At 44.9% G+C, this 144,179-nt stretch overlaps 1 protein-coding gene across 1 annotated transcript; it reads left to right on the top strand.

The window, feature by feature from the left end:
• The first annotated feature begins 26,615 nt into the window (after positions 1-26,615).
• On the top strand, positions 26,616-86,607 carry LOC142467652 (immunoglobulin lambda-1 light chain-like). Its single transcript, XM_075573596.1, has 5 exons — positions 26,616-26,659; positions 57,433-57,813; positions 81,617-81,961; positions 85,287-85,358; positions 85,890-86,607. Exons 2-5 carry the CDS (start codon positions 57,540-57,542, stop codon positions 86,090-86,092), a joined length of 894 nt encoding a protein of 297 aa, XP_075429711.1. The 5' UTR covers positions 26,616-26,659; positions 57,433-57,539; the 3' UTR covers positions 86,093-86,607.
• The last annotated feature ends 57,572 nt before the right edge of the window (positions 86,608-144,179 follow it).

The following is a 144,179-nucleotide window of genomic DNA, read 5'->3' as shown; positions in this document are numbered from 1 at the left end:
TTCTACTAAAAAATTATGTTTCTGTGTGCCAAAAGTTCAAAGTGCATCAACATAGTCTGCCAAGTTGAATCTGGTGTAAACCCTAAAATGTATGTTTAGTGTTAGCACATAATTAAATTACTAGTATAAACCAAAATGTATTTCATGCAGCATGGATGTTTCAATACATATGTTAACTAAATGTACAGTATTGTTTTTACGGTATATAAAATATATTTCACTAATATTTACTAACACTAGCTATAAAAGAAAAATTCTGTTTCAATTTAAATTGTATCAATCAAGAATTCAACATGACATACTGTATGACAAAATGCATCATACAGTTGTGGGAAGTCTTCATACATAGAGACAGGGCCGCCAACATAAATCATGGGGCCCAGGACAAATGAAAGGAGCAGACCCCCCCTCCCCCCCCAACCCATAGCGCACTTGCCACGGAATGTTTTTTTAGTGCACAACTTTTACTTAACCCCCCAATACATATAAAAATACACCCCCCCAATACATATAAAAATACACCCCCCCAATACATATAAAAATACACCCCCCCAATACATATAAAAATACACACCCCCAATACATATAAAAGTATACCCCAACCCCCCAATACTTATAAAAATATACCCCAACCCCCCAATACATTTAAAAATATACACCCACCCCCCAATACATATAAAAAATACACCCCCAATACAAATAAAAATCAGACTTACCTTGTGGATGGTCTCAGGTCAGGCCTGGTGGCTGCGGGGGGCGGTGGCTGTGGGATGGGCGGTAAGCCAGTGGCTTAGGGAGGGCCGGTGGCTGCGAAGGGGGGGGGGGGGCATTGCTACGGGGGGGGGGGACGTTGCTGCGGGGTGGGCCGGTGGTGGTGCCTGCTACTGGGGGTTGCGCCGGTGGCTGCTACCAGGGCTGTCTTAATGTATGGGCTTGATGGGCAGTTGCCCGGGGGCCCCAAAGCATAGGGGGGCCCCACAGCATAGAGGGGCCCCACGCGCCCGGCCCATGCATGCGCACCAATGCTCTCCGCCCGGCACCCCGGTTCGCTCTTAGGGTTGCCAGGTGTCCGGTATTTGGTTCCCCTGTCCGGTAAAATATGAGAGATAATACCTGACATGGGATAGAGCAGGGCTGCTGCTGCTAGGGGGCTGGGCAGCTTCTGATTGGCTGAATTACACAGCAGCAACCATTTGGGAGGTGGCAGGAGCCTGGGGGTGGGGCCAAAGAGCGGAGGAAAAGCATGCAGCAGAGAGGTGAGGCTGTGTCTGTGTGTCTCAGTGTCCTGCCTGTGTCTGTAGGTCTCAGTGTGTGTCTGTCTATCTGTGTCCTGTCTGTATATGAGTGTGTGTGTATATCTATGTGTGAGTGTATGTGTGTGTCTCAGCGTGTCTGTCTGTGCCCTGCCTGTATATGTGTGTGCCTCAGTGTGTGTGTGTGTGTGTGTATATATATATATGTCTCAGTGTGTGTATGTGTCTCAGTGTGTGTGTACTGTATATGTGTGTGTGTGTGTGTGTCTCAGTGTGTGTGTGTGTGTGTGTGTGTGTGTGAGTCTCAGTGTGTCTGTCTTTCTGTCTGTGTCCTGTCTGTATATGTGTGTGCCTCAGTGTGTGTGTGTTTGAGTGAGTGAATGTCTCAGTGTGTGTGTATCTCAGTGTGTGTGTGTGTGTGTGTGTATATATATATATGTCTCAGTGTGTGTATGTGTCTCAGTGTGTGTGTACTGTATATGTGTGTGTGTGTGTGTGTCTCAGTGTGTGTGTGTCTGTCTATCTGTGTCCTGTCTGTATATGTACTGTGTGTGTGTGTGTGTGTGTGTGTGTGTGTGTATCTGTGTGTGTGTGTGAGTCTCAGTGTGTCTGTCTTTCTGTCTGTGTTCTGTCTGTATATGTGTGTGCCTCAGTGTGTGTGTGTTTGAGTGAGTGAATGTCTCAGTGTGTGTGTATCTCAGTGTGTGTGTGTGTGTGTTTGAGTGAGTGAATGTCTCAGTGTGTGTGTATCTCAGTGTGTGTGTGTGTGTGTGTGTGTGTGCGTGTGTGTGTATCTGTGTGTGTGTGTTTATCTCTGTGTGTGTATATGTGTGTGTGAGTGTATGTGTGTGTCTCAGAGTGTCTCAGAGTGTGTGTCTGTCTATCTGTGTCCTGTCTGTATATGTGTGTGTCTCTGTGTGTATATCTGTGTGTGTATTCTGTGTGTGTGTGTGTGTGTGTCTCAGTGTGTCTGTATTTCTGTCTGTGTCCTGTGTCCTGCCTGTATATGTGTGTGCCTCAGTGTGGGTGTGTTTAAATGAGTGTGTGAGTGAGTGAATGTCTCAGTGTGTGTGTGGTGATAGACAGTAAATACAGTACTGGCAACTTTGTTTAATTGCTCACTCCCCCTCACTTTTCTTTTACTATACTAAGTCTTCCCATTTTCAAAATCTATTAAAAATAACCACCATTGTAAATTCTCAGAAAGGCTCCATAACTCAGCTCTCATCCCAGCAGCATTGCAATCTCTGCAGCGCTCGTATTTACTGATCTCAGCCCTCATCCCAGCAGCATTGCAATCTCTGCAGCACTCTTACTCACAGATCTCAGCCCTCATCACAGCAGCATTGCAATCTCTGCAGCACCCTTACTTACTGATCTCATCCCAGCAGCATTGCAATCTCTGCAGCACCCTTCTTACTTACTGATCATCCCGAAGAAGGCAGAGCAGGTTACTTATTCAATGGCATGATTTAATATGCAATTTTAAGCTGGATTTTGAAGTCTAAATTTGAAAGCTACTGTACTGATAATGACAGGGATGGGGGGGGGTGAGAGGATAACGGGATGGGGGGTAACAGAGGATGAAGGGAGGGGGTGAGAGAGGTTGAAGGGAGTGTGGGGGGATGAGAGAGGATGAAGTGAGGAGGTGGGAGGACAAGGAGGGAGAGAGAGAGGATGAGGAGGGGTGCAACAATCTTGGAATTTGTGGGAGGAGCAGTAAGATCAGTATTGCTCGCCATGTACAGTATTACTGCAGGTCAGTTATTTATAAATGATCTGACCATTACATCATTTGTTCTAAATTTCACTCCAAGCATGCACCAATTTGCACCAATTTGCACTATTTCATATTCTATTTCCTAAAACAATCCTCGGAAGGGCGCTCCCTCCCAAGACTCCTCCCCAGATTTTTTACGAAGCAGAATATAAATTGGTGCAAATTGGTGAATACTTGGAGGGAAATTTAGAACAAATGACATAACAGTCATATCATTTATAAATAACATTCTTCCCCACCAACGATTCTCGAGTGCGTCGCACCTTTCACCATTGTGTCCAGTATTTTTGGACAAGCCACCTGGCAACCCTACTCGCTCTCCCCCCGCCCGGTACCACGGCTCAGCTCGCTCTCCCCCCGCAGCGCACCCCGGCTCCGCTCACTCTCCCCCCGCCCGGCACCCTGGCTCCGCTCGCTCTCCACCCAGCAATGGGCTCCGCTCGCTCTCCGCCTGGCACCCCGACTCGCGGCACAACCGCTCGCAGCCTAGCAGTCCAGCACTTCCGGTGCCTGCTGCTGCTAGTGAGCGTGTGGGAGGCTGGGAGCGACCGTGTAGGCCGGGCCCCATGCACTGCTTTGCCTGGGGGCCCCTAATGTGGTTAAGATGGCCCTGGCTGCAACTGGGGGCGCGGGCATTGCTGCGGGAGGGCCGGTGGCTGCGAAGGGGTTGCCGTAAGGCTGGTGGCTGCAGGATGACTGGGTGGGGGGGGGGGAGGGGGGTTGGGCAGCGGCTAGAGTTGCCAGGTGGCGTGTCCAAAAATACTGAACAGAATGCTAAAATATGTGAGAACATCCCAATACATATAAAAATATAGCCCCTCCCCAATACATATAGAAAATACCCCCATGTCCTCCCATAACATAAAAATACCCCCCAACTTGCGCCTTTGTCCTCTGTAGTATGGTCAGCACTGCCTTACTAGCAGTTTTAAATTCCTCGCCACTGCGTCACTCTAAACAGCTCCAGTCAACACTTCACACACAGATCGCAGCAACACTGAATGCTCCAGACCCCTGCACTGAGTCTCCTCATTTCCCTTCTCTCAATCAGGGTGTTTGCGTTGGAACAATAGTCCTGGTCTCTGCACACAGCCTTAAAGCTGGTTGTAAGATTACGGTGGTTGAACGTGGGCTAGGATAATGCTGATAAAATCCCCTTCCACAGACACACCATGCAGATACAGCCCCAGGGCTTACAGATTTCTTGCAGAGCAAGTTCACTCAGCAGGTGTTCAACCTCTCCCTGGTTCCTCAACAATTTGTAATTATATTTCTGATTTGTTCATATTTTTCTCATCCTCTCTGTATATTATCCAGTTCTGATCATCTTTATGAGATGTTGTCCACTTTGTGTGTAGGGTTAGACTGTTTCCCCTGCAGGGATGCACTCCTCCCTCCCACAGTCACTTTCACTGATATGTTTTTATCCAGCACAGTGTTTATGGAGATTCCCCTCCACTCCAGCATCCCAGTTGCCATGGCTGCGGGAGGTGCCTGCAATGCAGCACCTTCAGTGGCCATGACTAACGTTGGTCTACATTCATGCCTGCGTGATGACATCAGCGCTCTGGTGTCCCGCGGAGCGACGTCGGCACGGGGCAACGGATGGAGTTTGGTGGGGTGAGTAGGTTGTTTATGGTGTTTGTATATTATTATATACAGTATGTCTTGTTATTCACATTTCTATAGCCCTCATCTTGACAAAGGCTGTAATTTATAGTCGAAATGTTGGATCGTTTGGCACAATACATTTTCATATTACTAAAGTCTGTGTGCCTGTATCACTCTTTTCCTCTATTGCTGTCATTAGGACTATGGGATTCCCTTCATGCTACAGAGCACCGGCTGCTAATTATTTTTTCATTTTGTTTACAGTGTGTCTGCATTTCCCTCCTCTATCTACAATGGGCCCCACTCTTGAATAGAGCTGTACATCACTTTTTCACATAGGACTGCTATAAAAAAAACTGTACATACAAAACTACATCATATTATTGACAGGTAGGGGTAATGGCGGGTTTAAGCTTTATTTCAAGCAGCCAAATCTACCCCTACCTTCACAGTACTAGTATGCCCTATCCACCAATCAAAGGGGTTCATACTTGTGGAGGGTGAAGGATCAATGTGGGTGACCCCATCCCCAGTCAGAGGTGTTATATTATTTATTTTTCTCTACTGTGTTTATTTTTATATATAGTTTTAGATTTATATATGCTGTTTAAAATAAGAATGAAAAAAACTCCCATCTGTTTTCTTTTTATTAATATTTTCATCAAATATATTTATTTCAAACATTGGCATTCAGCCCTTTGACCCACTATTGGCTAATATATCTTTTAATGTAAAACAAATATAATCACCGCGCTTCTCCGTATAAGGAGCATGCAGCTAGTGAAAGAATTGGCCAATCAAATGTGCAAAACAGAAAGAGAATCCCTGCGCTTCTCCCTTTGGGATAGCAATCAATGGGGAATGTATATATATATATATATGTATGGTGTAAATACCTATAAGAAAAAAGGAGACTTTTGGTATACATCCTTTGATTAGGGTGACCAAATGTTGAAAATGAAAAACCGGGACACATTTTTTTTTTTACATAACAGTTTATTTATTGTAGTACACTTATACTTTACTACCATTAGTCCTGGTTACATAGTTACGTGTGTGTGTGTGTGTGTGTGTGTGTGTGTGTGTGTGTGTGTGTGTGTGTGTGTGTGTGTGTGTGTGTGTGTGTGTGTGTGTGTGTGTGTGTGTCGGATGACCTCACTAATCGAACAAATAAAAAGCCAGATGTGAATGATTCTGAACCCATTAACTAGTGTCAGGATGCCCCTCTTCACAATTTCTAAAGCAGCAATCCCGCCTGGGATCTTACCTGATCCGCAGTCCCTCAAGGTACTATACTGGAGGGGAGGTGTTCCCTACCTGTCTTCCGATGTCTCCCGCGTGAAACTTGAGTCAGATCTGGAAGAAAGCAGGGTAGGTTACTTCGGTGTAGGTATACGGCAGTTAAGATAAGACATAGAGGGTGAGGGAGACAGGGAGGGTGAGGGAGACAGGGAGGGTGACGGAGACAGGGAGGGAGACAGGGAGGGAGAGGGAGACAGTCAGGGAGGAAGAGGGAGTCAGGAAGGGAGAGGGAGTCAGGGAGGGAGAGGGAGGGAGTCAGGGAGGGAGTCAGGGAGGGAGAGGGAGGGAGTCAGGGAGGGAGAAGGAGGGAGTCAGTGAGGGAGAGGGATGGAGTCAGGGAGGGAGAGGGAAGGAGTCAGGGAGGGAGAGGGAGGGAGTCAGGGAGGGGAGGGAGGGAGTCAGGGAGGGAGAGGGAGGGAGTCAGGGAGGGGGAGAGGGAGGGAGTCAGGGAGGGGGAGAGGGAGGGAGTCAGGGAGGGGGAGAGGGAGGGAGTCAGGAAGAGGGAGGGAGTCAGGAAGGGAGAGGGAGGGAGTCAGGGAGGGAGAGGGAGGGAGTCAGGGAGGGAGAGGGAGGGAGTCAGGGAGGGTGAGGGAGGGAGTCAGAGAGGGAGGGAGTCAGGGAGGGAGTCAGGGAGGGAGAGGTATGGAGTCAGGGAGGGAGAGGGATGGAGTCAGGGATGGAGAGGGAGGGAGTCCGGGAGGAGACAGGGAGGGAGGGAGAGAGGGAGGGAAAGGGAGGGGGAGGGAGGGAGGGAGAGAGGGAGAGAGAGAGAGAGAGAGAGAGTGGGTGAGGGAGAGAGAGGGAGACAGAGAGGGTGAGGGAAACAGAGAGGGTGAGGGAGAGTGAGGGAGACGGAGGGTGAGGGAGACAGGGAGGGTGAGGGAGACAGGGAGGGTGAGGGAGACAGGGAGGGTGAGGGAGACAGGGAGGTAGAGGGAGACAGGGAGGGAGAGGGAGACAGGGAGGGAGAGGGAGACACACCCACTGATAAACTGATATACAATGATACACACACACACATGGATACACACTGACACACACACCCACCAACACCCACACCCACTGACACCCACACCCACGGACACACACGCACACCCACTGACAACCACGCACACCCACTGACACCCACGCATGCCCACTGACACACACGCACGCCCACTGACACACATGCACGCACACTGATACACATGCACACTGGTACACACGCACACTGATACACACGCACACTGATACACACGCACACTGATATACACGTGCACACTGATGCACACTGAAACACACACGCACACTAATACACACACACGCACACACTGATACACACACACTGATACACACACACACAGATACACACACACACACACACACTGATACACACACACACTGATACACACACACACTGATACACACACAAACAGATACACACACACACACATACACCCCGTCTCCCCCTGCACCGCCCGCCAGCCCCTGCACCGCCCGCCAGCGACAGAAGTCACTGCTCGCCGAGCCCGTGGACCGGACGGGGGGAGAACCCGCCCGCCAGACCTGGCTCGGCTCTCTCCCAACTATCGGGGATAAGGCCGCGCGCCTGGGCAGAAGCAGGGAGTTCCCCAACATCAACCCCGCACTGTCCCCATGCGCATGGGAGGGAGGAAAATTGCGCACGCCTCCAGCCATCCGCGCTCGCGCTCCCGCCAACCTTACATACCTACCTCTCTACCTCGGGCAGCAGCAGCCACAGGGAACGGAGGCAGAGGGGGAGGGAAAGCGCCAAACAGCCAACGGCTGTCCCCGCTCCCACCTCCCTGCCCGCTCGGGCCGTGGGGATCAGGGGAGGAAGCGGAGAAAGCCCCGCCCCCGGCATCCTCCAGCCAATCACCTGCAGCCCGGCATATTAGAAGCCCAACCCCCTGAAATTCAAAAAAATTCTCACCGGGCAGTCGCATCATCGCCGCCACCACGCACCGCCACCGCGCACCGCGCACCGCCACCGCGCACTGCCACCGCATCTACAGTGCAAAACAAACGGGACCAGGGAGAAAAAACGGGACATTGCCGGGACGGACTGGCAGCCAGGACAGCACAGAAAAAAATGGTACTGTCCCGGCAAAACCGGGACGCCTGGTCACCCTACCTTTGATCACATTTATTCATAAAATATTTTACCAGGAAGTAATACATTGAGATTTACCTCTCGTTTTCAAGTATGTCCTGGGCACAGAGTTAGGACAAATAATACATATAAGCATATTCTTTGATATTTTAACCCCTTCTGGGCTTATTTCACATAACACTAGTATGTATTTAGCGTAGGGACCTGCTATTGAGACTTACTTTGACGTGGTTAGCAGGCTTGGCATTATTTGATCAAAGGATGTATACCAAAAGTCTCCTTTTTTCTTATAGGTATTTACACCATACATATACATATATATATATATATATATACAGGTAAACCCCGTTATAACGCGCCTCGCTATACCGCGATTCGGTTATAACGCGGTTTTCCCGTGGCTCCCGTTTTTTTTTTAAATATTTTTTTTTTTAGTTTTTTTTTTTGCACACTGCACACACTGCACACACTCACTGCACACACACTGCTCATTGCTCACACTGCACACACACTGCTCATTGCTCACACTGCTCATTGCTCACACTGCACACACTGCACATTGCTCACATTGCACACACACTGCTCATTGCTCACACTGCACACACTGACACACTGCTCATTGCTCACACTGACACACTGCTCATTGCTCACACTGCACACTGCACACACACTGCTCACACTGACACACACTGCTCATTGCACACACTGACACACTGCACATTGCTCACATTGCACACACATTGCACACACACTGCACACACACTGCACACACACTGCACACTGCACACACACTGCTCATTGCTCACACTGCACACACTGACACACTGCTCATTGCTCACACTGACACACTGCTCATTGCTCACACCGCACACACCACGCACACACCACACACACACACACACACACACACACACACACACACACACACACACACACACACACACAAATCAGCCTTACCTTGGGGATGATTGGTGAGGCATGTGGCTACAGGGGGGGGGCACTGCGTGCCGCTGGGGGTGGTGCTGCGGTGGAGGGGGGTGATGGCTGCGGGGGCCCCCGATGCTGCGGGGGCTGGTGGGATGGCCCGGTGCAGCGCGGGGGGGCAGGTAGGTGGGGGTAGGTTGGCGGTACGGCCCGGGGCAGGGGGTGGGACGTCATTGGGTTGGGGCCCTGCGATGCGGAGGAGTGGCAGGACGACCCTGCGCTACGGCGGGGCGAGGGGGCCCGGTCCTGCGAGGGGGAGGGTGGTGACGGTGCTGGGGGGGTTGGTGCTGCAGGGGTTGAGGCGGCTGATCACCTGTTCACCGGCCTCCCTCTCGCGCCGGAGCTGATGACTTCCGGCAGTTTTTTTTTCTTCTGTTCCCCGGGCCTCCCTCTCGCGGGAAGGGGCTGGGAGGGAGAGGGAGGGTGCTGGGAGGGAGAGGGAGGAGGCATGTGGCCCGCATGTAGGGCTTCCGGACACCTCTTCCTTCCTTCCCTCCTCACTCCCGAACAGGCACGCGGCGGCCATTTTTTTTTTTTAATTAGCGCAATCCCGTTATTAACGCGGTGGTCTCGGGGTGGACCCCGAGGACCGCGTTATAACGAGGTTTACCTGTATATATATATATATATATATATCTATACCCCATTGATTGCTATTCCAAAGGGAGAAGCGCAGGGATTCTCTTTCTGTTTTGCACATTTGTATGTCCAATTCCTTCACTAGCTGCATGCTCCTTATACGGAGAAGCGCAGTGATTATATTTGTTTTACATTATTTGTTCGCCTGATTTTAATCCTTAGCAGCACGCTCCTAGAGGGCAACACTACTATGGTGTAATTTAATATATTTAGCCAATCACCTGCAACTGCTTATTGAGAAGTTTGTGGCAGGCCAGCCCCTCCTCTTCTAGGTATATAATCTCTTAGCAAGGTCCCATTATTTCACTTCACTTGCAGACATGTGAGTATCTGTACTGGTATTTACCAGTTTTTAACTGCACTAGGTTATATAAGCATATGCGTTGATATTATAACACCTTCTGGGCTTATTTCACATAACACTAGTATGTATTTAACGTAGGGACAAAAAACAAAACTGTGCGCTACTACCTAACTACCTATAAAGTTTAAATGTATAAATATATACAGTGCAGTGACTATACCATCAATTTAGTGATAAAAAATTTATAAAAAATTAAACCACAACTCCCACAGTGAGATAATTATACATTAAATAATAAGTGCCACATAACCGTGTTGGGGATAATGGCGTCTGCAGCTGTAAACGCAGGGGTGGCTCAGCACCCCACACACACTAAAAGAATGGAAACAAAAGAAAACAGCGCACAACGCCAAATAGTGAAGCAAATTCAACAATATATTATAGAATTAAAAAGGGGGTAATATATCTGCGTACATGAAAAAAGTTGGTAAAAGGCATGTAGTGTGTATCACACTGTTTACCACTCGGCAGCTGTTAGCTGTAGATTCAGGTGCTTGCTTCCCTCTGCTGCTGCAGCTCAGTTGATTCTGGGGCAGGACGTCAGTCTTTTCACTCCCAAGGGGATTTCCCTTCATGCAGCCAGGTTCAGCAGCTGGTACTGGGGCTCGGTGAAATCGCTCCTGCTTCCTGGCCGATATGAAGCTGCTCCTGTACCTCGGCAGGTGTATCCTCTGCACAGAGGTTAAAACGCAGCTTGCTGGGGTGCCCTCAGCGTGCCACGATGCCACTCCGTCGCGGGACGCTGTGTAATGACGTCACTGTCTACACAGCAGTGGTGGATTCAATAGGGAAGTTTGAACAGTCTTACAAAGTCTCTCACAAGTGTCCAAAACAGCACACAGGATGAAATAAAAACAGGACAGGCCAACACATAGACAAAGGCCAATGTAAGCAGATATAAGGCAATAGAATGTTACATCCAACTAGTTTCGTAGAATTAACTACTTCTTCAGGGAATAATTAGGCCATTACCCAGAGGTCTTAAATACCTCACATAGATACCTTATTGGTCAACCAATTAGGGATAGACCAATCATCTATAATAGGTAATGGTCTGCGTGATAGGGAAGATGTGTAGTTTACTTTTAAAACAACAACTTTATTAACAAAAAAACAAAAACAAAACAATACCTATTTAATATAAACTTACATATAAACAAAACCTAGCATAAATAATTAAAAACATGCTGGAATAAAAGAAACACAATATTAGTCGACTTAAAATAGACACCATCATTACTTGCATAAAAAGATGTAACTAGAAAAAAGCGTAGGATAAAGAAAGGAAAACAGAGATACAGAGATAAATGATACATCCCCTAGGTACAGAGGGGTGGTGAGCTAAAGATTCAATAAAGTGCCCAAATATCCACATCCTCATTTAACCCCTTAGGGGACATAGTATCTAACTTATGTATCCAATATGTCTCTTTAGAAGACAATGTTTTAACTCTGTCCCCTCCTCTTCTATTTACAGGAATCAACTGAATCCCCTTAAAAGTGAGACTTGACGGATCTTTATTATGGTGTATCAGGAAGTGTCTAGATACACTATGTTTTTCAAAACCATTTTTAATATTTCTGACATGTTCCTGAATCTGAACTTTAAGGCTGCGTTTGGTTCTGCCTACATATTGATACCCACACGCACATTCCAATAGGTATACAATATGTGTAGAGGTACATAGAATAAAGTCATCAATATTAAAAACTTCCTTGGTTACTTGTGAATAAAAAGTGTGTTTGTCAGGATGTTGGTATTTACAAATCGTGCAATTACCACAGATATAGTTGCCTTTTGGTTTAGGCCCTAGCCAGTTCTTTTTCGATGTAGTATTGCTCTTACTTATAAAAACATCACTAGGAGCTAACAAGTTTTTGATATTTTTTGCTCTCCTGTAAATAAACCGTGGTTTAACGTCAAGATGTGATCCCAAAATGGGATCATTGCACAATATACCCCAGTGTTTGTTAAAAACCTTTTCAATGGGGGGGCGTGTCTATGACGTCATCCAGGACAGTCGGGTAAAAGCTGAGCTCCAGAGACCCTCCTGAATAACTGCTGATTTAAACCCTTTTACCCCGGGCAAAAACCCCGAAAAAAGCCCCTGACGACCCTCTAAAACCAGAGGGATGGCTAATAAGGGGAAAAATCCCCCGACTCAGGGAGTGGGGAAGTTCTTCTCTCCTGCAAAACAGCCTGGTGAGACAGGGAATAGAAGGCAAGATGGCCCCCAGGCTTCAGGCCCACGAGGCAAACAAGGCCTCTCAGACTCAGCGAGCCCTACCGAGACCCCCTCTTCCCCGGACGGGGGGATCACAAAGACATACCTGGAGGAACTCCTTGCCAAGCTCCAACGGTCATTACAGGCCAATATAAAAGACGCAGTGGCAGAAATTAGGCAGGATATCCAGGGGCTGCAGGAACGCACTACCACACTGGAGACCAGACTGGACGAGGCTTTACACCACCAGTCAGAGGCCGATGATGAGATCATACGCCTGGGCCAAGAAATAAATACACTAAGAGACGGATTGGAGGACCAGGAAAACAGGGATCGCCGCCAGAACCTGCGGATCCGCGGCATCCCTGAGGCAGTGCTACCCACACATCTGCGAGCATACCTGAAGGACTTCTTCCTCTCCCTATGCCCAGACCTTGACTCCCGGGATTTGGAAATGGACAGGGCGCACAGAGCCCTGGGCCCGCGCTCCGAGGACCCCAACCGCCGGTGGGACGTGATCGTGCGACTCCACAGTTACTCCACCAAAGATAAACTAATAGGAGCTAGCAGGGGGAGAGACACGATCGCGTTCCGAAGCGACCCGCTTCAGGTCTATAACGACCTTTCCAAGCTCACAGTGGACCGACGCAAAGCACTACGTCCCCTAACATTACTCCTTCGTGAGAAAGAAATAAACTACAGATGGGGGTTTCCTTTTAAATTGATTATTCCCCACAAGGGCAAATTTCTCACCATCCGGCACCCTGAAGATATGGTGCACTTAGCAAAAGCCCTGGGCCTTCCCGTGGACTCCCTCCAACCTGCCCACCCAGCTGGTAACCGGGACCAGGACAAAGAGGATCAGCCTGTGAGAGCATCGGAGCGGATAGCCGAGCAAAGGCAATCCCGGGACAGATAAGAAAAGACTCACCAGCAAATCAATCTCCCGCCCGGGCCCACGCCATCGTCAGCCCCGAAACTCCTCCAAAATGGCATCGGACGCGATCTCACTAGCCCAGGCAGAAGACCTCCGGGCCGGAGCCGCGGGGGGGCCCCTCTTCATCCCCAGTTCCAGAAATCCTACCATGGGCAATCGGAGGGCAGACGCCGCACAGCCGACTTCGGATCCCCACAGCTGCCCCCGGTGTCCGTCGGGGTAAACACTACCGCCTGCTCCAAGGCTCTCCCAAAATGGCGTCCGAAGCGAGCATGCCGGTCCTCGTGGCTTCCCTGGCTGAGCTGCACATCTCCCTCCACAAAATGGCGCCCGAGAGAGACGTCCCCGTCTGCGGAGCTCCACGAGGTCTGACGGCGCGCTACAGCCGACGTCAGCTGACTGCGCGACTCACATCCGGCGCAGATGGAGACCCCGCCGGAACCCGGCAGCCAGTCCCATCCGCGGAGCGTCGCGAGGCCAACGGACGCGCCGGGGGTGACGTCAGCATCATGCGCAGCCCGCGCCGACGGAGGCCTCGCCTGGACCTGGCGGCGGTGCCTGGCCCGGAACGCCGGGGCCCCCGAGTGACATCCAGCTGACGCCACATGATACTCCCAGCTCGGGGCTGTCTGGCGCTCCCCCCCCCCCCCCCCTCGGCCAATGGGCCCTACCTGGGCATTCTTTTATCCTCGACAGACACCCTCCCTGGAGGAGAGCCGCCGGCACAAGACTACACAGCCCCACACGCGCCCTCCCGTGGTCTTGCCTCCAGGGACAGGGTCTGTAAAACTGTGAAACCCATATATATTCCCCTCTGAGTCTCTCCCCACCACCCCTAAATTCAGCAGGGTTTCCCCTTCACTACCCTACAGTTGTGTTAGCCCCCACTAGACGAATGAGCAGGTTTAGCCACTGACCCCTACCCTCAAGCTCCCAGGACCCCTCCCCCCCTTGCTCTTTATACTTAACATTAGCGTTATAGAAGTTTCCCCACCTTGATTTTGATCCAGTGCCCCATGAAAGGGCTTTGTTGTTGCTGTTGCGACCGCTACTGTTATCGCTCGGTATGGATCACATGTTATCACTCTTGCTTCATTTACAGGCTGAGACAAATTGTTGTTTATGCAGAGATATGTCTTCTCCTCCCCCTTTCCCCCCCCCTCCACCCACCCCCCCCCTCCACCCACCCCCCCCCCCCTCCTCCACCCACCCCCCCCCTTCCACCCCCCCCTTCCACCCACCCCCCCTCGTCCTCCACCCCCCCCATCCTCCACCCCCCTCTCCACCCCCGCCTCACCCCCCTCCCCCACCCTCCCCCTCTCTCCTCCCCACCCACCCCCACCCCTCCCCCCCACACACCCCACCCCTCCTCCCCACCCACCCCCACCCCTCCTCCCCACCCACCCCCACCCCTCCTCCCCACCTCCCCCCCCACTTCCCTTTCCTTCCCCCCACCCCTACCACCAATCCCACACTCTCCCCCCCCCCATACCCGTTATTCCCCCACCCGTACTCCCTTCTCCCACTCCCCCCCCTTTTCCCCCCTCCCTCCCACTCCCCCCCCCCTCTCCATCAACCCCACCCCTTTTGCCCACCCTATCTCACACCCTCCTCTCCCCCCCAAGGACCCTACCTCCCTGGAAATGACGCCTCATACCAATATCACACCAGACATCAGGAGTGTGTAGCCTATCCCAAAGATTGGCACTATCTACCCTGGTGGTAAAGGATTGTATAATGTATTATGTACTTGGAGTGTTTTATGCTAGCTAAGACGAATAACAAAGGGGAACATGTTCTTGAACTGCCCCTTCACCATCTCACCTCTACCCCCCCTCTCTCTTCCCGCCCCTCCCCTCCCCCCCCTCCCCCCCCTTCTCATTCTATCTTTCCTTCCCCCTTGTGGCTCTCCCTCCCCCCCCCCTCTCGTCCCCCTTTATCTTTAGGCACCCATCCTCCTGCACGCAACTCACTCCCCCACTCCCCCCCCCCCAATCTCACCCGCATTTCAATACACAGGCAACCAAGAGATGCTATCCCCTCTCAGCCTTCCCCACATGAAGGAAAAGGGGGCGATGGGAGCATAGCCCAGACCTGCCCTGTCGGCAGCAGGTTCCCTAGAAGCTTCTTCAACTCGGGCACCCTAGAGAAAGTATGCTCGGGTGTAACCGAAGACTGTTATGGGTCTCTGCCCAGCCCGCCTCTGCTGGAAGCCGTTACCGGACCCGCCCCCAAGGGTCTTATACCACTCCAGCCGGTCCTTAGATTAGACCGGTTTTCAATCTTTAAGACCCCATAAGGGTCGACCTTCTTCTCTTCTTCTCTTACCCGCTGTTACTGTCCCAGCGGTTCTTCACCCAACCCTCCCCCTCTTCCCCCCCAACCTTTCCTCCCTCCCCCCCCTCTCCCCCCCATTTCGGCTGCTTGTCTCTAAGCTCTTCTTCAACAACAACACACACGCAGATTCCCCGACAGAGCAGGCAACCCCAGTCACTAAGACTCCCTCTCAAGCCTCCCCCCCCCCCCAAACCAGAGGGGACCCCACCCTTGGCCCAACGAAAACTTAAGACAAAATGTCTCAACAAAAAGCGCTAAAAATTGTTTCCCTAAATGTTAAGGGCTTGCATAACAATAAGAAGAGACGCCTAGCCCTCCAGGAACTAAAGAAGTCGGGGGGCGATGTGGTTTTCCTCCAGGAGACTCACTTCACATCTAAGGAGCCGCCTAAAACATTTCAGCAAGCGTATCCGTCGAGTTACTTCTCATCGTTTAGTAGCAAACGAAGAGGGGTTGCCATTCTGATTCGTCAGGGCACCCCATTTAATCTAACAAAAATCCAGGCCGATCCAGAGGGTAGATTTATTGTGGTATACGGCTCACTTTCAGGCTCGGCAATCGCCCTTATTAACCTATATGCCCCAAACGAGAACCAGACAGAATTCTTAAAAAAAGTTCTGGAAGAAATTGACCCACAGTACCTATCCTCGCTACTTATCGCGGGGGATCTAAACATGGCTCTTAACCCAATAGAAGACAAATCGAGCCTCCCAGGACGACAACACTCCACCCAGTCACAAAGACTGGGGAAAAAATTCAAGGACATAATGGGGGACTTTTCACTTTTAGACATTTGGAGAACACAACACCAGGGGCAAAGGGATTATACCTTTTACTCGGCCCCTCACCAGACATATTCCCGTATAGACTACTTTCTTGCTACCAAGAACATTCTAGAAGCCGCCCTAGATACTGACATCGGCCCCATCACGTGGTCAGATCATGCTCCTATCACCCTGACCCTATCCATTCCATTCGTGAAAACAACCTCATATTCCTGGAGACTGAACGACTCCCTACTGAATCACTCGGAGACAGTACGGGAGCTCAAAAAATCCCTTAAGGAATATTTCCGGATAAATATAGGCACTGTTGCCTCTCCAGCGAGCCTGTGGAAGCCCATAAGGCGACAATCAGAGGACATTTCATCTCGATTGCCTCCCATCGGAAAAAAACTAAACTTAAACAAACCAAAGAGCTAACAGACAAAATAATACGCTTAGAACAACAGCACAAAAATAACCCCTCCCGGAAATTTATAAACAGTTGACTTCTGCCAGAGCGACTTAAGAATAATCCAAATGGACAATGTCGAAAAAGCTCTTAAATGGACGGGTCAGAGGTACTATGATAAAGGGAACAAGGCCGACAGACCTTCTTGCTAGCAAACTAAGAGGCATACACAAAAGATCGCAAATAACGGCGATTCGGAATAGTGCTGGGGAGCTCCTACATAATGAAAAAAAAATTGCAGAAGGAATTTACTAAATTTTATTCTAAACTATATAACCTAAGGGCTCACTCTGCTAGCCCAGACCCGAAGGAGCTATCGTCTACCATTGACTATCTAGCTGATTGCGACCTCCCCTCATTAACAGAGGAGGAAATCCTTCTCTGAACGCCACAATAACGGCGGAAGAACTAGAATGGGCCGTTAAGGCCTCCAAAATTTCTAAAGCACCGGGCCCTGATGGGTTTCACGAATGCCTACTATAAGAAGTTTCTCCCCATTCTGTCCACCCACCTTTTACAATTGTTCAACTCATTTCTAGAAGGATGTCCTATCCCATCTTCAATGTCGTCCGCCAATTTGGCCATAATCCTCAAAGAAGGGAAGGACCCCACACAATGCGGTAGCTATAGACCAATCTCGCTGTTGAACAATGATCTAAAACTATACAGTAAAATACTGGCGAACAGACTTAATCCAATTCTCCCGAGACTAGTACACATGGACCAGGTCGGGTTTGTCTTGGTTTCCGCCAGGCCTCAGACAATACCCGTAAAATCATTAACTTAGTTGACCATGCCCACCTTACAGATTCACAAGCTATGTTACTAAGCTTAGACGCAGAGAAGGCATTTGACAGAATTGACTGGCTGTTCCTAGACCAAACATTAAAAAAATTCGGGATTCAGGGACTCCTTTCTTAAGGGTGTCCAGGCGCTCTACCAAACTCCATCCGCCTCAGTTAGACTATCGGGTGGAGGGAGCGGAACAAATTCACATTAGAAATGGCACCCGACAGGGTTGCCCCCTCTCCCCTCTCCTTTTCGCTCTCACGATTGAACCACTGGCGGCCAAAATAAGACAAAACCCAAACATCCAGGGTATACCCATGGCCACTGAACAATACAAAATTTCCCTATTCGCTGACGATATTATCCTGACCTTGACCAGACCCCTAACTTCCCTCCCCAACCTCCAGATGGAACTGACGGAGTTTGGAAAGGTATCAGGGTATAAAATAAACAGCGACAAATCTGAGGCCCTAAATCTTAGTCTTCCCGACCCCACAGTCAAACTCCTTAAGCTAAATTTCAGCTACCGATGGGTGCCCCTCATGCATTAAGTATCTGGGAATTAATGTATCTAGGCACTATCGGGACCTATATAGGGATAACTACCCGAAACTATGGGAGCAGATCAAAAGGGATCTAGATCGGTGGGAAGGGTTATCAGATCTCATGGATTGGGAGGATGATCTCTACCAAAATGAAATATACTCCCAAGAATGTTGTACCTATTCCAGACGCTCCCAATCCAGGTCCCGGCCGCCGATCTAAAATATATACAGAATAGACTACTCACTTCATTTGGCAGGGTAAGCGGCCCAGGGTCGCCAGATCAGTCCTGATGACCACGAGATCCAGAGGAGGGATGGGGGTGCCTGACCTATACAAATACTATCTAGCCGCTCAGCTCAGGCAGGTAGTAATGTGGAACTCAGACCCGACCCGATGTTGCTGGGTGGGAATGGAAACTCGGTGTGCCAAATTGCCTTCTCTGCAAGCCTCCCTCTGGAGCCTGAACAGAGGAGAGGGCCACTTACACAATCTTAAACTACAGGCCTCACGATTCACGTGGGACACCTGGTCCAGATGCAAACTTAAATTTAATCTCTCATCCACAAACTCACAACTCACTCCCCTCGTTAATAACCCTAAATTCCCTCCAGGATGCGGATCTAAGCTGTTCACCCACTTTCACACACGGGGTATAGAGGCGATTGCCGACGTACTGAGCCTAGGGAAGCTCCTGACCTACCAAGAACTGAGGAACAAATTTAAAATTACAGAATTGGACACCTTTAAATATCTACAAATTAGAAATTTTGTTAGAGCTACGTGCCCTCATCCAGAATACCCCGCTCTCACTACGTTTGAACATCTATGTGAGGACCAGTCTTACCAGAAGGGACTTATCTCGGACATATACAATATCCTAATGCGCTCAACGTCCCCGACACAGCACGACTATATGTTACGATGGTCAGCTGATCTAAACGTTAACATAGAAAGAGAGACATGGAGGAAATCTGGCAGGCAGCCTCAGAAACTTCCCTTTGCACCACAATTAAGGAAAACATTTATAAGATCATGTTTGGCTGGTATCTTACCCCAGCACGATTAAACCAGATCTACCCTCTGGCATCAGACCAATGTTGGAGAGGCTGTGGTAATAGAGGGGACATGGCCCACATCTGGTGGACCTGTCCAGAAATTGTGAAATACTGGGCCAAGGTCCAAATTCTGATAAAAAGAGGTCACCGACCTAGAAGTTCCTATTGAACCACTGACCTTCCTGTTGGCCGCACCTATGTCGAATATTGTTCGACCCACCAGGAAATTAATATCCTTCATTCTCACTGCGGCGAGATGTTGTATTGCGGCCTCCTGGAGGAAAACAACCACTCCAGCGCTAAACACGATTAAGAAAAGAGTTGGGGAAGTGATGACCATGGAGCGACTCACTGCCCACATTAGACAAAAAACTCCGGCCTTTGAGGGTATCTGGAATCCTGGTTCCAATTTACCAGAGCGCACCAACCAACCCAGGTGGGTCTGAGGCCCACCCCCCCTCCATAAGGGAACACTCAAACGACTCTCATCAGCAAAACTTCAACAGCCAAGTGGTCGACAAAACCCCTCCCCCCCATTCCCCACCTCCCCCCCCTCCCTCACACCCCCTCACCACCCACACCACCCCCCCCTCTGCCTCCCCTCTAAGAAGGCACTCCCCTCTTTCTCTGACAACTTCGGTTGCCACTCTTTTACCCCCCCCCCCCCCAAAAAAAAAAAAGATGTTTTGGAAAATTGTTAGGCTTTGATATCTGTTGAGAATGTTGTATTAACTAACTGCCTAATAAAAACATTTAAAAAAAAAAAAAAAAAAAAAAAACCTTTTCAATGTCTCTATGAACCGAATTAAAGTCTGTAATGAAAGCCACATTAAGAGTGTCCTTTTTTGTGTTTTGACCTTCTTTATTTTTAATCGTGGATCTATTTTGAACTAACATATCCTTACGATCCATATTACGTACCCTTATGATCTCTCTTTCTAGAAGGATACGAAACTAGTTGGATGTAACATTCTATTGCCTTATATCTGCTTACATTGGCCTTTGTCTATGTGTTGGCCTGTCCTGTTTTTATTTCATCCTGTGTGCTGTTTTGGACACTTGTGAGAGACTTTGTAAGACTATTCAAACTTCCCTATTGAATCCACCACTGCTGTGTAGACAGTGACGTCATTACACAGCGTCCCGCGACGGAGCGGCATCGTGGCACGCTGAGGGCACCCCAGCAAGCTGCGTTTTAACCTCTGTGCAGAGGATACACCTGCCGAGGTACAGGAGCAGCTTCATATCGGCCAGGAAGCAGGAGCGATTTCACCGAGCCCCAGTACCAGCTGCTGAACCTGGCTGCATGAAGGGAAATCCCCTTGGGAGTGAAAAGACTGACGTCCTGCCCCAGAATCAACTGAGCTGCAGCAGCAGAGGGAAGCAAGCACCTGAATCTACAGCTAACAGCTGCCGAGTGGTAAACAGTGTGATACACACTACATGCCTTTTACCAACTTTTTTCATGTACGCAGATATATTACCCCCTTTTAAATTCTATAATATATTGTTGAATTTGCTTCACTATTTGGCGTTGTGCGCTGTTTTCTTTTGTTTCCATTCATTTAACGTAGGGACCTGCTATTGAGACTTACTTTGACGTGGTTAGCAGGCTTGGCATTATTTGATCAAAGGATGTATACCAAAAGTCTCCTATTTTCTTATAGGTATTTACACCATACACTGGCGACACACTTAATCGCAGTGCGGCCAGATCCGCAAGCTGGGAGATTTCCCGGCTTGCTAGTGGCCGCCCCTCGGCGTGCCGCGCGTCACCGACGCGCGGTCACACGTCTTCGGGAGCCTGCGCCCCCTGCACGCGCGTCCAGGGCTCCCCGAGGGAGCCCTGGTGTCCCGCGATGTGGGGGACGGTGGCAGGGGGTTCCGGGGGACCCGGTGGACCCGGCAGCGGTAGGGAGAGCGCCCCGATCGGAGGGCGCTCTTCCGCTGCTTCGGCGCGCGCCCGTCACCCTCCGGCGCACGCCAGGCTACTGCTGCGGCCAAGAATGGGCAAATGCTCGAATAAACTTGGCCGCAGCAGTATATATATATATACATTCACCATTGATTGCTATCCCAAAGGGAGAAGCGCAGGGATTCTCTTTCTGTTTTGCACATTAATATATCTTTTAGCCATTCCTCTAGAGGGGGCGGTTAAATGTTTGGTGGTGGGTAACGTTGGGGGATACCACAGGGGGGGGGTATTTAGACTCCTCGGGAGAGGAAATGATGAAGGGAGGATAGGTAGTGTAATTTAAGGTTGGTACAATCCTTCATAGCCCTTAGTGGTCTGCATGACATGACCAGCTGGCCACATAGTGCAATTTAGTTTAAACCAGATTAATATTAAGGTGAAAGTTCGTAGTTATCTCACTCACAATTGAGACGATTATAGTAAGCCATGCAGTTGTTTAGAGTAACCAACTCACAAGGGTTTTCTTCAAATATTCTTAGAGGGCGTCCCTCAGGAACAGGATGGAAGGGGTGGGTAAATTCCCATATGTGGAAAACAGAGAGGACATAAAGATAGTATAGGTTGCTTTATATTCATGCAAAAATATAGGTAATACACTTACAAAAGTGCTGTAAGTACAGGCATTTGAACCACGCTGGGTCAGACTGTGGTAGAGGACTGCAACAGTCCTTCCTGATGTTACACCTGGTGGCCGTCCATAGGGTCAGATGTCCAGACCCAAGTAGGGGAAAGCCAAAACAAAATAGTCCAGGATCCTCAGAGTAGTTCTCCAAATAGTTAAAAAAAAAAATATTTACCCCTGAGGAAGCTCAAATTGAGTGAAACGCTTAGGATGTGTGTGCAGACCATTTGGAGTCCCCCAAGGTGTGTGGTGAACTACTCTGAGGATCCTGGGCCAATTTGATTTGGCTTTCCCCTTCCTGGATCTGGGCATCTTCCCCTGTTGACAGCCATCACAGGTGTATCATCAGGAAGTAGTGTTCCAGTCCTTAACCACAGTCTGACCAAAGGTTGTCCAAATGCCTGTACTTACAGCAGATTCCAGTCATCTGCTCTGTACAATAGCACAATCGATTTTTGGTGGTTGAGCATGCACTCCTCTGCTCACTGTACTTGAATTAAACACGTGTTGGTGAACGTAATGTTGTCCAGGGTCTTTTCCTATAGATCCCAATATGGCACCATAAGGAGAGGCAGGAAATAGAAAAGCAAGGGGAGCGCAGATCAGTATAGCACAATAACAATAAAGCTTTCTAACAAAGATTGCTTCTGTTGTGAAATGATATATGTGTGAAATGAAGCAATCTTTGTTAAAAAGCTTTATTGTTATTGTTATTGTGCTATACTGATCTGCGCTCCCCTTACTTTTCTATTTCCTGTCTTATCTTGGGAGAATAAGGATATCTCCCGAAAGGGTTGGAGCTGCAGACAGGGGATCCCGAGGTGTGTATCTCTATGAAGAAGGAGACACAAGGGTAACATTTTTTTACATATTTTCAATACACTTTATTAGAGGTGTTTCACTTTCATAAGAGAGCGCCTGGGTACCTTTTGTGCACACATTAAGGAGAGGCAGCTGGCACTCAAAAAAAGAATGGGAACTAGCAAAGAAAGAATGCAGAAAAAATATATTTATTGGTTTATAGTATCATTCCAATGCATTTCGGTCCTAGCTGGGACCGAAACGCCAGCCCTGGCGATGGTTCGAGCTAGGAACAAAATGCATTTGAATTATATTGTACAACAGCAACCTATATACATTTGTCCCCGGTGGCCCAACTGCACTAAGTTTGTCAAAAATATGTTTTTCTTTTTCATATTTTGTTTGTTTCTATTCTTTATTTGGGTTTCTTGGCATTTTACCTTTTAATTTTCCTCCATTTTTATCTACTTTTATCCTATGGTATTTTTCTTTGGAGATATATTAATGTAGATTTGAACAACTCTTAAAGATTCTCCGTAATTAGTAACAGAAGTGAAAGTAATCTATATCTTTCTCTATGTTGGTTTCATTATTAACAATAGTCAACCATCTGAATGTCAGACTGCACCGCTCTCCTAACAGCCTTCAGCATGTAAAAAAGTATGTGTACAATATAGAGCAGAAAATAAAACTTAAAATAAAATGTGAAATGTTGATATTTCTTTGCAGTCATGTGGAAACTGGCTTTCAACAGTTTGTTATATATCGACACTGGAAGTATCAGTGAGGTGGAGGCTTCACTGAGATTCATTACAAATGTCTCTGGGCTCACTACAATTCAATAACCATTCTCGATGCTGTTGTGCAACAAGATAAATTAAGGGGAAGAAATTTAGCCCCTTTTATATCAAGGCCATAGAGGAGCAATTCAGCTGCAAAAAAAATGCACCATGGCATCTCTTTTTACGAAAGTATCCCGGCTGCAAAAGTAGGGCAAAACTAGGGCAACAAACAGAGACATCTTCATAAAGAACATGATAAATCTGGTGTCAATTTTGCATAGACGGTACCCTGCAGCCAGGAGACTTTAGTGATCTGCTAGTTTTAATAGGTCAGATTGCGTCCTGTGCTGACGAAATCTTAACTGATGGGGAATGAAAGGGGGGTGACACCTCCCCGTCCTTCATCAGTGTTCAAGTGCCAGAGGTGCCGTGGCACTCACAGGGTTAATGGGGTTACACTTAAGTGATTGCAATACGTTCATGCATTTCTTTATGACTTTTTAACGTTCCTCCTCTCCTTTTTTGTGTGATGTTGCTGTTTATTAAACTGCACCCACCTCCTTCCCTCCTCATATTCTGTTGGCCAGGGATATGCATAAACAAGTTTAATGTTATATGCAGAGACCAGCAAATAGTAATTTATGTTACTTTTCAAGAAAACTATAAAAGTAAACTGTTCACATTCATGGTGATTATATTTGTGTAAAATCAATGACGCTGGGAGATTGCTAATTGTTTGTGAGCTAAATGAAGTTGCTGCTAGCCCAAAGAAGTTAAGGATATATACAGTAAGAAGCTAGCAGGTCTTCGGCTCAGTGTTAGACTGACACATAAATCATTATGCCAATTTAGAGACGATGCTACATATCCTCTAAAAAACTCAAATAACGGGTAATCCCAACGACTCCAGTCCTCGTATAGAATACTGTATGTGGGACTCATTTACTGTAAGTTACGGTGAAAGCAAAGCAGTAAGGTACAGATGCGCAGAGCTCTGTTACATTAAATCAGGGATTCAGGTGTTAGATAGGTCACACCCAGAGTTGACACCACTCTTGGTTTCACCTGGAGGCTAAGGGTTTCAGCCACGTATCTCCAGGCTACGGGTTTCAGCCACATATCTCCAGGCTACGGGTTTCAGCCATGTATCTCCAGGCTACGGGTTTCAGCCACGTATCTCCAGGCTACGGGTTTCAGACACGTATCTCCAGGCTACGGATTTCAGCCACGTAGCTCCAGGCTACGTGTTTCAGCCACGTATCTCCAGGCTATGGGTTTCAGCAACGTAGCTCCAGGCTACGGGTTTCAGCCACGTACAGTGGTGTGAAAAAGAAAGCACATCCTATTTGAATTCTATGGTTTTACATATCAGGACATAACAATCATCTGTTCCTTAGCAGGTCTTAAAATGATGTTAATACAACCTCAGATGAACAACAACACATGACATATTACACCATGTCATGATTTATTAACAAAAATGAAGCAAAAATGGAGAAGCCATGTGTGAAAAACTAAGCATACCTTATGATTCAACAGCTTTAGGACCACCTTTAGCAGCAATAACTTGAAGTAATCGTTTTCTGTATGACTTTATTAGTCTCTCACATCGTTGTGGAGGAATTTTGGCCCACTCTTCTTTACAACGTTGCTTCAGTTCATTGAGGTTTGTGGGCATTTGTTTATGCACAGCTCTCTTAAGGTCCAGCTACAGCATTTCAATCGGGTTGAGGTCTGGACTTTGACTGGGCCATTGCAACACCTTGATTCTTTTCTTTTTCAGCCATTCTGTTGTAGATTTGCTGGTGTGCTTGGGATCATTGTTCTGTTGCATGACCCAATTTCGGCCAAGCTTTAGCTGTCGGACAGATGGCCTCACATTTGACTCTAGAATACTTTGGTATACAGAGGAGTTCATGGTCGACTCAATGACTGCAAGGTTCCCAGGTTCTGTGGCTGCAAAACAAGTCCAAATCATCACCCCCCCCCACCACCACCGTGCATGACAGTTGGTATGAAGTGTTTGTGTTGATATGCTGTGTTTGGTTTTCGCCAAATGTGGCGCTGTGCATTATGGCCAAACACTCTCCACTTTGGTCTCGTCTGTCCAAATGACATTGTTCTAGAAGTCTTGTGATTTGTTCAGATGCAACTTTGCAAACCTAAGCCGTGCTGCCATGTTCTTTTTAGAGAGAAGAGGCTTTCTGCTGGCAACCCTTCGAAACAAACCATACTTGTTCAGTCTTTTTCTAATTGTACTGTCATGAACTTTAACATTTAACATGCTAACTGAGGCCTGTAGAGTCTGAGATGTAACTCTTGTTTTTTTTGCAATTTCTCTGAGCATTGCACAGTTTGACCTTGGGGTGAATTTGCTGGGATGTCCACTCCTGGGAAGATTGGCAACTGTCTTGAATGTTTTCCACTTTTCAATAATCTTTCTCACTGTAGAATGATGGACTTTAAATTGTTTGGAAATGGCCTTATAACCCTTCCCAGATTGATGGGCAGCAACAATTGCTTCTCTAAGATCATTGCTGATGTCTTTCCTCCTTGGCATTGTGTTAACACACACCGGAATGCTCCAGACCAGCAAACTGCTAGAACTTGGCTTTTATAGAGGTGGTCACACTTGCTGATGATCAATTAATCAAGGGCATTTGATTAGCAGCACCTGTCTGCTACTTAGCATTTTAATTCCTATGGAAGCAGTAAGGGTGTACCTAGCTTTTCTCACATAGCTTCTCCATTTTGACTTTATTTTTGTTAAATAAATCATGACACAGTGTAATATTTCATGTGTTGTTGTTCGTCTGAGGTTGTATTTACCTAATTTTAAGACCTGCTATGGAACAGATGATTGTTATTATGGGGAGGAGAGAGAGGGAGAAGAGAGAGTGCTCATTTTTGTGCACAGGTGTTTTCCAAAGTGTTGTACTGTATATACAGTAGGTGTACCTGGGGAGGTATATATGTAACTTGGGACTGTAGCAAAGACCTTTCTGTGTCTCACTCCAAAACATGTTGATAAAAAGAGACTAGCCTTTCAAAAGGGTCCCCAGGTGTTCAGGCTGTTTCTTTTCAATAGGTGTTTGTGTTTTGAAGTCTCACTCACACGCTGTTTCTTTAGCATTCAGGTCCCAGCCGATTCGCTCCTTTTATGGGCAACTTTTGACATTGAGGGCAGGAAATAAAGATAAAGCGAGGAATGGAAGGCCCTTTAAAAAGCCCCCACCTTGAGTCTGCTCAGTCAAAGGAAGCCACGATGGATTGTATCAAGCTCCTCTCTCTGCTTCTATTCTCTATATCAGGTCAGTTATTAGTAACGACCTTTTGTAATCTAAACCAGATTGTAGCAGGTAAATCGCCCCAATCATGCAGACGGCAGACTTTGATAAATGACCCCAAAGTCTCCTCGCTGCAAATCTAGGGCAAAAGTGGAACAAAACAACGTCCTCATATTTATCAATGCAAAGGTGCTGATATATTAAAGGGGTGCAAAAAACTGCACCACATTTTTACATTCCCTAGACTTTGATATAACAGCCCCAAAAAATCTAATTGCTGGGGAAAAAACAGAGCAGAAAACAACTGAAAGCAATTGGAGTTTCTCCTTTGATAAATTATTTTGCACTGGGTTTGCCTTGGTTTTGCAGCTGTAAGGCTTCAGTAAAAAAAAAACTCAATGGGTCTATCTAGTAAAGTCCGCAGAAGTAGGGCAAACCCAGTGGATAAAACAGCCTTATTCAGAAAGGAATCCCTCTGAAAGCAATGAGAATTTCTCCTTTGATGCAATTCTTTTGCACAGACGTTGTCCCATTTTTGTAACTGGAAAACTTTAGTAAATAACCCCTATGTATTTTTTTGTAAGGCAAAAGTGGTGATATTCTGGTGCAAAATAAAAGGCACAGGTATATCAAAGAAACACATCCTATTTAAAGTAAAACATGTATTTTTCTAGTCCAATTAGAATTTACAATTAAATTACAATTGTAGTAATATAAATAACCCAAATATATCCTGTTTCTTTATTTTTAAACGCTTGAATTTTCTGAACGGTTGGGCTCATATGTGACAGTTTTGGTAACTGCTATGCATTGTATACACTATAATGCAAATCCATTCTGTGATCAGCACAAATATATCCGCTGGTTAAATATATACATCTATCTCTGTAATGGTGTGATACTATAGATTTGAATTATTGTACTTTTTTTTTTTCCCTTTGAATTGTATTTTTGTATTGTGTTTTCAGGAGTCAGGGGGTACAAAAAGCAAAATGGGGTTAGGGTGGGATTAAAAGTAACATGGAACAATAATTAGGTTACAATTTAGATAGTACTGTATATGGTAAAATACAGTTTGTACAGGGACATTATACGTTTGTTTAATACGAGGTCTGATCCTTTACTGCACCAGGTTTTGATCCTGGTTTGATCTATGTACAGTAATATAGCTTTCTGCTAAACACATATTATGGTACATTTAAATACAGCGTGTAGCAGCTATTCCTATTTTCTCAGATTAGGAGAATTAGAAGGATTGTATTTTACCTGCAACGGTATCTCTTCCAACAGACCCATCTCAATCCAAAATGTGTTATATACTGTACTGAGTTTTACACAGAGAAAATCTTAGCAGTATATTTCCAGAATTAAGTTGCTAATAAAAACTGCATATACGCTTTCGCCAATTTATACGGACAACAAAAACTCACAGGTAGTCATCATTAATAAAAGTCTCCCAGCGAAAAACGGAACAAAATGTATCAAGAAAACCATTCCTTGAAACTAATTAGATATTTTCCTTTGATACATTTGGTCCTTTGGAATCTGTGTACGACTGTAAGCGTCGCAAACAGGTGTATTTGGCTCAGCATTGTGTTTGCCTTCATCTGGATCAATATACGGTAAGTACGGATATAGGAGAAAGTATCTGTTATCTAAATTTAGCGTAGGTTGAATTGGATGGATGGATGTCTTTTTTCAACCTCATCTACTATGTACAGTAACTATGTAACTATTTAAAATTGACACTTGTAAATCTAATTTAAAACTGCGTCCTCAAAGGCAAAACTTTTTTGTTTTATGCCAAGAAATGGGCTGTGCTAGGTATACAAATGTACAGTAAAGGGCACTAAAAAACAATTTCTGTGCACCCCCCCAAAAAGGGAGACAATTCGTCAAAATCATCCGACAAGATCAAGTGATCCATGAAAAGTCTGTCAATGGTGCTAGCGCATACATAAGCTGCTATGTATCAACCAATTATTTATTTCACTCAGCACAGATGCATATAATACAAAATGTATTATTTTGGGCAGTATTACTATTATAACTCATACGACACTAATCATTTATATTTGCCAATACTAGTTTATAATAAAAGTGCACATAATTCGGTTTTCATTTAAATTGTATCAATCAGGAATTCAGCATGTCGCAATGCGTCAAAATCCATTTTAAGTTATGAATTATGCCTCTTCTGTAGGAAATTCCACAATGACCTCCATATACAGGGCCCACAGTTTATGAAGGTTTCTACTGTTTTTAGCACAAACATTTTGACATAAATTTAAAAGAATATAATCTTAGTACAAAAACTCTAATATTTTTGCACCAGTTTTTCCACATTACTCTGACAAATGAATATGATGGGGTTAAATGATCAAAGTCCCCTGGCTACAAATCTAATAAATAAATGACCTTCTAAGTAATATTTGCTTACGGCCATTTTTTTAAAGATGGCAATCACCGTAAATGAGATAATACGGGGCAAAACACTACAATACAGGGAGGAAAGCACCAGACATACTGTACCTATTAACAATAGGAGAATGGATTTGTTTCCCCTTACATAGAGTTGACAGTGTATGCGATGCTATACAGAAAATGTTACAGGTATATGAAATCCCTGTCCTGAAGAGCATGCAATATCTCTTTGGTAGCTGAGGCACAGGGAGATAAAATGACTTGCCCAAGGTCACAATGAGCTGACACAAGGATTTAAACCAGGTTTACCTGATTCAAAGGCAGCATTCTTCCCACTTAGATCAGTGTTTTTCATTCCCGGTTCCTAGTTGCCCTTGGGTTCCCCAGGCATCCCTAAAGGGTTCCTTGCAGTGCTCAGATTGTTGGCAAATCTTACTAAATACAGAAGAATTTACAATGCATCTGATCTCAGACGCGCTATTAGAGAGGGTTGGGGATCCTCAGAATTACACTATATAATTATAGGGATCCTTAAACATAAAAAGGTTAAAAAAAACCCACTTACTTGGATACAGTACTACTGTCCCTGCACAACTCACTATTACAATCATAGTGTTGATGGGAAACATACTGTACTGAGACAATTTGAAAAAATGTTAGTGCATTAGTGTCCTCAGAGCACATCGGAGCCAGTAAGTAAATGTTTGGTGAAAGTATTGTGCTGTTGCTATTTTTTTTTAGACTATTGAAATGCTTTCTTGAATATAGTCAATGAGTTTTCCACCCAGACAGGTAATTAGTGCAGCAGGAGGACTGATAATATATATTGTACATTCATAGTTTGAATGCAGGCATATTGTATGTCTTGTATTGTATTGTATGTCTTTATTTATATAGCGCCATTAATGTACATAGCGCTTCACAGTAGTAATACATGTGCTAATCAAATAAATAACAGATAATATAAATAACAGATCATGGGAATAAGTGCTTCAGACATAAAAGTAACATTAAGGAAGAGGAGTCCCTGCCCCGAGGAGCTTACAGTCTATTTGAGCATATGTTGAGTGTTATGTACCAGGGTCACCTGGCTGCAAATCCATGGCAAAGTCTCCGCCCTATGTACCAAATAACAAATTCCCATTGAAATAAAATATTTTTTTCTCTAATACTGGTTCTCCAGATTGTCACCACTTTACCTTGATGCATTGCCAGATTTATGAAAGAAAAAATTCCCATATAATTCAGTATCTTTGGCTTTGATAAGTTTGGTGTGTTTTCCTGCTTCGAGTTTCACCTTGGTTTGATTTAACAGCTCGGAAACTGGGAGTGGGAGTTTTGGCTGGGGGACCCCTCTCCTCACCACGTTATTTGGACTTGCATTTGTATCTACTGACCACCATTGGTGATGTATTATGGACTTTGTTCTATGATGGACTATGTCCTATATCTGGATTGATCTTTTTGTGCTATTTAATATTCACTTTCACAGGAATCTGGATTATCAGCTATTACATTTTTTGTACCATTAGCTCTTACCATCAGCTTCTAGTATTTTCAGTACTTTCCCATTGTGTTTCCTGTCTGTGTGCAGCTGTATGCAACTGGGTTTTGTATGTTGCCCCTGTGTTTGCCCTATATATGGTCATTACATTTAAAATTGGTTTTTGTTACACTCTCTATTGCACGTTTAACTTGCTGCTTATTTCTGCATAACTTTGATCACATTTAACCTATATATATATATATATATATATATATATATATATATATATATATATATTGTATTGTATGCCATTATTTATATAGCGCCAAAAGTGTACTCAGCGCTTCACAAAGAATATAGTACAGGGAATTATAATTATACAATAAGTGCAGCAAAATCAGACAATAGGAAAGGAAATCCCTGTCCCAAAGAGCTTACAATCTAAGAGGTTTAATGGGAAACTTACAGAGACAGTAGGTGAGGGAGTAAGTGCTGTAGATGGCAGTGCTTGGTCACAATGTGTGGTAGGAGTGACTGAGTGTGGGACAATAGCCATGAGTGCAGACTATTGGGATACTTGATTTGTGGGGTGAGATTTAAGGCTGGTCAGTATTAAATGAAAAAAAAAATATATATACTATATATATATATATATATAGTGACATAGTCTCGAATATTAGGTAGCTTTCTGCCTGATTTTAGATCAGAAAGTACAGCCAGAGTGTAAATGTGATCTATCCCAAAGTTTCACAGTTACTGAGGCTGGTGTCTGGGCACCAGTACTCTGGTTTAGTGGTGTATCTGATTTTTCCATTTTTATATCTACCTTATTCTTCTAATCATTCATGGCATATCCACTTACCCTACACAGTTGATAAATTCACTCTGTCTACCATGGGCATGTGTGTGTCTGTTCACAACACATGTATCCTATATAATTTTTAGTTTATTTGATAGTTAGCATAGCTCTATATTTTATGCTTTATTGTATTGGCTTACAGTCATTTTATTTTATGTATTTTTAACCTTGTATTATAGATGTACTATCATTAGTGCACCTTTTTTAATTTAAATATTGTCTCCCATTCTATTTGGTAGCCATGTTTACACTTGGGTATTTATGGTGCCTACTTTGTTTAGTTTGTTATTGCCAGATGAAGTCATACTACTGACAATGAAACGCGTAGGGACGTCATAATCACATCATTCGCGCCAGTGGGAACATCGCGTGAATGCTGTGGGAACAGATCCGGCAACAATTCAGGTAAGAAAGGAAGCTGAAGCACTGCAAGCTGGTGGTTGGAAAAAGGCTCAGGAACCCGACTTGATGAAAAAATATATATTGTAGCTTTATTCGATTATAGACAGTTTAAAACACGGACAAGACATTGTCCAAAAAAGAAGAAAAAGACCTCCCATGGGAGGTATTTTTCTTATTTTTTGGACAATGTTTTGTCATGTTTTAAACTGTTTATGATCGAATAAAGCTACATTATATATACATTATATATTTTGTCATCAAGTCGGGTTCCCAAACCTTTTCCCAGCAGCCAGCTTGCAGTGCTCCAGCATCCTTTCTTACCTGGTCCTTGCTATTCGGCTTGGAAGCACGCCCACAGAGACAGACAAACTTTCACGGAAATAGTCTAACTGCACCAATGAGTGTGCTTACACCACTACCAGCAGCATAGCCGGAGACTGTCAGCACCGGAGATCCCCAAAAGGACGAACACAGGGGGTGAGCATATCTTCTTACCCTTTTTCATTTGAGGAGGTTTTGTAGTTATTAGCCTCCACAAAGCTTATTTCAGCTTATATCATACATTGAACTACAGTATATGCAGCTCACTCTCTCTAAAGCAAAAGACAGCTTGCACTATTTTGCAGCTACAATTCAGCCTGGACAGAGCCTCTGGTGGTGCCACAGCATGAAGCAAACCATGAGCAGAAGAGGACGTTCGCAGACGTATCTATCACCAGGCGGGTGACTGTGAGATTTTACTCAGCGTGCATTCACTCTTTGTTTGTGTGAGCATTTTTTGACATTTTCTTTACCTAGATTAAATTTATCATACAGATTTATACTATGGTGCATGCACTTTGTTTTTTTTTTGTTATCTTAGACCACATACACGCAAACACACACACACACACACACACACACACACACACACACACACACACACACACACACACACACACACACACACACACACACACACACACACACACACACACACACACACACACAATAAAGAATATCACTTGTGAGAACATTCAAATGTCTCAGACAGGTCTGCAACCCTGCCTTTCAACCATTATCACCTAGCATACAGTGCTTCTACTGCAGCAAGGGATTCTGGGAAATGACATGCAAATGAGCCCACATTGTGTCACCTTTTGCCTGAAATCCATTGTTACATAAGCAAATGCTCTGCTGTTCACACAACTTTTAAGCACAGCATGGGATTGGATGCAAAGACGTGACCGTCACAGGTGCACAAGGGAAAAATAAAGGAGAAGCCTGGGGACTAGGTAAGGGCAGGGATAAGTGCAGCTGAGGATATATGTGTCAAAAGCAATTTGTAACTATGATCCGTTGAATAAAGGCTGTTATATTCAGAACATTGTCTGCCTTATTTAATTGTTGTATCAACATATTAGATCAGACAACGATACTCTGTCAAGGACATAACCTCAGGGTTTCTAACCATCTGAAGAGGTACATATAAAACAATACAGCTCATGTAAGTAGGACAGAGGTGATTCTTGAGTCCCCTTACAGCCGTACACAGTCTCCATAAGCTGTTGCCCAGGGCAATTAGTGTCAGCACTCAATGGAAAGCATTCAACTAAATTTTAGAGAACACATTAGTACCTGCACTAGAGGGAGATGTAAAGGTGCAGTAAAGTCATGTGCCAGAGGCTAGCCCGTCAGGTCAAGTCTATGACACTGATCATATACTTAAATAATATAAAACCAAGTGTGTCTGGGTGTCCAGATCAAACAGAAATGTGATCTGTATTTAAAACAAAGCTTCTGTGTGACTCTAGCATATATTATTCCTAAGTGTGCTAGTGTCATAGGCACCCTCACTCTATAAAGGTAGAAGTGTGTGCTAGCCTATCAATAGTTAGTGTATTAACTATAGGTGTAAGCAGGTCCAATCTGAAACTGACAGCAGTTACCAAGCCATCAGTTAGTATCTGTTAGACACAGCCCACTGCAGAGCTCAAGCAGGGTTCAATGTTTACTGGTAATCCTCTTAATGTATGATAAGTGAGGAATGAGGTGTATGTGGTATCACGGCTCATTGGGAAAAGTATACTGTACTAGCAGCTAACATTGGGCTAAACTTGTCAGTACAGTGTCAGCTTATGCTAGTACATGTAGGTAGGGTACAAACCACTGAACATACAAAAATATCTGGTCACAGAATAGCCCTAGACAGTCTTAATGAGCTCTTTCCCATTGCAATAAAGATCAATCAGTAGAGGGGGAAGTGCTCAATCAGCAGTTAGAAAGTGAGTTTCACAGAAGTAGCAGAACTGTTATGAGCTGTGTAAGGTACAGCAAAACAAGCCGCAGCTAGTAGTAAATCTTATATAGATGCTTAGTCGTTTATCCCAAGAACAAGCACAGATCTTGTTGCTGGTGTAGTAAATAGATAGCAATGACAGTAGCTAATGATTTTCCATCAAAGCCTTTAGACGGAATAGACCCTGTCACATACATTGCCTGATTTTGGATAGGTACGACTAGCCACGGTGAAAGCCCCGTCCCTCCACTCTCTCTTGAGCACTAACCCTAGATCGAGACTGAAAGGCTGGAGAGAGAGAGAGAACACTTATTTAGTCTGGGGTTTAAGGTTTCCCTAGAGCAAAGTTTTTTCTCAATGTGATCCTCACTCCTACCCGTAATCTAGCTTTTTGCCTTTGGGGCAGTTATCTTGTACTCAGGAAATGAGGCACAGAGGCTCGCTACCTCTCCTTCAGTTCATAGCCATGATATGTGGTCATGATTGAAGAGAACATTGGTGACTGGTTCATACAGCTGCGGCCGCCTTTATCCTAGTGCGGCCGTAGCGGCGCAACTCTGATAACCGCGGGCAGATGCAGTATGTTTTTTTTTCCCCGGAGTATAGTGTGGTATTTTTGCTCTCGTAATATTAGCATTTTATTAGCGCTGTCTGCAATACTGCAATAAGGTCTAAAAACTCAGGGGGGCGTTCACGAGCTGTTGTCTTCAAAGTCTAATACTTTAGCAGTTCAACCTACGTCAGTACATAGTCTGCGTGTGCGTGTGCGCGCGCAGTAATTGTAAATTTGCATATTTATACATGCATGTGCAGTGCTGTATGTCTCATTTGAAAATTGTTGAAACGCATAGGCGTGTACTGTAACAGTATCACATTTCGGCATATACAGCGCTCTCCCCTCGCTCGCCCCCGCACACACACAGGCTAATTTACTGCATTGCAGTATTTCAACTTCTTATCTTATCTACAGTACAGTACACCTCTCCCACACCGTTCCTTTGAATGTGTGTCTTTCTGGTTTCAATCGCATTCCTTCTTGATAGCTGATGATTACTGCGCATGCGTCTGTAAGTTCACCACTGCTTGCTTGCGAAGTTCAAGCGTGAGTGACCAAAAAAAAAAATATATTTTTTCTCCTCATTTTTTGTTTTTATTTTCTCCACAAGCCTGCCTAAACCATCTTGATATTACGATATTCAATCTGTGCTGTTGCGTTTGACTTCACATGGTTGATTTGTGTGCTTTTTATGTATTTGGGGGTGTAGGGATCAAATTATTATGATTTCCTGTCTTTTGAAAATGTAATTTCTTTGAACAACAGTACAGCTAATCCTTCATGCAGCTGTACCCTTTACCCCCTCCCTCACGCACACACACAAGGCTCGCTCAAGGATTTGAACCTCTTATCGACAGACAACTCTCCAGAACCATTCCGTTTCTAAAGCTTGTCATTGTGTTTTTAATCGTCCGTCCCTAGCCGAGCATCACCTCTCTGCGCCTGCGTGTAATCCTCTTTGGGATGGGAGCTACAGTACATAGCTGATGATTACTGCGCATGCGTCTGTAACTTCACCACTGCTTGCTTGTGAAGTTCAAGAGCTTTTGACTGCGACACTGTGCGTTTGGCTGCACATGGTTGATTTGTGTGCTTTTTATGTATTTGGGGGTGTATGGATCAAATTATTATGATGACCTGCCTTTTGAAAACAAGTCATTTCTTTGAACTACAGTACAGCTAATCCTTCATGCAGCTGTACGCCCCTCCCCCACGCACACACACAAGGCTCGCTCAAGGATTTCTACAGCCCATCTTCTCCACTACTCATCCACGACGCTGCCGCCGCTCTCCCGGAAACCCACAGCCCATCTTCTCCACTGCTCTTCGACGCCGCTGCTGCTGTTGTCCCTGAAATCCACGGGTCACTTTCTCCATTACGCTTAGACGACTCTGCCGCTTCTCGCCCGGAAATCCACAGGTCGCTGTCTCCATCCTTCTTCGACGATGCTGCCGCTTCTCTCCAGGGAACACCCATCTCATCCTCCGTAGCACCCATCCACCCAGATGTCTACAGCACGCCATGCACAAGAACCAGCTCATTAGACCACATGCTGAACGGGTTAAGTGTGGATATCCCCGCAAACTCTACTATGCTGATAGATCTGCTTTTAGAGACCATGCTAAATATTAATCAACGGATGGAGAAGATGAATCGACGGATGGAGAAGATAGAGACTGACATAGCGGGGATACATAATTTGCTCGGTGTTCATGCCCCTGTATCACCGACGCCGGAGCAGGAGGGTGGCATGGATGTGATGAATGGGACCTTTGACCGCCTTCCAACACCAAGCACACCCCCTCCACCAGAACAATTTGTGTACATGTATGCTGTTGAGGAGGAGGATAACATGACAACCCCGTCAAGACCACGCCAGGAGACAACACGGCAACCAAGACAGGAGGAAAGCTTCCTCCGAGACAACCTACCCTCGCCCGCTGCCACAAGCATACCTGCTCCCAGAAGCACACCCGCTCCCAGAACCCAACCTACATACGCTTGCATCGATACGGTGCCCGACATCATCCTGCGCGAGCTGCCACCGTCACTTAGGGAGAAGTATAGGGTGATGAGTGCTGGTTTACCCCAGAAGTATGGCATGTTAATTTTTAAGCACCACGTGTCCTACTTGGTGTACTGCGGGTGGGCCAAAAATGTCAACTACGCTGGAAATCGCGAAAAAAGGGCGCTTCCTGTAAATTTAAGAAGGACTATTGTGGAGGAATTGCGGCGCTATTTTTCAATTTCAGTTCCTTTAATGAAAATCGTTTGAGACTCCATTAATGGCATTTTGCGCCATATAAGGCATCGGCCCTGGAAGGACAATCTGGTGGGGATCGAATTTGCGTGACTGTTCAACTGTTGTTTATTTTTTGTAAATGTTTTGGCTTTCTGTACTTTAATAAAGGAGATGTTGCATGTTTTAACTTGTATTAATAAAGAAATGTTTTTAATTACTGTACACAAGACCTGCACAATTCCACTCCCCGAGGGCCGCAAACAGGCCCGGTTGTCAAGGTTATCCTTAAAACCGGGCCTGTTTGCGGCCCTCGCGGACTGGAGTTGTGCAGGCCTGACTGACTGTTCTGTACACCATCCTACTGTAACTGTTTTGACTTTCTGTACATAAATGTTTTCACTAGCAGTAAACCATACACCTGTTAATGTTGTACACTTAAAATGTTTTTAAATTGTATTTGTAAATAAATATTTTTGTACTTACTCCACCAATAAAAGAAAATGTTGATTTGTTTTAAGTTGTTCCATTGTCTCCTTTTATACTGCAACAAAATACAGTGTTTCTAGAACATCATCTGTCGCATTAATCGCGGCCCAGACACACTTTGGTGGTTGCTAGGCCTGTCCTTGGATACCTGATTTGTTTGCTAGTATGTAATACACACACAGAGCCTAAAGAATGAATGAACCCCTCCACTGTCTGCTCCTAACAGGACTGACACTGGAAGGGCCCAGGAAAAAGAAGTAGCAGCCAGGAGGCTATGCTATAAACGCATCAAGTGTTCTTTTTTTCCCCTGTCACTAGGGTGGCTATCTGCGTCTTGCTCAGCATTATAATAATGCACTAATAGCAACAGCTTGCTCGGGGGTGATGTAGGACCTATTTCTGGACAGAATCACACAAGCAGCTTCCTTCATTTTCCTGTAGCAAATTGCTTTAGATATTTCCTAACATTTGACTGGACCACAATTACACTTTGTGTTTGTAGGACAAAGTCCTGAATCCGGTGCATCAAAAAAAACCTTTGGAGGAAGACGATATGTAGACGATATGATAAAACACTGCAATAAGTGCGAAACGCATCAAAGGACGTTTACCTGTGATGTGTCTGCCTAGTGCTCATTAAAATGTATTTTAATCTCATTGCTTCAAGTCCAGCTTTTTTTCAATCACATCGATGTGCACCACCATTTTTCTGGTTTTTATTTTGTCAGAATTACACTTGACTGCAAATGTTCATACCTCTTTCATGTCATTGCATATTTACTGGAGTAGGCATTCTGCTTTATTCTGGCAATAAATCTGCTTTCATTCCTCTGAAGGCAACCTGTATGACAACCGTTGCAGAGCGATTACACAGATAACTTTCTCCCACACACCTTCTTTGGATAAGAGCAGGATTTCTGAAGTGTTAGAACGATTCCCTTTTTTCTTTCAGTCTGCTTTGATCTGAGAAAGTTCTAACGGAAGACAAAGGGAATTACTCTTTTACTGTTGAAAAGTGCCGTCTGCTTCTTCCAGTGCTAACTGAACTACCAACTTTTCTGATTGGATTTGTTTCTATACCTTTTTTTCTTCGTGAAGCTTCTCATTTCCTTTATGTAATATTTCCATCTTTGCTGATGACACTAAATTGTGTAAGGTAGTAGAATCAGAGCAGGATGTAAAATCTCTCCAGAATTACTTGGAGAGACTGAAAACTTGGGCAGGTAAATGGCAGATGAGGTTTAATACAGATACACGTAAGTGTATGCATTTGGGAAACAAGGATAAATTAGGGGAATCCTTGATGGAGAAGGATTTAGGAGTGCTTATAGACATCGGGCTTAACAATTGTGCCCAAAGTCATGCAGTATCTGCAAAGGCAAACAAGATCGTATCTTGCATTAAACAGGCAATGGATGGAAGGGAAGTAAACATAATTATGACCCTTTATAAAGCATTAGTATGACCACACCTTGAATATGGAGTACATTTTTGGGCACCACTCCTTAGAAAAGACAATATGGAACTAGAGAAAATGCAGAGAAGAGCCATCAAATTAATAAAGGGGATGGATAATCTGATTTTTGAGGAGAGGCCAGCTAAATTAGATTCATTTACATTAGAAAAGAGACGGCAAAAAGGGGATATGATAACTATATACAAATACATTCAGGGAAAGTACAGTACAAGGAGCTTTAAAAAGAACTATTCAGCCCAAGGGCAGAACAAAGGACACAGGGTCATCCTTTAAGGTTGAAGGAAAGGAGCTTTTGCTAGCAACAATGGAAAGGGTTCTTTACAGTAAGGGAAGTAAAATGTGGAATTAATTACCCATGGAGACTGTGATAGCAGATACAATAATTACATAGTTACGTATAGTTACATAGTAGATGAGGTTGAAAAAAGACGTACGTCCATCAAGTTCAACCTATTCTAAATTTAGACAACAGATACTTTATCCTTTAACTATACTTACTTATTGATCCAGAGGAAGGCAAACAATACCCCCCAGAGTCATATCATCCAATGATGTCTCATAAGGGGAAAAATAAATTCCTTCCTGACTCCAAGAATTGGCAATCTGATTAATCCCTGGATCAAAATATTTCCCATGTATACTTATTTGGTATATCCCTGTATACCTTTCCTATCTAAAAAGATGTCCAACCTTTTTTTGAACAAATCTATTGTATCTGCCATCATAGTCTCCATGGGTAATGAATTCCACATTTTAACTGCCCTTACTGTAAAGAACCCTTTCCTTTGTTGCTGGTGAAATCTCCTTTCATCCAGCCTTAAGGGATGGCCCGAGTCCTTTGTACTGCCAATGGGATGAATAGTTCTTTTTAAACTCCTTGTATTGTCCCCGAATATATTTGTATATAGTTATCATATCCCCTCTTAGACGCCTCTTTTCTAATGTAAATAAATCTAATTTAGTTAGCCTCTCCTCATAAATTAGAATGTCCATCCCCTTTATTAATTTGTTGGCTCTTCTCTGGACTCTCTCTAGTTCCATAATGTCTTTTCTTAGGATTGGTGCCCAAAATTGTACTCCATATTCAAGGTGAGGTCTTAATAGGTATGTTCAAAAAAAGGTTGGACATCTTTTTAGAAAGGAAAGGTATACAGGGATATACCAAATAAGTATTCATGGGAAGGATGTTGATCCAGGGAGTAATCTGATTGTCAATTCTTGGAATCAGGATGGAATTTATTTTTCCACTTATGAGATATCATTGGGTGATATTTTATTGGAATTTTTTGTTTGCCTTCCTCTGGATCAATATACTGTAAGTACGGATATAAGATAACGTGTCTGTCGTCTAAATTTAGCATAGGTTGAACTTCATGGACGTATGTCTTTTTACAACCTCATCTACTATGTAACTATACTGTGACTGAGAGCCTACTTCTGAGAGACTTTCAGCTCTGCCTGAGCCTTCTCATACTTCTTCTTCCAATCAGCAATAACTCCCTCACAGCAGCTCTTTTTCTCATCCATGGTGGTAATAATAGCATTCACCGTCCCCAGCTCAGTCGTCAGGTCTTCAAAGTCACTATGCAAGCGACGCTCTGTGTTCAAAGTCCCACAATCAAAGGCAACTGCGAATAAATCCCTCTATAGCTTGGCATTAGCTTCTATATCCTTTTCCAATCATTCATGGAGGAGAGCACCATAATGTCTGGCATTTTGCAGTGCATCTTCAGGGCTTGTCAAGGGATCATCAATTAATTGTTTATTCTCTGCTTCCCTGGTACTGTTTGTTGAGAGTTTCTCACTGTCAAAACCAGACAGACACTTCTTTGGGTTACACAACTTCTTCCTTGGGCCCTCTGGAGATTCTGCCATTCCCGTGATGAATCTTCCATGCGCTCTAGCCTGCAGGGCATCTCTGTTCCCTTCTGATGTCACAGTGTCATCTGCGGACATGTCTTCAACTTCCACAGTGAGTTGAGAACCTCTTTTCTTTATCTTCCTCTATACTTTGGAAGACTTTGGCATATCAGAGATACTGAGATCCCCTTTTTTGCGGAAACGTCTGCAATTGCAAGTTGCAGTAGTAGGCGGAAATATTTGGAAATCAATTGGTCCTATCCTTGCTGTCTATGTTCATGTTCCAGGACGTCGGGACAGTAGTCTTTTGTGTGTCCAGGGACCCACAACATCCTAGAGGTTTCACTGGTGCATCTTGTTTCTGGGACCATATAAGAGACATCTGCATCATCATAAGGCATGAATGGAGACTCTTTCGTGTGGCTGGGCTCATTACAGTAAAAAAAAACATATTTTACTCTACATTCTGGCACTTTCAGGTGTATTCTTCACACTGACTTGGGGAGGCGATATTGCATGAATATTCTCAATATATGCTAGAACCATAGCTAGTAGTCATACAGGTAGGTCAGACTTAACCTGCAGAGTTCATAGCTCTTACAGGTGTCTCTGTAGGCTTTTTATTTTTGCTGAGAGGCATTTTAAAAACCCATGTTTTCTTTTGGGGGGAGGGGTTTCTGTACACGTAATGGAGTAGACTTTTTTTTCTGAATAGGTACGTTGTGTGGGTCTCCATCTGTAGCAGTTCCTCCAGTCCAACGGTGGCCTTTGTGGCTTTATCCAGCGCTATATACTTTTTCTGCCTGGATCTGTATTGGCTCTTTATTTCTGGTCACCTCTGCACGTGGTTCCTCCGTTGTTTCTCCTGTTGGTCAAGCTGTTACAGAAATTAACGGTCTACAGGGCCCCTTTGAATTTCCGGGGACACCTCTCATCCCACTTCAAGCACCATATGTAATGTAGGAGATGTGTGTAGAGGTTTTAAAAGAGAAGACATATTTTTAAGGGAAATCAAAATAGGCTATTATTAGCCAACAGTTTATATATTTCAGCAAAAAGAAGCCATATTAGTCCCTATCTGAGGGTTGGGGGCTAGCCCCATTATGAACAATTACAAAAGTTCAATGTGGATGTCAGTTACCTTCAGGCCCGGTTTACTCCTCTCTGGCTAGGAGGGGAAGAAAGAGTTTTAAAGTCCTCCTGCAGACTTCTAACCATGGCGGTCCAAGGTCCAGTGCCTTCCTTGGTCAGATTGACTAGTCTCCTACATGATCTCTTCAGAGATCCAGGGTCTGTCCCTGGATCAGAGATCTCCCTGCTTTCACTACTGTACGGTTTTAAAGCCTGCTAATGAGCCAGCCAGGGACTGATTAATTGCTTCAGGCTGTAGATTAACAAGCTGCATGCTGAACTCAGTAACTAATGATATGATTTTCCATTACAGTCTTTATGTCACCAAAGGTGCTTAGTATTGTAATGTTCTTGTGTTCACCATAAAAATAACAGATTGCTAACTTTTAAAGGACTTTTAATGTTGTGCCTCAGTGCAGCTGGAGATGCAAGGCCAGCTGGGGCAGCACTGGCCGCTAGGGCAACTTCAGCAGCAGCTGGAGCTGTGACTGGAGCGGTGAAGGGAGCAGATGGAGGAGGAATGACATACTATACTCCTCTAAAGGAACCTTCGTGAGAAATAGGGCCACAGTCTCCTCTTGCTTGTATTCCTCAAGGGGAGGCTGTCTGCTTGATGGACCTGAAAAAAATGATATAATATAATCAAATACAGGTATTCAGAACGTGATTACATATAAGAGCTTTTGGATATATATGGTTTGACTAAAACTACAATTTTTGAACATGTCTCTTTATTTGGAGAACATTTTAGCAGGACAAAAAACAGAGGTGCTCATCCACAAACTGTTGCAAATTTTTAGAAGGGCTTTACTTCCATGCACATGAATGAGAGTTGAGGCATGATACAGTTTATCACCCTTTTGTGGAGAAATTATATTTAGATGTACCTCTCATTTTCCAGTATGTCCTGTACATTTTTTTTTTTTTATAACTTGTATTTTATTGGTGTGTAAATACATGATATATATGAAAAACATATCCAATACATGGTAAACAGGGTAGCATATATTACATAATGATGTAGGTATAACATATTTAATGAGCCCACGCGGTTTTTCGAGCCCTACTCCGCCGCGTAGGTAAAGATCTTATTTTAGGTGATGTGTATCCATGGTATAATAATATTTGTTACAAACAAGGAAAAATAAATAAATAATAATAATAAAAAAAATTAAAAAAAAGGGGAGGAGGTAGGTTAGAGGGGGGTGGAAGGAGGAAAGGGAGCATATAGGGTGAGGATGTAGTGGTATCAGGAGTCTACTAAGACGGCTCATGCACTATAGAACCTTGTAGAAGATCGTGTGACAGTATAAGTAGTCAATAATGAGTGGGAATGGTGATCCAGCTGTAAACTTAGTTTCCACTCCACCCAAGGAGAACGCATCTATTACTATTATAGCCAAATTGTGTCACGCTCTACCCCTGGGATGTCTGTCTGAGCTAGCCATGGGGCCCAAACTTTTAAGTAGTTGTCACCAGTATCATTAACTAGGCTTGTTAGCTTTTCCATCTGGCAAATATACCAAATACGGTTCCGAATCTTTGGGATAATTGGAATTTCGGGGCGTTTCCATAATGCTGCGATCTCGCACCGCGTAGCTATTGCAAAATGTGCATATAGTTTGTTGTTGGATTTTGATAGGCCCTTTAGAGGTCTGTTTAGGAGAAACAACCACGGGTCTGGGGGAATTGTGAGATCAAACATTCTCTGGATCCAATTTCTGATCTTTTCCCATATCGGGGATATCCGCGGACAGGACCACAGCATATGTAACAGGTCAGCCGTTCCTCCACATTGTTTAGGGCACAATGGAGAGGACCCTGGTATGAACTTAGATAATTTGAGTGGGGTGAGGTACCATCTCATGAGGACTTTATATGCGTTCTCCTTCAGTGTGGTGCACATAGAGCTTTTTGCAGCTCCTAAAAATATAGTATTCCATTCATCGTCCTCTAAGGACTCCCCAAGGTCTCTCTCCCATTGGGTACGGAATGAGGGTATTTGTTGTTTTGAAGTTGTAGGCTCGATTACCTCTCCGTATATTGTAGATATGAGTCCCTTTGTGTCGGTTTCTGCTCGACAGAGCTTTTCGAAATTCGTCAATGGGGGGTATGGGGTGAATTTATTATAAAATGCTCTGATCTGAAGGAATTTGTAGAATTCAGTATGGGGAATATCATTTTCTTATCTGAGTTGGTCAAATGATTTAATTTTTAGATCGAAGCCCTCCAGATCTTTGAGTCTATCATATCCTTTGTGTCTCCAGATTGAGTGATTATGACCAATAACACCCGGCGCAAAATTAGGATTGTTCCAAATAGGTGTCATCAGCGAGTTTGCTGATGTGAGTGAGTTTTTCAGTCTTGATATTTCCCAGACAGATAAAGAGTTAGTCGTTGAGGTGAGTGGGAACAAAGTGTCTTTTCTTGACGATTTAGGTAGCCAAATCAAATTATTAAGCTCTAATGGGGAGCAAGCAGCAGTTTCTTGCTCTACCCATCTTTTTAATTTAGGATCGGAATGCCATTGAATGATCTGGCTTAATTGAGCTGCTTTAAAATATGACAACAGGCAGGGTACCACTAAGCCCCCTGCTAAAGTAGGTCTCTTCATGTTTAATTTATTTACTCTCGGTTTTTTACCTCCCCAGATAAAGTTGGATATTTCAGACTGAAGTGAGAGTATATCCTTCAGTTTGAGTGGCACAGGCAATGTCTGGAAGAGGTATAGGATACGTGGAAGTAAATTCATCTTCACGCTGTGTATCCTTCCTATCCAAGAAATCTTCTTGGAGGACCATCTGATTAGGTCTTGTTTTAGAGTCCGAATTAGTTTGGGATAATTTGCTTTATAGATGTTTTTTGCATCTGTACATTTTTAACATGTTTTAAAAGGCTAACATCAGACGTCTGGAATGCATTTATTTAAAGCCAGAGACAGAACATGAAACACAGACAGAGTTCAGTGCTTTCTGTGTTTCATGTTCTGTCTCTGGTTTTAAATATTTATTGCTATGCTCAGTAGCACACCTCTTTGACACTTATACGCATATATATATATGTGTTTTGGTTATTTTGGGGGTTTAATATGAGCTTGTAGGGGTTCTGTGTGTTTTGGAATGCATTTAGACAGCAAGATGAGATGAGGGGCACAGGCCAAAAGCTAAAGCAGTGGGGTGATCGTTAGCAGATTCTTCAGTGAACCTTTGGCAATCCATGAGCTATTTTTAAAAAAATACAATTTTATCATAGGGTTGAGGCATGGGGTCTCTGAAGCTGAACCCCATTAATTTTAGCTCTGATGACCCCCTGCTTCCGGAGAAACAGGTCTCTGTAGGGTGTGCCAGTAGCCACTCAGCTTGCAGGGATCACATAATGGCCTCATTTCAAATCTTCCATGCTGGACGAGCTAGTAGGAAGCAGTGACATCATCTGGTGAGGCTTCTTATTGGCCCACATTACCGACCGGGGGCTTTAAACTTTGCCGAAATACCAGCACCCCCTTCGGAAGTCTGTATCTCAGGAAGCAGGCGGTCCCAAAGCTGAAATTAATGGGATTAAACTCCTGTTTGAAAACTATGTTCAAAAATAATTTAAAAAGTGCATGAATTGCCTCCAATGAGAGTATAAGCAGGTTGCTAATGTTGAATCTTAGATAAGATTAGTGCTAGTTACAATGGGTTTTTAGATACATTTCATAAAATGATTAATCAGGTTTTACATGAACTCTTTGAGATACTGATACTGGTTTGTAAACATATGAGGACACACATGTAAATGTGTGACATGTTATTTAGCTAAGTACTCCTCATCTGTTTCTGTGAGTGCACTGCAAATAAGACATTCATCTTTGTTCTGATGTTCAAAGTTGTGTATAAAATGACATGTATTCATGAGATTGGAAATATAGTGTATTATATATGTAGCCAGGTCACCTGATGGCTACTATTCTGCCCCTGTACTGGCAGTAAGCCCTAGTACAATCAGGTTGCCAATAGTTGATATGGGGGTTTCCCCCTCTTTGGTGCTGCACTTGACTGACAGTGGGAGGCGGTGACATCAGGCCTGGGCTTGACCAATCATGAGACAGACCTGTGCTTTCCTCCTGGCTTTACTTATGGGCAGTGTGGCCCCAAATTTGGGAGTGCATCTACCCACTTGAGAGAGGCAGGTCACATAGTCAATAGCCTGATTATTGGGCCTATTGCTCTTCTTCCCTCCGGGGGAGAGTGAGTGTGTACCATACCTCTGCCTCTGTTAGAGGGATGGGGAAGAGCTGGGACTGTTGTGGGTGCCCTTGGCCTGTAGTGAAGATCCAGGGACCATCCTTCAGTGGTAGCTGAGAGACTGCATCAGGCAGAACTCTGCCTTGTTACTGTGCTGTACAGTGAGGACAATAAACCGTTCCTGCTGTTATACCTCCTGCCTGGTGGGTGACCTTACTGGGGGAAGAGGTAATCATTCTACCGTGGGAGATCACCTTTAGTTCCCTGGAACCTACGGCAGATGGAGGCGCTGCACTGCTAAAGAATATGTAAGGTAGGAACCCAAGAAGCCTAGTCCGGTATCCCCACTACCACCGGCGGACGACTCAGGTATAATGCACCACACAAACCGTAATGGTCAAATCTCCCACCGGGTAGGGGAAACACTGTTACATATATGCACAGTATTTTCACATACCAGGTCTCTCCAGATCCTCTCCAGACCCTCACTCCAAGAAGCCCCACTACAAGAGATTGACGATTTTTCTTTTGCAAATTTGAATCATCTTCGTATCGCTGGTTACATCTGAGAGAGAGCTTACTCTGCTAAATTACTTTCTCTCTGCATCTGTTGTATTTGCTGTTATTCACTTTTTTTTAATTTGTGTGTGTCAGAAAACCTTTGTTTTAGTTAATCTCATCTGGTCTCAGTAACTTATAGCCCTCAGTACATATTATTACTATCAACAAAATAGATATGCTAGTAGTAGACGACAGTGGTGCACTGCTAACCATCAGCTGGTTTAGCTCACACTGCTAGAGCTGGAACCTAGAAAAGCAAGGGCTGTCAGTTTTACTCTTGTCGGGTCTGACACCATTCTAATCATTAGGTTTGTGCCTTAGACGTATAAATTCTATATAGTTGTTATGGAAAACATTTTAGGAAGTATGGGGTGGGACTTTTTTAAATTTACTTTGCATAAGCACTAGCATATCTCTCAGCCAGGTACCTCAGGTGAGCTCCTTTTCAGCACAGGAATGGCTCCCTAATTTATTTGGAGGCATGTTTGAGGGGATATATTCAACTGGATTCTCTCTCTCCTTCTCCTCTCTCTGCTCCCTTAAAAAAACGTGCGTATGGTATTCAATGACGGATTTGAATGAATTTGCTCGACTTTTTCAGTACTCAATCTGCAAATGGTTTGTGGTGGAGGTATGGATTTGGTCTAAACAACACCAAGCTCGGGTGCTGCTGAATTGGGGTGAAATGAAGGACAACGGTAGACCCCCTCCAGTCTTCTTCACCTGGGCAACATGGTCAGCACTTTTTCATCATGTCCATTAATCTCACCGTGTTCCGAAGGACATTAATCCGGGTAAGGATCCTATCCTTAATTAACTGCTTCACTGTGGTGCTGGTGCGGGAGCATAGAGACTCTAAAAGTGTGAAGTTATTGTCAACCACTCCAATGATTAGGATCTTCAGTTGTTCTTCCGGGAATTTTAGGCTGCTAATCCTGGCTGCCCCAGAAGTAGGACCAGATCCAGCAGATAAGGTGGATGCCTGTTTAGCAATGCCAAAACGTTTGCAATTTAGCTGATACGGTTAAGTTATTCAGTTTGAAAAGTGTATTTATTTGAAATTCCAACATGCTCATGGGGGATAGGTAACACACATGCGTAATGCATCACTAATGATTATACTTTCCACCCATGCACTTGTGCAGCGTATTGTTTAATGCGTCTCAGCGCTATGATCCCTGTTCATACAGGTAATGTCACGATGGTTGTTTTATTAACAAGGTCATTTTTGTATCTCATTAACTTTTAGGATACCTGTTAAAATGAAGAAATATCACATCCATTAATTAAATTGGTAACGGTCATTAATTGCTCAAAAGAGACAGACTTCTGTGGATCTAGCTCATGGTGATCCATTAAAAACATCCTAAGTTAATTTATTAGTAATTAACTTTAAAATTACAATAATGAAGGGTAGATACTCAGAAGACCGTTATATGTTTATTCATATGTTAAATGTGGTTAACGGGACGATAAGCTGTAATGCATATCCTCAAAGATGAATAGCGTTACGATGTCCTTTGGTTACCCTGAGAAATATCGGATTGTTTACTTTTAATGGACGTTTGGCACGAGTGCTACCTACATGATTGTACTGAGTGTAGGACTTAAACCTTTCATTACGTGTCCTACAAAGATATTTATGATGGAACATATTGATGGCAAAAATTCATCAACAGATGCATCTGATATTGGAGAATCAGCGGCTCAGTGAGATAAGACACTGACTGAAGCAGGGGAACCTGGTTCAAGTCCTGGAGTCGGCTCCTTGTGACCTTGGGCAAGTCACTTTATCTCCCTGTGGCTCAGGCACCAAAAACATAGATTGTAAGCTCCACAGGGCAGGGACCTGTGCCTGGAGAATATCTCTGTAAAGAGCTACGTAAAACTAGCAGCGCTATACAAGAACATGCTATTATTATTATTGCGTAATTTCCATATATGTAATACAGCAAATGAAAATATAACTTGTCAGCACATTCACATATCTCAGACAGGTGTGCAGTCCTGCTTTTCACTATTATCTCCTAACATAAAGTGCTTCCACTCCAGCAAGGGATTTTGGGAAATGACATGCAAATGAGCACACAGTTTCATCTTTTGCTTCAAATCCATTTTGACACGGAACCCTTATAGTGCATGCTCGCTGCATTACACAGCTCTCAGCACAGCCTGGGTTAAGATGCATAGCCAGTAACCCTACTCACAGACAGCTGTTTTAACCTTTTGGGTCTCATCAGTGTGAGGTTGGTTATGCTAGCTTTGCAATTTGAAGCTGGGATAGGTTTAAACTACACCTTAAAAATGGTCGGTTAAGAGGTGAGAAAAATCCTCCACAGTATAGCATATAGCAAATGAAAATATCACTTGTGAGCATATTCACACCCAGACAGGCCTGCTATCCTGCTTTTCACCATTATCTCCTAGAATAAAGTGCTTCCACTGCAGCAAGGGATTCTGGGAAATGACATGCAAATGTATGTAATTAACTATACTATGGTTTTAAATGATTAAAGGGGATGTAGGATATGATTGTGCGGCTTTTTATGGTATATAATATTGAGTGTATCAAGTATGGGTGTACAATAATGTATCTACATATTACAACCATACTTACCAGAGATAGATGTTTGGAAAATAACTTATTCCCACACAGGTAATTCACTGTGTTTAAAAATAAACTCATAACTAACATTATATTTAAAAAAAAAGCAATATAAACAAATTAACTATGTACAAGGTTCAGCGTCTCCTCCAAGCCACCGAATTGGCCGGCTCACTCGGCCCCCCGATGCGAGGCCTGCCACGCTTCCATTTTGTGGCCAACTGCAAGGATGGAGGAGGAGGTGGAGTTGTCACCAATTGTGACATGCCTGATGGGGGCAGGTACTCACTGGAGGCACCAGGAGTTGTGAGTATGGAGGGTGCTCTGATGCTCTCCAGCCCATGCTGCATAGCCCAAGTGAGGCCCTTGAGGGCTGCCGCAATCTTCCCCATTAAGCATAGCACTGGTGTTCTGCCTGTGATGGTGAACGGGTACCCAGGCCATTAATAAAGGCCCGGATGGGTGCCCCTGAGCCACATTGGGGAATTGTGAGTGTCAGTTCTTCAACCCAATTGTGGTATGTAACTGCATGTGTAGTGAAGATATGTGTGGGTTTTTACTGTTCCAGAACTGCTGACCAGCGTAGATGTGCAGGGCGTGAGAATCAGGGAGGCTTTTACGGTAAACTGTTGTCAGGGTGTGCTTGGGTAGAAGGGAGTCAATGTTGCGGGTTACCCCAAAACATGCACTCAGGAATCTCCCCAGATTCCTGAGGACACGAGGAGCACAGACACCGGATAAAATCCTCCCTAGAAAGCAGTTTGCAGCTCTCTGCCAAATCCCCCTGCTTCGGCACAGACCCAGGGAACTGGGTTACATTACAGGTCCCGGAATATGCCCAAATCCCAGAACTCAGTGAGGGGTTCCATATCTCTCTCACCAGGTATAAGGTGGAGAGAGTTAAATGGGTTTTTAAGTTAACATGTAGAGCAGGCCTGCACAACATGCGGCCCACCTGCACTCATTGTGCGGCCCCCGGCGGCTTTCCCCTTGTATTGGCTGCAGTGCTGTGAATGTATTATAATTGTCTCTGTGTATCCCGCTAGGTATAAGGGAACCACATAATACCCTGAGTGAAATTGTATAAGTGTTGTAACAAGTAATGTATCAGTTATGTATCATGTGTGTGCATTGCAACAGTGTTTCACTGCCAACCGCAGGAAGGAAAAAAGTTTTTAGAACACAGCAGCCTGCTGCATAGCATATAAGCAGTGAGCTAACTTTGGCTGGGAGCATCCTAGAGCACTGAGATTTGAGGTTAGCGCTGCATAGCTAAAACCATTAATAAGGTTATCAAACAATTTTTATAAAGCCTTATAAAGAATTGATGAATTAAAGTTACCCTAGTTTAACTGTTTTAACATTATAGACATAAGGGGATTTTCCTTCAGGCGTCCAGAACAGGAGGTAACACAAGGTGTAAGTTCTATGCTTTAAAATGCATGGCAGGAAATCCCATTGAGTAAGCAATGCATAATTTAGACTCGAGCGTCAAAGGCCATCCAGGACATAGAGGTGTTGAACCTTTTGTTAGCAAAGAGGGGTGAAGGAAGATAACTTCAATAAGCTATCCTGTGAGATGGCTGCTCGGTCCAGACTCTCCGGTGCTGAGCCGACAGGGGGTCTAGCATACCAAGTGGGGAAAGATAGCATTTGTCACACATGCTCAGTTGCGATACTGAAGCTTTGTGCCAGGCTACGCAGGACTGGCAAAGTCCAGAATTGGAGGGAATATTTAGTTCCCATGCAGAGGTTGGCTACAGAGCATAGAGATAGGAATGTTAACCCTATAAGAAGCTGTGCAGCCCCTCAGGTAACAGATTCACCTAAGATCCATCTAAGATTCATCATGCGGTTAAGAGTTCCATCTAAGATCTTTCCTGTAACCAGATTTAACATCATAACTAGTAAGTGTATTTTCGTAGTATTTTGTAAATCAAGCTGTGTTCATTATGTAAATAAATTACAATTTATTTTATCTTCTGCTTTGCTCAATCTAAGGATACGGGTATTAAGGTGTTAAAAGCATTGGTCTCCCGTGACATTGCCATATGACATGGGTCATGATATGGTGGTGAAAGCGGGTCGCTTGCTCCCTGAGGCGTGACCTCTCCTCCATCTGCCATGATGTTGCCTTAGTACAGCTGCTGGAGCAGTGTCTGGGTCAGCTGGTGCAGTAGTTGGGGTAGCGGCTTAGGTAATGGCTGAGGCAGCTACAGCAGTGGCTTTTACCTCCTCTTGAGGAACCTCAGGAAGAGGGTAACAGTCTCCTCATCCTCCTCAAGGATGCAGCCTCAGGTACAGGCTGTGCTTCCTTGGACACTTGCTGTCTGTGTGATGGACTTGAAAAAAAACCCCATCATCTCATCAAACACATCCATACAGAATGTGGGTACATGTAAGAACATTTGTATAGATTGAGAAAAAAGGTTAAACCGGCGCCAAAGGGGGGTAAATACCAGACCAGTGGAGGGTGTGACAGTCCAAATACAGTCCTTGGGATGCTGAATAGTGATGATTTTCAACTCAGCAGTGCATATGTGGAAAAAGAAAAGAAAAGAAAAAGATAATGGTGCAGTAAATCAACACAGGGGGGGGGGGGGGGGGGAAATGCACAGATAATATACAGACAAAGACAATCAACAAACTAGACATACAAACATGAAACAATAGCACGGCCTAAATATTAATAAAAAGCAATTTATTTGTGTGGAAAGTGCATGAACCGCATCCGGAGGGGTAAAATTACAACCCTACTCACAGAATGCTGGAAGGGTACAGGCAATGATCTGGTGCGTGCAGCTGGGCTCTCAAGATGGCGACCGGAGCACTTGGGCTGGCGTCTACACGTGACTGGGATGCCAGGCTGGTGACTCGGATGACGGGACCTCTGGGCGGACGTGACGTCACCTCCGTTATAATTTCTCCACCGGCTCACAGGTCTCCAGTCCTCCAGTCCTCCTCAGCAGCCGCAATGTCGCCGCACCTCGGTTTAAAACACTTTTCAGAGACTGCAGATTTCTCCTTAGGAACTGCAGACTTCTTCCACACAGTGAAACACTCTAAAAACTTGGAACTTTTTTTGAGTAGGGTTGTAATTTTACCCCTCCGGATGCGGTTCATGCACTTTCCACACAAATAAATTGCTTTTTATTAATATTTAGGCCGTGCTATTGTTTCATGTTTGTATGTCTAGTTTGTTGATTGTCTTTGTCTGTATATTATCTGTGCATTTCCCCCCCCCCCCCCCCTGTGTTGATTTACTGCACCATTATCTTTTTCTTTTCTTTTCTTTTTCCACATATGCACTGCTGAGTTGAAAATCATCACTATTCAGCATCCCAAGGACTGTATTTGGACTGTCACACCCTCCACTGGTCTGGTATTTACCCCCCTTTGGCGCCGGTTTAACCTTTTTTCTCATTTGCTTCCCTGACTGGTTGTACTACCAGTCATCCACCTGGCTGCCTGAACATTTATTTAATTTCAATCTATATTATTAGCGCTGTTTTGCACCTTATCTTTTTTCTGTGATTATTTGTATAGATTGGATTTTCTAAACAGCGATCTTGGAACATGTTTCTTATTTATGCACCATCCCGACTCTTGCGTTCTGCCCAAGGATGTCTTCTTTCTACCCCCTTTGTATCTAAAGCCCTCTCCCGCCTTAAACCTTTTTCACTGACTGCCCCACACCTCTGGAATGCCCTTCCCCTCAGTACCCGACTAGCACCCTCTCTATCCACCTTTAAGATCCACCTTAAGACACACTTGCTTAAAGAAGCATATGAATAGCACTGTGAATATTCTGAACACATGATACATAAAGCTTGGCCCCCTGCAGACGCACTTACCAGAACTCCCTCCTACTGTCTCTGTACGTTCTCCCTACCTACCAATTAGACTGTAAGCTCCTCGAGGCAGGGACTCCTCTTCCTTAATGTTACGTTTATGTCTAAAGCACTTATTCCCATGATCTGTTATTTATATTATCTGTTATTTATTTGATTACCACATGTATTACTACTGTGAAGCGCTATGTACATTAATGGCGCTATATAAATAAAGACATACAATACAATACAATTTATAGAACATTTTACTGGTACAATATATAGAGGCCCTGATCCACAACCTGTTGCAGAACTTTAGAAGGCCTTAGGTATATAGAAGGCTATAGTTTATCACCATTTTGTAGATCAATGACATTTAGAGTGAACTCTCATTTTCAAGCATGTAACATCTTTGTAATGGCAGAGTATACTCCCTCACACTTTTAAGTGTTTTTTTTTATATTTTGCTACGTTATCTGTGTGTGTCACTGATTTTTTTAGAATTTTGTTTCAATTAAAATTCTTTAATACAATTTTCACTTTACCTCATTAACTTGTGAGGTCATCCAAAGTGTGTTGCACAAGGGATCTTTCTGTTCTGTCTTGTCCTTGTGCCTATACAGTAGATCCTAGCCAGCCTCATTTATTATATCATACGATATTATTGTACTTGTGAAGCAGAATTACCCCTGAAAGGGTTAAAATTATTAATCTGTCCTTCACGTCCTCTGTTTTCCATTTTGTGTTGCTGTAATTTCCAGTTTCAACTGAGCCTTTTTAGAAAACTGAACTCTGAACCAGTTTTGTACTCAGCAAGAAGCCTTATCTTTTCTTTTGAGATGTTTGTTAAGAAAACATGCCACAGCTGAAGACCCCAGCTACAGTAGGTGGACATAAACAAGGTCTTCTTTATAAATAACAAGCTAAGGAAAACACGTAGACCTTAAATTCTGGTTTCCACCAGAAATAATGCTGATGATTGTATTCTCTGTTATGTCCTAGAAATGCCTTTGTGAATACCTATAAAAGCTGCTTGTACTGTAAATCTTAAATAAATTAGAAGTGAAGAAGAACTGCTTTGTGTCTGAAATCTTCATTTCTCTGAGCGCTCGTTGTGTCTGTTTGCTGAGACTTTGTGAACTCAGGGCGATGGCCAAATTCTCCCTGGGTTGAGCATGTTAATGCAGTCCTGACCAAGAGAAAAGTCTTAAATTTATCAACCCCTCTTTTTGAATCTCTATATATAACTGCATTATTATGAACATTTCCATTGCTTCCAACGGCATTCATTTTCTTTGGTGAATACAGGCTCTGTTGTTTGCACCATTTTTGTTCTACTTTTGCAGCCAGAAAACTTGAGTAAATAAACCCTATAAACCTGCCCCGATATGTAAATATAACTCAACTCTAACACCTCACACTTGCTCCATAAATCCGTCATTTCTTCGCAGACAAATGTGGACAAATCCGAAAAATGGCAGAACTTAGATAAGTACATAAACACTACCTGGAGCAGGAATATTTCAGTGGGAGTTGAACAAAATAACAACTTTGTGCCTTCGCTTTGCCTTTGATGCATATATTGTATCCCATAGAACCCAAGCTTTTGCACTAGTTTTTCATCCAGTGGGATTTAGCAGAAAATCCCCACGTGGCAAAACTATGTTTGTTATGGAACTGAGATTCATGTCGATTAAAATGGTCTCAGTTCCAGCTAAAAGAAAAAGAAAACGAGCAGCTCCAATCACAACTTTGACTGTAGGGATTGGAGTGCAAGATCAAGCTCTTTTATGTGTATTTTGTATTGTGGAAGTAGCAAGAGTTCCTAAGCCCAGTTGCACATAAACTGACCTAAACATTCATTAATGGTGTAAAATAATGGAAGACATTGCTGAAGTATGATAGTCAGATTGCAGTATGTAATTAAAAAAAGGGGAAGGAGGAGTGAGGGATGGACTGGGCGCTTCCCAAGTGATAATAATAATAAATAGTGTTATAAGTGAAACACACAAAAACACAAATACACCTTACACCAAACTGTGAATAGGTAATAAAAATGTGTATAAAGCAGCTCAACTTCCTCTGATGGGACAGTTCCAAATCCCAGATACAGGTAATTTCTTTGCTTGGAGGTGAGGATGAGCGCAGGAGGATAACCATGATATATGTAAAAGAAATAAAACATATATAGTGCAGACTGTAATCACTGCTAATGTTCTTGATAATCTTTAAGAATAGAACTCACAAAAATCGCCGTATAATATCGCATGTCAGAGATCTTTCTCTCTCTGACTGGAGCCCTTTAGCCGCAGAAGCCAGGATATCCCTCAAGAGGTATGTATGGTATGAAAATAAAAGAAACCACAATAGTGCATACTATTCGAACTGGATATATTACAGAATCATCACAAGTATAATGAACTCACATTTTCCATATAAACTTGGGTGGGGGAGAGAACCGCAGATGTAACTGGAGGACAGATGCAAGCAGCTTCACAGCGTCTCACTAGCTCCTTGCTGTATACTTCCGCGTGCGTCACTGCCGTCGCGTCACTTCCTGCTACCGCGTCACAGCTAAGGGCGGAAGTTCTAACTGTGTCTGGTGCCAGCTCCAATCTTGCCAGTCCTTCCAATCGTAAGTTCTCTGCTGCAACTCTACGCGTTTCGCTAATTGCTTCGTCAAGAGTTGTCAGTTACATCTGCGGTTCTCTCCCCCACCCGAGTTTTATATGGAAAATGTGAGTTCATTATACTTGTGATGATTCTGTAATATATCCAGTTCGAATAGTATGCACTATTGTGGTTTCTTTTATTTTCATACCATACATACCTATTGAGGGATATCCTGGCTTCTGCGGCTAAAGGGCTCCAGTAGGAGAGAGAAAGATCTCTGACATGTGATATTATATGGCGATTTTTGTGAGTTCTATTCTTAAAGATTATCAAGAACATTAGCAGTGATTACAGTCTGCACTATATATGTTTTATTTCTTTTACATATATCAAGGTTATCCTCCTGCGCTCATCCTCACCTCCAAGCAAAGAAATTGCAGTATGTAACACCTGTATGCCCGCAGACCTGGCCAGTCCCCAGTACTGAGGTGGGTGGGGTTATAACACGCACCTACAGCAGTGAGGGCGTGCCCAGAGTGTGGTAGTGCGTGCCGGGCCTGTAGAAAGAGGGTTAAGGTATACTTGCAACGCCTTGGGTTTCAGAGTTTGGATAGTGATGTCCGTGTGCCAGAGTCCAGGGTCAACAGAGAGCAGGATAGTGATGTCCATAAGCCAGAGTCCCGGGGTAACAGAAGGCAGCAAAGTCGTATCAGTATGCTGGGTTCAAGGGCAGGAGAGAGCAGGGTAATCCAGTACAAAGCAGAGTTCAAGCCAGGGAGATCCAGAGGTAAGCAGGAGCAGGAACAAATGCTGAAAGAGACAGGAGAGCCAAGCATAGGACTGCACACACAGGGGTCACAAGAAGCTATGCAGAGAAATGAGCTAGAGGACAGACAGGGGTTATAAAGGAGGGAACACCAATGGGAGAGAGAGGAGGAGTAGAGGGTGAAGTGAGAGGCAGCAGGGATAGGTGAGAAGGAGAAAGGAAGGAGACAGGTAAATCAGAGAGGGAGATAGCTTGTACAGCATGGGGGGCGGAGCCAGAGGTCTGGTGAAGTTTACAAGAGGAGCGTGTGTGTGCGCCCTCTGTAAGGTTGGGGTGCACGTGCTCAGGCTGTGTCAGAAAGCGTGTGGAGCGCCGCGCTGCGGGGGCACCTGCCGAGGGAGGAGAGAGAACCGGAGGAGTGACTGCAGAAGGTAATGGGACCGGAGGGGAGACGGAGGGAATCTGCGAGCAGGGAGTACCGCGGAGGGGATCGGGTGTTTGGGAACATGCGCGCGCCTGCGGGGAACGCGAGCAGACGCTGGGAGCGCATCAGGGCATGCCGCATAGGGACGGATGTGGGAGGAGGAAGGGAGAACAGAACAAGGAGGCAAGGAAGGAAGATCAGAGGCAGGGGGAACCGCGGTGCCGGGGACACATGGAGAGGAAGGAATCCCCTGAACCGTCACACAGTACAACTATTTTTATACTTACAAACTTAAACTGCCACTTATATTTAAAGAAAAATATATATCTTAAAAATGAACCCTCCTTTTCTGTTCTTATAGCATGAAAATATAAAAACATTAATAAGAGATTTTCTGCCTAATTTTGCAAAGACAGAAAAACATGTGTACGGTTTTTGCATATGGTAGTCTGAGATGAAGGTAAGGTAAATGAGGGGTCAGAGAAAAGACACTTCCACAATGTACAAACATGTTTATACTAATAAATGAACAGGTCATTGATTTCAACTCTCTCCTTTCCTATACAGCCCCCCAAATATCCTTTCAAGTTAGCAGGCAACCAGAGGGGCCATCTTTGGAACAGTCACTACCATCTATCACCACAGGAGGAAAGAACCCCACTCTGAGGTGCTTCATGAAAGGTAGCAAGGTTACATCCCATGTTCTGTCTTGGTACCGTCAGATGCAAGGGAAGGAGATGCAGTTTCTGTTAAGTCACAGAGAGAAGAACCACCCAGCATACGGGGATGGAATTTCACAAAGGTTCATCCCTGAGATTGAGGAGTCAACTAACACTTTCCTGCTGACTATTGGGAACACAGACAAGAGAGACGAGGGAGTTTATTACTGTGCAGTGTGGTTCTCCAGCCAGTACATCTTTGGAGAAGGCACAGAGATCAAAGTGCAGGGTAAGAAAGAGAGATTCACATGCCTGTTTTATGTGAGACATATTTTCTTTAGGTCAATCTCAGTATGGATGGACAGATTTAACCTTCTGTATGTATTTCTTAAAGAAACAGAAATGATGGGTTACAGATGCAGCCACTTCTATCTATCAGCAGCCGCAGGGCATGTAATGGTTTACTGCCTGCCAAGAGTTGACAGTGCTTGGCAGAGAGGAATGGCAAATCAGGATTAAAACAGTGGACGTCCCTGCTTCTGAATGGGACTCCCACTGTCTGAACCTACCAGACCGCATAAGTCTGTAAGATATGCGCGCAGAGAGTAGACAGAATCAGTCACTCTTCCTGTGCACCTATTACAGGCGATCATGCTGCTTTTATTTTACTTTAATAACATAGTATTGAAGCAGGGGGTCTCTGGAGCTTGACTGAATTAATTTCAGCTCTGGGAACCCCTGCTTCCCGAGTTACAGGCCCCGGTATTGTATGCCGGTATCTTCGCCATATTTAAATGTCCCACGTCAAGTGCTCGGGACATTTAAACAATACAGCACCCCATACCGGGACCTGTAACTCATGAATCCGGGCTCCTCAAGACTGAAATAATGTGGTTCAATAACGGAGACCCCCTGCTTCAATACTGTGTTATTAAAATAAAATAAAAACAGCTTTATTACATTCGTAGATAGCTGCTAAAGTAATGAAGGGGTTAAACTAGAGTACCTGGTTTGTTGCGGGTAGAAGGGGTGGGTGAAGTGGGTAGTTGCCGCAGGGTGGGTTGTTGCCCCAGGGTGGGTGGTTAGGCCTCCTGGGAAGGTGGTGGGAGGTGTTAACCTTTCATTACCTTAGTGATAGTAACCGCTATGGTAATCAAGGGGTCAACCCCTCCCACTACCCACGCAAGAGGCCTAACCATCCACCCTGGGGCAACTACCCATTTTCTAGGCAGCCCATTGACTAGAAGTGTGTTTATCTATCCCCCTTTGAGAGTATAGATAACCACACTAACGATATATGCATTTTTTGGCAAATGTTTTAGCTTGCCCATTCATTGCCATGAATGGAGAAAGTTAGTGTTCACATCGCAATCTGAATATATATAAATTATAGTGAATACACGGTAACAGATGGTACCAGCCCTGCTAATTGATATTGCACACTCCTCCGTTGAACCAGGACCTCATAAATCAAACCGCCATCACTGGTACATGTAGGAAGAAATACATGCAGAAATGCTGGTGCAATAATGTTTTTATATCTCCAAGCAACGAACAACACAAAGGGGATAACGTGAACTTACAATCTCCCCGAGGTATTGTGCAGGGAGTGACTTGGGGCACACCAACCCTAAATCGTCACTTGTCAGATTCACGTTTTCCCATCCTGTCTGGTCATCTGCATACAATCTCTCTCGTCTGCTTCTCTCACCAGCAGGTGCTCCGGAGACCTCTGACGTCAGCTCTGGATTGTCGAGGGGTTGGTATGGTGGCCTCCAAGGTCCAAAAGCCCAATGCGTTTTACTAAATCTGTAGGCTTCTTCTGTGGTTATGTTGGGATCCGGGAGGTACAAGGTTTAAATACCCTAACACTTCGTTACTGAAATCTGTCTCAGCTGACTACAATGTTACAAAGAACGGCTGCAAAAGGATACTGATTGCATCTCTGATTGCACCCGCCCTTAAATTACCATAGAGTTTATACATGTCATTAAAATCCTCACTGGTCCCTCATATTCATCGTTATTGCATTAACATAATTAAACATACATAATTAATCAAAAAATGCCACAAAAGTCTAACAATCTTTAATAACAACATCTAAAATAACAATACCTAAAAATCCTTCAATCTTATGGTTCAAAATAAACATGTATAAAGTCGATTGTAGATACTAAAATAAAGATAGAGAGGTTAATAGACATTTCAAAATGCTTCAAAAACCATTTAAGAGACATTAAAAATTAGATCCAATGATCCCATCAAGTTTTTCTTATAAAGGAGACTGGACAAATAAAGGTTGAAAAGCTAGACATAGCTTAAGGATATACATAAAGATCTGATACAAATTTAAAATAATTAAAATAATTAAAAATAAAAGATTTTAAAATTCCAAAATCTTCAATCTTTAAAAATCTACAAAAATCTCAATCAATTGATCTCAATCTGATTGGTGGCACTTTTTAAAATGTAATGAAACTTTATGAGTTTCCAGCCATGTTCTAACGCTCTGACTTTCAATTTTCTTGTAGTATGGCCCACATACAGTATTAGAGGCCACACGGACACTCCAACAGGTAGACCGCTAAGTCTGTATTGCAATTGATGAGGCTTAAGATAGTAAAAACCTCTCCAGTGATCTTGGAAGTAAAATTCTTGCTTTTGTTGATGCCAAATTTACAGACTCCAAACACTTAAAAAAAAAATTTGGATTTCTTTCCAGCCGGGTTTCTCGTTTCACTGTGTCACTAGACACAGATTTATTTTTAAATATGTTGGAGCCACCGTATCCTTTATATATTGGGGGCTTTTGTGAAGACAATCTGCGGTCTATCTCGTAGGATGCCGCTGAGTATGGGGTCCTGTTTCAGAATTGGTCAGTGTCTTCCCATGATCTTCTTTATTTTATGTGATTCTTTATTGCATTGAGTGATAACGGGGATAAACATCCCCATATCCTCTTTGACCAATTTCTTAGGTTTCAGAAGATCGTTCCTTTCTATGTCAGTTACCTGGTGCATCAGAATATCAAGCATCTTCTTATCTTACCTTTTCTCTAAAAATCTCTCTTTTAAGATGTTTGATTGCTCCTCATATGTTTTATCAGATGTACAATTACGTTTTATTCTCCTTGGTTGGCCCTATGGAATATTACTAAGCCATTTCTTAAAATGGCAACTCTTCCTGTGGATGTGTGTTCCAGTCCATGGTCTTGAAATGAGTCTTACAATTTATTTTTCCTCCTTGTACTGTACATAAAGATTCAAATCCAAGAATTGAATATCCTCCCTACGCATATTATAAGTAAATGTTAAATTTAAATTATTCTGGTTCAAATTTTCTATAAAGTTCAGTGCTGCTTTTTCTTCTCCTCTTCATATAAAGATTATATCATCTATGAATTTATGCCAGAGGACGAGACCCGTGCCAAGACCACCACCAACCCACACATGCCTCTCCTCCCATAGGCCCATGAATAGGTTTGCGTAGCTCGGCATGAATCTGGGGCCCATGGCTGTTCTGCAGATTTGAAGAAAATAGCGGTCATTGAACCAAAAATAATTATGAATGAGAATGAACTCAATACTCCTATGGATACTCCTCAATACTCCTATGGATAAAATTAGCTTGCTCTTCTGTCATATCTTCGTCTCTTTTCAAGAATTTGTCCACGGCCTCTAAATCATGCAAATGATTAATGCGGGTATAGAGCGCCATGACAACACAGGTTAAAAACAAAAAGTCATCCTCCCACACCATCTGATCAAATACATTGATTAAATGTTTGGTATTGTGGTATCACGCAAATATGAGGGTAATTGCACAAGATATTTCTGGAGAAAAAAAATCAATGTATTCCGACAAGTTCTGGGACGTCAAATTGATCCCACAAATTATTGGTCTCCCTGGTGGTATTTGGAGTCATTTGTGCATAAAAATTGTGTATAAAATATAGTATCTTAGGAAACCTGTTACAAAGGTAAACAAATTCGGAAGTATTTATTATACCCAAATCTTTACCTTCCTGAAGGATAACTTCAAACTTCTTTTGAAACAAATCCGAAGGGTCACTGCTGAGAGCCTGGACGGTATTGGTATCCCCCAGGATCCTCTGTTCTTCCTGTAAATAGTACTCTGAGCTAATGATTACAGTAGCCCCCACTTCAGCCCCAACTATCATCTTGCTTAATCAAAATTTCCTTATTATGTTGCAGCTGTTTTAGTGCTTCATTCTCTCCCTTTGTTATATTAAATTTCTGTTTATTCTTTTTACATCCATCAGACATTGCCTCAAAATCTTTAACATTCATCTGATGGAGTGTCTCAACAAAGTTCCCCTTCATATGATGGGGATAAAATATGGATTTGGGTTTTAGTTTGGAATGTACAGCTGCGGCCGCCTTTATCCTAATGCGGCCGTATTGGCGCAACTCTGATAACCGCGGGCAGATGCAGTATTTTTTCCCCCCGGAATATGTTCCGGTATTTTAGCGCTCGTAATATTGGCATTTTAGTAGCGCTGTCTGCAATACTGCAATACCGTCTAAAAACTCAGGTGGGCATTCGCGAGCTGATGTCTTCAAAGTCTAATACTTTAGCAGTTCAACCTACAGTACGTCAGTACACAGTCTGCGTGTGCGCGCGCATTAATTATAAATTTGTATATTTATACATGTATGTGCAGTGCTGTATGTCTCATTTGAACATTGTTGAAACGCACAGGCGTGTAATGTAACAGTATCACATTTCGGCATATACAGCGCTCTCCCCTCGCTCGCCCGTACACACACAGGCTAATTTACTGAACTGCAGTATTTCAACTTCTTATCTTATCTACAGTATAGTACACTTCTCCCACACCATTCCTTTGAATGTGTGTCTTTCTGGTTTCAATCACATTTCTGCTTGCTAGCTGATGATTACTGCTCATGCGTCTATAACTTCACCACTGCTTGCTTGCGAAGTTCAAGAGTGAGTGACCAAAAAAAAATATATATTTTTTTCTCATCATTTTTTATTTTTATTTTCTCCACAAGCTTGCCTAAACCATCTTGATATTACGATATTCAATCTGTGCTGTAGCTTTTGACTGCGTCACTGTGCGTTTGACTGCACATGGTTGATTTGTGTGGTTTTTATGTATGTGGGGGTGTGGGGATCAAATTATTATGATGACCTGCCTGTTGAAAATATGTCATGTCTTTGAACTACAATACAGCTAATCCTTCATGCAGATTTAGCCCCCTCCCCCCCGCAGACACACACAGGGCTTGCTCAAGGATTACAACCTCTTATCGACACCTCTCCAGAACCATTCCGTTTCTAAAGCTTGTCATTGTGCTTTTAATCATCCCTAGCCGAGCATCACCTCTCTGCGCCTGCGTGTAATCCTCTTTAGGAAGGGAGCTACATAACTGATGATTACTGCGCATGCGTCTATAACTTCACCACTGCTTGCTTGCGAAGTTCAAAAGTGAGTGACCAAAAAACAAAAATATATATATTTTTTTCTCGTCATTTTTTATTTTCTCCACAAGCCAGCCTAAACCATCTTGATATTACAATATTCAATCTGTGCTGTAGCTTTTGACTGCGACACTGTGCATTTGACTTCCCATGGTTGATTTGTGTGGTTTTTATATATTTGGGGGTATGGGATAAAATTATTATGATAACCTGCCTAAAACAGACGACAGAGAAGCCCAATGCTACATCCAACATGACAGAAATATATTTCTGTCATGTTGGATGTAGCATTGGGCTTCTCTGTCGTCTGTTCTATACATATGCCACGCTCAATAGCACTCCATTTTGACACATATACATATATATATTTTGTGGGGGCTCAGGGATTCCCTAAAAGAGCTTGCTGGGGTTCTGTGTTTTGATAACCTGCCTGTTGAAAATATGTAATGTCTTTGAACTACAATACAGCTAATCCTTCATGCAGCTTTAGCTGCCCCCCCCCCCGCAGACACACACAGGGCTCGCTAAAGTATTACAACCTCTTATCGACACCTCTCCAGAACCATTCCGTTTCTAAAGCTTGTCATTGTGCTTTTCAACCTCTTTCACACCATTCGTTAATTTTCCTATTGTTGTCTTTCCCTTATGTTACTCTGATTATGTAACCAATTATTAAAAAGTTAACCAATTATTAAAACTGTGTGTCTTCTTGAAGAATCCCCCCCACACACATTCACAGTGAATTTAAAGTTCAAAGAAATAAAATCTTTATGTAATTAAATATGTATTTTATTTTATCAGGAAAAAAAATACAAATAATCATTGAGAGAGGGGTGGGGGGGGGGGGGTGAAAATTGAGGGCCGGTGGATAATCATGAATAATGCACATTGATAATAATAAAAACAATAATACAAATTTTCCGTCTTTATCTTCTTCGTCATTCTGTGTAGTTCATTGAGAGAGGGGAGGTTTTGTGTAAATCATGACTGCAGTTTAGATACACTTAACTGTACACACAGTTCACAAACTTTACGCATGTTACCTCCTCTTCCCCCAGTCCATCCTTTTTTTTCTGAAAAGACAAGAAAAGAAAAAATTAGTGCAGTTATGTGCATACTGTATTATGGCATTGTGTACTGTATAGCTACTCCATATTGGACTACAGTGTGCAGATAGTACTGTCAAACTAGTCTATACTGGAACTACTGTATACTGTAGCTACTGTTAAATACTTTGTAACCAGGTGGCTAGTGCTGCTCTCTCAGGAAAGAAAAAATATGTGCCATACTTACCTGTATCATACTGTACTTACAGTACCATATGACAGTATAGTACTTTACCATACTGCCTTCATGATGCTTGCCCATTACGCGTGATCACAATGGGCAACACAGTCGCATTATGGTCAATATATTTATTGCATTGTTCCACGGTGAGTACATCATTCCAAAAACTCATTATGCCTTGCGCCATCTCATTCTTTTTGGAGGGTTTCACGACTTTTCGGTTATGGTCCTTCAGCTGATGCCAGACCATTTCGATAGGATTGAAGTCTGGCGATCTGTCATTGGATGGGGAAAAAAAGGACAATTAGTTAAAGAGATACAGTACACAGTAAAAACAGTGGGCAAAAATGAGACACAGTTACCGCACTTACTCTGCTGGCATCTTCACCCAGTTGATACCGCGCTCAAGAATATGCGCTGTTGACGCGGTGTGCTTCGGATCGTTGTCCTGGTAGATACGGTGACCATCTGGGAACTCACGTGTGATGTATTCCACAATCTCAGGCACAATTTGCTCTTGAAAAAAAGCTTTATTCATGATTCCTATAACAAGAAAAGAAAAGTGCTCAAAAAACTGCACACTAGTACAGTACAGTGCATAAGGCAAAAGCGTGTGACTTATTTTACCTTCAAAGATGACAATGCATCCTAGTCCACGCCTAGAGATGGCACCCCACACATGCATCTTCACTGGGTGTTTTTGACGCGGCTTCATAGAAATAAGACCTTTTTTGTGGAATGCAAACGTGGCAAATCTCTCCAGCGATACAGTAGACTTGTCAGTGAAGATGCAATCCTGGAAAGTTTCTCCACTGTAGATTCATGCCTGTGCCTGGACTACTCTCTTGATCTTGTTAACGTCCCTTATCATAGGGTACGCTCTATAATGACAAGGAATAATTTTATAGGTACAGTACAGTTTCTTAAACAACACTTTAACCTCCTGTACTGTCCAGTACTAACCTCACACGTCCATATTTCCATCCAATTCTGCGTCTCATCTTCTTTATGCTGGTCTCGGATACAGTGCAATTGTGATTTTGCAGCAGAGTATATTTGACCCTTAAGGCACTCTTCTCATCATTCTCTTCACTTATTTTGGCGACCAGAAGAGTTGTCTCCCTACAGTGTACAGAAAAACAACAATCCGGTAAGTTACAGTGCAGTAGGCCACAAGTACAGCACATCATTTACAGTAAACAATTATAGATGCAGCAATATAAACAATAATAGATATACTGTATTATATACTGTAGTTATATAAATATACCGAAATAACTATAAAATTAGATAGATCTATACTATATAGTTATATTAATATGCAGCAATATAATCAATAATAGATATACTGTATTATATACTGTAGTTATATAAATATACCGAAATAACTATAAAATTAGAGAGATCTATACTATATAGTTATATTAATATGCAGCAATATAAACAATAATAGATATACTGTATTATATAGTTATATAAATATACATACGAGTTAGTTACCGTTGGTGTCCTCGTGCGTTGTTTGTTTTTTCCGTGTGCATGATAGCACACGGTGGTTGATGGCACAACCAGGCCAGAAGCAGCTAACCAGCGTTGGATATCTGCAATTCGTTGTCCACTCGTGTACATCTCCTTAATTCTCATGCTGAGATCCTTTGAAATCTTTTTAACAGGTGTAGGGGTGTTCTGTTTTCCCCTCTGTATCTCCGCTGCAGGGCGCATTCCCTGGGGGGGGGGGATGCTGTGAGAGTGTCCGGAGGATCCGTGGCAGCCCGATAGCACAGGGTGCCGCCATGTTGTTAGGTCATTGCGCAATACCCCTGCGCGACCGGTGGCACGGAGAGAGTTCGCGCATGCGCAGTGTGAACGTGCGAATGGCTGACCAATCACCAGGAGGCTCTACAGTAAAACTACAATTCCCATGAGCCTCAGTAGAGCCACATGACACCAGGGAACGAATAGGAGTGCAGGGATTGCTGGCAGTCAGGAAAGGGAAGTGTAGGGGAGAGACCACGCTAGCAGAGGGAACCGGAGGAGCAAGGGGAGAGGTTGTGTGTGTGCAGGGGGTCAGTGACCCACCTGCTTAGGCCAGATTTCCCCTCAGGCCCAGTGTAGACCCTGAGTCACCATTAGCTTGTGGTGCTGCACGGAAAGCCCCAGAGAGAGAGAGACATCCTATTCCCTTACTGTAGTAGTAGATAGGGACACAGTGCTTTTCCGGAGCTGCGGTGTGTGTACAGTGTTTTGGGCTCAAGCTGCTGGACATCACCAACTCGTGAGAGACTACACTGGATCGGCATATCCTTTTTGCTGGAGTAGCTGGAAGGTATTTAATAAGTGCACCAACACCGGTACCATCAGGCGCTGATCCCGCCTTGGGGGAGGGTTCTTTGGGGACACTGGGTTGACTGATCAGGGGACTAAGTATATATACATTGGACACGGTGTGGGGTGCACGCGGTGGTGGGAAGTGACATTACTCTATGAGGAGAGTGGCCAGGCCACTGGTGTATATTACTGAATATCAGCTATTCATATACTGTACTATATGTGTGTTATCTCTAATAGGTGTAAGCTAAGGTTATGCAATTACGTATTAGTAAAAGGTTACAAAGTTGAGGTGTGTTATCATTATTCTTTCCTAGGGGAATCTTACTTATTGGGGATCCTGGGTAAGTGGAGGCGCTGCCAAGAACCTATTATTACCCCAGGCTCCCAGTTAGCAGAGGCCCAGATCTCGCTGAGCCAGCAGGTACATACAGCACTAGTAGTCTCTCCATATCAGCAGGAAAGAGGGCTACATTTGGAGGCGCTGCTGAGATCTCAGACCTGGGGTGCCCCATTCAGAAATTAAAATTGTGCTATCCAGTTAAGCTATGTTTGTGCCCTCACAGACCGAGGTGTGCAAGTGGGCCCAACAAAACCATATCCCACTGACCTGTGCCATTGCTGTTGGAAATGTCCCTTCAGCCACCTCCTTGGGAACCATAGGGGATCAAGTGAGGAAACATCCGTTCCTGGCCACGGCCCGAGTTATAGACCATAAGTATGATGCCGATCAAACTTGGTGTAAAGTACTCTTTGCCACTGAATGGGACATATGCCCAGAAGCCGTACCCTCTATATTAATCCTACCTGAGTCTCCGGGCATCCATTGCTCACTGGTGCAGGTGGGCGTGGTCGAACCAATGGCCATGTCCACCCCACAGAGAGAGTACCCTGGCCCGTCAAGTGCAGTAACGTTTACTCCAGACCATACCCCTGAGAGCAGCCTGAACCCCAGGTGGCCAGCAGCCATGGGCCTAGGAGTATCTTTCACCCCCTCCACCATCCAGCCCTCTCTGAGTAGGAGCAGTATGCCCAGAATGGATACCAATAGCCCTTCTGTAGGAAATATCACGCCTAACGATCTGACCATACCTGTGCTAGCGGAGGCCATACATCAATTCACTCAGTTGCATCAGTACCGGAAGCTGAAGGTGTTCTCCGGAAACAACCCGACGCCCTTGGGAGAGGTAGGGTTTGAGGAATGGTTGGATCATGCTGAGCAGGTACTACCTGAATGGTCCTGCACTGACGCAGTGAGGAGGCAGCGAATTATTGAATGCCTACGACCGCCCGCCTCCCATACGGTGCATTGTTACAGAGATGATCATCCGGATGCAGATATGCATGGAATACTTCATGCACTCACCAAAGCCTACGGAACCCCGGTGGACGCATTCGCACTTATGGCCAAATTCCATGCTCTGGCCCAGAAGGAGAAATGGTATCTGACTTTCTTAGGCGTCTGCATTTGGATCTTTGGACTCTGGTGAGGAGGAAAGTAGTGCAGAAGGCTGATGCAGACGGGTTGTGAACCACACAATTTCTGAGGGGACTTCTCTCATTACATCCGGTATCCGTAAGAGTCAGCGGATCCCTCGTTCCTGGTCAAGCCTTGTCCTTTCATGAACTTATGGACCGAGTACAGGCTCATAAGACCGTGCTGTTGAGTTGGGATTTGAACCTGGCCAAGAGAACCGGGGTTCCCCCCAAGGAAGCAAAGAAAGGAGAGGCTAGAGCAGGGCCAGCTGGGGGAGTGAGTCATGACAAGGAGAAGCCTGATGAACAAGAGTTTGACCATGGAGGCTCCACCTCGGGAAGATCTTCCCCTGCTTTCAGGAACAGTTCTATAAGGAGTAATATCCAGTGTTACAACTATGGCAAGATGGGGCATATCTCTTCCCATTGTCCTGTAAAACGGAGGATGGCGTCCAGACCTGCGAAATCCATGCTGTGCACCCCGCGGACTACGGAAACCACCCTCGTGTCCAACGAGGGTTCTGCTATGGAGGCTAATGAAGTGCCGGCCCCACCTCAGATGAGCAGCCGTATCGGGCCGGCAGCTATCGTCAAGCCATGAAGACTACCCTATCGATGGATTGGTGAGAGTACATCTGGACGTTCCACAGTTGAAAACGGGCAAGCATCACCCCATGGAAGTGGAAGCGTTAGTGTGCCCGGAACCCCAGGACCATCCCAGTGCCCCTATAATCATGGGGACTAATACTGACATAGTACAAGCCGTGATCCGTATGTACTTGTAGGAGGCGGATGAACTACCATTTCTGGCTCTAGCTGCATGTCCGGCGTTAGAAGAGGCATGCTGTAGGATCGCTGCCGAAGAAGAGCATGGGGTGTTGTACAACATTGAGCGTGGATTGACTGAGATTCCCCCAGGGGAAGGAAGAATGATTTCAGCAGCTTGTTGCTACCCCGAAAGACGCAAGGAGTATTGACTATTCTCATTGGAGAGTACTGCAGATGATGGCCAGCAGTTTGGATACAGGGTGTTGGCCTCAGTGAAAGAGTGGCCATTTAGAATTTCGCATAGAACACAGGTCTACGTGAGGAACATTTCTCCCTATCTCATGCCCATTGATCATGGGCAGCAGCTGGGCAGAATATATCCTGTTACTCTAGAAGGGAAGACAGAAGCTAGGCCGCCGGCCGCTACCGTCTCCACGGCGGCTCCTAAATTGGCATTTGATTTCGGAGATTCACCCTTGACGAGGATTGGAAAAAAAGGTTACAGACCAAGCTGGAAAACCGACGTGAATTATTTTCCATCGGTGACATGGATGTGGGGTGCAGCCGCAGTGCCCAGCATACAATCCGATTTAACGATATGACGCCGTTCCAAGAACGATCTCGTCGCATTTCTCCGAGGGATGTGGAAGATGTGAGGAAGCTGCTAGCCTAAATTGAGGAGGCCGGTATTGTCCGAGGATCACGTAGTCCTTATGCATCGCCTATCGTGGTAGTGCGCAAGAAGAACGGGACGGTACGCCTATGTGTGGACTATAGAACCTTGAACAACCGTACTGTACCCGATCAGTAAACCCTTCCGCGAATTGAAGACCTCCTGAACGCCCTATCTGGGAATAAGTGGACTTGAGGTCAGGATACTATCAGGTGCCAATGAACTCTGAACACCAAGAGAAGACAGCTTTCATCTGCCCCTTGGGATTTTATCAGTTCACGCGTATGCCTCAAGGGATATGTGGCGCTCCAGCCACCTTTCAGCGTCTGATGGAAAAGACCATTGGGGATATGAATCCTCGGGAATGCTTGGTGTACCTGGACGACATCATAGTGTTCGGGAAGACACTGGAGGAACATGATTAACGGCTGTTGAAAGTGCTGGATCGACTCAATAACGAAGGGCTTAAGCTGTCCATGGATAAGTGTCGGTTCTGCCGCACGTCAGTGACTTACAGTACGTGGGCCATATTGTGTCAGCCGAAGGAATAACTACCGACCCTGGGAAAATAGAAGCAGTGGTGAATTGGCCGAGACCCAATAACGTCCAAGAATTACGGTAATTTCTGGGGTTTTGCGGGTACTACCGAAGATTTGTGGAAGGCTATTCCGGTAAAGCCAAAATTCTCAACAACCTCCTCAAAATCTACCCCGAAGACACGGGACGGAAAGCCACTTCAGCTCAAGCACCATTTGGGGACAAGTGGACCCCTGCCTGTGAACAGGTGTTTCTAGGGCTGAAGACAAATTTAACCCATTCTCCGGTATTGGCGTATGCAGATCCTGATCAAGCGTATGTTCTGGACGTGGATGCTAGCTTCAATGGCTTTGGGGCGGTGTTACACCAGAAATATGACACTGGACTCCGACCGGTGGCGTATGCCAGTCGAAGCTTGACACCAAGTGAACAAAACTATCCGGTACACAAACTTGAGTTTCTAGCCCTCAAGTGGGCTATAGTGGATAAGTAGCATGACTACTTGTATGGCGTTCAATTTGAGGTTAGGACTGATAACAATCCTATGACCTATATCAACACTTCTGCTAAGCTGGATGCTACAGGCCACCGTTGGTTAGCGGCACTGTCAAACTATCAATTCAACCTTAAATATAAGCCAGGGCCTACAGTACGAACATAGGTGCGGATGCTCTGTCGCGAAGACCAGGGCTCAACCCTACTCCAGATGAGGAAGTTTGGGAGGAAATTCCGGGACCTGGCATATGGGTGTTGTGCTCCATAGCAGCAGTGGTAGATGATCGAGAAGCCTTTTCTGAATTAAGGATAGCAGATTCATTAGGATGTCAATCAAAAGCGATTCTGTGGGCATACCGCCATCCAGAAGGAATGAATGTCACTTCAGATAAGATTATTGCCTGGAAAGATTTGGTGCAATATCAAATTCAGGATCCAGTAGTTGGAATAGTTCGTCAAGCGCTGCAACAAAATAATCCTTCCATACTTAAACAAGCTCCTAAAGAACTGGTAGCCCTACTAATGAAGGAGATGGGAAAATTTGAACTGGAAAACTGTCTATTGTATAGGGTAATACAATATCACAACCATCCTGACAGGCGCCATTTATTTCTGCCCAAGATTCTGCAAACCATGGTCCTCCGGGCATTACATGACGACCATGGTCATCTTGGCATTGACAAAATATTCGGGCTACTTCGTGATCGATTCTATTGGCCCAAAATGAGAGGATCTGTGGAGATACATTGTAGACAGTGCACCCCTTGTATACAAAGGAAAACACTACCCACCCGGGCGGCACCCATGGCCCATCTGAAGAGTTCAGGACCTATGGATCTGGTGTGTATGGATTTTCTTTGCATCGAACCTGACATCCGGGGTATTGGAAATGTACTGGTGATCACAGATCACTATAACAGATATACTCAAGCTTCCCCTACCAAAGACCAACGGGCTGTGACTGTGGCCAAAGTCTTATGGTAGAAATACTTCCTTAATTATTGACTGCCAAATCGATTGCATTGTGATCAAGGTTGGGACTTTGAAAGTAACCGTATACGAGAATTGCTTAAGTTACTGAGTATCACCAAGTCCCGAACTAAGCCATATCACCCAGAAGGGGACGCTATGACTGAACGTTTCAATCGAACACTGCTCGACATGCTGGGTACTCTGAAAGGCTCACAGAAGACTGAATGGAGTAAGCACGTACTGCACCGACACACTTTATTCGAGCAAATACCCAGTATGTACCTGGCAGATACCTGGAATGCGCCGCTCCTCACCTCTGACAAGCCCCGTTGCGTTTGCCTTCCCAGCCTGGGTTCATGCCTGGCTGACGGGCGGCTGATCTGTTAAATGATAATGATTAGGATTTAATAGGCTGCAATGCTTCGCGTGTCTACCAGATGGCATACATTCATGAATTGTAATGCAGTATATATATATATATATACTGTGCAGTATTGCAGCCAGCGGGAATAAAATGATTCAATCCCTGCTTGGAAAATACCTCAATGCACTCGGGCAGAAAACAGTCACAAACCTCAATACACCCGGGTATACCCGAATTCGTGGGACTAGCCGAGCTCGAATAAAGTGTGTCGCCAGTGTAGAGACTTTAGTGCATGCTTATAATTGTACTCACCATGAATCCACGGGGCATACGCCTTACTTCCTAATGTTTGGACGAGAAGCTTTGCTACCAGTGGATGTGCGTCTGCGGATATCTACCGATGGGGTATCCAACAGGACGCATTTCCAGTATGTGCAAAGATTACAGGACAGCTTGCAGCAGGCATATAAATTGGCAGAGAAAGCGGCGGCTCAACTAAATGCGAGTAATAAGAGACGCTATGATCATAAAGTGCGCATTAAGGAAATTCGTCCAGGGGATGCTGTCCTCCTTCACAATCTGGGTGTCCCCGGAAAGCACAAATTGACCGACCGTTGGAGAGATGGCATATATGAAGTGGAGCCCCAGATGCCTGGCCTCCCGGTTTACCATATCAAAGACTCAGAAGGCCGGGTAAAGGAATGCATAGAAATTATCTCCTTCCCATACCTCAAGAAGGAGATAAAGAGTTGGAAGTGCCCATTGCTTCGCTAGATGTAGAGTCAGATGTTACAGAGGATGGTCCAGAGACTGTAGCTAATACCACCTCTGAGGATCCTATGGGTGGAACCTCTCAAGGGGGCCTTCTGACCACTGGTGCATCTCCCGAAGGAGCTACGGGTAAAGGACCCCTTGGTCCAACACCAGATAAGCTTACTCAAATGAGCCAGCCTTTAGACCCACAGAGCCCATGCTTTGTGCCTCAAAGAGACTGTGTCGATACATTGAGCCCCTCGAGGGAAGAGACTGAATTGTCAAACGATATTTGTTACTCTCCAGAGGGAGTAACAGAAGAGCACCAGCGCAGAAACCAAAGTGCTGGTCAACCTCCCATGAGAATGACTTACGATCAATTCGGGGCACCCAATTATGAGGTTCAGCAGTGGGCTCGCAATAGAGTGAGATCTGTGATTGAAATGTTCAAGGAAATGTATAATCTCATGTAGAGTATACAGTGATAAGTTGTATTTTTCATATATGCATTTTTATTGTGTAAATATGTGTATTGGCTACATTCCCAAGCGGGGTCGTTGGATTCCACGAGGGGGAGACTGTAGATGTGTTCTGTTTTCCCCTCTGTACATCCGCTGCAGGGTGCTATCCCGGGAGGGGGGGGTGTTGTGAGAGTGTCCGGAGGTTCCGCGGTGGCCCGATAGTATAGGGTGCCGCCATGTTGTTAGGGCATTGCGCAATACCCCTGCACGACCGGAGGCACGGAGAGAGTTCGCGCATGCGCAGTGTAAGCGCGCGAATGGCTGGCCAATCACCAGGAGGCTCTGCAGTAAAACTACAATTCCCATGAGCCTCAGCAGAGCCACATGACACCAGGGAACAAATAGGAGTGCAGGGATTGCTGGCAGTCAGGAAAGGGAAGCGTAGGAGAGAGACCACGCTAACAGTGGGCATGGGAGGAGCAAGGGGAGAGGTTGTGTGTGTTCAGGGGGTCAGTGACCCACCTGCATAGGCCAGATTTCCCCTCAGGCCAAGTGCAGACCCGGAGTCACCATTAGCTTGTGGTGCTGCAGGGAAAGCCCTAGAGAGAGAGACATCCTATTCCCTTACTGTAGTAGCAGATAGGGACACAGTGTTTTTCCGGAGCTGCGGTGTGTGAACAGTGTTTTGGGCTCAAGCTGCTGGACATCACCAACTCGTGAGAGACTACGCTGGATCGGCGTATCCTTTTTGAAGTCTGTTGGCGGCTGCTGGAGTAGCCGGAAGGTATTTAATAAGTGCTCCAACACCGGTACCATCAGGCGCTGATCCCGCCTTGGGGGAGGGTTCTTTGGGGACAATGGGTTGAGTGACCAAGGGACTGAGTATATATACATTGGACAAGGTGTGGGGTGCACGCGGTGGTGGGAAGTGACATTACTCTATGAGGAGAGTAGCCAGGCCACTGGTGTATATTACTGAATATCAGCTATTCATATACTGTACTATATGTGTGTTATCTCTAATAGGTGTAAGCTAAGGTTATGCTGTACTGTATTAGTAAAAGGTAATACGTACTGTATTAGTAAAAGGTTACAAAGTTGGGGTGTGTTATCATTATTCTTTCCTAGGGGAATCTTACTTATTGGGGATCCTGGGTAAGTGGAGGCGCTGCCAAGAACCTATTATTACCCCAGGCTTCCAGTTAGCGGAGGCCCAGATCTCGCTGAGCCAGCAGGTACATACAGCACTAGTAGTCTCTCAATATCAGCAGGAAAGAGGGCTGCACAGGCATAGCTGCGAGTAGAAAGAAATACAAGCATAAGAATGTATATTTGATGTTTAGTCGATGTGTATTCAATGTGCAGTGAATTCAGAAAATGGATGGTGTATTTATACGTTAATGACTCACATTAGAGTATGCCCACTTTTAACACATGTACCTCGTCGCCATGCATAAAAGGTTACACACTTTGCATAGCCTACCACTCGATGATCTGTATCTGAACTTGCCCTTGTCCAGATACTGCATTGTGCCATCTGCTTCCATGGATCAACCCTGATTCTACGGACGCCGGAAGCCACTCGCCTCTGCCTTGCCTATTACACAGAAAAAGTGAAAGGCGGCAGCCGTTTCCAAGCCAAGGCCAAAGCGACAGGCTAAGGCTAATAAAGAAAACCTTCTGCTGACCCCGAAGGCTAAGGGTTTTAAAACACGTAAGCCTTTTATATGTCAAGAAGAAATTCGGTGATGTACACTCAAGGCAATACAAATGGCAGCCAACCCATCGAACCCGCAGGCCATTTCCTCGATTATGCTTCGACGTCTCTGCCGCTGCTCTCCCGGAAATCTACAGCCTATCTTCTCCACTACTCGTCCACGACGCTGCCGCCGCTCTCCCGGAAACCCACATCCTATCTTCTCCACTACTCTTCGACGACGCTGCCGCTGGTCTCCTGGAAATCCACGGGTCACTTTCTCCATTGCGCTTAGACGACTCTGCTGCTTCTCGCCCGGAAATCCAGAGGTCACTTTCTCCATCCCTCTTCGACGACGCTGCCGCTTCTCTCCCGGAAATCCACAGGTTACCTCCTCCATCCTTCTTCGACGACGCTGCCGCTTCTCTCCAGGGAACCTCATCTCATCCTCCGTAGCACCCATCCACCCAGATGTCCACAGCACCCCATGCACAAGAACCAGCTCGTTACACCGCATGCTGAATGGGTTAAGTGTTGATATCCCCGGGAACTCTACTATGCTGGTAAAGATAGATCTTCTTTTAGAAACCATGCTAAATATGGATCAACGGATGGTGAAGATGGATCAACGGATGGAGAAGATAGATCAACGGATGTAGAAGATGGATCAACGGATGGAGAAGATAGAGACTGACATAGCGGGGATATATAATTTGTTCGGTGTTCATGCCCCTTGTTTCCCCGACGCCGGAGCAGGAGGGTGGCATGGATTTGATGAATGGGACCTTCGACCACCTTCCAACACCAAGCGCACTCCCTCCACCAGAAGAATTTGTGTACATATATGCCATTGACGAGGAGGATAACATGACAACCCCATCAAGACCACTCCAGGAGACAACACGGCGACCAAGACAGGAGGAAAGCTTCCTCCCAGACAACCTACCCTCGCCCGCCGCCACAAGCACACCCGCTCCCAGGAGCACACCCGCTCCCAGAATCCAACCTACATACGCTTGCATCGATACGGTGCCCGATATCATCCTGCGCGAGCTGTCACTGGCACTCAGGAAGAAGTATAGGGTGATGAGTGCTGGTTTACCACAGAAGTATGGTATGTTAATTTTTATGCACCACGTGTCCTACTTGGTGTACTGCGAGTCAACTACGAAGGAAATCGCGAAAAAAGGGCGCTTCCTGTAAATTTAAGAAGGACTATTGTGGAGGAATTGCGGCGCTATTTTTAAATTTCAGATCCTTTAATGAAAATCGTTCGAGACTCCATTAATAGCATTTTGCGTCATACACGGCATCGGCCCTGGAAAGACAATCTGGTGGGGATCAAATTTGCGTGACTATTTAAATGTTGTTTCATTTTAGACTTGTTGCTTGTTTTTAAATTATATTAATAAAGAAATGTTTTTACTTACACAAGACCTGCACGGTTTCAGTCCTCGAGTGCCGCGAACAGGCCCGGTTTTCAAGGTTATCCTTGGGGCCGGGCCTGTTTGCGGCCCTCGAGGACTGGAGTTGTGCAGGCCTGAATTACTGTACTGTATACCATCCTACTGTAATTGTTTTGACTTTATGTACTTAAATTAAGGAGATGTTGCGTGTTTTAACTTGTATTAACAAAGAAATGTTTTTTACTAACACCATACTGTTGTGCTGTAAATGTTTCGACTTTCTGTACATAAATGTTTTCACTAGCAGTAAACTATAAACCTGTTAATGTTTTGAATTGCTGTACACTTTAAAGGTTTTTAAATTGTATTTGTAAATAAATGTTTTTGTACTTACTCCACCAATAAAAGAAAATGTTGATTTGTTTTAAATTGTTCCATTGTCTCCTTTTATACTGTAACAAAATACAGTGTTTCTAGAACATACAGTAATGTCCAGGCATACTGTACAGTACTGTACTGTATACTATAGGCATGCTCAGTACTGTACATCACAAGAGTATTAAAACAATACATGCTGTACAGGTATAGAATACACATATGTACCCGAATACATGTAGAATAAATGCATACTTTTTATTTTTTGGGTTTATTATACAGTATACACTGGCGACACACTTTATCGCAGTGCGGCCAGATCCGCAAGCCGGGAGATTTCCCGGCTTGCTAGTGGCCGCCCCTCGGCGTGCCGCGCGTCATAGACGCGCGGTCACGCGTCATCGGGAGCCTGCGCCCCCTGCACGCGTGTCCAGGGGCTCCCTGAGGGAGCCCTGGTGTCCCGCGATCGCGGGACAGCGGCAGGGGGACCCGGCGGACCCGGCGGACCCGGCAGCGGTAGGGAGAGCGCCCCGATCGGAGGGCGCTCTTCCGCTGCTTTGGCACGCGCCCGTCACACTCGGGCGCGCGCCAGGCTACTGCTGCGGCACAGAACGGGCAAATGCTCGAATAAACTGTGCCGCAGCAGTATATATATATAAAAAAGTATTGCATACGGTCTGAAAACAATAGCATACTGTTTCAGGTTTTCTATGAAGCTCTCAGTTACAGTATTGTATCCTAATCAATAACAACGGACACTAAACTGTAGACTCCGGTACATGGTTTTTTAAATTCGATTCAGCAATGTGCAGGCATTGTTACACAAAGCAATATTATCCATCGAAATCCCTCCATTTGCCGTTTTCCGCATGAGATGACAAAGTTTTCTTTTCTGAGGAAAAACAAAAGTACATTTTTACTGTAATGGTCAGTCAGTCCCCTAAAGAAGTTCCCACAGTCAGTCCCACCAATAATTTTCTCGGGGGGCGTCTCCTGTTCACATGCGCATGCGCCTACTGGCGATGTGATGACACGCATATGCGTTTCAAGAAGGTTCCAATGCGCATGCGCCTAGCTTTCCACCAATTGTGCAGTATCTACTGTAGAAGCTGCTCAGCCAATGATATTGCTTACAGGAGAATCGCTTGACTGTGCATTGATATTGATATTTCAAAAACAGAATAAAATACGGCAACATTACTCACCATAGACTTTGCCAATCAGCTGGCGCCGAGCCACTGCCAGTCCCGTATTCTTGATTATACACGTACTGCTGCGGCACAGTTTATTCGAGCATTTGCCCGTTCTGTGCCGCAGCAGTAGCCTGGCGCGCGCCCGAGAGTGACGGGCGCGCGCCGAAGCAGCGGAAGAGCGCCCTCCGATCGGGGCGCTCTCCCTACCGCTGCCGGGTCCGCCGGGTCCCCCGGAACCCCCTGCCGCTGTCCCGCGATCGCGGGACACCAGGGCTCCCTCGGGGAGCCCCTGGACGCGCGTGCAGGGGGCGCACGCTCCCGAAGACGCGTGACCGCGCGTCTATGACGCGCGGCACGCCGAGGGGCGGCCACTAGCAAGCCGGGAAATCTCCCGGCTTGCGGATCTGGCCTCAGTGTAATAAACTGTGTCGCCAGTGTAGTTGACAGGTGCCAACGGATGAGGCTGGAAATCGCTTTGGAATCTGTACGCGAAATCCGGCTCAGGCTGCAGGTATCCGGGCGGCGACAGACAGCAAGGGTTGCCGGTCACAAGGTTTTCACTGACGGTCGGACCGTTATTGGAAGCTGTCGCTGGCGCATTGCTTGCCAGCGACTGACGTTTCTTAGTTGGTTTTAACACGGCCTTTCGCATTTTGAAGTCTCCATGATCAAAGATACTGGAAAAATCTGGTGATACACACCAATACCCTCCAATAACACCGGGATCAATGCGAAAAAAACACGGATCAATATATAACTTTTTCCTTATTGCGCGCTTCCACACATGAGCATCTGGTGAAAATTTATAAAAGTCATAGTTTTCGATAAAATACTGATACATTTGACCAACTGTTGTCATCTTATCATCTGTTGCATTAATCACGGCCCATATTAAATAAGCGTACGTTTTGTCGGGTTTTTGGAACACGGACTGCAGTGGTGCACTCATGTCGGGACTCTCAGGACAATAAAACACCAGACACTGTACATGTATTTTTTAATATGAAAAGCCTAAATTGATACATTATTGTAACTTCTTCAGTACCAAGGCCAATTTAAAATGGACCACTGTGGTATTTTTTTAAACACCTGCAAGTCGACACATTACTGAAGCGCATGCGCATTACAATTCATGAATATCTGCCACCTGGCGGATACGCGAAGAATTGCAACCAATTAAATCTGAACCATTATCAATAAACACATCAACCGCGGGTGACGCCAGCCTGAATGCAACATGAATGCGGTATGAATGCGGCATGAATGTGGTGAAGTGCGTGGCATTCGGAAAAAATCCCTGAAAAAATTCGGAGATGTTGGAGAATAAAAGGGGCCGCGGCTGTACAGTATATACCTGTCATTTTCCAAAGGTGTTGGGACCACCTCAGTTTCCTTAGAATATTCTACATTTTGTTTATGGAAATAATGTTTTAACGTCAATTTCCTAAGGAATCTGTTGGCATCCAGATAAAGCTTAAAAGAGTTAGGCCCTAATGAGGGTGCAAAATGTAGACCATTATTGAGTACTGTAGTCTGATGTTTAGACTATCACATTACTCAAATTAAAGATTCCACTGGGAGGGTTTACTTTCTCTTTTTGCGAATCCCTCCCCCTTCCTCCTCTTGTGCCTCTCCGCTTTTCTCCTTAAGGAGTTTCTTTTTCTCTTTAAGGCCAATGCCATCTGTGACACATCCCTTAAGGGAGAGAACCTGTTCTTGTGAAACCACTTCTCTTTCAAATCTTCCTCTACTGAATTTATCCTTTGGTCCAAACCCTGAAAATCAATGGGTTTATTGGCAATTTTTTTTAAACATTTAAATGAAATGTATTGGTTGTTTTTCATTTTTAGCTTGACCATCCATAGCCGTAGTTGCAATCCATGCCGATATTGTGGGCATGGTTTACCACTGTGACAATTAATGGGTTAATTGGCAAATGTTTTTTTTTAATTTAAATGTAATATATTTTATTTAATGCGTGTTTTTGATTTGTAGCTTACCCATTCATTGCCATTGTGGCAATCCATGTCCATTGTGGGCATGGTTTACCACAGTGACAATCAATGGTTAGATGGGGTGTAGGGTGGGGGTAGTTGTCCCAGGGAGGGTGGTTAGACCAACTGGGTGGGTAGCAGGAGGGGGGTTAACCTCTTAATTACCATAACTACTAAGGTGATTATGGGGTTAAAGGCCAGTATTCAGTTTTTTTATTTTACTGTCAGTGCCCACTGAAGACGAGGAGGATGAGGGCAGCCTTCATCCCGGCAGGGGTAAGTATAACTTTTATTTACTATATGCTGGCTGGATAATGTTTTATTTTTAATGGGCTAATGCGCTATTATACAGATCTGGATAATAGGAATTTTGTCCATTAGTGCACTGTATGTGTTCAGGTGTGTGTGTGTGTGTGGGGGGGGGGGTTGTTGAGGGTTGGTAGTAGGGTTGTTGTATTTTAATGTTTAATTGGGTTTGAGGGGGTGGGTGAAGGGGGTAGTTGCCCTGGGGTGGATGGTTAGGCCTCTCAGGTGGGTAGTGAGAGGGGATAACCCCTTCATTACCATAGCGGTTACTATTGCTATGGTTAAACACACAGACCAAGTCCCTGGCGCAAAATAAACAGAACAGTACAATACCAGTCCTGTATAGGGTCATGAAAACCAGTTCTGTTATCCACATTAATGGCTATTAGACTTGTCTTTCCTCAATGCAACATTTCCTATGAATAAATAGGGGGACAGACCATGGCGCTGCACCTTTAGTCAAGGGCCCCACTTCACCCCAACAAGTGCTTACTTACAAGAGCAAAGTTTATCACTGGCATGTAAAGGTATCTTTAATCCTCTCTCCTGCCCTCGATCAGGTCCACAACTGCATTCATTCTCCCAGATCTCCAATGCGTGGTTTTCCCAAAATAAAGTGCAATAAAAAGTACCTGGTGTAGTACTGATAAAATATTTATTTAAACATACACTTGTATATAGCTTGTTTGTTCAGAAACTATCGCTAAGGTAATGAAGGCGTTAACACCTCCCGCAACCTTCATGGTAGGCCTAACCACCCAAACTGGAGCCCCCTCACTCAACCCCTCTACACCCTATAAACCAGGTTCTCGGGTTTAACACCTCCATTGCCTTAGAAGATAGCCAGTAAGTTAATGAAGCTGCTGCTATTTCATTTTAGTAACACAGTATTGAAGTAGGGGTTCTCTGGAGCTGAACCACATTCATTTCAGCCCTGGGGACTCCATGCTGCCTGAGTTATTGGCCCCGGTATGGGGTGCTGGTAGCTCTTATGCATTTAAATGTCCCGGTCACGTGACATGGGATATTTAAACATGGCAGAGATACCATCACCCCATACCGGGGCATGTAACTCGGGAAGCAGGGGGTCCCCATAGCTGAAATTAATGTGGTGCAGCTTTGGAGAACCCTGCATCAATACTGAGTTACTAAAATAAAATAAAAGCAGCGCGATGGCCTGTTAGAGGGAGAGTGGCTAATTAAGTCTACTCTTACTGCGCGTCTCTTACAGACTGATGCGATCCGGTAGGATTCACACAGATGTGGTCCCATTCAGAAGCAGGGACCCCTTCTGTGTTAATCCTGAAATGCCATTATTCTCCTTCCTGAGACTCCACAAGCACACGCACGCTCAGACGTAGCCGTGGTGGATTTCATGAGGGCAGTGCGACCAGCCACAAGGCTACATCGGTATATTATAGATTCATTGTGTCTGTGTCACTGTGTCTCTCTGCAGTGAGAGGAGCACACTCAAATATAGTCTCTTTATTTCTTATTCAGTTTTGACTGGGATATAATGTATAATTCCACCCTTTCATCTAGACATTCAAGATGCACGCAGACCCCGTTTGACTCTTCTGGGACCCTCTTCTAACGAAGTCCAGCTTCAACATTCTGCTACTTTCCTATGCCATGCTGCAAGTTACTTCCCTAAGGCTCTGCGTGTAAAGTGGCTCATAAACCGGGAAACCTCTATTTATGGCTCAGTCACCTTCCTGACTATTCATAATGCAGACAACACATTCCACCAAACCGCAGGAATCACAATACCGGCCAGTCTGTGGAAGCAAGGAGCTGAAGTTACGTGTTTGTTAGAACATGAGACAGGTGTGCAAAATATAAGCACAAAAGCCATCATTCAAAATACCTCAGGACATAAGAAGACAGGTAAATACCCAGTGTAATTTTTCCACTGAATTAAATGTATTACATTTACCATCTATTTTGGATGGAACATTGAAATACAAAAGGATTCATTTTGAAAGTACAGTAATGTGAAACAAGCATTCCTGTTGAATAAAACATGGCCATGCTTATGACACTGTCAATCATTATAAAAGAGAAAAGGATCTTGAGTACAGTATCTTGCCGATGGTCTCATTTTAGGGGCTGCCCATGAATCTCCAGGTAAATACATGCAAAAAACTGTAACAGCGGATGGGCACAAAACACTTTATTCAGAATGATAATTTATTGTGCCATAAACCGACATCTGGGCTTCTCACCTTTCCCAAGGCAGACACTGAGAAAGGTATCTGTGAGAAGCTGAAACGTCAGTTTATGGCATAATAAATTATCATTCTGAAGAAAGTCCGTTGTGCCCATTTGCCTTTTAATTTAGTGTCAGGTATTACTCCAGGATTGTTGCAGCTTCAGAAAACTTTTAAGTATTTTGCCCATTTAAAAAAAGCACCACTTGTGTATGACTTCCTTGCTGGAGATTCAATTATTAATATCAAATTAATTTCGAAAGTGACAGTAAGATCAATAGTATTTTGTTATACACCTGGAGAAATGTTTTTGCCCAAGAATTGCACAGTCCCATTTATCAGTCTACCAGTTGCAAAACGTGGGCAACAAAATACACCATATTTATCAGAGCAAAAATTCCATTGTATCTTATGGGTTTTGATAAACCTGGAGCAATGTCTAGTGTGATGGGGCTCGTCTCTAGCCATGAGTCTGACCCGCAAGGCTGAGGCAGGATATGGGAACTGACCACAGCCCTTAGGACTGGGTCCTGATCAAGGGAAATGTCCAGGTCACTGGCTGAGGTTGGGGCAGGGAGCAGCGGCAGCATAGTCGGGTCACAGATCTAAGGTCAGAGCAGGAGAGAGGCAAACAGAATCCAGGTCAGGCAAAAGATTAAAGAAGGAAAACAGATTGGGTCCAGGAAAAATTGCTCAGGGACTGGCTAGGAGTAAATGGCTGCTGTTTAAATCCCAAGGACAGGTGTAAACAAACTTTATTGAATGTGTCAACTGAGGAAATCGTGTTGGTGGATCATGATATCTAGTTCTATATCACAATAAGGTTAATGGCACCTAGAGTAGAGTACATTGTAGGCAGAGATGGGGAAACCTGTCTGACTCTGAATCCGATCCGCTGTTTTCCCCGGCTTGTCAGACAAAATCCGATCCTCACACTGAAATCCGAAGTCAGATTTTATCCATTTTAGTCTGTTTGGATTCTTTCAAATCCTTCCATGGGGTTCAAATTCTTCGATTTTAAAGAATCAGCAGTTGGATTTAACGTAAATCCGGTCCATGGAACATGTTTATATCGAATCTGATGTCAGATTTTTCAGATTTGGATGCTTTTTTCAAATTCTGTTTATTGTATTCGGATTATATTTTTCAGATTTGGATTATTGTTATTAGTTTGTAAAGCGCCAACATATTTTCCACAGTGCGGTACAATGGGGGGGAGTTATGTATATTACAAAAACATAAACAGTTACATACATGTGAGGACAAACATGCACAAACAGATACAAAGAGGTAATGAGGGCCCTGCTCGTGAGAGCATACAGTCTAGAGGGAATGAGGGACAATGTTGAAACAAGAAGGTAAGGTGGCTGCTCATTGTGGGATAAGGTGTGGCTCGGGTCAGAATATGGCCCAGTCTGAAAGCTGAAGCCATTAAGGTTTTATAGGGAGGGGGGATGTTACATATGGGGAAGATTGGTCCAGCCACATAGCTGGTCCCAATGGGGTTGATTGTTAGAGGTATGGCAAGTAGACTACCATGACAAGGCGAGTTTTCAGGGAGTGTTAAAACATCTTAAAGCTGTGGTATAGTCTGATGGTACGTGGTATGGAATTCCAGAGAGTGGGTCAGCATGGGAAAAGTCTTGAAGGCAGGAGTGATAGGAGACAATAAGATGGGAGCAAAGGTGGGTGTCGTGGGCAGGACATAGGTGGCGTTTAGGTATGTATTTGTGGATGAGGTCTGAAATGTAAGGAGGGGGAGCAGTGTTCTTGAGTAAGTCATTACTACAGTTCAATTTAATTCTAGAGGCTACTGTATGGGAAGCCAGCGTAGGGCTATGCGTAGTGGACCAGCAGAAGGGGAGCAGTAAGTGAGGTAGATCAGTCTATCTGCATTTTGGATGGATTGGAGTTGGAAGAGGCAGACAAAGGGAATGCTAACTAATAGAAGGTTGCAACAATCGAGGTGCAACATGATGAGTGAGTGGATCAGGATTTTAGGTGCATCATGAGAGAAAAATGGGCGAATCTTGTCGATATTTCGGAGGTGGGAGACGGCAGGACTTTGTGAGGAACTGAATGTTGGGAATGAAGGAGCCATCAGAGTCAAAGATGACCCAAAATAGCGTGCTTGAAGTGCTGAAGAGATTGTGGTGTTATTGACAGTAAGGGAGAGTGTTGGTGTAACGGAGGCAGTGGAAAATGGATTAATATTAATCCTATTTTGGACATGTTAAACTTCAGGTAGTGGTAAAACAATCATGAGGAGATTGCAGAGAGAGACTTAGAAATAGGGAACGTGAGAGAGGGGGAGAGATCAGGGCACGAGAGATAGAAGTGGGTGTCATTGGTATAAAGATGATACTGAAAGACAAAAGATTGTATTAGTTCACCAAGAGAGGAGGTGTAGATGAGGTGTAGAGAAGAGCAGAGGGCCAAGGACAGAGCCTTGTGGAACCCCAACAGAAAAAGGAAGTGAAGAGGAGACATCAGAGAAGGAAACACTGAAAGAGTGGTTGGAAAGGTAGGACATGAGCCATGAGAAGGCTGTGTCACAGAGGCTATTGGATTATAGAATGTTTAGAAGAAGGGGGATTCTGTTTGCAGATTCTGAATCCACCAGATGGATTTTCAGCAATAAAAAAAAAAGGATAATTTCTGTGATAATCCGTGGCTCAAGGAATTTGTCAATCGGCGTCAGATTCAGATCTCTAATTGTAAGCAATAATTTGTAGTTTAAGAAATTCCTGTAATTCAATAGTGCAGCTTCTCTTTGTGCACCTTTCTAAAAGATACCTTGTGCATGAGGCACACTTTTATCAGATAATAAAGGTACATTTGGCGCCACAAGTGTATTTTCCTGTCTAGAGTATCACTATCATATGAAGAAATGCATTAGTAATTTTGTGGGTAATTTTAGAACAACCTTAAATAAGTATTTCCTATTTAAGTCTCTACTTACTAGTGCAGTTCTACAGTATTTCTATTTTTCTGCATTTCAGAATGTAAACCAGTGACGACCATGGATGAAAAACTAGTGGCAGCCGCTAACGAGACAGCAAAAGTAATTATGTGTATGTCACTGTTTCTACAATAAAATAGGAATAAAATAGGAAACCCACATGTTCTGTGCTTGGATAGAAATGTGGATAGATCTCCAATATACTTAAAAATATAGATTTTAATTTTTCTCATGAATAGCAAGACAGGGTAAAACAAACAATACTCTTGGCGATAATTTGCTCATGTATAGATACATTCATCTCTCTCTCCCTCTCTCCCTCTCTCCCTCTCTCCCTCTCTCCCTCTCTCCCTCTCTCCCTCTCTCCCTCTCTCCCTCTCTCCCTCTCTCCCTCTCTCCCTCTCTCCCTCTCTCCCTCTTTCCCTCTCCCTTACCCTTTTTTTGCCTCCTCTCCCCACTCTCTTTCCCCATGACTTTCTACCCTCATTCATATAAGAATTATTCTTTATTTCACTTTCTATCCTTTTTTTATATGCACATACAGTACATGTGCACCTTTTTCTGTCTCTCTTTCTCTTCTAATGTTTTCCCTCTCACTATTTACATGTCCTTATATCGTTTTATTTCCCCTTTTAATTTCTAGATGGCCGAACCATCCTCTCCACAGCTTTCTATGCATACGGTGCTGCCCTTGGTGCCAGCTGCCTATACGGAATCCTGCTTTCCTTCTGTTATATAAGAAGAAAGTCTGGTGGCTCTAAGGATGCAAATAAAGATCCAACCCGAATGTCAGCCCCCCGCATGCGGATAATTCCTCCTGGCTCTACATCTTGCGAACTGAACTGAAGAGTTAAACTTGCAAAGTTATTTTTCCATACTCCTTAAAACTATCAGCTGTTTCTCCTTATGACTGCCTTTTTTAAACTCCCATAATTGTTCCCTTTAAAGGTGTAATCTTTTTCATCCTGACGTCAGTAGCATGTTATTCTCCAAGGGCACTCGAACACTCTACCAGCTCCTCCGATTGGTTCTGTTACAGACGGAGAATTAGCAACATAGGGTTGAGGGTTTGAATGTATGTTGAGGGTTTGAATGTATGTGTACTACAGCAGAAAAAGGACATAAAGTCCATCCTCGGTGCAACAGAAGCAAATCACAGTCATAAAGTATAGCATCCAATGAATCCCATATAGTGCTCCGCTGCCCTCTCTAGAGGTTTTCTTCTGTATGTATACTACCTAACAGCCTAATATATTAGAACAGCGGTGCAGGGTCCTCTTATCCCCTTCCCATGATTTGATCAGGGCTTAGAACAGCTATTGTGAGGACTACTATCTAGCTTAATAGTAACATACCTAAAAGACTACTGTATACTGTATATCACAATATAGCCTATTATACATTGCATTGTATATATAAATTCTTACACTGACCCTACAATCAAGGGGATATACCACAGTATAAATTACCATCTATTTAATAACTACTGGGCTATAATACCACACAATATGTACTAAGCGTACTATGTATAATATTTAAATTACTGACCATCAATTGACTATAATCAGACAAGCGAATACTTAAATATAGTCTAATATAAATTGCTTGGTATATATGTAATCTTTATACTGACCCAGACAAAAGACAGTATATTATGACAACTGCTGCTCTTATCTATAAATTATGCAAACCCAATAATAGGCAATTTCAGGGATAGTACCTTGGGTCTAAAATAGCCCTGACTGCTATATGTACACAATACTTACGTCTTTAATTATTACCCTCAGTAAAATCACATTTTTATTTGTGCTTTTCACTATATATATATATTATTATCACCTATTAGTTTGTGTTTTTTTTTAAATACTCTGACTATATTTTAAAACATACCTAATAAATGTTAAATATTAAAAAATCTGTCATTATAAACGTATTGTATATGAAAGCGCAACATACAGAGATCTGTGTTCTTTTTGCTATTTATCCATAAAAATTCCTTTTTGACCAATATTACAATTGATATGAATAAATGACATGCTGAGCTAGGGGAGTTTCTGGAAACTTTATCAATCTGTGGGCCTATTCTTGTAGCGCCGATGTTGTCCTTGTAAAATTGCATGGTTTGATAAGGCAATAAGAAGCAGAATAAAAAATTGAATTGTTTATTGTTCTATCATTACAACTATTACATAGTGTCTATTAAAATGTGTAATTCTACACATTTAAACAGCCAATCTGTGTGATTTAAACTGAGACAGAGAGGGGGAGAGAGAGGGGACGAGGGAGAAAATGTGTAGAGAAAAGGGGGGAGGAGAGAGGGTGGTGAGGGAGGAGAGAGGGTGGTGAGGGGGAAGAGAGAGAGGTGACCAGGGTAAGAGAGAGAGGGAGGAGAGAGATGTGGGATGAGTATGTATTATTCGAGGGAAGGGCAAAGTGGGGTGTGTGCCCCCCTGGGGTGGAGCAAGTTTTTTTTGGGGGGGGAGGGATGAGGGGGGGGGGAAACAGCAGTTGCAGAGGCCCCACATTCTTCCCCAAGGCATTTAAATGAAATGCTAGGGGACCGCATGAGGCCTCTACAATGTCTCCTACCTTGTCTTTGTCAACGCATCACCATGGCAACGTGGCATCAAATGACGCCATGGGGGTACGTGACGTCACATGACCCCACTCGTCATTTCACGCTGGATTTTAGGTAAGGTGGGGGGGAGAGCACAGGGGCTGGCAGGCAGGGGGGGGGAGCAGCGCAGAAAGTTTGCACACCTCAATATTATTCTGTGTGTGTGTGTAAACTTTTATTCAATGTAAAATGTGACACGTACTGTATCATTTGTGTGCTAGGCTGGTAATTAACTTATCCAGCCTGCACACAGAGGAATCTGGGTTTTGCAAGTCGATGGGGGGGGGGGGAGGGCGGGAGGTGCAGTGCTTGGGAACAATGTGAGTGAGGATGCGCGATACCCAGGTCTTGGAGATGATGGCTCGAAGAGCTGAGCCTTTGTTCACCCCAGACACTGAGGTGCCTATTTTTGTGGGAAATATCCATATGAGCCCCATAGTCATTGTTCTCTTTGCCGATTTGAAATTACTCGTCTCCTTAAGCCACCCCTGTGGGCTGTCCTAGATGCCCAGTCACCGCCCCTTGCCAGGATTAGTCCATCACAGATGAGTCTTTGCTCTGTGATTGGCCAGTGCATAGCATCCATGCTTGGATTGGTCGACGACCAGTTTCCCATGCTTTTCTATGTAGACGGAAAAAGTATGTAAAGAGTTGCTGATCTAAACTCCACAGTAGTTCCTGGAGTTAGCGTGTAATCTCACTAAGACTAAGAGGTGTGCTCCGAGGCTTTGCCCGAGACGCCCCAAAGCGAGGCTCGGTGTCGATTTTAGCGAGAGATTCAAAAGTGCTTTTGCCTAAATAGTATCCCCGAGACCTTGAGAGACAGAAATCCTGCGAGATATGGAAGCTACACATAGAATTGGTGAACCACTCACCTAATTTAATGTATGTCAGAAGTTATTATCAACAGCCGGTGCATATAGGGAAAGGGTAATCAGAACTAAAACACGAAAAAGTGAGATAACGAAATCTCCCAAAGATCCCTATTAATTATATATATATATATATATATATATATAAATAATTATATATATATATATATATATATATATATATATATATATATATATATATATATTTATATATATATATATATATATATATATATATATATATATATATATACCATAATACTGAGTTAAGTTATGGTGAGTAAAAAAAGTGACAAAAACCCTCCACAGGAAAGCAAATATGCAAATACAACTGTACTCTCATCTGCATGTCTTAGGCAGGTCTGCAACCCCGCCTTTCCCCATCATCACCCAGCATACAGCACTTCCACTGCAGCAAGGGATTCTGGGAAATGACATGCAAATGAGCACACAGTGTCACTTTTTGCCTCAATAACCATTTTTAACATGGTTCCCTATAGGCTTAAGCTTGCTGCATGGTCACAGCTTTGAGCACAGCCAGGGTTAAGGTGCATACCCAGAAAACCACCCACAGACAGCTGTTTCGACCTTGATGGGTCTCATCAGTGTGGGGTTGATTTTAACTGGGTATGCAAGAGAGGCTATGGGATAGGCTATACTATAATAATAATAATATTATGGTATAGCCTATCCCATAGCCTCTCTTGCATACCCAGTTAAAATCAACCCCACACTGATCAGACCCATCAAGGTCGAAACGGCTGTCTGTGGGTGGTTTTCTGGGTATACACCTTAACCCTGGCTGTGCTCAAAGCTGTGACCATGCAGCAAGCTTAAGCCTATAGGGAACCATGTTAAAAATGGTTATTGAGGCAAAAAGTGACACTGTGTGCTCATTTGCATGTCATTTCCCAGAATCCCTTGCTGCAGTGGAAGTGCTGTATGCTGGGTGATGATGGGGAAATGCGGGGTTGCAGACCTGCCTAAGACATGCAGATGAGCGTACAGTTGTATTTGCATATATATATATATATATATATATATATATATATATAATATATATATCAATTAACCGTGATTAAGAACCACAATACAATGTGTATATATACAATTCATATAGGGAAGTGGTTACCCGTGTCTACCTTTCCCTATCAAATGCAACCAATTAATTCCACAACCCCACATAAGCCAAGAAGTAGAATTACAAAAGAATAACCTGGGTGCAGAAAAAGAGATAAGAAACGGAAGAAAACAAATATAGAGTAGTATGTCTGATAATGTGTCACGTGTAGATGGAAAGAGATACACTCACTATTAGATGAATATATAAGGGCCTGTATCCAAATAGCATGGATCTGGAACTTTGTCCTTGGAATCTCAAACCTCCTACTGCACGGCTGACAATCACTATTCACCCGATGTTTCACCGACAAGGCTTCTTCAGGGAGTAACTTAAAGCGGATAACTATTGATCCTCCGATCAATAGTTATCCGCTTTAAGTTACTCCCTGAAGAAGCCTTGAGAGAGAGACTCAGCTTGATTAAAATCTCGCCAACTGCCCGTTTTGTACTTACCTAGTGTGAGTGTATGACCTATATGTTTATAGGGTTTTATAGTCATTCTTTTGTACACATTATATATACTGTGTGTGTGTATATATATATATATATATATATATATATATATATATATATATATATATATATATATATATCAACGATGCAATTAAGTGATTATATACAATGAGTAGGGTAAAAACAAAATCCCCATTAAAAAGTGATAATCAGATGCTATTGAAATGTGGGACAAAGTACTAATTATATTAACTTACATAATTCGTAGTCTATGTACACTCATAGCAACTCAGAATCGTCCTGTAAACTCTAAAGTACAAATAATCTCACAACATAATATGCTGCTAATAATGGGTTGTAGTATCTATGTGAATATAGTCTATATTAACCCTATAGCACAGTAGATCATCAAAGGGAGATGTGTAAGTTGAGCAGGTAATACAGTGCCCAACTCACAGTTATTAAATATTATGCTGTTGTGTTAAGATTATTACAATAAAGCAGTAATTCAGCATATACTGTAGTATTGCCAGATACCGCAACATGTTAGGATTAGGTAAATAAATACAGTAGTTCCATTCACTTTATAAGAAACACAACATCTCCATTCACTCTGGAAGCTAGCCTGGGTAAGCCTATTGAAGCAGCGCCCAGCACCTAGTTAGCTAGGATTCCCACCGTAACCCCTGTTTTCGGAAGTGTTAGCTATTGTCAGCACTTGTGTTGGGGGTTTTGGCTCCAGAAGCATTAAAACTGCTTTATTGAACTCCTTCATCTTGTCTGGTCCTATGATCCCGATGAATTATCCTGGTCTCCTGTGACAGTAGGTAGTGTCGTTTTTTAAATATTAACCCCTTTGATGCCTGTGGTATATCTTAATTGCTACCAACTTTAAACAGTACAAAGGTCCTCTGAATAATTGAGCGTATGGATGAGTGTGCCTCATTATACTGTGCTTCTGTTAGAGTTCTGGTATTTCACACTGGGGTAATGAGGAGACATATAAATTCAGAATGTTGCTTATGTTTTTTTTATTTTTTTTTAAGAAATGGCTATATAAAACGAACTAGCCCATGTACTATAAACAAGATAAAATTAACAAATGAAGGTGTATACTGTACACACATCATCTTCTTGCTTCTTATAGCTACAGACGTTGTATTGTGTGTTTGAGTAAAACAAATCTAAACATAAATAACTATTGGAAGAGTAACATTTTACATGTATTATAATTAAAATATTTTTTCTGCATCTGATATTAGTGTTATAGTGTCCTTAATTGTGGATAATATGTGCAGTAAATGCTTGTTATAATTATAATATATGATAGTGCCTAGGGCCATGTGCTATTCCCCTTACTTATTCACCAGTCATCCTGCCCTGTATTTCAATGTCTAATGAGGTAGATAGTAAAGGAAAAGGGCAGAAATGAGATGACTATAGATAATTAAACAAAAGGAATAAGGGAGTTGATGATCAGCAGAGCTTAATGAGCATTTGAGGCTTGTAATCATGAAATCTTACATCTGTTGAGGCTATCTTGCGAGCCTTGACTATTACTGAGCGGTTTGATGTTTTTCAGTTACATGAGGTGCTAGAATTCCAGCAAATTTGCAAAATGTGCGAGTTTAACCCATTTTTCCTTCTCACTCGAATTTGCAAAGCTGAAATAAAATTGCTTTTAAAACAGACTCTCATGCACGGCTTGGAATGTATGTACTGTATGTCTTTATTTATATAGCAAAAAGCAATGGTAATGCTGCACACCACAAACTGAATAAAGATACTTACTGTTACCGGTGCTCCTGGAACAGGGGAGTTCCTGACAAGCTCCAAAGTAGGCAAAAAAAGAAGAAGGTTCCAGGGCCCTTCAGATTTCAAATTTTTTTTATTGAACAGGCACAACGTTTCAACCACCAAGCGTGGTCTTTCTCAAGTGCTTGTAAGTGTATATAGTGCAATCGGGATAAGTATATAAATAAAAAGGTATATAATATGAGCAAAATAGCAGACAGTGTAGTGATAAGCAACCAAAGAGATAAGCAGAGAAAGAAATTCAATATCACTAGCATACTATAAAGATAGCATACTTTAAAGACCGGGGAGGGGAGAGGTAGAGAAATTAGATCAAAAAGGGAATAATTTCAAAATCCGCATTTAAGCCGTTAGGGATAAGTGTATTTAATTTATGAACCCAAAACATCTTTCTTTTGCTTAGATCTAGTTCTCTACTTCTTCCCCTCCAATGTTGTAGGACATTCTCAATTGCAGTAAATTTTAAGTCTCTGGGGTTAGAGTTATGGCATTTGGCAAAGTGCTTGGAGACACTGTGTGTAAGAATTCCACGTCGTATATTACTAAAATGTTCTAGGATCCTAGTCCGAATGTATCTTGTGGTTTTCCCCCCATATTGTAGCCCACATGGGCATTGCAGAATGTAAATTACAAAATCTGTGTGGCAATTCATATATTGTTTAATTTTGAATATTTCCTTGGTGTTATTGCAAATAAAGCTTTTTTTTGTCTGATTGTTTATATTCACATGCCTTACATGATGAGCAGCCGTAGAACCCCTCTATCATTTTCAACCACCCTTTATCTTTTAGAGGCTATTTTCTTCAAGGCACTAGGTGCCACCCAATTTTTTATATTCTGTGCTTTTTTATAAATAATTTTTGGGTGCTCTGGAATTATCTCTTTAAGAAATGTATCTGCTTTAAGAACATGCCAGTGTTTATTAATAATCTTATTTATACTACTCGCTTCTCTATTGTATGTGGTTAGAAAGGCTGTTTCGAAAATATTAGTATTATTTTTCACAACATTTTTTGGAACTAAAAGATCCTTTCTTTGTAATAAATTGGCCTTATCTAATGCTGTATCCAGTACAGTGTTTCTATACTTTTTTTTCTAGGAAACGGTTCTCTAAGATCTTGCATTGTTCCCTAAAAATATTATCGTCAGTACAGTTCCGACGGAGTCTTCTGTACTGACTGTACGGAACATTGTCCATCCATTGATGGTGGTGGCAGCTGGAACGCAAGATAAAATTATTGCTATCCACGTTTTTAAAATGTGTTTTTGTTTTCACAATGCCATCTTCTATATAAATTACCAAATCTAAGTACTCAACAGAGGTTTTGCTAGTGGTAGATGTAAATTTCAGATTCATCATATTTATATTAAGATTCGATATAAAATAATCTAAACTATCCTGATCGCCTTGCCAGATTAAAATAACATCATCAATGTAGCGCCGCCATAGGACAACACCCCCCCCCCCCCAGCATGCCGTCCGACCAGATGGTATGGTCTTCCCAAAATCCCATGAAAAGATTAGCATAACTGGGGGCGAATTTCGTTCCCATGGCGGTGCCACATTTCTGAATGTAAAATACTTCATTAAATAAAAAGAAATTTTTTTCCAAAATAAAAGCAATGCTGTCTAATAAAAATTGAACTTGTGTTTCGTGTAGCTCCTCGTCTTTCTCCAAAAAATATTTGACGGCTTTACACCCCAAATCGTGAGCAATTGAGGTATAAAGGGAAGTAACATCTATTGTTGCAAGTATATAGTCTTCTTTCCATTCAAACGATTCTAATAGAAGTAAGATATCAGTGCTATCTTTAGAGTATGCTAGTGATATTGAATTTCTTTCTCTGCTTATATCTTTGGTTGCTTATCACTACACTGTCTGCTATTTTGCTCATATTATATACCTTTTTATTTATATACTTATCCCGATTGCACTATATACACTTTATACAGTATGCTTTTTAAAAGAATACTACTTTTAAATATTTTATGACAATTGTTTAACATTATTTGTATTTTGGTCTACTAACTCTTTGTTTTCTCTCTCTCTTCCACTTCCGTCGTTACTTATTACAAGTGTCTGATACATATCATTTTAAAACTATTTTTAAATTTTAGTGTTATATTTTATTATGTGATTTGTAATAAAGATTGAACTATGTTATGCTAGGAATTTAATGTATTTTTTGGACCACAGTGTGATGTGCCACTTGTGTGGCAACTTGTGGGTTAATTATATGATCAATCAGTATACACGCCCAGTCTGTTAATTAATTTCAATCAAATTGAGTATATAACAGCCACCGCTCTTAACGGACATTATCTGCTCCTGAGGAAGCTGTTTGAGAACAGCGAAACGCGTTGAGCCAAGCTTTTAGTCCTACTGCAGTCTTTCTGTGCGTGAAGACGTGTGAGGTGCCTTCTGTTCACACAAGCGACCTGCTGAGACTCATCTTCCCCACTCCCTACCAGATGTCATCACCCGTGTTGCCGGAACTGACGTCAGACGCCATACCGCGACAGAGAGGTGGGAGCTAAGGGAGGACATCCAGCCAGCATACCATCATTAATGAGCCCTCTACTGTCTCACGATACTGCTACGTGAACATCTTTAAAGTACTTATTGTAAGTACGTTTGTGCACCTTGTTTGATTGGATAAATTTGCACTCTGTGATCTACACTATGGTCCGTTTCTCTTTCTTATGTCTTTCTGCGTGAATCTGAGTTGATATACCCTGAAAGCATCCTGCATGAAGCTATCTACCATCAAATTCCCCTCTCTGCGTCCACCCAAACCTACATCCTGCTGACAGAGTCAGACCACTGCCTGCTTTTGTCTTATCTGTTGTAAGTAGGAATTGCATTAGAGCAAAGATTCATCCATTCCCCCATTGTGTTAATATACTGCACCATTATTGTGTATATTTTTTATTTTTCGGTGTGTTCCTGACAATACCGCTCCCTTCCCCCCCCCCTGTGGATTCAGACATAAAAGTAACATTTAGGAAAAGGAGTCCCTGCTCTGAAGAGCTTACAAACTAATTGGAAGGAGGAACATACAGATACAGTAGGAGGGCATACTGGTAATTGCGTCTGCAGGGGGACAAGCTTTATCTATCATGTGTATAGTGTTAGCCACAGAGCTACTCATATGCTTCGTTAAGCAGGTGTAGTTTAAGGTTGGTCTTAAAGGTGGATAGAGAGGGTGCTAGTCAGGTATTGAGAGGGAGGGCATTCCAGAGGTGTGGGGCAGTCAGTGAGAAAGGTTAAAGCAGGAGAGGGATTTAGATATGTAGCAGGCTTCCCCCTAGCCCCCCTTAACACCGCAGGAGAATGGGGACCCCCGTGGTATGTCAGGGAGCTGCGGGGGCTGCTGGCGACATTAGTTACAGGGCGTCGCCATCTTGTAGGAACTCGCGGTTGCGCAGTGTAGTTGCACATGCGCTGTACAGTGCCAGGAGTGCCGGCGGCAAGGTTAAGGTTGGCGTGAGGTCGCACATGCGTAGAGCCACCGCGGTAGCCATTACAGGATCGCGCGTGCGCAGTAAAGATAGCGCACGCGGTTCCAATGCTACAGAGGTCCTGAGTGGACTACAATACCCAGCAGCCTCTGGGGATTGCCCTTTCACCCACATCACGTGCAGCCAGCCAGTATATAAGGTTTTGCAGCTTCTCCTGTGGAGGAAGGCTACAATGTTGCGGGGACCACGTTTGTCAGTTGGAGCTGGGAGCAGGAAGGGGGAGGAAGTGTGTAAGAAGCAAGGCTCTTAAACTAGGCCAGGTTACCCCCTGGTCCCAGGTAGGTCCCACTCCCCACTAGGTTAGTGGGTAAGTTCTTAGGGAAGGCCCCTTAGATAGGGACCCTGCCCTTAGGTGTGTGTAAGTCTAGTCAGTGGCACAGCTGCCGTGCTGTGTGCTCTGACTAGAATATACAGAGTGGCTTTGTAGTGCAGCCACAGCAGTTAGATTTGGCTGTGCCAGTGAGAGGCTCCTCATAGGAAGAAGTGGGGTTGCTTTCTAGTAGTTCACAGTGTGTGTATATCACCAGTGCCAGTTGCACGTGGTGAGCTGCCAGAGTCTGGGATCAGACAGAAGCTACAGGGAGAGTTCTTCTGCGTGTAGGGACTAGGGCAGAGGTATACCCCAGGGCCCAGTTAGTCCCCTATGACACCAGAGGAAGCTGTATGGTATAGGGCCGGCCTTAGGACAGGGACTCCTTCAACATATTTAGAGAGCAAGAGGATTGCTGTCTGACAGCGTGTTCAGAGACTGTGTTAAAGGATCATTCCGGCTGGAGATTCCATTTCTGCAGAGAGCAGCGCAGCATGCCGTGGGATCACTGTGCGGTGTTGCTGAGTTCCAAGGATTTTCCTAACCAGGACTGGTTAGGGAGGTAGTATATATTAAGTGCACCACTGGGCCCCAACACAGGGAAGCGCTATTCCTCACACTCACACTGGTCTTTATTGTTGTGGATACTCAAGAGACTGAGGGGAATGTGATGATGGAAATGTGGGTGAGGGGATGGTATGCATTCAGAGTGATGCACTGTTATTGATATATTGTTTTGATGTTATGCAAAGAGGTGTTATTAGAGTTACAGTTCATGCTCAGTAAATACTGTTTATTCACATGGTGTGTATTTACTGTATGTGGGTTCTGGTGAGGGCACATTCCCACCCCGTTGGGATCCCTCATCAGTGGAGGCGCTGCACCGAGTGTAAGTACATACCCCAGTTCCCCGTGGCGGAAGCTCAGCTCTCCTGGTTGCCAAACAGGTACTGCACCACACTGAGAAGTAGTCAGATACATCTACCCACCCCAATCTCACTTAGGGGGGGGGGGAAGAGAGCTACATTTGGAGGCGCTGCTGAGATCCAGACCTGGGGTGCCCTGTTCTATTTTTTTGTCAAATTGTCCACCATGGTTGTAAAGTCCGGACACGAGTTCCTCGCCTGGGCCTTGAGGCAAGATTTTAACCCCCGCCATGTAGTAGCCGTAGGAGGCCTTCCCGCAAATATATCAGACGTGGAGGTCTGTGATCATATGCGTAAAATCCCCGGGTGGCTGTACGCCTGTATTTTAGATGAAGATCAAGACCCCATGTCCATGTGGAGATCGATAGTTTTTGTGGTGACACCCACGTGGGATATATGCCTGTCAGAGTCACCGTCCACATTGTTTATGCCAAGGGGCCCCCCTGAGGGTTACCCTTTAATCTACGCTGACCTAGCGCCATGGCAACTTTCCCCAAGTTGGAAGCGTGCACGTGCTGCTGCGCTCAAGGCGGCGCCGAATTACCTTGCAGAAAGCTGTCCAGGATTGGCGGGAAAACCTAAGCCCTGCCCCCGCCAACTGAGTGGCGCAGTGCAGAGCCAGAACTATTCCTTGATAGAATGTACCCCTCCTCTAGAGTCCACCAGGGGGAGGCAGTGCCTTGAGCAGCAATCAGCCACTTCTGTTCACACTGTGGCCATGCATAGCTCCCTCACACACAGCTCCATTGACTGAGACACCTAAGGTGATTTTGCTGCACACACAGAAGCGCAAGACAGACTTTTTGGACATTGGACTTCTGTTCACCATAAGAGAGTTAACGGATGCAGCGACATACATCCTCAGCTGTATAGAGCCTGGCGAATGAGTGGAGTAAACGTTATTTTGTGTCCATGCTTACAAAAGGACTTAAATATACCTGATAGTGTGAACTTTGATCCCTCTCAGCTACCAACCGGGGTCTTGGTGACACAGGTGAACGGTCTGGAGTGTTTCAAATATCCATGTTCCAAATGTGATTTGCCAGGTTGTGAATTGATCTGGGTACATTACTGTTTTGGTTGCGATGCACAGTTCCTGGAGCCAGTGCTGCTGCAGCCTACAGAACCACCAGAAGAGGAGGAGGAGGAGGAGGAGGAGCCTGACCTCTCTACTGACGTGAGTTACACTGCTAATCAGTCTGCCTTAATCCCAGAGGCTTCACGGGCCTGTGTGTCAAAAGTGATGTTCCAGACACTGTTGCAGAAACAGATTATTTTCCCCCTGGGAATGAGATAGACTGCAAGGAGTCACACTCTAACGTGTATGTGGGCCGGCATTTGCCCGGAATAGATGCACTTGCACTAATGTGCCCCTGCTTTCAGGAAGCCTGTGACAAGGGAGTTGACCTATTCCAGTTCCCGCTAGGCTTCAAGACAACCGAGGTGGAAGGAGAACCGTGTATACAATGTTTTAGTACCACCTTTGACTGTTCTAGAGGCGAACTGGCGTGGGAGCCTGAATGTTCTCGCTGCGGGGCATGTTTCTTGAAGCCTATTATGCCCTAGCCTGCGGAATCCCCAGAGGAAGAAGCGGTCGTCTTTAATACTGAGCCGGTCCGTGTAGCTAACCACTCTACCCCCCTCTCAGAAGTTTCTGAGAGCTCGAGTACTCTATCTGCGGTTCCAGAGTCGGTTCCAGAGCCAGAACCAGCAGAGAAAGATGTGAATGACCTCTCTACTGGGGTAATCAATGCCGGTAACCCTTCTACCTCAACCATGGAAGTTTCGGAGGCTCCACATGCTATAACCCCGGTACTAGACTCTGCTCTAGAACCACAAGATTTTCCAGCTACATTGACCAAAATGGACAGCTGCGATGCGGTGGTCGCACCGAGTCAGTGTACTGTAGCAGATGTTCCAGGGGGTTCGTGCACCCCGGTTCTAGTCTCGGTTCCACCCTCAGAACTGCAGAATCCAGAACCGCAGATTCCGGAATCACAGGGTAAGGTGTCTATACCCCAATCCTCTCTTAGTGATTAGAGCAACCAACAACCAGCTGTTGTGATGTGCCAGCCGGCAGACCACTCAAGTGAAGCTGAAGATTAAGAGACATTTATCCCACCTGCTGTGGGCTCGTGCGCCCTACCACTGCCAGTCCGGCCTACTACAATGGTACCATCATAGTTACATAGTTACATAGTAGATGAGGTGTAAAAAAGACGTACGTCCATCAAGTTCAACCTATGCTAAGTTTAGACAACAGATACTTTATCCTATATCTATACTTACTTATTGATCCAGAGGAAGGCAAACAAAAAACCCAATTAAGGGGAAAAATTAATTCCTTCCTGACTCCAAGAATTGGCAGTCGGATTTATCCCTGGATCAACATCCTTCTCATGTATACTTATTTGGTATATCCCTGTATACCTTTCCCATCTAAAAAGATGTCCAGCCTTTTTTGAACAAATCTATTGTATCTGCCATCACAATCTCCATGGGTAATGAATTCCACATTTTAACTGCCCTTACTGTAAAGAACCCTTTCCTTTGTTGCTGGTGAAATTTCCTTTCCTCCAACCTTAAGGGATGGCCCCGAGTCCTTTGTACTGCCCGTGGGATGAATAGTTCTTTTGAAAGCTCCTTGTTTTGTCCCTGAATATATTTGTATATAGTTATCATATCCCCTCTTAGACGCCTCTTTTCTAATGTAAATACATCTAATTCAGCTAGCCTCTCCTCATAAATTAGAATGTCCATCCCCTTTATTAATTTGGTGGCTCTTCTCTGCACTCTCTCTAGTTCCATAATGTCTTTTCTTAGGATTGGTGCCCAAAATTGTACTCCATATTCAAGGTGTGGTCTTACTAATGCTTTGTAAAGGGGCATAATTATGTTTACTTCCCTTCCATCCATTGCCCGTTTGATGCAAGATAAGATCTTGTTTGCCTTTGCAGCTACTGCATGACATTGGGCACTATTGCTAAGCCTGCTGTCTACAAGCACTCCTAATTCCTTCTCCATCAAGGATTCCCCCAATATATCTCCATTTAATTTGTAAGTCGCCTTTTTATTCTTGCATCCCAAATGCATAACCTTACATTTATCTGTATTAAACCTCATTTGCCATTTACCTGCCCACGTTTCCAGTCTCTCCAAGTCCTTCTGAAGAGAAATTACATCCTGCTCTGATTCTATTACCTTACACAATTTAGTATCATCAGCAAAGATGAAGACTTTGCTCTCGATCCCAACCTCAAGGTCATTAATAAACAAGTTAAAAAGCAGGGGTCCCAGTACCGATCCTTGAGGTACTCCACTCACGACTTTAGCCCAACCTGAAAAAGTTCCATTTATGACAACCCTCTGTTGTCTGTCCTTTAACCAGTTTTCAATCCAGGTGCATATATTATTACTGAGCCCAATTTTCTTTATTTTGTACACCAACCTCTTGTATGAAACCGTATCAAAATCCTTTGCAAAATCTAAGTAGACCACATTAACTGCATTACCCTGGTCTAAATTCCTACTTACCTCCTCAAAGAAACAAATAAAGTTAGTTTGGCAAGATCTATCCTTCATAAATCCATGCTGACTATTACTAATAATTTTGTTTTCCATTAGGTATTCCTGAATATTATCCCGTATTAAACCTTCAAGTAGTTTCCCTACTATTGAAGTCAGGCTTACATGTCTGTAATTCCCCGGGTGTGATCTAGCTCCCTTTTTAAATATAGGCACCACATCTGCTTTACGCCAATCTTGTGGTACTGAGCCTGTGGAAAGGGAGTCCTTGAATATTAAACATAATGGTTTTGCTATTACTGAGCTTAACTCCTTGAGAACTCTTGGATGTATGCCATCGGGGCCAGGTGCCTTATTTACTTTAATTTTTTCAAGTCGCTTATGAACTTCTTCCTCAGTTAACCAATTGGTCATTAATATGGAGGTTGTGGCTTCCTCCTGTGGTGCTACTATTGAACTTGATTCTTCCCTGGTAAACACAGAGGCAAATAATTTGTTTAATACCTCTGCTTTTTCCTTATCTCCAATAATCTGCCTACCCATCTCACACTGAAAGGGTCCTATATTTTCTTTTCTCGTTTTTTTGTTATTAAGGTACTTAAAGAACTTTTTAGGGTTGACCTTACTTTCTATTGCAATCCTTTTTTCATTATCCATTTTTGCTAATTTAATTGCCCTTTTGCAATTTTTGTTACATTCCTTATAATTCTGATAGATGTCTCTGTCCCTTCTGACTTAAAGAATCTAAACGCCTTCCTCTTCTTGTCCATTTCCTCCCCTACCTGTTTATTTAGCCACATTGGTTTTGACTTATTTCTTTTATACTTATTACCCAAGGGTATACACTGATAAGTGTGCTTTTCTAACAATGTTTTAAAGACTGCCCCTTTATCTTCTACATTTTTCCCTGCAAAAACATCATCCCATTGTATTACTACTAGATTAGACCTCAGTTTATTAAAATCTGCCTTTCTAAAGTTTAAAGTCTTTGTTGTACCCAAGTAATCTGTTTTTTGATAATTTATTTCAAATGAGACCATGTTATGATCACTGTTACCCAAATGTTCCAGGACTTGAATATTTGTTATTACTTCTACATTGTTTGATATGACCATTGGTCCCAGGCTTGGGATCAGTACCTGCTAACAACGCCAAGGGTAAGGTGAATGCCCAGGAAAAGTTAGGTGCACTTCCGCTAGTGGCACCGGTGCAAGCGCTGGTGCAGCCGGAGCCGCAGAAGAGTCCCACGGCCATGGCGACTCCCAGTGTGTCGGAGGGACATCCGGAGGCGGGACCAGAGGAAGAGGAACCCATCGCAAGCCAGCGGAGTGGTGAGGAACCTCCTTACTCCCCACAGGCTCCGATGGAGGCGGCCGTGTAAAAGGCCCCAACTAAGGCTCATGACCTGACGGTGGGTCCGTGTGACACCATAACCGCTACCATAACTGAACTGAGTGTGAGTCCGTACGTTCCAACCCAAATGGTCCCAGGACTGGGATTCAACGCTCCCGAGTTTCCAGAAAGTGAGTGGACTGCCCCAGAAGTGCCGGGGACAGGTCCCAAGACAGCCGAGGTGGGAACTGACAGCGTCCCCGAGGACCTGTTGGCCACCGTGAATCACCGCAGTGGTAAGGTATCAACCCTTTACCCCCTGCAGGATGAAACAGAGACTTTGAGTACAGAGACTTTGAGTACAGAGACATTGCTAATCGCTCGCTTCCCAATGGAAGCCTCCAAAGTGCTTAGGGACCAGGACTGTGTTGTGAGTGATTCAGTGAAAATTGCCTCCTTTAAGCACAAAAAGGAGCGGTCCATTCACCATGTGGTGGACCGCGGAAAGGGTCAAGATCTCCTGGCCTACTGCATCCATGCCGCAGATGGCTGGGTAAAGGTCTGGCCAAGAGACACTGTGCCATTCCTTCCACCAGGGGGAGGAAGCAGTTTGGAACCAGTGACTGTTGCACCTGAGCATGAGTTTGCGGAGGCTCACGAAAGTCAAAGTGAGGTACCCCCACATTATCAGTTAGGGGCACCCCACAAATGGTCCCAGCAAGCAGCTAACACTCAGCTGGCCTCGGTTATCTTATGTGAACTGAACTGTACCCTATTGTTTAGAGTCATGTGTGATAAGTTGTACATATCATGCCCTGCATTTTTATTGTACAAACTTATGCTGAGTGACGTCGTTCCCCGAGTGGGGACGTTGGATTTTTCACCAGGGGGAGAGTATAGCAGGCTTCCCCCTATGCCCCCTTACCACTGCAGGAGAACGGGGACACCCGTGGTATGTCGGGGAGCTGCGGGGGCTGCCAGCGACATTAGTTACAGGGCGTCGCCATCTTGTAGGAGCTCGCCGTTGCGTAGTCTAGTTGCACATGCGCTGTACAGTGCCAGGAGTGCCGGCGGCAAGGTTAAGGTTGGCGTGAGGTCGCACATGCGTAGAGCCACCGCGGTAGCCATTACAGGATCGCGTGTGCGCAGTAAAGATAGCGCACGCTGTTCCAATGCTATAGAAGTCCTGAGTGGACTACAATTCCCAGCAGCCTCTGGGGATTGCCCTTTCACCCACATCACGTGCAGCCAGCCAGCAAATAATGTTTTGCAGCTTCTCCTGTGGAGGAAGGCTACAATGTTGCGGGGACCACGTTTGTCAGTTGGAGCTGGGAGCAGGAAAGGGGAGGAAGTGTGTAAGGAGCAAGGCTCTTACACTAGGCCAGGTTACCCCCTGGTCCCAGGTAGGTCCCACTCCCCACTAGGTTAGTGGGTAAGTTCTTAGTGAAGGCCCCTTAGATAGGGATCCTGCCCTTAGGTGTGTGTAAGTCTAGTCAGTGGCACAGCTGCCGTGCTGTGTGCTCTGACTAGAATATACAGAGTGGCTTTGTAGTGCAGCCACAGCAGTTAGATTTGGCTGTGTCAGTGAGAGGCCCCTCATAGGAAGAAGGGGGTTTGCTTTCTAGTAGTTCACAGTGTGTGTATATCACCAGTGCCAGTTGCACGTGGTGAGCTGCCAGAGTCTGGGATCAGACAGAAGCTACAGTGAGAGTTCTTCTGTGCGTAGGGACTAGTGTAGATGTATACCCCAGGGCCCAGTTAGTCCCCTATGACACCAGGGGAAGCTGTATGGTATAGGGTCGGCCTTAGGACAGGGACTCCTTCACCATCTTTAGAGCGCAAGAGGATTGCTGTCTGACAGCGTGTTCAGAGACTGTGTTAAAAGATCATTCCGGCTGGAGATTCCTTTATTGTGGAGTCAGCGTGTGCATCCATTCCTGCAGAGAGCAGCGCAGCATGCCGTGGGATCACTGTGCGGTGTTGCTGAGTTCCAAGGATTTTTTGCTGAGCAGGACTGGTCAGTGAGGTAGTATATATTAAGTGCACCACCGGGTCCCAACACAGGGAAGCGCTATCCCTCACACTCACACTGGTCTTTATTGTTTGGATACTCAAGAGACTGAGGGGAAGGTGATGAGGGACATGTGGGTGAGGGGATGGTATGCATTCAGAGTGATGCACTGTTATTGATATATTGTTTTGATGTTATGCAAAGAGGTGTTATTGGAGTTACAGTTCATGCTCAGTAAATACTGTTTATTCACATGGTGTGTATTTACTGTATGTGGGTTCTGGTGAGGGCACACTCCCACCCCGTTGGGATCCCTCATCAGTGGAGGCGCTGCACCGAGTGTAAGTACATACCCCAGTTTCCCCGTGGCGGAAGCTCAGCTCTCCTGGTTGAGAAGTAGTCAGATACATCTACCCACCCCAATCTCACTTAGGGGGGGGGGAAAGAGAGCTACAGATACATAGGAGGTCGAGAGAGCTATACTTGAGCAGAACGCAAGAGTTAGGATGGTGCATAGCGAGAAATTAGGGCTGAGTGTCAGGAATCGGCGTTCTCCTCGCTCCCCACACAGAGCACTCCCTCCCCGCAAGGAGCCCCATGACACACAAAACAATCCTGCCTTACCAGCCTCCACGGCTCCTCGCCCCTGCCGTCGTCGCGGGATAACTCCCCTCGGCGATTCCTCTGCTTAGCGCCGGGCGCGCCCACGCCCTCCTGCACGCACACCTGCACCATCCACTGGCTCGGTTCACACGCGTACACGAGTAACGGAGCACGCTCAGTCTGCACACTCTTATTCCCGTCCCCCGGACATCAGGCTCCGCCCCCGCACACTGCACGGGCATACTCAGGTTACTAACAAGACTCACCTGGCCTGTTATGCCTGCACCAATCTGCAGTGTCTCCCTGTAGCTCTTCCTGTCCCGCCTCCGTTCCTAATTGGACCTTCCTGCTTTATCTAGCTCCTCTCTGCTCTCAGTCTTTGCTCGACATAGTCTCTGTATGGAAGTACTTCTGGATTCTCTCAGTGTTTTCACAGGTTCTGATGCAGCTCGTACGACTACCCCCTCTGGCTCTCGATCTCGGCACTCCTTGGAAAACGCTTACTCTGGTAACCCCTTGAACACTGCTTGGACTACGACCTATCTCCACTCTCCACTCCCTGACTTCGGCAAGGCATCATTCACTCTATCTCTACAACCGGTACCGGCAAGTATTGTCTACATTACTACACCTGGCCTGGCAACGCTTCATACCACACTCCGGACACACTCCCTTTGCTGCGGGTGCATGTATTACCACTTCCCCCTTCAGCTCTGGCGTAACATTATGTCGAGCCCACAAGACGCAGACCAGACCGAACTTCAACAGTTTCTCTCCAATCTGCTTCAGCAAAACCAGGCCTTGGCGGATCAAATGGTGGCACTTACACGCCAGGTCGCAGTACTCTCAGACAGGGTACCGACCGCGACCCCGCCAGATGTAAGCCCCCACTCCGCAAGCGCAGTTAGCAGCTCAGATGTAAGGATTCCTCTCCCCAAGCCTTATGCAGGTGAACCGCAAGATTATAGGGGTTTACTAAACCAGTGTGAGGTGCAGTTTGAAATGGCCCCCCCATCTCTACAATTTTGATCGCAAGAAGGTAGCCTACATTTATAACCTCCTCACTGGCAGCGCCTTGGCTTGGGCTTCCCCGGTTTGGGAGCGACGTTCTGACCTTACCCAAGATTACCCGGCATTTAAAGCCGAGTTTCAACAAGTATTCGATTCTCTCGCTCGTCGGGAGATGGCATCTGTTTCTCTCCTCCAGATCACTCAGGGACGGCGAATGGTGACGCAGTATGCTGTGGAATTCCGGACTCTAGCAGCCGAGACTAACTGGGGACAAGAGGCTCTCATCTCCGTGGTCTGGCAAGGCCTGGCAGATCCCATCAAGGATGAACTCTCTCGCCAATCCAGGCTGGATCAATTGGAGGTCCTCATTGATTTGGCGGTCCGAGTGGATCAACGTATCCAGGTACGCCACTCAGAGCGTCAGCGCACTCGCGTTCATAACTTTCAAGTTCCGTTCTTCAGTACTCCCAGCAACACTCCCGCTTCCCCAAGTGCTACCATACCTCTTCGTCCTGCACTGGAGTTGCCAGAGCCAATGCAATTGGGGGTACAACGCATCCGCACACCGATACAGCAGTTCCGCCACGCCGGGGGATTGTGTTTCTACTGCGGATCCATGGAACATCTGGTTCGGGAGTGTCCACTGCGTCCGGGAAACGGGAACACCCAGTGAGTACAGAGGGGCTCTCTCTGGGTGTAATGTCTCCACGTCCCCTTTCTAAAGGTGAACTCCCTAAGAAACTTACATTTCCAGTCTCCCTTTCAGGCGATAAGTTCAAGACTTCTACCGCCGCTTTCATTGACTCAGGAGCTGGAGGAAACTTTGTGGATCTTGAATTCGCCAGGTTAAATCGCATACCACTCGTGAGAAAGAAGGTTCCCATCGCACTCGTCGGTATCGATGGACGTCCAATTACCCCGGCCCACATCTCCTTAGAGACGGCTCCCTTGCTTCTGTCCTCACATCTGCACAAGGAGATCTTAGTTCTCAATGCCATTCACGCTCCTGGGATACCCATCACCCTTGGTCTTCCTTGGCTACAGCTTAACAATCCTCTCATTGACTGGACTTCCTCTGCTCCCATTTCCTGGAGGCCGAGGTCAGGCGAGACTCATCAACTGCTGGCTAATACCTCTGTTCCCGAAGTTATTCTACCTTCCGTTTACCATCAATTCCGGGACGTTTTCAATAAGTTACAGTCAGACCTCTTGCTGCCACACAGGACTTACGATTGTCCGATCGATCTAGGTTACTCCCTACCCAAGTCCAAGACCTACCCCTTGTCGTTACCAGAATCTCACGCTATGGATGAATATATCCAAGAGAATCTCAAGAAAGGCTTTATTCGTCACTCCAATTCCCCAGCAGGGGCTGGGTTTTTCTTCATCAAGAAAAAGGACGGGTCGTTGAGGCCTTGCATTGACTACAGAGGTTTAAACCACATCACTATTAAAAATCGTTACCCCCTTCCCCTTATTACCGAACTGTTCGATAAATTACAGGGGGCCAAGATTTTTTCCAAGTTGGATCTACGTGGTGCCTATAACCTGGTGCGCATCAGGAAGGGGGGTAAATGGAAGACGGCCTTCAACATGCATAATGGACACTACGAATATCTGGTAATGCCTTTCGGCTTATGTAATGCTCCCGCTGTCTTCCAGGATTTCATCAACGACGTCTTTCGTAAGGTACTCAATATTTTTGTTATTGTATACTTGGATGATATCCTGATTTTTTCCAAAGATCTCCAGGACCATATACGCCACACCTACTACGTCCTTTCCCGTCTCCGTGAACACCATTTGTACACCAAACTGGAGATGTGCACCTTTCATCAGACCTCTACTCCGTTCCTGGGGTATATCATTTCCGATGAGGGGTTTATGATGGACTCCGGTAAACTTCAAGCAGTCACTGAATGGCCAAGACCCAACTCTCTCAAGGCCATACAACGTTTTTTAGGGTTCGCTAATTACTATCGTAAGTTTATACAGAGTTTTTCCACCATTGTGGCACCCCTCACTGCGCTCACCAAAAAAGGAGCTGATCCTTCTGCTTGGTCATCCAAGGCCATCTCCGCCTTCGAGACACTCAAGGAAGCCTTTATATCCGCACCTATTCTCCATCATCCCAACATCGAACTTCCCTTCGTCCTGGAGGTCGACGCTTCTGATTGCGGCGCTTGTGCCGTTCTTTCCCAGAGACCCACGCCCCAAGATAAGTTACATCCCTGTGCATATTTTTCCAAGAAATTCTCGTCTGCCGAGAGGAACTATGACGTGGGTAACAGGGAACTTCTGACCATGAAGACTGGCCGTGAAGATGTCTCTTCAAGAGTGGAGAAACCTGCTAGAGGGGTCGAAAGAGCAGTTTACTATTCTCACGGACCACAAGAACCTTCTTTACATAGAGAACGCTCAACGCCTTGGTCCACGACAGGCTCGTTGGGCTCTTTTTTTTTCTCGATTCGATTTTCACCTTTCCTATATCCCCGGGACCAAGAACGTAAAGGCAGACGCACTCTCCCGAATACATTCTTCTGAAGAGAGGCCAGAGGAGTCGTTGGAGACTATCCTTCCACAAGAGAGGATTCTCGCCACATCTTCTTTCAAGAATCTTGACAAGATTTTGCACTCCCAGAGACGCATTCCAAAGGACTTGGTCGTTCCTGACAACAAACTCTTTGTACCATCCAAATTTGTTCCGGAGGTCCTGTCTTGGGGTCACTCCTCTAAATCTGCAGGTCATCCAAGTTTTAAGAAGACTACTGATCTCATTCGTCTAAATTTCTGGTGGCCAAGGATGTCTCAAGATATTCTGGAGTTTACCCGCGCATGCCCCACGTGCGCTCAAAGCAAGACTCTCCGTCAAAAGCCTCAGGGTTTTAGGTTACCCCTTCCAGTTCCCGACCGCCCCTGGTCCCACATTTCTATGGACTTCATCGTGGAGTTGCCCAGGTCCAGAGGAATGAACACTATCTTGGTGGTCGTGGACAGGTTCTCGAAGATGTCCCATTTCATTCCACTTAAAGGATTACCCACCTCCCCCGCCCTTGCTGATATCTTTACGGAGCAGATTTTCCGGATTCATGGGATCCCTTCGTCCATTGTTTCTGACAGAGGTTCTCAGTTCGTATCCAAATTTTGGAGCGCTTTCACGAAGAGATTGGGCATCTCTTCTTCTTTCTCTTCCGCCTATCATCCTCAGTCCAATGGACAAACGGAGAGAATCAATCAATCCCTGGAGAAGTACCTGAGATGTTTTATATCCGATTTCCAGGATGATTGGGCTCAACTCCTCTCTTGGGCAGAGTATGCTGTCAATTCTGCAAAAAACGAGTCCACCCGGGAGTCGCCCTTCTTTATAAATTATGGGTTCCACCCTCCCTGTCTTCCCATCCCCAACATTCCTTTTGGAGTACCAGCCATAGATGAACGCATTTCTTCCCTCCAAACCGCATGGTCCAGGATTCAGTCTACCCTTCTCAACTCCTCCTGCAGATCGAAACTACAGGCCGATCGTCGTCGTCGTTCGGCGCCCAGTTACAAACTAGGGGATTTGGTATGGCTATCCTCTAGGAATATCCACCTCAAGGTACCATCTCCTAAACTGGCACCTAAGTTCCTTGGTCCCTTCCCTATTTGTGAACAAATCAATCCCGTGGCATTCCGGCTCCAACTACCACCCAGTATGAAGATTCCCAATGTCTTTCATGTGTCCCTCTTAAAACCATTTATCTCCAGTCACTTCTTTCCCGGATCAGACTCGTAAACCGGATCCCATTACTGTACAAAATAACGAGGAATACGAAGTTCACTCTCTTTTGGATTCTCGCCTATCCAGGGGTCAACTCCAGTTCTTCGTGCAGTGGAAGGGCTTTCGCCCTGAAGAGAGATCCTGGGTACCTTCAAAGGACATTCATGCCCCGGCCCTTCTTAAGTCCTTCAGGAAAAAGTTTCCAGAGAAACCGTTCTTGGACCATCCTGAGGCCATTCCTGAAGAGGGGGGTACTGTCAGGAATCAGCGTTCTCCTCGCTCCCCACACAGAGCACTCCCTCCCCGCAGGGAGCCCCTGGACACACAAAACAATCCTGCCTTACCGGCCTCCACGGCTCCTCGCCCCTGCCACCATCGCGGGATCACTCCACTCGGCAATTCCTCTGCTCAGAGCCGGGCGTGCCCACGCCCTCCTGCACGCACACCTGCACCATCCACTGGCTCGGTTAACATGCATACACGAGTAACGGAGCACGCTCAGTCTGCACACTCTTATTCCCGTCCCCCGGACATCAGGCTCCGCCCCCGCACACTGCACGGGCATACTCAGGTTACTAACAAGACTCACCTGGCCTGTTATGCCTGCACCAATCTGCAGTGTCTCCCTGTAGCTCTTCCTGTCCCGCCTCCGTTCCTAATTGGACCTTCCTGCTTTATCTAGCTCCTCTCTGCTCTCAGTCTTTGCTCGACATAGTCTCTGTATGGAAGTACTTCTGGATTCTCTCAGTGTTTTCACAGGTTCTGACGCAGCTCGTACGACTACCCCCTCTGGCTCTCGATCTCGGCACTCCTTGGACAACACTCACTCTGGTAACCCCTTGAACATGGCTTGGACTATGACCTATCTCCACTCTCCACTCCCTGACTTCGGCAAGGCATCATTCACTCTATCTCTACAACCGGTACCGGCAAGTATTGTCTACCTTACTACACCTGGCCTGGCAACGCTTCATACCACACTCCGGACATGCTCCCTTTGCTGCGGGTGCGTGTATTACCACTTCCCCCTTCAGCTCAGGGGACGGGTCTGGTCTGCGGGCAGCACCGGCGTAACACTGAGATGTAAGGAGGAGCAGAAGAGTGTAAAGCTTAAAAAGTGAGGAGGAGAATTGAGTGTGTGATACGGGATTTAATAGGAAGCCAGGAGAGTGATTCCAGCTGGGGAGACGCTGAGAATACCGCAAGCTGAATTACTGAGGGAAAAGAAAGAGAACTTTTGCACGGATATGCAGCTGCGAGAATAGCCCCCACTCTAATCATTTCTTTTACATTTACTTTAACCACTACTGCTACAATGTTAGATTCCAGGCCTCAGTCTCTTACAGTATTGGACAGCGGCAAAAGGACAAAAAAGTGTTACAGTATTGCACCATTTGCTTGGAATCACAAAATATAAAATGAAATAAAAAGTACAGTACAACTTAATGTTATAAGATCTTGGCCTGGCAAAGAAAGCTTTAAATAAATATGTGTAGCCAGGTCACCCCTCTTACCCTAGAGACCCCCTCCTGGTTGCGCAGCATGGTCACGGGCCGAGATAGCGACGGCTGCTTCCGAGGGTGGGGGCCGGAGCAGGGAGCCGCCTCGTTGCTAAGGACGCGGTCGCGTCGCTAGGGTCCCGGCGGCTGGTGATTAGGGCGCCGCCATTCCACAGCACTCGCGCATGTGCAGGAAAGGCACTGGAGGCAGTGAGGGTCGCGCGAGTGCCGGAGCAGATAGGGAACAGTCAGGCAGCCCTAGGGAGCTCGCGCCTGCACAGAAGGGAGCTAACAAAAGCCCGCGTAGCACTAGCCTACCAGGGAAGGCTCTTGAAGAGGACTACAAGTCCCATGAGCCCCAACAGCGCCCCACGTGACACCAGGGAGCCAATAGGGCTGAAGAATCTCACTGGAGAGGAGATTGATACATTTCGCGGGCAGAGAGCACGTTGGCAGTTGGTGACTGGAGAAGCTAGGGGAAGGAGGTAGGGTGCAGGAGTCAGTGACTCTCTGCACTAGGCCAGTAATTCCCCTAGACCCCAGATAGCCCGAGTCACACTAGTTGAGTGTTGTAGGGACAGGCCCTAGGTTAGGGACCCTGCCCCATTAGCTATTCGCTAGTTAGGGATCCAGCGGACGCTGTGTTTCCTGCCACGAGGCTTGGGCTCAAGCCCTAACCTTAAAGAGAGCTGGACTATCTTCACGGAGGCCGAGCAAGCAGTGACTGCGGCTTGCTGGCAGCAGACAGATCCTCGCCAAGGTACAGACGGTGCGGAGCTGCAGTGATATTATCCACGCCGGAATTCACCCCACGCGTAGGAGGATATCCCGGCGGATCCAACCCCAGTGGTATAGCAGCACCCGTGGCTGGAGCCCGGGCAGGTAACCTACAAACTCACGTGCACCAACAAGGCCTATCACCAGACATAGTGGCTGCGCAGTCACACACACACATTGGTACAGGCATACCCCGGTTTAAGGACACTCACTTTAAGTACATTCGCGAGTAAGTACATATCTCTCAATAGGCAAACGACAGCTCACGCATGCGCCTGTCAGCATGTCCTGAACAGCAATACCGGCTCCCTGCCTGTACCGAAGCTGTGCGCAAGCGGGGAGACTATAGAGCCTGTTACACATGTGTTATTTACATCAGTTATGCACATATATGATGATTGCAGTACAGTACATGCATCGATAAGTGGGAAAAAGGTAGTGCTTCACTTTAAGTACATTTTCACTTTACATACATGCTCCGGTCCTATTGCGTACGTTAATGTGGGGTATGCCTGTATATGACTTGGGAGTGCGAGACATTGGGTTGGGGTTACTGGACACAGGGTGGGATCACTCTTTGGAAGGTTAGCGTCCGCCGTGACGCATAAGGTTAGCGTCCGCCGTGACGCATAAGGTTAGCGTCCGCCGTGACGCATAAGGTTAGCGTCCGCCGTGACGCATAGGTTAGCGTCCAGCGAGACGCCGTAGTCAGGTTGCCCTTAGCGAGGGACACCTGTTGTTATGTGTTGATGTTATATGTCTTCTATGCATGTTAGTAAAGGTATTAGTCATTATCAATTCCGTTGTACGTGGTTATTGATTGTCCTGCGAGGAACCACTCCCCCTCTGGTGGCAAAAAAAAAAAAATCAAGATTTAAAGAATTCTTTACTGTAATCTAGTGATAGAAGTTAATTATAACCTCGCGATAAGTTTGATATATATATACTTAAGAATAATATATTTTGATTGTATGTAGGGAATGGGATTCATATATTTACATTTAAGTGATTTTAATATGTTTATTAAGACTTTTTTCTAAAAGACTTTTTTCTAAAGTTTTTTCTTTTAAACGTTTGTTATATGTTGATATTATAGTAATGGAGATTGTGTTCATCCTTTTATGTTTAAATATATTAATAAAGTTTTTTTAATTTTATGTCAGTCTTGTTAGATTTAGGATATCAATAAAGTTTGATTTGTTCATGGACGCGCTGACGTCACCACCCTACCCGGCTCGAGGCGCAGTACTCGTGACGCGTCCTAAGCGACGAGTTGGTGAGGACGATTGGCGGGAAAATTACGGTATATCAGGTAAGGGGGTTTAATCAGATCGTTATACACCTTGAGAAAGAGCGGAAGCTCGAAACGCGTTGGTGGGGGCCTGAGGGCTCGTTTTTTCTTGTTAACCATGCTCTGATCCAATAAACCCTGATTCTTTTTTTTGGGACCCGCTCTCTAGCACTCGTTTTTTGTAGTAGTGCTCCAACTCTCCTTTGTGAATCCTGTTGACTTCTATGGAGTACCGGCAGCACACACCTGCGAAGATCAAATCCCCTGAGGACCATCCTACAAACAAGTGAGTTATATTACTCAGGTTACACTTGACAACTTTTGGGGTCTATGTTTAAGAGCACCACACAGCTTCTTTCTTTCTTGTTTGAACTATAGTTATTGGTAGGGTTTGAAACAACTAGAGCATTCTTGGGAGGAGATTCATTTTTACGCTGTGAATCCTTCCAAACCATGAGATGCCATACCCCGTCCATACCCTGAGATCCTCTCTCATAGTCTTAAATAATTTAGGGTAGTTAGCTTTGTATAAGGATTTATAATCTTTAGTGATATATACCCCTAAATATTTGATAGCGGAGGCTTGCCATTTGAAATTAAAGTTTGTCTTTCAATTTTTCCACCGGTTTCGGTAGGTTTATATTGAGGGCTTCTGATTTGGTTTGATTAATTTTAAACCCCAAAATTTGATTACATTTCTCTAAGATCTCGAAGACATTGGGCAGAGAGTTAAGAGGTCTTGATAACGTCAGGATCACGTCATACGCGCACAGCGCCATCTTGTGTGACTGTTCATTAACGGCTATCCCTGAAATATCTGGGTTCAATCTAATGTGTGCTGCCAAGGGTTCTATACAAAGGGCGAATAACAGCGGTGACAAGGGACACCCATGCCTCGTTCCACTACGGATGCTGAACTGCTCTGAGGGGAAGCCCTGGTGTTTTACCCTCACCGTAGGGCCTTTGTATAGCGCTAGTAATAGCCCCTAACAGGCGTCCTTCAAAGCTAAACTCTCCCAGTGTTTCTCTTAAGTAGGGCCAGTGTGTCCTATCGAAGGCTTTCTCTGCGTCCAGACTTAGTACCATTGACGGGATATTTTGTTTTCTGGCCAGGTCGATCAAATCTATGACCCATCTGGTATTGTCTGCCCCCAATAAACCCTACTTGATCCGGATTTATCAACCTGAGAAGAACGAGACCCACCCTGTTGGCTAATAGTTTAGTGAATATTTTGATGTCTGAATTAATCAGGGAGATGGGCCGGTAGCTCTTGCAGTCTGCCGGGTCCTTTCCAGGTTTGTGGATCAGTGAAATTGACGCCTGAAGCATTTGTGCTGGAAAGGAGGCCCCTGCGAGTATCTCATTAAATAATTTCAATAGATGAGGAGCCAGAATTTTAAGGTATTTTTTATAATATAGATTTGAACAGCAATCCGGGCCTGGGGCTTTGGCTGGCTTGAGTGCCTTTATTACCTCTGCCAGCTCCTCCATTGTGAAATCCTCCTGTAGCGCTACTCTGTCCTCCCTGCTCAATCTGGGTAATTGTGCCTCTTTTAAAAATGTCTTCAAGCTCTCTTCTGTCTTTTGCATGTGGCTGACCTTATCTCCATCAAAGAGAGTCTCGTAGTATCATTTAAACTCATCTACGATTTGTCTAGGATTGGAGGTGAGGCCCCCCCCCTTGAGTACGAATAGACGCTATGCGATAATTTGGAAGCTTGTTTCGTAGCTTATTGGCAAGTAAGGTATCTGGCTTGTTGGCCTTTTCATAAAATTTACGCTTAGACCAGGCCAACTCCTTTTCGGCCTGGGAGGATAGCACCAGATTAAGCTTAATTTTAGTGTCAGATAGCTCCTCCAGGGTTTCTCCCTGCTTGTTTTCTTTGTGAAGGGCAGAGAGGTGTGCCAACCTCTCCTGCAGCTCATTTATCTTACTCTCTTTTTCCCTCTTCCTTCTAGCAGCCAGATTCATTAAAATCCCCCTAAGGGTAGCCTTATGGGCCTCCCAAAGTGTGGAGTGTGATGTCACACTACCTTCATTTTCATTAAAATAATCTTTGATCCTTTCCCCTATTTCCTCCTCCGTTGCTGGTGATTTCAGTAGGAGCTCGTTGAGCTTCCAATTCGCTCTGGGTCTGTCTAGCGAGATTAGTGTGCACCACAGCTCTATAGGTGTGTGGTCTGACCAAGAAATGTCATGTATCCCTGTACAGGCAACCACTGGGACCACTCTATTTGATACCAGGAAATAATCTATCCTACTGTATCTGTTGTGGGGGGGGGGGGGAGAAAAAGGTGTATTCCCGTATCCCTGGATGTTGTTCCCTCCAGATGTCCACCAACTGACAGTCTCTTAGGCCCTGGGATATCGTTAGTATGTCCCATCTTAGGGATTGGTTAGTCCCCGTGCATCTGTCTAAGTCTGGGTCAAGCGCTCCTGCTAGTAAGGTACTGCCCTCGCAACTTTATGTAGTTTATTAAAGAAGAGCATGAAGAACTCCGGGGCTTGCTCGCACGGAGCATATATCAACGCTAACGTGAGAGCATGACCCTTTATTGTCCCCGTCATTATCATGTATCTGCCTTCCATGTCTGTGTATGTTTTGTCTACCTGTAACGCCAGCCTATTGTGGACCAAGATGGCCGCCCCCCTCTTTTTACAGGAGCCGAGGCCAGGTAGAATGATCTAAAGTTCTTATCTAAGTATTTTGGGTGGTTATTTCTTGAGAAGTGTGTTTCTTGGAGATGGGGGAGTGTACCTGAGACAGGTACAAAAGGTCCCTTATATTGGCGCACAGCAGACCCTTATAATATACTATGGTCAGGGGTGAATGAATATGTACAAAGCACAAGAAAAATAAAAAAAGTTTATTAAATATTTTACAATGTTGTGTGGTGTAATTCACTTGGATAAAAATAGACTGGATAAGTCTATACTACTACTGGGTATCCCTAGTCGGTGCCAGTGTGGGATAGTGATCTCATGTCAAATGGCTCAAAATAGGAAGTTTTTGAGACAGAGTGTTAAAGATCAATGCATACAAATGTTTACTGATATTCAGCCAAATCTTGATTGTATGGTAGCTGCCTGCACTGATGTAATGTGCTGATATGCAAAGGCTAAAATCCACAGCTAAACAGCACCAAAGTGACTACCTATGTCTGGGCTGAGCATATAGTTCTCAGCCGTGCTGTCTCGTGTGGTGAGAGAATCCTACTGCGCGTGTGTCACGTGGATGTTGTCAGAAAAATCGTGAGGGCAGATGAGATTCATGCGTATGTGAGGCTAGGTAGGTAAATTATAATTGCTATACCCTGCTTTGAGTATAGGTATCTCTAGAGTTCATAAGAGATGTGTAGCTGTATGGTCAATGCTGTATATCTCCAGAACTGAAAGACAGATAGCCTAGCACTGTTGTACTTATGGGTAAAAGACTCTCTTACTGCGCATGTGTCGCAATGTTCCGGTGCAGCTAAGGTAATGCCTTGCGCTGATAGGGCACGTTAGAAGAATTTGGCATTTGAAAAACGGGACAGGTTTTTTCCTATAGTAATTGTAGAGTCACCCTGTATACAATTATATATATATAATTGCTATACCCTGCTTTGAGTATAGGTATCTCTAGAGTTCATAAGAGATGTGTAGCTGTATGGTCAATGCTGTATATCTCCAGAACTGAAAGACAGATAGCCTAGCACTGTTGTGCTTATGGGTAAGAGACTCTCTTACTGCGCATGTGTCGCAATGTTCCGGTGCAGCTAAGGTAATGCCTTGCGCTGATAGTGCACGTTAGAAGAATTTGGCATTGAAAAACGGGACAGGTTTTTTCTTATAGTAATTGTAGAGTCACCCTGTATATCAGTGTGTTTCTTGAAGGAAAATAATATCTGCCTTCTTACGGCTATAATCCCTAAATGCAATCTTTCTTTTGATCGGGCTATTGAATCCCTTTACGTTATGTGAGATTAGGATTATTTCTTTAATCATCTGTGCTGATTGCCTTCTCCGCTCCGATGTTGAGGTGTGTCTCCGTGCTGTCCTTTTTCCCCCTTTGAGGCATCTCTTTCATCCTCCTTGCTCGTTTGTCACCCTCGGCCTGGGTATAGGGGGGTAAAGGTGGGCACAAAAGGGGATTGGGTGGGAAACAAAGAGACAGGCACACATATAACACATAAACAATGTCCTCAGAATCACGGCTCTAACACCCCGGCCCCGAGTCCAACGCCCTTTGGTACATACCGGGAGAGGTGGTACTACCCCCTTTCCCGAGCCCCCCACGGCCTCCCCCCACCTCCTTGACCCAAGGGACTTTGCCAGTGTCCTGGGAAGAATCCCCCCCAGTCTCCAGCATTCGGCCTATACGGACTCTGAAACAGGTCCCACCGCCTTCACTCCGGACCCGCTTCTGTATCCTCCTTAATTTAAAACATCCCTATCGAAAGCTACTTCTGACCCTATTTACACTTATCCTCCTCTTACCAATCTAATTTAACCTAACTGATGAAATGATCACCTCTTTACCTCTTCTGGATCCAGGTTTCCCCTACCTTCCTCCCCTCTCTTCCAATCTCCGGTTACTTTGTCGGCCTTGCGCCTGTGAGCCACTCCTTCTTACGTTCCAGGCCACCACCTCTGCTTCATCTATGTCTCTACCCCTTATCTTCCTCTGTTCTAACATGCTCTCCCCTTCTTTGACCTTCTCTCATTTTCCGCTACCTTTATCTATCATCCTCTCCTCTACCCTCTTGTTCCTTTTCTTTCCTTCTCCCCTCTATTCTTCCTCAGATCCTATCTCTCTTCACTTCACTTCCCGTTCCCCTCTTTCTACTTACATACCCTTACTCCTTTCCTCTCCTTCCTTCTCCCTGTCGCCCCTCCTATTGTCCCTCTCCTCTGTTCCTCCCCTTCTATTCTCTCTCCTCCTACTCCCTAACACTCTCCGTTCTTCCCCGTTCACCTCCCTCTACTAGCCTACCTTCCCCAAACCCCTCCTTCTTTATCCCTTCCTTGCCTTAACCAATCTCCTTACTCCCCCGCCATCTCACCGCTCTTCACTCTCTTCCACCTTCCCGCTCTTTGCTACCTACTTCACTTCCCCATTCCTGTCTGTCAATTTGCTTGATGTTGTCCACCCTCTCTTACCTTATCATGTCTCTTCTCCCCTCCTTCCCTCTACTCCTCCTTCTACACTTCCCCCTACCTTCTTCTGCTTCTTGTTCCTCCCTTCACTCCTATCTCCCAACTTCCCTCTCATCCTTCTACCTTCCTTAAAACTCCCTAGCTCTCCTGTCTTCTCACTTCCCCCATCCAACATATTCCCCTTCTTCCCCTGCACCCTACTGCTTCCTCTGTTCACTTCCCTATCCCCTCTCTCCCTGCTCCCTTACCTCTTCCCCCTACCAATCTCGTCCCCACTCCTTGCCCCATCCACCCCATCTCCTCATCTTTCTTTATTCTTGATCCCTCCTATCCTAGTGCCCCCTGCTGCTCTTTCCGATGCCGTTGCTGGTTCTGCTGCTGGGCTCCGTCAGTTCCATCTCTTTCTCGATCGGAGCCCTGCTGTCTGCTGCTGCGTTCCATCGCATCAAGCTGCACGACCACCTTCTGATCTGGCGCTCATTTATGACGACTCTCTAGTGGCCAACCACTACTTCTGCCCCACCCAAGATGGCCGCCACAGCTCTGCCTCTTCTGGGTGATGCGCATCTGGTCTCCGCCATTTTGGATTGTGTCTCTCACTTCAACGGAAGCAGACTCGCCTGCTGTTCCCGGCCGATCTTGCCTACCTGGTTCTGCGTTCCATCCTGGATCTCTGAGGGTTTTGTTGCCTTCGCCATCTTTCTTTGGCTGCCATGCCTGGAACACGAGGTAAGAGGACCAAATCTAGCCCATTTAATGGGGGTTCAACCCAACCATTTTGTGATCAGTTTCTATTTCATCTGCTTCTAGGGTGTTGTTTAAACCATTTATTGCCTCTAACTTGACTTTGCGTCTGGTAACTTTATAACTGTATAACTGCATAACATGACAACTTTATAACTTTGACCACTTTTGGGGAAGCCAACTCTATTCACTTCAGCCCTTGTCTGCCCGTGATTTGGACGGGCTCCCGGCCGTCGACCAGCTAGGCTCCAGTGTTTCCGCCTCCTCCGCTGTTATTATGGGGGCCTCCTTCAGGCCCAGCATGTTCTGGAATGCCGCCCCCTCTTCTGGGTCCCTCATGGTGACTGGCCTCCCATTTCGGACCACCATGAGCCCGAACGGAAAGGTCCACCGGTACCGGATAGCTCTATCTCGCAGCATCTTTGTTATTTTACATTAAGCTTCTCCTTCTTGCCAGTGTGGCCGGGGACAAATCCTGATAGATGATCAGTCGGTTGCCTTCAAATTCTGCTGCAGTCATGGATCTTGCTTCTCTGGTACTGTAATAGTACAGCCTCACTATTATATCTCTGGGCTGCTCAGTTTGAAGCGGTCGCACTGTTAGAGCCATGTGGCACCTGTCCATTTCTAATTTGTTTTTTGGGCTGTCTGGGAAGATGCTTTCCAGCCACCGGGATACAAAGTCCTCGCAGTGTCCACACGTCCTCTTGCCGCTCTCTTATTTAATTAATTTGGTTTCGTAAGTCCGCTTTTTTTTATTCTTCCTAGCTGTCTTGGTTGTTAAATCTAATTGCGTCTCCGGCTCTCCCGTCATCTGTACCAGGCTGCCGACCTCTTTTCTGAGTTCTTTGATCTCGGCTTGTAAGAGTGTTTTCAGGTCCTTGTATAAATGGTTAAAATCACATCTCCGCACCGGCAGTAGCTCCTGATTACCGCACTCCTCCTCCTCTCCTTCATCCTCCGTTTCGGAGCCCTTGTTTGAGATGGGTGCCATTTCTGGGGCTGACTTACTCGCTCTGGTTCCCATGAAATATTCAGGTAGACCCTTCTTCTTCGGAGTTTTATTTATTTTCTTAGACATCCCTATAAGTTTCTCCCCTTATTGGTGTTCTCAGTGGTCAGTAGTTTTTGGTTTTGAAGGTTTTATTTATGTTTGCTATTGAGGGGGGCTCGGAGCTGTCAGACTTTACAACCATGCCTTCGCGCATACTCCTCAATATCGCTTTTTTAAAACGTTGCTTGCACATTGTGAATTTTTATTGATTCATATTCAATACTTTTTTATTGATGTTGCATTTGTTTGCATTTTGCAGTATAATTACGGTAGACTTGCATGTGTAATTAACTCTGCTCAGAAGCCCCCAAAATAAAAATGTTTATCTTTTATTTTTATACTTATTATTCAATACTTTCAACTTTTGCTAGGCTTACTCTTCTTTTCATACGGTTTTTATTTTGTGCGAATGCGTGTATGTCTCATTGGAACCTTGTTGAAACGTATATGCGTCATCACATTTAGGCGCATGCGTGTATGTCTTTGAACTACTGTACAGGTAGAGGTATAATCCTGAACACACGGATGAGTGTGATAATGTAAATCCTTCTTGGGGATTTGGCGAGAATGACTGACTCCGCATTCAATGTGAATTTCAAGTCAGAGAAATAAAAAAGAGACATCACTTTTTTTTTCTTTGCATGTGCTTAACAATTTTTGCCATTCTTACAATCGCTAGATTTTTAATTCTACGGTCATGTACAGTACACTGTACTTTATGAGGTGGGTGGCATACTGTTTTTTTATTTGGGGGTGGGGGTGTTCAAATGATTCTCATGAATTTAAACAAGAAACAATTTTATTTGTACAGGATAATCAAGGAAAATGATTAATACAAAAATACAGTAATGGCTGCATTGCATTCTGTAGTTCTTTTGTCATTGAGAGAGGGGGGATTTGGGCAAATTACTTACTGTTACTCCAATATTCACACAGTACAATACGTTTGCACATCCCCTCACCCCGCCCTCCCCCCCATTTTCCTGTAGTGCTGCAGCTCTGAAAAGAACTACCTGTTGCCGAACTCCTGCTTGAATAACGACGATGCTGCCTTCTCCAACCCTGACCCTGCTACGTACGACTACGAACTGCGCACTCTGGATCAGTCTGCACGGACAAAGGTCGGTGATTATATAACCCCACCTCAGCCCCGCGGTCCGGTCCCGGTTTGTGGCGAGCACCAGCGTAACAGTATGCTAAGCCCAAAACCGGACCGCGCCGTGGTGGGGGTTGGTAAATGTTTAACTGTACCTATGTCCCAGGCTGCGGACCAGTCCCTCTTTGAAAAACAGTATCTGTTTGAAAGACTGCCTCCACCTAATCTTGCCTGTATGTATGAAGGGTTAACCCCTACAGAAAGACTAACTCGTAAAGAAATACTTACAAGGTCTCAGGAATGTAGAGAGGTAAAGAAGATGTTACAAGCCCAGTACTCCAAACTACTCCTTCTTATGTCTACTCCAGGTCTGGAAACTGCGGATTTTGGGGTACCGGCTCAGGCCATAGACACCACCCTTAAATTATTCCTGGAATTTGACAAGAAAATAAGCGAGCGTGAACCTCTACTTGCTGCCCACGCACAGACTATTCACAAACCCTTTTCTGTCAGTTCTGTTGTTAAATCGGTGGGGGTATCTCCCTCTCCAAAAAATGACCAGACCGTTCCACTATCACTGCTCCCTACGGTAGAAGCTGCCATGCTCTCTGGCCCTGATTCCACCTCCCGTTACTTAGACCCCAAGGATATGTCTACGTTAACCCCTGCCGATCAGCCCTGTGAGGTTCCCGTGCAGTATACGTGTATTTCCCAAACCAAAGCTATGGCTCTAGTGTCTGAGAACGCACCCCTTCTACCCTTAATTACTAACTCTGAATCCCTAACTCCTGCCCTTGAGGGTATTCCTGTCTTAACCCCTGCTAGTCTGCTCTGTGATGTCCCCATTTTTAGCCCTTGTATTCTGCAGACTAATGTTAGGTCCCTAGGGCAAGAAGCTGAACCCCCTATGACCCAACTCTCGGAGACTAGCTTCTCTTTTTCTGATTCTCAGGTACAGCCTAATTTAACCCTTGAGGTTTCTCCTCTGTTAACCCCTGCAGGTCAGCCCTATGAACCTCCCTTGGTAAATCCCTGTAGTCCATCAGTCAAGGACACCTCCTTAGCTTCAGAGGATGAACCCCTTATGTCCCCTGACTCAGCTAAAATTCTCGGGGCTACGCCCCCTGAACTTTCGACAATAATACTGGCTCCAGTTAAAAGTATTCTGGAACCGTTTGTTTCCCTAAGCCTGTTCGCAGAATCCCTACTCCTAGGTATTTCGCTGACCCCGTCGTCACTCAGAGAGCTGAAATCCCTGCTTCTGAGCATAGACCCCTTTTCGTGGAATCTGTTGTCGTTTCTGATAGCCCAGACACTCTTTCCCAAATACCCACTTCAGAGACCAGCACAGTTGTGGTTGCCCTCCTTGCACTGTCTGTGTTCTCCTCTTCTCAAATCCTAGGGTTTAAAGCGAACAGTACATATTATGTCCCTTTCCAAGTGACCCCTTCTGAGATCAGCGTATCTGCTGTTGCTCCCTTAGTACAATTACAGTCAGGGCTCTCCTTTTGGAAGGATCAGGTTTTCAAGTTTGAAATTCCCTTTATCCCTGATTTTGTAAACCTACAGTCCCTTCTCACTGTAGTTAATAGTTCTCCAGCAGCCGCTGAGTTAAGCTCTGCCGCTGCCAAATCTTCTGTTGTAGAAGCAACCTTCCCTAGCTTACTTCTGTTTCTCCTATCTGTTATGCCTGTTCCCTATGCTTTTCCTGTCCTTGACTCTAAGTCTGTCTCCTTGGAACCGGTGACAGCTATCAGCTCCCCTTCTACGGTCCCTCAGGCTATCACTTCAGAGATCAGCTTATCTGTCCCTGATCCCTTACTACGCTCTGAGTCGTCCCTTGGCTTCTCTCTGGCTCCTGAGGTAGAGCCTGATGGTCTGCTCTCCACCTCTGCGGTAGTCTGTGAGATGCCTATCACCTTTACTAAAATTTCTGTTTTGCAAGGTATTTCTCCTATTAAGTCTGTGATACCTGCAATTACTTTAATTGGTTCCAAGACCCCTGTCACTGAGTTTCCCATGGAGTCTGATGCCCTCACTAGGGATTCTCAGGAATCCAATTCTGAAACAAGCGCAATGTTATCTGATTTCATTACAGTAGCTAGTTCAGTTCCTGCTGGTTCTCAATCACCCACTTCAGTGACAAGCAAGATGTCCCTAGTTTCTATTGGAGAGTCTACCCCAGTTTCTTTCATGGATCATGCCACAGCCTCCGGGATGATTAAAAATGACTTTAAGTCATGGATGCCCACTCTTTTAATAATACTGTTTCACGCTGATTCGGTCACAGTATTCGGGGTATCCACTTCTGACTGTATGTCTACTACCACGAACTCAGTGGTATCGCATTTGGAACTTTCAGTAATACCCGCTGTGTCCCTTTTCTCGAAAAATCCCGTCTTTAAGATGGACTTATATTTCCCTGTGTCTTCCACAATACTTGGGGTACTTGCAATTGATTGTCCTGTCACAAAACTAGAGTTACCTCTCAAGAAGGTGCCTGGAGCTACCGATGTTAAGAACCCTATGTTTAAAACAGTAAAATTTTGCATTGCTTCTCCCACAGTATCATGCGAGACCTGGGTACCTGGGACCTCCACTCCTAAGCCAAGCTCTAGTTCTTTGTCTTCTTTCTCTGTGTTGCAGGTACCCAGCTTTAACCCCAAGACTTTTTTTCCTAAGCTGATGCACCGCTTAACCGCCTGCCTGTTTTTTTGGATAAAATCTGTTTTCTCACCTTTCAAACAGACTCCTTACTCGCAAGTCTCTGTGCGGTGCCTCATGTGCCCTTTCTGGATGGCTGGCCTTTCTCTAAAACGAAGACACCCTTACTGGACCTCGTCGCTTTACCTGAAGCGTCCGTCCCTGTTCTCTATGGGTCCACTATGGGTATGGACATGCTGTCCCCTACCGTCTCCTTAATGCTTACTATGCCCTTCGCCAAGGCCATAACTTTGTATTTGATTCTTTCTAAAGATCACAGACCAAGGGAGGCGGACCCTTCAACTGCCAGTACCACGACCAAGAATTGCATACACACTGCTACAGACTCTCTCAAATTGCTTGGGATAGCAACCCTGCTTTGTATCAAAAGTACCGCTTCAATAGTGTGCAGTGAACCATCCCGCCACATTCCCTCGCTAACCACCACCCGGAATTCCTTGGAAGCTAAAGACTCTCGCAACTTCCTCCATGCTGATTTCACCAAAGACATTGTCTTCTCTGAAGATCCCTCTGCCATTTGTGTCCGACAATCTGTGTCCTGTGTCCTGTACTCTTGGACTATTACTATGCACCGGACACCTGGCTACTGCCCTTCTGATGTTCCCATTCCGGAGCCCCCAGGTCCCATTGCCCATGTACCAAGAACCGCAGTGCCACCGCTGTCTTTTGTGGCACTCGCCAATCTACACCTGGATCGTGGACCTAATTCTCGCCGGAGACACTTCAGGAACAACTCAATGTCTCCCAGACCTATGAATGGTCCTGTCCACCCAGGCTTCTCATCCAGTGGTGGGGGTATTGTAAGGAATCCCAACAAACTGTGGGCTTTCAACGCCACCTCTCGCCTAAGGAGGTTTAGGAACAATTCCATGTCCCCCAAATCTGTGAATGACTCTGTTCGTCCGAAGGTCTCACCTGAAGGGGGAGGGGGTACTGTAAGGAATCCACTACTTGCTTTGACTATAGCCTTGCAGACCTACAGTATGCATTTGAAATCTTCCTCTGGCAATCTATGGCACATGTGCTGCCTCTCATTGCAGCTTCTGCCTTGTGCTCCATCATTGGAGGAATACTCACACACCCTCCTCCTGTGATTGGATCTCCGCCCTTTATATCCTGGGTGTTGGCACTGAACCAGTGCCAAGCATAACAAATCCTACCTTGGACGTTACTGTCTCTGCCACAAACCATGCAGGCCTCTTCCTAGTGTTCTACCTTCCTAGTTCCTGAGTATCCAGAGGTCTGTTCATGTCTCCTGTGCTGAAGCGTGTTTAGCCAGCACTGGTACCTGCTGCATTTTCTCCTAGCAGTGGTTACCCTTATTTTCCTGCGGCCTGCTGCTATCTCCATGCAGTGGCCTGCTTTGGACTTCTGCGCTGAAGCGTTGGTTTCCCGACGCTGCCCTGCGGTGTACTTCGGCCAGCCTGCTATCTCCCCCTGCTGAGACTGGCATCATGGGCCGAGAACGCTCCTCGCGCAGAGGCCACTCCCACGCTCACGCTCCTAAGCTGAAGCGGGGAACTCCTGACTACCTGTTGCCGAACTCCTGCTTGAATAACGACGATGCTGCCTTCTCCAACCCTGACCCAGCTACGTACGACTACGAACTGCGCACTCTGGATCAGTCTGCGCGGACTAAGGTCGGTGATTATATAACCCCACCTTAGCCCCGCGGTCCGGTCCCGGTTTGTGGCGTAACAGGTTCCCCCAGAGGGGAGACATCAATGAATTTTTAGTGGTGAGGAGGTGCTTGTGCTTCGATGTGTCCCATATTGCCAATGAGTTGGTCAAAGAGGAAAGCGGCATGGCAGCACCTAATCGTGCCATCTTGGGTAGCCAGATTAGAGAATTCAGTTCAGTTGGGGAGCAAATCGCCCTCTCCAGTTCCACCCATATCTTCGATGTAAGGTTGGAATGCCACTGGATAATTTGGCTTAATTGTGCCGCTTTGTAATAGAATAAAAGGCAGGTCCCCGCCAGGCCTCCTTCGGTAGAAGGACGTTTCTAGAGAACAAAATACCCGGGCGTTACACCAAAGAAGAAGGAGAAGAAGAGCGCAGACGCAAAGCGGCGAACGAATCTAGAAGACAGAAAAAGAGGACCTAAAGATACCTTGATGCGACAGCATTTGCACAAGGCCGTGTGAGTGTTAAGAATTATTATACATCTATAAACTCCACTTTATCGCTTCAGAGTATTACACACCTGAATCAGGCTGTACTCTATTCTACCCTTCCACCAGTGCTCCCCCATCCCTTTCTCTTGTCTCCTTCGGTAGAAGGTCACTTCATTATTAATTTATTTACTCTCGTTTTTTTGCCCCCCCAGATGAATTTGGAGATGCCTGACTGAAGCGAGAGTAAATCTTTCAGTCCAAGTGGCACCGGAAGGGTTTGGAATAGGTATAGGATGCGGGGAAGAAGATTCATCTTTATGCTTTGTATCCTGCCTATCCAAGATATTCTTTGGGATGACCATTTCAGGATGTCAGCTTTGAGAGATCGAATTAAGGGGGGATAATTTGCCTTATATAGGTCTTTGACATCTCTGGTAATGCGGACTCCCAAGTATTTAATTGTTTCTAGTTAAAATCAAAATTTAGTTTAAGTAATTTCTCCAACGCCTTGGGGAGGCTGATGTTGAGGGCCACAGACTTCGACTGATTTATTTTAAAACCCGAGAATTTGGAGAATTTCTCTAGCAAGTTGAAGAGATTCGGCAGAGAGATGAGGGGCTGCGAGAGTAATAATATAATATCGTCTGCGTAAAGGGATGCTTTGTGGGATTATGATTTAATGTCAATACCTACTATGTCTGGACATCTTCGGAGCCGTGCTGCTAAGGGTTCGATACAGAGGACGAACAGGAGAGGGGATAAAGGGCACCCCTGTCTTGTGCCACTTTTAATTTGGAATTGGGAGTCTGGAAAGCCCTGGTGTATGACCCTAGCTGTGGGGCCTGAGTAGAGTGCCATGATCGCACCACTCACCCTGTCTCCGAAGCCAAACGCTCCGAGCGTCTCTTTTAAGTAAGGCCAGTCGATCCTATCAAATTCTTTCTCTGCGTCCAGACTTAACATCATATTTTGAGATTTTCCTCGGTTAGCCAATTCTATCAGATCAATGATTCGTCGGGTATTGTCCTCTGCTTGTCTACCTTTAATAAACCCGATCTGATCTGGATGTATCAGTCTGGGTAGGATCTGACTCAATCTATTGGCCAGTAGCTTGGCATATTGTTTAATATCTGTGTTTATCAGGGAAATTGGTCTATAACTTTTTCAATCTAGCGGATCTTTCCCTGATTTGTGAATTAAAGATATAGACGCCCGAAGCATCTCGCCGGGGACAGGGGCTCCTGCTAGAAGTGTGTTGTACATGCGGAGCAGCCTAGGGATCAGTACTTTGCTAAATTTTTTATAATATATCCCAGAGAAACCGTCTGGGCTGGGTGCCTTTGACGGCTTTAATTCTTTAATGGCCGAAGCAAGTTCCTCCATAGTAAAGTCTGCGCCCAGCCTCTCTCTGTCCTCCTCGGTAAGTCTTGCTAAGTTCAAGTATGGAAGAATCATTCAGCAAAGCCGAAGGAAATGGCGCTGCACAGCCGCGAACACAGGGTGTAGACAACGGTGATGACTTAAAAGCAAGTTTATTGAACAGACATAGGTGGCTGATGGGTCCTCTGACGCGTTTCGGCTCGCAGGCCTTCGTCAAAGAGTGATCCATCAGCTGTACAATACAGAGATATATAGGCAAGCATTAACACAAAACACCTGTCCCTGAAACCAATCAGGTAGGGTGGGTAATGCGCCTGTCATCAATCAAAACTAAAAACAAATTAAAAAACGTGCCAGAAACAGATGGTAATAAGTCTTAGTATACTTGTACAAAGAGAGATACATGTAGACATAGTGAGAATCGGGCACATTGTGAAATAGCATCATATACAGATACATAGGTCTGTTAGATAACAGTTAAAATACAGTATTATAAGATAAATGCATCTCCATTATAATTTATTATGTAAATGAGTATAACTAGAACACTGATCGAGTGGTAGTAAAGTGAACAAGGATAATACAAGAAAAATAAATAAATAAATATTGAATGGGAAGTGGGAAGGAAGGAAGGGAAAGGAAATGAGGGGAGGGGGGGGACGGGGACGGGGAGGGGGGGGTGGGGGGACAAGTGAGGGAGTGAAGGAGAGGTGGGGGGGGGGTAGGGGAGGGGAGGGGGAGGGGGGAAGGGAGAAGGGGGGGGGGAGGGAGGGGGTGGGGGGGGAAGGGGAGGGGGTGCGAGGGGGGGGAGGGAAATGGAGAAAGGAAACAAATAGATGGGTATTTGGTTATTCATGTAGGAAATGTTGCAGTTCCCAATCCACATTAAGACCATGGGGGTGCAGGGTATCTAATTGGAAAATCCACTGCATCTCTGTTTTATTCAACTTATTAAGTCGATTACCCCCTCTAATGTGTATGGGAACATGTGCAATGCCAAAAAAACTGAAGTTTCCTAAACCACCATTGGGACACATAGTAAAGTGTTTGGAGACCGGGTGTAGTAGGTCCCTCTTCTTAATAAGTCTTATATGTTCAGAAATGCGAACATGTAATGATCGTATGGTCCTACCCACATATTTGGCATTACAACCACATGATATCACATATACCACATAGCTGCTGTGACAGTTAATGAATGATGAAATTCGAAATTTCTTCCCTGTAGATGCAATATTCACTCTTTTAGTAGGTGTTGCATACTGACAGCATCTACAAAACCCACATTTGAAAAACCCTTTAGGGATGTTACTGATCTTGGGTGGTGGGGCTGTTTGAAAGAGGCTTTTTGAAAGTGAACTGGCCAAAGTATTTGCTTTCCTAAATGCAAATCTGGGTTTGGAAACAAATGGTGCGAGATCTGGGTCAAGTTTCAACACATTCCAGTGTTTGTATATGATGTGTTGTATCTGTGGAGCTTGTCTGCTGAATTTGGTTATAAATAAAGGGTTATCCATATTTCCATCTTTAACCAATGTGTGTTTATCTTTCTTTTTTAGTAACATGGTTCTATCAGTAGAGTCTGCATATGCAAATGCTTCCTCTATGTCCCTTTCTGAATAACCCCTATCAGCAAATCTGTGACTTAGATCTCTTGAATGCTGGAGAAAACTATTTGGGTCTGAACAGAGTCTTTTGTAGCGTAAGAACTGTCCCTTAGGAATCCCACGAATCATGGATCTGGGATGGCAACTTTTGGCACATAAGTATGAATTACGAGAATGAGGCTTGGTAAAAAATATCTGTAGAGATGATGGTTTCTGGGTCACCATGGAGTGTCACATCAAGATAGTTGATATCATGTGCATCTGTATTAAAAGTAAATTTTAAGTTGATATCATTAGTGTTTAAAGTGTCTATAAAAGAGTGTAATGTGTGTAAATCCCCATCCCAAATGAAAAGCAAATCATCTATATAGCGTTTGTAAAAAACAATATTAGAACGATAGATATTGTGTTCACCGAAAATGTGTGTGGATTCCCAAAGACCCATAAATAAATTGGCATATGAGGGCGCAAATGACGTCCCCATAGCCGTGCCCTGTGTCTGAAGATAAAAAAGTGAATCAAAGAGAAAATAATTGTGTGTGAGTAAAAATAAAATAGCATCATTGATGAAGGTGATCTGTGCAGTGGAAAGCGTAGAAGATAGTAAATAGTGATAAATGGCTTTAAGTCCGTGTTCATGTGCAATAATAGTGTACTGCACCGACACACTTTATTCGAGCAAATACCCAGTATGTACCTGGCAGATACCTGGAATGCGCCGCTCCTCACCTCTGACAAGCCCCGTTGCGTTTGCCTTCCCAGCCTGGGTTCATGCCTGGCTGACGGGCGGCTGATCTGTTAAATGATAATGATTAGGATTTAATAGGCTGCAATGCTTCGCGTGTCTACCAGATGGCATAAATTCATGAATTGTAATGCAGTATATATATATATACACTGTGCAGTATTGCAGCCAGCGGGAATAAAATGCTTCAATCCCTGCCTGGAAAATACCTCAATGCACTCGGGCAGAAAACAGTCACAAACCTCAATACACCCGGGTATACCCGAATTCGTGGGACTAGCCAAGCTCGAATAAAGTGGGTCGCCAGTGTATAGTGATGTGACATCCATGGTGACCCATCTGTAATTCTCCTTCCATGTAATTTTCTCCAGTTCCATGAGTAAAGTGGTGGTATCTTGTAGAAAGGAAGGTAGTTGTCGCACAATCGGTTGCAGGAAATGGTCAACATAGCGGGAAACACCATCTCCCAAAGATCCAATGCTTGAGACAATGGGTTGCCCCGGAGGGTTTTCCAATGACTTGTGGATCTTTGGGAGATGGTGGAACACCGGGATGATGGGAAATTCACACCTAAGGAACTTTTTTTCTTTATTACTTATAACCTGCAATATATCACCCAAATCCAGGAGGGTCTCTAATTCAGACAAAAATCTTTTGGTGGGGTCTGTTCTTAACTTTAAATAAAACGTACTGTCGCTTAGTAGTCTTATCGCTTCATTCCTATATTTAATGGATGATTGTACGATGATAGCACCCCCTTTATCTGCATTTTTGATGACTATTGAAGTGTCATTTTTAAGTATGTCCAGATCTAATTTCTCTTGTTTGGTCAAATTGTGTGTTTTATGTGTGGACCCTGGAAACGAGAAGCCCTTAGCTAATAATTTGAGATCTCTATCCACTAGGGATTCAAAAGTAGAGATGGATGTTCCTTTGGAACTATTTGGTATGAAAGATGAGCGATTTTTTAGCCCTGAATCAACATGCCCAAAAAAGGGGGGTTCAGAAGGTGTATCCGTACAGCATTCATTATACAATATATTCATATCCATATTAAAGGTATGTTCTTTAAAAGTTCAATATTCTATATCATCAGGACGATTATTAGATGTTGTGTTGTCACAGATGGGGATCAAAGGTGTTTGACCCTTTTTAGAGAACAGTTTTTTTTAGAGCAAGCTTACGTGTATATTTTTGGAGATCTATTATTGTCTCAAAAAGATTAAAGTCCTCCTGGGGCGCGAAATTGAGACCCTTATTTAATAGAACAATTTGTCGGGGAGTAAGGGGGGTATCAGAGATGTTAATGATGTTACTGAGGGAGGGATTTAGAAATATTTCTTCCTCTTGCTGTCTGAGCCTGATGTTTTCTCTGCTCTTTTTCCCACTTCTGCACCCCTTCCGTTTTTTGACGGTACCTGCTGTGTAGTGGAGGGATTGGATTTTGATCTATCCTCTTTAGAATTAGTCAGATATGTGTTTTTGAAGTAGCCCGGTGCTTTGGATGGCTTCTGTGTCTTAATTACCTCTGTCAGCTTCTCACCTGTAAAGTCTTCCTGTAGCGTTTCCCTTTTCTCTCTGTTCAATCTGGGTAAATTTGCTGCCTTCAGGAATGACTTTAGTTGTGTACGAGTGGTCCCGTTATGGGAGACCTTCGCCCCATCATAGAGGGTCTCGTAATAGGTTTTAAATTCTTCCACAATTTGTTTGGGGTCAGAAGTGAAGTCACCTTGCTTTGTCTGAATTGTCTGGATGTGGAAATTATGGGCTTTGTCTCTAAGTTTATTGGCAAGCAGGTTATCTGGCTTGTTCGCTTTTTCATAAAATTTCCGTTTAGACCAAGTCATCTCCTTCTCAGCTCGGGAGGCCATCAGTAAATTTAGCTTTGTTTTTGTATCAAGCCAGGCCTTCAGAGTTTATTATTTATTATTTTTATGAAGGGCGGATAGGACTGCCAATTCGGATTGTAATATTTTAATCTTATTGTCCTTTTCCCTTTTACGCCTACTCACTATCCCTATGAGCTCACCTCTTAGTGTCACCTTATGGGCCTCCCATAGAGTGGACTGTGATGTCACACTACCGACATTTTCATGGAAATATTCCCTGATTCTGTCCCCCACTTTTTGTTCAATCTCGGGGATTTTTATCAGTAACTCATTGAGTTTCCAAGTCGCTCTTGGCCTGTCGAGCCTGAAGTCAGTGCACCGCAGCTCGACAGGTGCATGATCCGACCATGAAATATCATGGATTCCCTTGTGGGAGGTCTGAGAAACCATTCTATTAGACACAAAGAGGTAATCTATCCTGCTGTATCGGTCATGTGGGTGTGAGTAGAATGTAAACTCCTTCTCTCCCTGGTGTTGTTCGCGCCATATGTCACCCAATCTATTGGCCTTCAGGACTCTGATCCAAGAGGCTCTGCCCTTCGGTCTTTTAAGGCCTCCCGGGGTGCATCCATCTATTGTCGGGTAAGTGTTTGGTTAAAGTCACCTCCAAGTACTACCCCGCCTTGTGCTACATTGCTCAAAATTGTAAAAAATCTGTCCATGAAGGTGTCCGCCTGATCACTGGGAGCATAGACGTTCGCAAGTGTGATAGTTTGACCACGGCTATCCCCCACTACAATTATGAACCACCCGTTTTTATCTTTTTTTGTTAGTTTGATATCTAGCGCTAAGCGGTTGTGTATTAAAATTGCTACCCCCTTCTTTTTTTTATTGGCTGCGGCGGAAACCCACTGCTGGTACCTGCTATCTATGTATTTCGGGGAGCTATTTTTAGAGAAATGCGTCTCCTGCAATAGAATGATATCGGGGTCTATTCATTTATAATCAGTCATGGCAATTCTCCGTTTGTGGGGGCTGTTGAAACACTTTACATTATGGGATATTATGGTAATGTCCCTACCCATTTGTAGCATCTGAACTCCTCTCTTGGTTATGAGCTTGTGTGGAGACCATGACGTCCCCGATTCCCACTCTCTGTCTCGGGGTCCCACCACCTCCTTCTTGTGCTCCTTGGCTGTGCGGGGAAAAAACAAAGGGATACACACAAGGGAAACATTGAAAGAAAGACACAGAGTCAAATAAAACATTCGGTGGTCCGCCGGGGTCGAACCCCCGCAGCCACCCTGATTGCTCCTCCTGGGCTTCCGGTCCGGGCTCTGTCTTTGGTGGTCTTCATTCCTTTCTCACGGCCCAAGTCTACCGGCCCAGTGGGGACTTGCATGAGCCACCTGAAGTCTGACCTCCAGGCACCCATGTGGAGTCCCATGACGATGGCGGGTATGGAACCAAACCCCCTCTCCCCCCTGACATAAGCTATACATAATAAGAAAAAACATCCACTTTATTGAACCTTAATGAACTTAGCGCTCCCTACTTGCGTGCTTGCAATGGGTCCTGACCACCCCCTTCGCAGCTGCTTTAACCGGCCTCCTCTATGTGCCCTAGCCTACCTGACTCCCTTTGACCCCGTTGTAATGCTTCCTCTTCACTATCCTTCTTGTGTGACTCTTTCCCTCATCTCTGGTCGTAAATTGACCCTTATCCTCCCTCAGGTCTATCTCTGCCCCTACCTTCCGCTCTGCCCTGTGGTGGCTCCCTTTCCTCCCTTACTGATGACCGTGGTTCATATGTTGTTTGTTTATTCTAGGCTCATCTAGTCCCTTCCTCTGCGGAGGCTCCTCCTTCTAGTCTAAGCTTGCATCTGCTTTTTTTCCTCTTCTTTCTACATCCCTAGTTTGCAAGTGCCTCATTCTGCTGGATTTAGACTCACTGTGGTCTTTCTCCCTCCTAATAGAGGTAAATGAGAATTTTAATCCTAATAGAGTTACATTAGTATTTTATCTGGTAGTGTTAGGCCTTTGGAACAGGTGTCTGCCTTGACGTTGCTCGCAAGCTTACAACGCTTTGGCCAAAGGGTTAAACTAAATGACCCTATTTCAAGAGAATATATAAGTATTTTACTGTGTATTTCTGTCATGTTGGATGTAGCATTGGGCTTCTCTGTCGTCTGTTGTATACATCCCTAATTACCAGAAGACTAGCTGTCTGTGCTCCTTTTCCTCTATCTTCCGTAGTACCCGTGTCTCGTCCTATGTTTATCTACCTCTTTGTGTGATAGCCTCTCCACTAATCTGCACCCCCTATTCTAAGCGCGCTATGCTCTAGTGCCAACTCTTTTGTCTTTCCTTATCCCTATCCTCTCCTGACTCTATCCCTTAGCCCTCGGCTCTCTCAAGCTGTGTGCGGTCTCTTAGCTTAAGTCTCTTGCCGTGGCTGGCTTGGCCCTCTCCAGCTGCGGCCTGTGGCTTTCCGGGTCGCGCCTCTGTGACTTGGGACCAGCGGCTTTCACTGTCATCAGACGGGGTTCGCGTTGTGCCTCTACCAAGATGGCCGCCCATCCATATCCGGTGACGTCATTCCGGTCTCCGCCATTTTCTCGCCGGACGTCCACGGAAGGTGGATGCTTTCCCGCGCTGGCTTCCCGCCACAGGTGCTTCTTCTTCTGCTGCTGCACTCCCGTTCCTCCATGGCCAGTACCGACTCCAGCTTGCCTGGTGTGCGTTCCACGGCCATCTTCAGAGTCCAGCTTACCACCGCTAGGCCGCAAGAGCAGGTAAGTGCGCTGCAAAGATTTTCTTTTAGCTTGCGGACGGTCTTTCAGCTCCGGATGCCATTATAGGGCCATATCGTTTTCTCTTTGGGGTCTCAGTTATGGGGTGAACAGGAGGCGGCCCATTACTGCAAAGTCCTTTCTTTTAGGGAAACAGCGCCATTTTATTTAGAACTTTGTCCGCAACTGCGGTAACTTAAACGAACTTACAACGGGTAATGGTTTTATCCAGGTCACTCTGTCAGTTCAGTCCTTATCTGCCGCCGACGTTTCCCGCTTTTTTTTTAGCGTTATTGACTCTCTGCCACTCCGCCTCCAGTGTCGGTTCCTCACGTGGCCCCAGTGCCGGACCCTCCTTTACCCCCAGTTTGTGGAGGAAGTCATCTCCCTCCTCGGGCTCCTTCATAGAGATGGCCCTCCCGCTCTTGATGACCAGTAGGCTGAACGGGAAGGTCTATCAGTGCCGGCTGGCTCTCTCGCGGAGTATTTTCGTAACCGGCTGCAGTTTCCTCCGTCTGGCCAGTGTTATTGGGGAAAGATCCTGGAATAACTGAAGGGTGGCTTCTTCAAACCTGCAAGCTCCTTCAATCTTTGTTTTTTGGAAGATCGCCTCCCGGGTGCGAAAATAGTGCAATCTTGCAATGATGTCCCGTGGCTGCTCATTTGCCATGGGCCTGCTCCATAGAGCGCGGTGGCAGAGGTCCATCAAGAGTTCTGCCACAGGTATGTCGGGGAACAAAGCCGCCATCCACCGGGAAACGAACCCCTCAATCTCTGTGACCTCCTCAGGGATGCCGCGGATCCTTATATTATTGCGGCGATCCCTGTTCTCTGCGTCCTCCTTTCGGTCGGCAAGTTCTGAGATTTGGGCTTGTAAGTGTGAGGACCTTTTCTCCGTCTTCTTTATGGCTTTTGAAGCGGCCACCATTTTTTCCTCCAGGGATCCCTTGCGCTCCTCCACTCCCTGGACCTCTTTACGGAGCTCCTGTATCTCAGCCTGTAAGAGCATTTTCATGTCGTTATATAGGCTATCAAAATCGCAGCGCCGAACCGGCAGCTGCTCAGGCTCCTCCACCACCTCCTCATCACGGTCGGAGTCCGAGCCTGCCGCGGAACCCGACGCCATTTCGGCTCCGGCGCCCTTTGCTGTTTAGATATTTTCGTAGATCACACGTATTCTTTTTTTTATTATTTTGTGGGCCATCTCTGTTCGTTCTCTAGCTTGTTTGAGGGAATTCTGTGTCTCAAAGTCAGCTGGAAAGTGGATATTTCTGCTTTATTAATTTGGCGGGGGACGGAGCTCAAGGTTTAAGCAGCCATCCACCACACCATCGCGCATGCGCCTCCGATCTGGCTTTTTTTTTATGGCTCGCGGACAGGGAGTATAATTTGGATTGAAGGGTGACAATTTTGGCATCCCTCTCCCGTTTACGCCTTGCAGTGATGTTAATTAATGTGCCTCGAAGAGTCGCTTTATGAGCCTCCCAGAGAACCAACTTGGATTCCACAGAGCTCGTGTTGATTTAAAAGAATTGATGAATTTCCTGACCTATGTGTTCGCATATTTCTGGTATTTTTAAGAGGGATTCGTTTAGTTTCCAGTTTGCTCCAAGTCTGCCGTGCTTAATTTGGTTACACCTTAGCTCAATAGGTGCGTGGTCTGACCATGCAATGTCATGGATTTCCGCTCGGGCGACCAACAGAACCAGTCTACTAGAAATGAAGAAGTAGTCGATTCTGCTGTATGATTTGTGGGGTGGGAGTAGAATGTATAATCCATCTCCAGAGGGTGCAACTCTCTCCAAATGTCTGATAAGTTGTTTTTCTTAAGGCCTGAATTCAAAGAGGACAGTGCTTTCTTGTTTTGCGCTTTAGGGGCGCTAGATCTGTATATTGCTGGCTGGAGAGCTACATTAAAGTCCCCTGCTACAATTATGTGGCCATGAGCCAAAGTGTTGAGAGACTGGAAGAAGGCGTCTTACTCGTAGGGGGCATACACTGCCGCCAAGGTAATAGGCTGCTTGTGTAGGCACCCAGACAGGATAATGTCACTGCCCTATCCATCCCTCTTCACTGACTTAGCTACAAAGGGGGTTTTGTTGTGGAAGAGGATTGCAATGCCCTTCTTTTTCTCTTGGGTCGAGGAGAGGTAGAATTGAGAGTATTGCTTGTCCATGAAGCGGGGAGAACATTTATCATGGAAATGTGTCTCCTGGAGCATCAGAATATCAGCACACTGTTTTTTATATTCTGCGAATGCTAGTCTGCGCTTAATCGGGCTATTAAAGCCTTTCACATTATGTGAGATAATGTTAAGGGCCATTTAATCCTGATTGGTGTGGAGTGCGAGTCAAGAGCGATAGACTTACCCTGCTCCCAGGGACAAGAAATCCAGCTGCCGAATGGTAGGTAGTGTAACAGAGGCGGATCCGCTGAGACCTTCTAAGACTGTTCTCCTCAGCGCCCAGGAAGGGGTGGGTAGGAGTAGAAGATTGGGGGAAACGGGGGGGGGGACAAACATGAGGGAAGGGTGGGAAGACATGTAACGGACAAAAAACAAAAAGACAACACTGTCAGCTTAATCATACCATCTCTTTTAGCATTTTTACAACAACTCGAAAGGATCCCATCTGGGACGGCCCCTGTGGAATCCTTGTGCCCAAAGGTGAGGCTAATTTGACCGTCCGAGACAATGGACTGGTCTGTGTCTTTAAAGACACGCCTCACTGGGACTTGAACACGACCCATCTCAAAGGTATGGGTCGAAGGTGGAGACGCCTTCAGCGGGGGGGTAGAACCCGCCGGCGCGTCCTGATCAATGAATAGAAACTTGTACCGGCATAACAGGGCATATTAACTAGTACCAGCTTAACTGTATCCATAACTTTTTTAGGCTTACTAGGTCATAAACGTCAGCAACGTAAATTGATATCAACTTAATCTCAACAATCAACAAAAGGGAAAAACATGAATTAACATGAGCACCCCATGTCACAAAGTGCATGGGAATGAGTATAAAACCAGGGTAAATGTAGATTTGTAAAATTGTGTGGGCCTGTCCCACTTAAACCCTTAAACCCCACGTAGGCATGCTTATCCCTGGAATGTGACAATATTCTCCAGACTTCCTGCCCTTTAGCCTTAGGCCATATCTAATTTGTAACCCCTCCCCTCCCTTGAATATAAACTTGTGGGGAGAGCCCTTGATGGTGACCTTGGGCACTGATCGTCCCGTTGACCTATCCCTCTCCCCAGGCCCCCCCCCCCCACCAGAACCGCCACGGCTCTCAGTCCTTTATTTTTTTTTTTTAAAGATTAAAAACATTTTTCTATACATTTTGAACTGCAGTACGGTACAATCAAAGAGAAAAGTCATCCAAAAATTGGTGGTCCTTCCAAGGAAGAGCCCTTGTATGCCTCAAAAGGCCATTGATGATGTCTCTCACAGTTCTCATAACATGAGTGTTAACATTAAAATAACGCTGCACTTCTTCCTAAATTGAGTTCCTTGGTGTTGGAAGCATGAAGGTAGAATAAGTGCCTCCAGGCCACCCTCCTGCTCCTGTGTCGGACATAAAGGGGCAGGGATGGGTGCTGGAGCAGGTGAGCTGGGGGTTCCCAGCAGAGCGTCGGTGGACAAAGGGTCCTCCTCGGTTGGTGCTGGGTCAATTTTGGGCATTCAAAGGGTTTGATTTGAGTATATGGCAGCCATTTTCTCTTCACATAATAAGGCCCAAGGTTCTTAGCCTTTGGAGTTTTCCGAATATTTTCTTTATTCTCCTTTGGCTTTCGCTTTGGCTTGGAAACAGCTTCCGCCTTTCACTTTCTCGTGGTCGGCAAAGCACAAGAAAGCAGGTTCCTGGTCCGTAGAATCGGAGTAGTTCCATGGAAGCAGATGGAAGAATGCACAATGCGGTATCTGGATAAGAGCAAGTTCAGATAGAGATCAGCGTGTGGGAGGCTATGCAATTTGTGTCACCTTTTATACACTGTCCGTATTTGATTTTTTTTCGCGGGAATGGCCACGTGCTGCAAGTGTGCGTACTGTATACTAAACCTGTCGAGCAAGGCCGAGGCCCATTAAATTACAGTATAAATACACCATCACTTTTGTTGATTCAATGCACATTAAATATACATCGAATACACATCGAATACACATTCCTCTGTGCTTGATTTTTGATTCTAAAAGCAGTGATGCTGAAGAAAAGGATTTCAAAGGATCTTAGCAGGAGAATACAGGATACTGTATGTACAAGAAAGGACACAGAATTTTACAGATTAAACGCTCTTTAGTTACTACAGGCCTCGGTTTAGCAAAAAGCACTGTAAGCTATCATGCCCATGGTAAGACAAAAAGTGTAAAGCAGAGTCCCACAGTCACACAATTGGGGTCTACTGTAACAAATTGTTCTGTTTTCCTTTACACTGTAGGACAACAACGCTTCTGGTGGACCAAATCAGTGAAGATAATGATGAGCGGTGCACTGCAAGAGTCAAGACTGCTCTAGAGGACACTCACAAAATAACAGCATCTGAGACCAGCATTAGGCAGATGAGCCACCAATTGGGATGGAAATATGGACATGTAAAGTAAGTGTCTTACTGTAACAAAGTACAGTACTGTATATTGCATATAGTACTAAATAAACTACAGTATACAGTAGTAATACCCACCGCGAATGCTTTATGGTACAGTATACAGTAGTAATATAGTTTATTATAGGCTAAAGCAGTAAAATTCAGGGCATTATTGAAAACTCTGCTCTCTGATTGGTTAAAATTCCGGGCATTTTCCATAGTAATGCCCTGAATTTCAGCAGCTTGCAAAATGCAGTTTTCAATCTGTTTACTGTATTTCCAGCCAATCAGCTTTCAGAACAGCTGAGACAGGGCAGGGGATTGGTTTGAATTAAGTAAAAGCTCTGAGACATGGCAGGGGATTGGTCAAAAAGTATCAGCCACGGTTTGACTCCTCCCCCTCCCGAGCTGACTGAGATTTTCTGAGCAGATTCAGTTGAATTGGGGGGGAGGGGAGACTGCAAAGAAGTAAGTGTGTGTGTGTGTGTGTGTGTGTGTGTGTGTGTGTGTGTGTGTGTGTGTGTGTGTGTATGTATGTATATAGAGGTGCAGTGTTGTGTGTATATTGTGTGGGTAGAGGTGGTGTGTTGTGTATAGAGGTGCAGTGTTGTGTGTGTGTGTGGGCGGGAGGTGGAACAGAGACTGCAAAGAAGTAAGTGTGTTGTGTATAGAGATGCAGTGTTGTGTATAGAGGTGCAATTATGTGTGTGGGGGTGGGGGTGGGAGGGGGTTTGTAGAGGTGCAGTGTTGTGTGTGGGGGTGGAGGTTGGAGGGGGGGTGTAGAGGTGCTGTGTTGTGTGTAGAGCTGGGGGGGAGAGTGCAAAGTTTAGTAAGTGGCTGCATTTTTGATGGTGGCTGCAGTGTGTGTGTGTTGTGCTGCTGTATGTGTAGCAGCAGTTTGTGCGAGTGTAGAGCTGATATGATAAGGGACGCCAACAAGATCAAAATAGTGGACCAGGCAGGGCATGAATCGAAAGTGGTGAGACTTTCAGGATGTCATATTTACTGACGAGACAAGTGTAGCTCTTGAGCCGCGTCCCAAGCACCCAGTGAAGGGTGCGATCTCTACATGTGGACCAGGATGCATCATCATCTTTGAGGGTAAAATAAGGCCTTATGCACTGTACAACTTTAGTGTACAGTATTTGGTACCCTAATGTTACATTTTTATTTTCTTGTTCCAGGAATCATGGATAAAGTATTTTTCCAAGAGAAAATAGTCCCCCAGATTGTTGAATACATTAGGCATGATTTCCCATCTGGTCACAGTTTCTTCCAGGAAAATGACCCTAAACATACCGCCTATTTGCCCATATTCGTGCGAGCGGTATCAACTGGGTAAAGACGCCACCAGAGTAAGTTCTCCAGTGTACTGTACGGTAACTGTTTCTCATTGTTTTACACTGTTTATATCTCTTTAAGTAATTCACCTTTATCCCCCCTCTAATTCCAGATTACCAGATTTGAATCCCATCAAATTGGTATGGCATGTGATGAAGATCACATCAGAAAAGTTGTGAAACAGTCCAAAAAGGATGAATTACTGTAGCAAAAGGAATAACGAGTTTCTGGAACTACATACTCACCGTACAAATTTGCAATAACTATATTGATCATATTGCTAGCGTGTTGCCCGTTCTTTTACAGCGTAATTCACAGGCAACCGGAATGTAGTAAGGTACTGAACTGTATTGTAGTTAGGTAAGTACAGGTACAGTAAGAATGATACGGGTAACTATGGCACTCAAAATAACCATTTTATGTCAGCCCTTCCTCTCCACTTTCTGCTGTATAGTATATACAGTATTATATACAGTACAGTATGCACATTTGTATTAGACATGTGTGTGCTGTCTAACCTACAGTAGTATAGTTATAGTTATACAGCATATAGTTACAGTACAGTATACTGTATACAGTTTAGTATAAAAATACATAACAATACAGAGTGCAAACTGAAATCCTCACGTACTGTACAGTACTGTATATATAAATAAGTATACAGATTAGAAATAGTGGGATTCCCGGCGCTACAAAAGCACTTTACCCCAGTCCATAGAATTGCCCATAGGGCTCTACAGTCCTCTTGGTGGTTTATGCAGGAAAACAATAAGGCAATAACTGCTGGCTGGCACCTTGATGATCTACCTAATAGTAAATACACAAGAGAAAATAACCATTGCGCAGTAACAAGCACAAGGTAGCAATTCTATGACCAGAAATGAATGCCTACTTACACGAAACTATCTGGATTCATACAGTTGAGAGAATCTGTTCTTTTGCCTGCATCTTTTCCTCGACCTCACGAATCCCACGTGTTGTTGCCACTTAGTCAGCCTCTTCAATTGGAGCTCCGTGGATCCCCCGTGAGTCCCCAAGGAGAGAATGACAAGGAAAGATATAGTGCAGACTGTCACGATAGCTTGTGCAGGGTTATAATATACACCAAAATCACTGGGTTGAATTGAATGTGACTGTGATATGATAAAGTTTATTCCTTCGGGAAGGTGAACACACAGGATTGTACAAATAACACACAGAATATATACACTTACTTATGGAATGGGGCAATGAAGTAATCAGGATCTGGATTGGCAATTCATCAAGGCATCAGGTATTAGTTAGATGTAGTCACGAACAACATTGGGCATAGTGCTTACACTCGTTTATATGGGATTTAAGCCCTATACCCTAACATTGGGTGTCAGGTATTGGTTAACAATTACCTGCACCCAATTACCTTGTGCCAGCTAACGTGGGAAGCACTTTGGTACCTGCCCCCAGGTAACTGGCATATGCGCACAACCCCTTAGTCAGGCTCCCATTTTCCTAGCCCCACACCAAAGAGTTGGCATCGCCAGGTCTGCCAGATGGGGATCTGGGCCGGGGAAACCTGACTAAAGGTGTGAATTATAGCACTTTCTGTTAAAGGCTATGTCCTGCGTTTTCTCCACCCTGTATATACAAACCGGGGGGATGAGCCTTTGATCAGTGGCCTTTGTGTAGACACACTGTTGCCCCCTGACCATTAACATACAGTACCATATGGGTCAGGGATTTTCGCGGGCTTTCTACCAGGCATAAAATACAGTAATGGTACAATATTTTATATAAAGCAAAATATTCCGTTCGGTTGGGCCGAGCAGACTAAAACTTGCCAGACCCTCATGTCGGAGGGGACCCTACATGGTGGCCAAGTTTCAGCTCGCTGCGAACTGCCGAACTGGAGTTACAGTAATACATTTTAAAACGACATATATCAGAAACTGCATTTCTCCACCATTGAAGTCAATGGCAGAATCACCTTTTAAAAAGTTACCCATACTCCGTCCTGTTGATCGGAGAGGGCTGGAAATTGCCATGCAATCATGCCAGAGCTGGGACTACATGGTGACCAAATCTTAGCCCTCTAGTTCTTACAGAATCGGAGTTATGGGTTTACACTTTTCTGACTTAGTGTTTTAAAGCCACGTGGTTTTTCTCCGCCATTGCGGTCAATGGGGCAACCCTCGCAGCGGCCGTGACCCTTTCCTGGGGCCATTGCCCATCGGACCTTGTTGGGGTGGAGTAAGGCGGTCACCCTGAGCTAAGGGCAAAAAGAATTAACCCGCTACCTACCCTAGGGCCGGAGATACAATTTTAATATGAATGAACTTGGCCGTGACCAAGTTCCCACGCCAATTGAGTGATAAAAAGCTCTTTATTGAAATTGTATCCGCTTTCAGGGTTTGCGGTTTGGCCGGCTGCCAGCTCGTTCCTGGAGGTTGAGGTCGAGGAATCCCCATTGAAATACATTACTCCATGCATTTCAATGGCGGCGTTCCGCTTGTCCTCTCGGGCGCCACCTGCTGGTCTTTTCTGATATTAGGCCAAAAACCACGGAAATCTCCATTGACTTGCATGGAGCTCCAATGGCGGCCTATGGAATGGGCTGCAAATGGGGATAGAAATGGCGGGAAGGGGAACAAAGGGCCATAAACATGTTAATGCAATTCACCCTTTCCCTCCTGACCTGATCCCAGTGTATATGTTGGGTGCACACACTGTAAGGGAACAAATACATATAACCAGGGGAGACACAGTTTGCAATGAGGCAGGGGAATAAACACACTATTAAACATTATAAAAGTTAACCCATCGCCTCCCATACGATAGTGGGGGTGGCCCTGTGGGGTGTAACCACTTTATTACTGGGCCCACCCCCCTCTCCATCGCTACACAGACAGCTAGAAATTTTAATTAAAAATGACACATAGCCAAAAACTTATTTACATGGACTTGGCTAAAATAAAACAATTTCAAAGTGCCGACCGCAACATGTGGATCAGGTGCCGGGTGTACCGCAATCTGCCATGAGCACTTTCACTGCTCACAGTCCTAGTTCCGGCGCACCTCACTGATGTCACGCAAAAGCGCCGCAGGAACCCTCCTTGCAGACGGACACTGTAACCCATCCTTCCCAAACGTGTTTCGTGACGCAAAGACCGTCACTTCCTCAGTGGTATGTGGAGTTAACAGGAGGAGTACACAGAGCGCAAGAACTCCTCTCGTGGGTAAATGGAAGTTCACAGGAATAAGATCAACATATATTAAAAGAAAAGAGAAAAGATCATGGTACAATGCAGTTTAATTAACAAAAAAATTCTTTGAGCAGTGAGCTCCAGTACACTCACATGCTCCACGATCATTAAAAGCAGTTTAACCAACTCAGGGTTAGGAGCGACGCCTGCATTACAGCAAACACAGGTCACACGAATCCTCTGGGTAGAGACAGTCTCCCCCGCATCAAAACAGCGTCTGACGTCACAAGACTTCCTCAGCTTTCCTCCAATGGTAAGGGGGGAATAGCAGGATACAGAGTAAGCGTTGAGATCTTTACAGCGGGAGAACAGCTGGTTCACAGAAAGCGGCAAGAGACTCCACAAGGCTCCACACAGCTCACGGGTCACTGCGACCATTGAAATTAACCCTACGCGTTTCATCCGGACTGGACTGGACTTCTTCAGCGGTGCATGGATACAGACTCATCTCAAGACATTAAATAGTCCTCAAAAGGGGAGGGGAAAGGGCGGGTGCAACACATCATAGCACAAGCCATGCCCACAATGCAGAGATGTACACATACAGTGTATGTGGAGTTAAGCAATGCTAATGCTATTTATACCCTGGAGCGTATTACACAACCCTTATGGTACAATTAAGCATGTAAACACAATAAAATACATGAAATCCCTAAAATGAAATATCTACAATAAAAACATTTTACTTAATGAATGGGCAATCCTGCTAGAGTGCTAAACACCCTGTGATTAAGCAGCATTATCCAAGCAAAAAATAAATCCAAGCAAAAAAAAAAATATATATATACTTATTAAGGTTATGGTGAGTAAAAAAAGTGACAAATAAATCCAAGCAAAATTTTTCTTTTATATATATATACTTATTAAGGTTATGGTGAGTAAAAAAAGTGACAAAAACCCTCCACAGTAAAGCATAAAGCAACTGTAAATATTCCTGTATATTCATTTGCATGTCTTAGACAGGTCTGCAACCCTGTCTTTCACATGATAACGTGATAATGGTGAAAGACAGGGTTGCAGACCTGTCTAAGACATGCAAATGAATATACAGGAATATCTACAGTTGCTATATATATATATACACACACACATTCTTACTGC

This window comes from Ascaphus truei, chromosome 16 (assembly GCF_040206685.1).
Source record: "Ascaphus truei isolate aAscTru1 chromosome 16, aAscTru1.hap1, whole genome shotgun sequence".
NCBI lineage: Eukaryota > Metazoa > Chordata > Amphibia > Anura > Ascaphidae > Ascaphus > Ascaphus truei.
The sequence above is the reverse complement of the archived record's forward strand: the minus strand, read 5'-3'. Positions and strand labels throughout refer to the sequence as shown.

Excerpts from the sequence above, each read along its gene's own strand:
- LOC142467652 (XM_075573596.1), top strand. The coding sequence starts at position 57,540 with ATGAAAGGTAGCAAGGTTACATCCCATGTTCTGTCTTGGTACCGTCAG. Across the intron at positions 57,814-81,616 it reads CACAGAGATCAAAGTGCAGG|ACATTCAAGATGCACGCAGA; the intron begins GTAAGAAAGAGA and ends CCTTTCATCTAG. Across the intron at positions 81,962-85,286 it reads CTCAGGACATAAGAAGACAG|AATGTAAACCAGTGACGACC; the intron begins GTAAATACCCAG and ends TCTGCATTTCAG.